Here is a 111,364-nt window from a genome sequence, read left to right as displayed (position 1 = left end):
TTTTTTTAATCTGTTATTAAAGAATTAATTGATTTGTTTTAAAATGGCAATTATTGCTCAGTGTTAATCACTAACTTTTTGTGGTGGAACTGTTAATTTTTTTTTAAAAAATTGAGGTACGTGTATGTATTTGTTTTATTCTTTTTTGGTTTCTATGGAGTGCCCGCATATATTATATTGGAGTATTAATTCGGATTCGTGTCGAATAGTGACCTATTAGAGGGATAGTGCTTCATATTAAAGAATTTTCATACTTAAGATTTAGATCTGGAATCTCTGATTATAAAGGAGCAGCATCGTCCACAACATCATATTCTCTAGTAATTTTGAGATACGTGTATAATTGTAAATGACTGCAATAAAGGATTCTAAATTTATATTTATATAAGAAAAAGAAATTGAAGCATTGAAGAAGAAAGTTAAATTTTACAATTTTATTAATGGATTAGGTCATCAATATAGCAATAATGCACCATACTGGAGTGATCTGGAACTAGCTAGGGTTCTTAATCTTTCATTCTAGATTTTTCGTTTCTTCTATTAGATGCCAATTATTTCTCCGGTTAAATCACAAGTCAAGTTTCATTTGTTATGTTTGTATGGTGTTCGAGTTAGTTTGTATAAATTTCGATTAATTTTATATAGTATATACTATATCTTATCAATACAGTCATCAATAATTATATTTATCAAGGCCTGAATAAAAAAAAGCAATGCCTTAATAGTTGTCTTAGTTGAACTTTATAATTTATTTTTCTCTGCTAGGTCAAGCCGTTGAGAGCGAGGTTTATAAATTACAAACTTTTGTGGTAGGATTATAAACTTTTAATTGTTTTTGAAGTTTTTGTGGTACATGTACCACTGTAAATGATTACAATAAAGGCTTATAAATTATATAATAAAGAATTATTATTATTTTTAGAAAAAAGGAAAGAAGCAGAGAGGTGTAATTATAAAAAAATCGGAATCGATTAGATCGATGGAAAGAAATGACAAAAAAGGTATAGAGATATGATATCTTTTGGTATATAATAATAATGAAGGTAATGACTCTAATCATGAAAATTGTGATAAGATAAATAGATACTTTTATTTTTAATTAAAGATTTTGAGGTTAAATTTTAAATATGAAAAAATTGTTAAGAAATACAAAGTGACAAGCCTTGCTCGAAATGAATTCATATTGATTAAAATTTTAATGCAGATATCAATTATCGAGTAGAAGAAAAAGGGATAGTAATGACTCTAGAGTGGGGTTTGGTACATTTAAATATGAGTTCGATGAGGAGTTTCCGATAAGGTATGCCGACCTTTTCTGTTTGGCCAATAATTAAATTATTAATCTGAAAAACGTGCACATTATTTTTCCCTCCAGAAAGATGTACATCTTTACTGTTCCTTTTAATTGATTATACTCCATATACAACTGTTGCTTTGACAACTAAGCTGTAATTATTATATTTTTTTATATATATAAATTAAAAGTACTCCCAATATGTAGTTGATATCGACCTTTTGTCACGATTTGATTTGTAAGTGAATTTTGAATTTGAATTTCAAAATATATTGATTTATATTATGTACTTTTCAAAATAATAGTCCATATATTTTATTCGAGTAGGGAATTTATTGAAAAAAATCTCTTTATCTTCATATAAAAAGGATAAAATTACATGAACACCATTTTCTCAAACTAAACATATTATTGTTATTGTTAAAATCTCTTTTATTGAAATAGTTCATTTTAGAGGACGCTTCATAAAGCAAATAATCTCGGAAAACTCAAAGAAATATAATATACACAAGCTCATTTAATTTGTTTCTACGAAAGATGCCCATAAAATTCGTATCTTTATCAATCTCTTTTTGTCTTTATGATCTCTTATTATATAACAAGAGATCAAAGAATAAGAAATTAAAAGGTGTAATACAAGTGGTCCACATAGTTGTTGTGTCCATTTCCTTCTTAGTCGATGGAGCAAAACAAAATTTATATTTTTATTATTAAGTAGATAATAGTACATTTTAGATAATCGAAAGCAGGTCTTTTCGAATAGATAATCCAAATTGAAAATAATTTACATAATTAGCCAAACTAATCCACAAATATTGTAGATTGTAAACTTTGGTAGTAGGTACTAATTAATCTCCGTTAGTCATGGATTCCATCATAATATACATAACCACCCTATTAATTTAATTATTGTATACAATTTATATTATGTGACATAGACATAGAGGCCCTCCAAAAATAATGAGTAGTTCTTGTTATTCAGCTGGCTTTAAATTGTTTCAAATGTTAAAAGGAAAAAATTGTTTTCAAGGTTTTTTTTTCTTCTAAGAAACATGAATATTTTATTGATAATAGTATGCGGTACAATTTTCTTGATCCCTTGATTCTTCTCTCATAATATATTTATCCATAATTCGAGGGCCGTTTGTGGCGTATTTCTTGACTCAGGATGATTTGGACTTGATCTACATAATTTGAGGGTCGTTATTGGCGTATTTCTCAAGTTAGGATGATTTGGACTTGATCTATATAATTTGAGGGCCGTTAGTGGCGTATTTCTCAAACTAAGATGATTTGAACTTGATCTACCTAATTTGAGGGACGTTAGTGGCATATTTCTCAAACTAGGATGATTTCGATTTGATATTCATAATTCTAGGACCGTGACGTATTTCTCAAATTAAGATGATTTGTATTTGATCTCTTTATGAATATTCCATGAATTTGTGGATACAGTACAACGTACACAATAACCCAACAAAGTCTACAAAAAAAAATTATAAAGTATTTTAGTTACAAAGTTAAGCCATTATAATATGTATATAATCAACGTATATACATTATATTCTAATTATACACTTGCCATGTACTGAGTATATATCGACAACAACCACAAATAATTATGACTAGACGAGTAAAAAGAATTCCAGCTGCATGGCCAAAAATGTCAATATTCCTAAATTTTTTTGCAGTCACTAATGAAGCAAATGCATACGTTATGTATGTTTTACCTAATTTTTAAGAAAATGAGTGTTTTATTAAAAAATAGTTTTGGTCAGAAAATGATTTGGGTTTTGTTTTCAATTCGAAAGCAATTTTTCAAAAATAATCTTTACAAAATATAGTGTTTTCTATTAAATGATTTGAGTTTTGCTTTAAAAAATAATCTTTACCCAAATCACTATATAGATACACTTTATTTCAGCTTGCATACACCCTTCTTCACAACTTTATTGTATCAGATACATTATTATCAACTACAAAATGATACATTATATAAAAATGTATCTTATCAATTTGAAATCTTCCACATTTGCATATCTATCTTTCAAGTCAAACAATGTATCTTCTTCCAGAATTATAGACTGAATAAAGATACTCAGATAATGCAACAACCTATTAACATTAAAAATATTAGTGATACATTCTATAATACAATTATTTCTATGTATCTATCACAAGCAATCAAAAACTAACTTATACTTAATATCAGGTACAAAATATATATATAATCTAATACATACCCTCATTCTTGAACATTTTGATACTTTTACAACAAATTACATGTATAATAGTATTTCACAAACACAATAAGATACAAAAATAGCAATGTATCATGCTAAATATTTGGTCATGATACAATAATTTAAATTAATACTACATGAATCACACAGTAATGTGTCAAACTCTAAGCAAACACTTTACGTGCAAAATTTACTTATTCAATTCAATATTCTCTTTCCTTTAAAAGTGTAATTGCTTTGTTTTAATGTATCGAATTTAATGTATCCGGCTTCTTTGCTATGTATCCGGATAGCACTGATTTTGAGGGATTTTCGTAAATTGAGAAAAAGTAGGGATAGAATGTATTTTAGGTCCTTAGACTATGGGATTTATGTAAGTTATACATCACTATATTTTTCAAAAAAAAAAAAATACTTTTAGGCAAAAATTATTTTTGTTTTAGCTTCTTAATTAAAACAGTTTTTGCTACTCTCAAACTACTCGACCAAACATCTCATTTTATTAAAAATAAGCACTTTCGGTCCGTCAAAAACTAGCCTGTTTAGCCAAGCTTATTTGAAAGAAGTACACTTAAAAGTTGTTCTAAAAAGCTTATTCAAACACTAATTATTGCTCAAAAGTGCTTTTAAAATTATCAATCAAACACAAACTATTTCTCATAAAGAATACGTTTTTTGAAAAACACTTTTAGAAAATATATTTTTCAAAATAAACTGGTATAAAAAAAATTTGACCAAACAGACTATAATGGTCAAACAAGCTATTCAATTCATCCAAAAGCCAAAACTTATTTAAATGAAAACTGAACAATAGGTACTCCTCCAAATCACTCTATTTCCCAAATTTTCTAATGAGTTGTTCAGAAACAAAAAAAATATAAAATAGAAGCAGAATTAAAATAAGTGCCAAAGAAGTGGACAAGTCATGCAAAATATAACATGCACATTTCTGATTTATGGGGCCTTTACCAAACTGTCATTGAAATGTAGGGTTGGAATTTTCATTATTGTCCTCCCAATCCCCTCTTCACAACATGACCCACCTAAAAAGATATTTTTTTTATAAAAGAGAAAAATTAATTTATTTTTAAGAAGTTATGGAAAGTAATACCTTCATTGAAACAGTGCATACCCTACATGATCCAGTATTAATGGAAAGGCAGGCTGGATGATTCCTATTACCATGTGACTACCTTACAAAATGGGATTGGGGAAAGGGGCAGATATCTACAACTACCATTTCTCACATCACATGTTAATGCTCATTTTATTTTTATTTTTTAAATATTTATAACAGTGATGTGCAGATCAAAATGGAAAGCGTTTATATTATTGTATCTCGCGCATGTATCAGCACTTATATAGCTCTGATACATTAATCTGATGTGTGAGATACAATAATATAAGCGTTGATATATTAATCTGATGCGCAAGATACAATAATATAAGCGCTGATACATTAATATGATGCGCGAAAATGAGGGATTTTGGAAATTTGTAAAACTTTTAGGGGATAATGGAAATAAGTAAATTAAAAGGTGGAATTTCTGTAATTTTTCCATTACTTAATCATCACCTTGGATGTACATGTTAGGTTGAGTTGAGCCACACTGTTTGCTGCCCTTCTGAAAATGCAATTGCCAGACTTCTAATGAAATTATTTCCCAATTTTCTACAAACATATTGTATGTTTGAAGCTATTTTACATGTATACAAACATTACAGACTCCACAGTTTGTGAAAACATCAAATAGGTGTTTTATTTGAACTCTCATTTCATTTTTCAAAACAAGTTGAAACCTCATGACACAAGACCATTAATTTATACTAAAAATTACTCGTCAGACAAGGCTTTCAAATGTTAAAGTTCAAAAAATTAGTCAAACTAGTACTCCAAATAACGAGTACATAACAGTTATATGTTATGTACAATATCAATTTCAGTTGCACCATTATCGTTGCGTAAGAAACAATATACACTCCATTTTCAAAAAAGTCACGTAGATTACATGTAATAGGCTATAGCTATTACCCAGCTATAAGTTTCCAACTCTCCCACAGGTTAAAAAAAAACGCGTAAAAATTAAAATGTAGGTTCTGAATAAAAACCTCAAATTACGTAGCCTTACCATCCATCTAGATATTATATGGAAGCCATAACGCTGTAATCAACATCGTTTAATTAACTTGTAATGGAATTTAATCACCCTGCAAAATTAGAGCTCTACAAGCAGGTCATAATCCTAATATTTTCACCTCACGCCACTGTGTTTTTTCTTTCTTACAAGCGTTTGTAACCGCAGTACAGCTTCATGTATATATAGGTCTCTGATTGTTTAGAGATCCATTCTTAAAAGAATTCCCAAGAGCGGTTCTACATATGGTGAATTCTCTTCCCCTTTAGTTATTATAGTTGAACCCAAAGAAAAAGCCCGAGATAATCGGATTCCCAGTGTTGAATAGACATCGCGCAGTGATCCCAGTATTTCAACTGCAAAAGAAATTAAGAGAAAATTACTTACTACAACTGGTTTTCCTTCTTATGACAGCGGATTTAACTCAAAAGCATGCATGGTAACGAATGAAAGCTTTTATATTGTCAAAGGGAAGTACAGAGATAAGACAACTACAGTATCACATTCCCCATAAAACTGAAAAAAGCAAGCCACAAGCGGCCCGATGATTAGCTCCTTAGCTTAGTAGTTACAGTAGGCAGTAATATCAGTTACTAAGTAGATGGTTTAATGACATCAAACTGCTTGCTTCACATTAGTGAAAAGTTACAGAGCCGCCAAATTAAAATTGCCTGTTATGCTCGCTGGGGCTCTTTGATATGTTTGGTATTCAGCAATCTTGTACGAAGTTTTACCATAGCTAATCATTCAATGGAAGGAATAAACCAACCTAAACTCTCACAAGGAAAGTAAATTCAACAAATATATATTAATTCTTTTAAAATAAAAAGAAAGAATGTCGACTAAATTAAAATTTCAATCTGATGACATGAAAGAAGGATAACTATATGTTTAAGCTTTAGGTAACCATCCTATAGGAGTGTGTGACTAAGGCTCTTTAATTGTTACTTTATATTGTAGATTTCATGATAAGAATATAAGTTTATTTCAGTCTCTCAATGAGCTAGGACTCGGCTATGTAACATGATATTTGGTAGACCATCGAATATCTTACCCATTTGATATGGGTGCGTATATGCAAGGCAAAGTGAAGAGTTCATAGAACTGACTTAAAGCAACCAACAAATGAAGAATTAGTGGTTTCCTAACCTAAGAATCTAAAACACACAATTTTCGACTTAACTACCAAACCCACATTTTAAAAATTCATGCACACTCTAACCCAGCTCCCCTACTCCCTCACCTCCCGCCTGCCACACCTAGGGATTACTCTACCTTAAGGAAATATTCTCCTTTGAAGTACAAATATCTCTTGGCTATCGTTTACCTTTTTTAATCATATCAAAAATTAATTTTTCATGTTTATGAAAAAAATGCTTATTTTATTCCCAATTGCATGCAGTATACTATTTCTTTTTTGTCTGATAAGTAATTTATTGTACAACACTATTACTAATTGAACCTAACTATATCTCAAGCCAAACTGGTGATTTGTTGTATACACACCATTTTGGAATAAACGTTGCCAGACCACTTGGTACTGCCATGCAGGCGTCTTCTTATCAGCAGACTTCAGTCTAAATTCCAATCCCCTTAATCCCATGATTTATGGACTGAATAAAATATAGGGTTAATAGTACTTTTGGCCCCTCAATAATTAATAAATTCTAATTTTAGTGTTTGTGATATTTGACAAAGCACTTTTTTTTAATAACTGTGGTGTCCGGGCCAACTTTCACTTACCTTGACTAATTCAACGGGATACCTGTCACCTCCCACCAACAACAGATACCAGGCCTTTGTCCACTAAGGCTATGACAAATGGGAAGGATCACCTAGTGTTTTTGTCTCTGAGCCTGAGACCTCATGTTCTCAACTCACTTAGTAACCACTACGCCACACCCTTGGGTGCATATTTGACAAAGCACATTAAACCTTCAATTAATGTGCATTTTTTTATACGTTTGATTGTGATCACAATGTATGGAATTATTAATCATTCCACCATTAAATCGTCCATGTGTTGCATTAGGTTTGTAATGTTATTCCATATTTGAAGGTAATATAGTTCTTAAAATAGTTAATATAACAAAGCTCCTATTTAAAAGAAACCAAAAGAACACATTTTAATTAATTGAAGGTTAAATGTGTTGTCATATATCACAAGGACCAAAATAAGAATTTATCAATAACCAAGGAATCAAAAATGTTATTATCCCTAAAAATTAAATGCAATATGATAACACTAAGCAGAATTGTAAAAACCCCTAAAATTTCATATTGCATTTGTTTGATACACATCTTTAAAGGATGAAAAAGTGCATACCAAAAAGTTCCAAAGCACACCTCCCGCTAATGATGAACCAGCTTATCACCAGGTCTGCCAAGAGATAACATAATAAACCCACCTGAGCACAAAAAAGACACAATTCGGTGTCATATGAATTACCTTCCACGGGCACTCCTGCCATGAGAAAGATAAGAGTAATCAGCCGCAGTGCCTCACCCAAGTGGAGGAAACTTTCTCCTCTCTTCCCATGTATTTGGGGAATTGCCTTCCCAGCTTTACAACGAATAAAACTTAGATGGTTATCCTGCAAGCATCTAACAACAAAAGGAAACAATAAAATACTAAGTTAAGACCTTTAAAGTTCAGACAATTTCATGCAAGTGGTGTCCCCAGAAACAAATGACCAGGTATTTGCCGTTAGCCCAGTGTTTTGGGAAGCGAGAAGCGGAAAAAAGCGACGAGGGCTCGCTTCACAGAAGCGAGAAGCGAGAAGCGAAGCGCGCGCTTTTTTTAAGTAAAGCGATATTTAGTATAAAAATAAAAAAATATTAAATAACTGAATAGAGGTAATATATTCTTAGATTAAAAGTAAATAGATAGTCAATAATACTCATAAGTCATAACATATAAAGCAAAAAATCAAAAACATAATTAAATCACAAAAGAATCAAACTCCTATTCTTCAACAAGATCCTCAAACTCTTCAAGTGGAAAGAAAACAGAGCAGCAAAAGAATTGGAAAAAACAGAGCAGTAATATTAATTGAAAAAAAAAGCAGGTCAGTAATAGAGATTGAAAAACAGAGCAGCAAACAGAAATTGGAAAAAAAAAATGCAGCAATAAAAATATAGATAACACCCAGCAGCAACCAAAAAAAAAAAAAGCAGTAGCAGCAGCCTCAAAGAGAAGAAGAGAAGGAGGAGAAGAAGAAGAAGAAGAAGAGAACTTACAGCAGTGGCAACCTGGCAGCAACCAAAAATAGAAAAAAAATCGCAGATCAGTTGCAAAGAAGAAGAGAAGAAGAAAACTTACGCAGCAGAGAAGAAGAAGGAGAAGAGCAGTCGCAGCAGAGAAGAAGAAGGAGAACTCATGCAGCAGAGAAGAAGAAGGAGAACTCATGCAGCAGAGAAGAAGAAGGAAAAGAGCAGTCCAAAAAAGAATTTGAAGTCGCAAAGAGTATATTAAGTCGCATAAGGATTTCAGCAATTAAAAAAAAAAAAAAAACTTACAATTTTAAAAAAAGAAACCCTAAACTGTTACCTTGTCAAAAAAAAAAAAAAAAAAAAACCCTAATTTGCGCTTTTTCAAATTAAGCGCGCTTTTTTTACGCTTTTGCTTTTCTGCGCTTCTCGCTTCTACAGTAGAAGCGAGCGCCTTTTCAATGTCGCCTCGCTTCACGAAATAAAAGCGCAAGGGCCTCGCCTCGCCTCGCTTCTCGCTTTAAGCGCGCTTTTTTGCGCTTTTTACAACACTGCGTTAGCCATTACTCCCTTGAAAGCTCTTGAAGTTGCATCAATTTCAATCAATATTACTCAGCTAGGACTCAATACCAAACTAGTTGCTGTCGACAACATGAATCCTCTATGTCCGTTCCGCTCTATCCAGGCCCATTTCATCCACTAGTAAATGATTTGTATATAGTAATATTTTTTTACAGATCAAAGAAGATTTTACGTTTTTAACGATGACTACTATACGTAATATCTTTTACAGCTCTATGTTCCATCATATTTAATTTATTACGAATATCAAAATAAGATGAGTCCTTGGTCCTTAACACTATATAAAGTGTACAATTCAAAATGTAATAGAATACACCAACATGCATTTAACACACTTACGTCAATTATTAAACACCATTATTTAAGAAAGGTGAATTATAGTTCTTCCTTTTAAGTTTCTAAAAGCTGCAGCAAAAGATGCTTTTTCCGTCTTGCCCTTCTGTGACCGCAATCATGAAATCTCATCCTATAAAAAGCAAAACTGAAACATGCTTGATCAAATGCTTACCTGACGGCAGAGAACTGTCCAAGAATTGCTGCTCAAGATGCTTAGTAAAATTCAGTCAAGTCAGCACCATCTAGATTAGACCTCATCCATTGGACTATATGAAAAGCTCCTCATGAATGCTATCCTTGGATACAAACTGCAATGTTGTGCCTTTGGTTATCCAGGCAGTGAGTTCAGGCTGCTGTTCAAAAGGCATGAGAGGATGGAGGCTTCCATTTTCCAGCTGTACACCATAAATAAAAGGCAGTCTAAGTGACAGAAAACTCTCTGGGGGTAAAATTACTCGACATCCCAGACAAAACTGCAACTTCTTTTTACGGTCTGGCACAGATGGAGGGAGACATGACTCCTACAAAATCAAAATAGCAAAAATATAAGCAATTGAGAGAATAATTTGAAAGCTTATTTCCAAAGATGCACCAACAAGAAAACAACACAAATAACATCTAAAAAGATGCTTGAAGATATAACAAAGTACAAGTAGTCAACCATCCCACTGAATGGGGATCCAATGGGAGACTCCCTCCAACAATGGCAACTACATTGAGAAAGGAGAAGCTAAAAACCTTTCTGTCTTCTTGTAGTTTATATTGAGGTGAGTGCTGAAGATGTAATAAAGCAATAAAAATGCACTTTCTCTAACAGCTTAAGCTTTTAGATGAGGTGTCACACAATTCAACATAGTTCAATGTCAGCACTCACTTGGGCTCAAGTTTCACTGCCACCAATTATCAGAAAAAGAAAATCCATATGCTTGGCCCATGAAAAAGAATCAAGACAGCACACGAGGAGTGTTTTAAAGATATAATAATGTAATAAAGTGTGTTCTCTCTAAAAGTTTAGATTAGAGAAGAGGTGGCTACAAAAATTCAACAATAAGATCCAGATAGATCCTAACATTGTTGGTAAGCACTTCAACCACCTGCTTCATCTGTGAAATATTCAGGAAGTTCACTTCACTCTTTGGCAGCTAGATACGTCAGTAAAAGAAGAATGCAACTACGCAAGGATGTTACTGCTTACTACACTGAATGTTAGTACCCTTTTAGTCTACCAACAATTTTATGCATGGAAATTAAATCAGTAGCTATTAATTATGTTTTTCTGTTTTCTCTGTAATAGGTTCTGTAACAGTGTTTTCCTGTAGCAGTTGTTTTCTCTGTAGTAGTAGTTATTAGAAGTCTGTAACAGTGTTTTCCTGTAGCAGTTGTTTTCTCTGTAGTAGTAGTTATTAGCAGTAAGGAGGTTATTTTTCCACTTTCTCATTTCAGTAGTAGTGGGAAGTTATTTCCTTGTTATTAGGTGGGTGGTTAATCACCAATGTTGTATTTAAGTTATTTGAATTCAATGGAAAAGGGGAGCAGAAAATTAGTCAAGTTTTTGAGTACTTCAAACTCAAGAGATCGCAGGTTCTCTCTTAACGAACCAGCACCATAGGTAGAAAAAAGAAAACTTCAGAATTTATCTTGCAGCGTCCCATAACTAGATCCATAACCGGGGACCATATCACTGAAATAGCAGTTATAGTAATAGCTTTGAGGGAATATGTTTTGAGATTGATAAAAGCAAAATGTGTTCTCAAGTTTGAACTCGAAAACTCAACTTCAGGAACATGCTTGACCTTACACAAAGTAAACACGTTCTCCTGGAGTTCAACCATGAAAAAAAAATAAAAAATTTAACACTCAAGTTTCCAATAGTCTCTCGGAACAACAACACATTACCAAAATAGGCTAGAAAGCAAAATAATGGTAGCAAAGTGGCAAGATAAACACAACCAATGAACAACAAGTAACAATAGAAACCGAAGTAAAAATACTATGCAAGTACCATATATACATATTAGGGAAAATCTTCTATGTAAATACATCAAAAGGCGCACCCAATACCTTCAAAACCATTTAGAAAAAAGGAGACAAATTACTATCATGAATTATGATACATAAATTGTGATACATAGATTGTGAGTTTGTAACACCATTCTTCCAAGTTTTCCTCTAAGGAAACTTGAAGTTACAAATCATTACAACTTCTTACTATATAATACTATCGTGATCTTTTTTTATTTACTAAAATGGGGCACCTTATTTTTAGGGTATTTTTGCCATTTTAGGTGCTCTTACCCTGTTACCCAATATTCATTCTTATTCCCCTTTTATCCCACATAAATAATACATACATTAAAGAAATGATACCAAACAATTTATGAATATTGCACAGTTTTTTCTATGAAGAAGAACCAAAGGTTATACAAGTAGTGTAAAATCCCGAGATCATAAATGATCCCAAAGCGGCTTCATAGAACTAGGTGGACAAAGATAAGTTGATTCAATGCAGAAAATGGTAATGAAAACCAAAAGTTCCAGTAAGTCACTCATACCTCAAACTGTATGACTGGGTTTGCTGCTAAAATGATAGGGAAGTGAGGTGTAACCTGCATGACAAAGAGCATACTCATTACAACTGACAAAGAAAGTATATTTTATTTTTCGGGATTCACAAAGATTATGGATTACCTATCAAAGAATACAAAGATTATAGATTATGTATATTTATTACCATCCACTTTTACCTTTATTTAATCTATAATCTTTTTTTTTTTTTTGGTCTTCAAAAAAAGATTATAGATTAAATAAAGGTAAAAGTGGATGGTAATAAATATACAACTTGAATGTCAGGTATACAAGTACCAACGGGACATGAAACATACAACAAATTTGCAGTTCAATTTTGAGAAGTGTAACCATCAAAATAATTTCTTTAACAATTTAACTTTCAGAAATATGGAAGGAGACCATACGAGTTGAGAAATATGCAGAAGAGGTACTAATTTCTACAATATGTTATTTGCAAGTAACCCACTTCTCCAGTTACCCACAATTTCAATGTACTAGCTAACATGTCACATTTCACTGTATTTCACTAGAAATAGGTCCTTTAAACAGAAAATATTAAACAGTATCCTACTATAAGTTGAATAGAGAAGACCAACAGATCTCTAATATCTTATATTTCCTTTAAATTTCCTCATACACAGCCTTTGCCATGAATAGACTGCTGATATGTCCACGAAGTTGGTGAATATGAGCAAATTAATTTACAAAAACAGGGTAAGTGCAGATATCTTAAAACACATGTTTACATTATGAGTTGTCTCTTAATCCACTCATAATTGGTTTAGGCACTTAACAGCATAAAACCATATCACATAAGCCTGTTCATTAGATTAGTAGAAACAGCAAATCAGATAAGTACTTAAAAATGACATCACATAAACAAAATACTACTTTAGGAAGTCATAAAGATTCAGGGAAGTTGAGGAAAATAGCCAAATATCAGAAGTAAGACACCAACCAGAAAGATCCTCTGGAGCTGTGAAATGGTTCCTGCAAATCTCACATCGGTTTGGTCATTCTTACTCTTCAATTCCAAGCAATGGGGGCAGTTCATGTATATGGGCAAACTTCTATCTAACAAGGAGGTACCATAGCCAGATTCATTGAGATTTAGAGGTTGAAGACCAGTTTCAAGATCTTTTCCTGGTGCAGCATGTACTGGATGCCTGGAAAACTGAGCTGGCCCTTCTATGTTTGAAACTCCGTCATCTGACCCCTCATTTGACTTTTCCAGATTCCTGAGCTTCCTAGAGGAAGCAGAAATCATCCCATTTGCCAGCCGGCGACCTTTGCCATGGCCACCATTCTTACCCCCTCGGGAGGGACCTACCCCCTTATGATCTATATTTTCCAAAGATGAAGGGACAGCGGATTCTACAGGCAATGCATAAGGAGAACCTAGTCTGTTGAGATGGTCTGCAGTTAATATAAAACGGTGCCCACGGGGGCACTCATGCTCAAATCCAATGTAAACTGTTGCATGTTTAGAAGACGTAACTGGTCTGGTCTTCGCAATTCTATTCATCTTCATTGAATCCAAATGTGTACCTATCTGGAAAATTTGATTACCTTTAGTGACATCATTAGAAACAATAGTGCTATCATTCTTAACTTCATGAATAGCAGGAATTAGAGCAACTTTTTCCGATACTTGTTCATCACTAATCCCATTAACCTTCTCTCTACCTCCTTCTCTCGCACTTTTTGGCTTAATAATCTTTTCTGAATTTGATATAATTTGTCTATTTGATTGTAGCGGAGGAAATCCTGAATTTGCAGCAGTTGAACCAGCTACCACCTCAGAAAAAGCTTTTCTCATATTAAAGTTGGAAACTCCTTTACCTAAATTATTTACTTTATCATCTGTTTTGATATTTCCTGCAGAAGACTTCTTTTGGATTTGATGTCCATTTTGCATACTCAAATCACCAGCCTTCTCTATGCCTGAATCTGTGTTAGGCTCATCCCTGGCATTGCTACTAAACCTATTTATATTTGCTTGCTCTGAATTGCTTGATAGTAGGTCATTCTCATATTTAGGCTTCTCGAGAAGGATAGTCCACCGTAGAAGAAACTTTTGGGTAGAACTGAAGCCACTCTGCATCAAACCTTTAGACGGCTGGTAGTATCTTGCATTCCCAACTCGGATTAAACTCCAAGATGGGGAATGAATGGGCCCACTTGTATCACTTCCTTGGGGTAACTGAACTGTGGGAAGAAGCTTGTCACAATCCATGGAACGGTTAAAAGTAACATTTGCTGTTTCAAAATCAAAAGGATCTGGCCGCAGGAGTCTTGAACGACCACATGCACATGCATGGAGGAAGACGTACCCACTGGAATGTATCTTAATCTCTTCACTTGAACATAAACCACCAGTTTCTACATCATGCCTTTGGTGCATGCATGGTTTTCCTGTGAGGCTAACAGCATCACATAGTTGCCTGCCAGAAGTCCAGATGGATGTGCATTCCTCTTCCAGTTTCTGCAAGTAGAACTGCACAGCAGGTCCCTTGACCATTGAATTGAAAGCATGCAGAGCCCTCTCCAAATGGGCCTTATGCTGAGAAGTTGGGTAGCACGGAGGCAACTCATTTAAATATGCCTCCTTAGCTACTGGAAGGGACTTTTGGCACCATAGAGTAGAAAACCTAGTATTTATCCCTCTACCACTTGCCAAATTAGACATTGCAATTTCAAGTGGATCTGAAACTTTTGAAGCATTTCCTTCAAGAGGTGGTGAAACAGAATTTCTTTGTCTCCTCTTACTAATTTCAGTCTCATCTGCAATGGCATATTTTGCTGACAGGATTGCTTGCAGAATAAGCTGACTAGAAGATAACCATTTCTCCAAATGTGGAAGTTCAGGAGAAGTAAATGTCTTTCCAGAAGCAGCAGAAGCAGCTGCTGCTGCAGCAGCAACAGCAACCATGCCAACACCAGAAGCTGGACCACTATTAGTATTCGAAACCACACCCCCTCTTCCTCTTAATATGTCAGTCTGCCTGCAGATGAACTCCTTGATAGAAAGTAAGTCTTCTCTATTTGCGCTCTGGCTATGACTTTCAAATAGAAGAGAATCTGAGGTCGCTTTTCCATTCAGAACATCTTCCACAAGGCAAGTGGCAAATTCAAGGGATTCACCTCTCTTATTAGAGGTTACATCTAAAAGTGCAACAGCCTTTGATGCATCCAGGGAAAACAGCATTGCAGAATTTGACACACCCCCACTTCTTGAACCTGTATGACCAGTTTCAGAACCTGACAGTGTCCGGCATTTCTTAATAGAGAATCGAATCTGTGCCTCCAGAGAAGACTGCAATTTCTTCCTAAACCCACCTTCAGATTTACTCATAGGGCGTGCAAGCACAACCACAGAACCAGAAACTTTCGGAGCCACGCTTGGCCGAGCCGAGGCACCAACACTTGATGATTGATTCGCCGAGGAAATATCAGCTGGCTCCTCAACACTAGAACTAGGATAATCATCAGCAAAATCATCAAGAAAAACAAAAAGTGTAACCGGAGTACACTGCCCGGGTAATAAAGAGGTATATGAACCTAAACCTGACATTAGAGTAATTGCTGAATTATTTCGGTTGAAAATGCCATGGCTTTTGACAGGCGAAGGATTGTCAGATGATCTTCCTGATGCAGCTCTACGTGATGGAGATGCAAAAGGTGAGCCAGACACAGAGAGTGGCAGAGATTGTGACTTAACATATGGAGTCATTGCTTGTTTAGCTGCTTGCAAGACGCGAAGTTTCTTCAGTATCTGGGTGTCAAAGCGTGGCCCTTCTTGAATAAATACTACAACATGGCAAACCTGCATAGCTAGGCATGGTTGAGTAGCATTCTACAATTAACAAGGGGAAGTATGAAATATGAAATGGAAAGCCTCCAAAAGAGAACTCTACATAGTACACTCCACCTCCCAAACCCATACCCAGGAGCCCAATGGTGGCCCTCCCAATTTGCTCCCTGACTAAAATCCTCAACCTTATGGTTGGAGGTGAGGGTTTTTCCCTTCCTTGTCAAATAAGAATATGAAGAATTGGACACATTAGTAAAGAAGATATCATCTCAAATTGACCACTAAGCAACAATTTTTACATGCTCATTTGCATGAGAAAGAAAAGATTCATGGAAATGATACAAAATTCTTCTACACACAGTTCTTCTATACAACTGCAAATTCAAAACCTTGCACAGTTACAAGAAGCAACCTTTCCGGAGTAAAATAAGTGAGAGTCAGATAACTCATTTGGGTTAACACTACAGGCAGCTGTGACTCAAACAACTACATCAATCCAACTCATCCACTTCTCAGTAAGCTTTATTGATGAAGTCTCTCTAGAGAAAATAAATTGTGTTTAAGCGCTTCATGCAAGGACAAACAGCCTCAGTCTTGTGCTTGTTGTTATCATTTTTTTATTTCCCAAATGAATGAAAATAGGTCCAAGTGAAGCGGAATAGATATTGATAATTCATTCAACCGACCTCAACTAATTTGAGGTTGAGGACCGATACCTTACCATCATGCCCAACCCAATGCGTGCCCATGTTTCTAATCCTGTTTTGTACTTTCAAATACTTTAGAAGCCTCATTAGTCTTTAATGTCCTCACAAATTTGTTAGAAATGTCAAGATAAAGTGAAGAAGAAGAAAACTTACAGAGAACATAAAGAGCATAGCTTGGAGATCGCTATATTCGTAGTCTTCCAACAGTGAATCAAATCCCATCTTAGACTCCAAATTGCCTTCCATCAGAGGGCATCGAGTTGAAGAGAATTGCAAAAACAAAATCCCCTTCTCCTCATCATGATGGTAGCTTATATTCCTAAACTCAAACCAGCTCTTCATATCGTCGGTTACAGCAAAATCCGTCTTTTCATCCGGTTCATTAACAAAAATTGGCTTATCTAAACCCCCGGAACCAAACACATTAGAATCAATAATCCGGTTCATCAGGTAAGCAACGTCATCGTGGCGTTTTCCAATGAAACCAACCACAACGACACCGCTTTGAGGGTTTAATGGAGAGGGGGAGGTGGCTGGTGCTTCCGATGAGGTTGATGGAAGTGGGTGGGGAGAAGGGGCAGGAGCTTGGGCGTGGCTAGGAAGTACTGGGGGAGTTTGAGAATGAGAAGGTGGAATTGGAGGTCGAATTAGGACTCGCATGGACTGAGGATTTGGTTTTGAGGAGTCCATGGAAACCGATAGCAGACAGAATCACCTGTGTACTTGGCCTATAAAATTAACAGTATCTCCATCAAACCTGAAATCGGCAACCAATGTCCTCTTGACTCTAAGTAGAAACAGCTCTATGCGTCAGTCGACGGCGGTCAGAGTTGGCGGCCGGCGGTGAGAATATTTGTTGATGATTTCCGTCAATTCGATGCGTTGAAACGTCGAAGACGAGAAAGTACGACGGGCAGCGAGTCGGAGCTAAAATTATGGACTGGGCTAAGGCTAAGGATCATACTGGGCTACACAATTCAATAGTCCAAAAAAGAAAGCCCATATCTAAAATGTTTCTGGCGGCCCGATAAAAAGTATGTTCAAAATAGGGCTACTTACGTAAATATACAGTGGACCAAAAAAGGGGAACTTTCACATATAGCCACTCAAAAATAGCTCAATTATTCTCCATAGTTATAGTTTGATAATTACAATTCATAGTTATATGTTATAGGGAGGAGAGAGGCGAGCGAGACTGGGAGAGAGAGGGGGCAAAGACTGGGAGAAAGGTGAATTGTATATGTATATAGGTTAGATAATTATATATTATACATATTTATTTGTATATATGGCAAGCGAGATTGGGAGAGGGAGGAGAGAGGTGAGCGAGATTGGGAGAGGGAGGAGAGAGGCGAGCGAGAGAGGGCAGAGAGTGGGAGAGAGGTGAATTGTATATGTATATAGGTTAGATAATTTGTATATTATACATATGCATTTGTATATATGGCAAGCGAGATTGGGAGAGGGAGGAGAGAGGCGAGCGAGAGAGGGCAGAGAGTGGGAGAGAGGTGAATTGTATATGTATATAGGTTAGATAATTGTATATTATACATATGTATTTGTATATTCTGGTGAATTATACTTATACAAACGTGACTAATTATACAAACTCGAAGTCAGCCTGCGTAACTAATGTATAATGTTAATCGTGAGTGGTAATTATAGCAAACTATAGCTATGATGAGTAATTAAGTAGTATAGGTTTGCTTAATCGCGTAAATTTCCCACCAAAAAACGACTTCTTGTATATATATGAGCTCCACTAAAGACCCAAAAAAGAAGGAAAAAGAAACTTTGCTAAACAGTTGCACTAAAGGCCCAAAATAAAAACTAAAGACCCAAAAAGAAACTTAGAAAAGCAGTTGCACCAAAAGCCCAAAAAAAAAAGAAAAAAGTCAACAACACCCAGCTTGAAATCCTTGACTGACATGTAAAATTCCAGCCAAATGATAAAAATGAAGTTAAACTAACAAAATAAAAAGGATTTAAAAAAAAAAAAAACTTAATCGGCCAGTATAGGGAGGATGGATTCATGCATGAGCGCGACGCTGGTGAACCTGAGTAAAAATGCTATGTAGGTCGGGTTAAAATTTTGCGAAATTAAACATTAACTCGCTCCGCTTCACTTGCCATCCCTAACAGCCAAAGGATAATGACATGGTATACGTTGGTTGCCTGTCAATTCATTACTATTTTTTTCAATTGATTGACTGGCTTCGTTTCTCAATTTTATTACACTGACTAGCTAGTCCAAAAAAGGGGATCAGAATATTTATTAACTTTAGACAAATATTTGTGGAGAGGACTACTTCCTCATGTGTTGCCATGTTGGATATGAATTATGAATATTGGGCTTACTTTGTAGTTTGTAGGGTATATATTGTTTTTATTTTGTGATTGAAAAAAGATGCTCGAAATCTCAAACTTTTTTTAGGTTTCTTTTAAATTTGTAGAGCTTCCATATTAAGGAAGTTAGGTGCCTCTATCTTTGAAAGCTGATTTATCATTAAGGTGTGTTCGATACAAAGGAAAATAATTGAAAGCTAATTTATCATTAAGTGACATCATTCGATAAAAGATATTTTCGTTGATGATGTAAACAAGTGTATATATAAGTTTATAAATTAAACTCATAGCACAAAATGTGGAATTGGTGAACTATATACATATATTCAGATGGACCAAGCCACTAATATAATCTGTCATTATTCTAATTTGAATTAATTATTACTACTATGTTAAGTGTTAATCAAATAGACAGTCTGTAGTCAAAAGTTAGTAGATTTATTATATTTGGTTTAAGTGGACTTTGTTGTGATAATTATAATAACAAACATAGTTTAGAACTCAGGGAATTATAAACAGGAAAAAAAAAGAATAACAAAACAACTAATTGACGAACCTTTGTTTGCATTATTATTTAAGAGAAACGCGTACTATCCTGCTATGTGAAATGAGTTTAAGTTTTATGCAATGATAGAGTACAACTTTTATATCATCATATTAAGTTAACCTATAATAACAAGTAACTCTTCATAGCAAAATCTGATATGATACGATAAAATATATATAAAAAAAAGTTAAAAAATGTATACTATTAGAATATATAACTTAAATTCTCATGAAACCAGTCTCACATATGTACATGGAAAATAATATATCCTTTGTATATATAGAGAGAGAAAAGGTGTGTATATAAGAAAGAGTAGAAGAGAGAGGGTAAAAAGGTAAAGAAGTGCACCCATTATCCAAGTGTCAACTAATTAATAGAGGATCACCCAACTATTGTTGATTGTGCCTCTACCATTGTAAAAATTTTCGAAAGAGTGTGGAGGTTGTCATTTTATATTCTTGATTGCAACTTGTAACAGAAAACCAACATGTCGTTTTGAGTAGCTCAAAAGTTTTGCAATTTCAAAAGGGGAAAAACAAATAAAATAAAGAAAATGAAAATAAAAGGACCAAGTCTTTCATATACTAAATTAGAAGTATTCTTGAAGACTATGAGTATTATGCCTTTAATAACTTTTGAAGAAATGAAAGGTTGCTACCTTATAGGCCTCCAATAAATCAAAATATGATTTGCTATCCCTAGTTTCCTATATTAATCTAGCAAGTTGCCTTCACTAGTGTGCTTCAAATGAAGCTCAAACTTCAAATTGATGTCAAATTAATGAACATTAACTCTAGTAAGTTGTACTAAGACTAAAATTTAGGTTTTACAGTAGTTTCGTATCTTTTTTATAAGAGATCTGAAAGAGTTATTTTCTTCTATTCAATTTGTAAGTGGTCATAAGAGATCATTTCCTCTACTAAGACTGATATTTTTTCAATGTATAATGCATGACATTTTCGATCTATCGATTATTAATAAATTCCAAATTTATTTAAACAATAGCATTAGGGAGAGTTACCTCCTTCCCACTCCACTCATGCCTACATTTATTTATTTAAAAAATGTTAGAGAAATAATATTACGTGCTTGACATAACCAACCTAGCTAGCTACTAGTACATTAATTTGTTACGCCAAGAATCCGCCGTCAGCAAATTTTGCTGACTTTCGGCTCCCCATTTTTAGAACTCTTCTTGCTTTTTTGTTCCTCTTTCTTTACTCTTTCTCTTCTTTCTTTTACAAGTCACTTGTCCTTTGGCCAATTATGGGAAGTCCATATAGTAAAATTCTGAGAATATTACTCGATCGAGCAAATATATGATATGTATTTATCTAAAATAGTAAGACTTATTAGTTTTATTTTGTATTCGTTCGCTCGAGTTGTATCAATTCGCTTTGTACCTGTTAATTTTTGTACATAGTGAATTGATACAAAACGAACACATACCATAGATACAAAGTGAATTGATATAGTCATACAAAACAAATCGTTACATTGTATCGTGAGCTTTTCTCAAATAAATTATATATCATTACGTTCTATAATTACCTAAATTATCATCATAATTGATAATTAAAACTCAAAGTACCGCTATTTTATAAATTTCCCCAAAAAAAGATTTCCACAATGGGCAAATAAAACGATACCAAAAAGAATTGAGTTGATCAAATACACAGAGAAAGACTAAGCTTTTTCCCCAATTATGTCAACTAATTTATGGGCCTTAACTGATTAAAGTGAGTAACTCCGGAAAGTGATATTAACTTTATAATAATATGATGGTCGTTTCAAGTATATAAATAAGAAAAAAACGGCTTATTGATAAATTTTATTTTGCTCCTCTTAATATTTAATTTTTGAAGTACTTAATGGATAATTTTGGTTTTAATCTGCAAGATATCCAATTAAGTACATTAAACTTTCCATAGTTGAAGTGATGCACTTTTCATCCTTATGCTTGCGACTCTTACCAAATTTGTCGAATTTATCAATTAATTGACTATGTATAATGTTAAGTATATATTATTTACTAAATATTTGAGGGTGATATAGTTTCAAAAACAATTTAATTCACATAATATATTTTGTACACATAAAGGGATTTAAAATATATTTTTTATTTATTGAAGGACAAATGTGTTATATTAGTCCAATATGATGGCAAGAATTAAAATTAAAATTTATTGATATTTCAAGGACTGGAAGTTCAATTTTCGCTTAAAAAGAAAAAAATGATCAAATACGATTTACACCTTTAGAGAGTTGACTTCCAGTTTGTGTAATTGTGTTATTTTCAAAGTAATAAATATTAAAATAACAAGGGTAGAAATGGCATGGGAATAAATAAAATAGAAAACACAGCTATCACTGATAGAAAGAATCATATTTTTGGATATATAAAATATGTTTGGAGGAAATGATCTGCTAAGCACATTCTTTCATTTGATTTTGACTTTTGACATTTTCTTAGGATATTTCCTCACACTTTTTTTTAAAAACAACATAAAATCATTAAAAAGATTATTATAGCTGCATTCTAAAGTACTAATTAGTTTTCAACTTTAAACAAAGAAAATTATATACATTTGATTCTCTTGAAGTATATATACAAAAAATTAATTAATGAAATGTTGATTAAAATTAAAGCAAATAATAGATCATGGACAATAGGGTAATTCAGGAGTCATTTGGCCATGAGAATTATTCACTTTTTTTCCCAATTAATATCTGGTTATAAAATTTTCAAATTACACTTGCAGTATGGCCAACCTCCTATTTATAATAGTATAAGTATTTAGTCACATGAACTTTAACCTTATTGATAAGAGTTTGATTCATAATTTTAATCTTGTAATCATTTCTACATTTCCCCTTCCCTCTTCCTCGTATGTTGTTTTTTAAAAATTTAAAAAGAAAAAAGAAAAGAACAGTAAAAATTACTCCTACTTTAAACATGATTAAAACCACCTCAACAACATGAAAATTCATTCTATCCCACTAATTGCTTGTTTGTTCCGTCTCACCAATTATATGTTCAACCTCTTTTAGATAAGTTGTCCCTACTTTGTGAAGTCGACTATCAAATTTTTTCATAGTTACATTTTAATACAAATTAGAATATTTAAATTTGAAATAATCTTTCCATTCACTCTAGTATATACAATTATAATTATAGTTGTCTAGATTTTTCTAAAACACGATTATCACAGATTATACTACAAACTTCGAATTATATATGTGCAATGTATGTAAACATCATTTATATTATAAGACAACGACGACTGCCGAAAGCAATAATAACAAAACTAAAGAATATAAGTACAATTTTACATAGAAAAATTCTTAAAAGGAAGAATATCTACAATGATCAGTCAACAACTCTTATCATTTCTCAATGAAAGATGATACAACTATACCAACTAAGCCACATTTTTTAGAATATGCTACAAGCAATTTTTCCAAAGTAACAAAAAGACTACTCTGTCGCTAACAAAGTTTTGAGAATATAGGAAAATAATAGAATATATAGATAATGTAACCATAGGCCAACCAAACAAAGGGAACTTTAACATCTTGTTTAGATGGTTGTTACCTGTTGTGTTGTGTTGTGTTGTGTTGTGTTGTGTTGTATTGTATTGTATTGTATTGTATTGTATTGCATGTATTGTATTGTATTGTATTATTAGTTTAAATATAATATTTGTTTTGATTGTTATGTTACTTAAATTTTATTGTATCGTATTGTTTAAATTCATCATTATGTAACGATGAAAAGACCCATTTTATAACGACCAATTTAGTGTGATCGCATCGTTACCTTAATATTTTCTACTCATTTTATCTTTATTTATTATTTTATAATCATATTTCATATTTTATCCTATCTTTTCATAATAACTCTACCTCGTACCCTACTTTTCTTGTAGGTTTATCACTCAAATTATGAATGTGTAACATTATGTAACGATGAAGAACGATACAATTTATCCCAACACTGTATTCATTAATACAATACAATACAATATGATTATGAAACAATATTAATTTAGTTGGCGAGGATTTGATTCTTTATCGATCTCGTAATCCCCTCCTCATTCATCCTTTTCACTACGTACCCTGATATATATATATATATATATATATATATAAACTAAATTAGGCATTCTACCAAACAGCCATAGAGGATTAATTGTAGTAAGTAAATTCTGTGAACATGCCAGCCACTAGGAGTGTGTGAGCACTCATTAATCCATACTCACGAGCTTAATATTTGTGTCCATATATATATATATATATAAATGAATATGAAGGAAAGTACCTGTATGGTCTACAGTTCTCTCATATTCATACACTACTAGTTCTACTACTTCAACTAATCCCACTTGACATGGTCACCACTCCACTAGTGTCCCTACAACTCCTTATTCTTGCTTTACATATATCTGTATTTCTATACATGTTAGACAACAAAAGTGATAGAGACATGGACATGTGGATCTCTAAAGGTTTCATTAGTCATGACTCCATCAACATCTTTCCCATTTATTTTCCTTTTACTTTTATTCAACAAAAATCACAATTAGCTACAAATAATTAAACGTCGAGGATCTGTCAGAAACAACATTTCTACCTACAAAGATAGGGGTAAGATTAAGTACACATGACCAACCTCCTCAGACTTCAATTTTTATAGAAATTACACTGAATATGTTATTATTGTTGTCTCAAGTATCAAATACCAAATAAGAAATTTAATTTTAAAAAAATAAAAACTAATTGTTCAATTTAGTACAGCTTGAATTTGTCATGCTTGAGTGGCCTAATAGTGGAGGACCACAATTTAAGTTTTAAAGTGAAAGGGGGAGAGTGGATAAAGCAAGCAAGCGAGAGAGCGGGTGGCGGAAATTCAATATTCTTAATTAATTTAAGTTATACTCTATATATTTATTCTGAATAAATTATCAACTTACTAGCGATTACTCTATTTTTCAAATTAACTTATTAATAAGTTTGTCATAAATTGTTACTTGTTATTGTAAATCAACTTAATACCTCGCAAGTGATATAAAAATAACTACACACTATTGGTGCGCGCATAAAAAAAATGAAGTGTTTGCTTGAAAGGCAATGGAATTTAGGTAGTTTGGGTTACTAGTTTATTAGTTGCATCTCTTCATCTACTACTACTACTTTCCTTTGAGTCTAAGAAGACTTATATGGAATAAGTGAGATGGAGTGTGCTTTTGACGTGCAATCCTCATTTGCTTTGATACTCGAATCTACCTTCCTGACTTTCGCTGGCAAATTAGTTAGTTAGCCATAAAAAATTAATTAACAAAACCACATAAGAAATACTTTCTCCGTTTCAATTTCTATTTGACATGTTTAAGACCATAAGATTAACGAGTACATGTGAGTTGTGACATATTTTTAATTCAAGGCCACGAGATTTAAGTAGTTCTTTTTTACTTTTTAGAATTTTATATTGAGTCAGAGTAAGACAGACAAATTAAAACGAAGAAAGCAGTATAATATTAAAAAGGAGTGTAATGTGGAAACCAAACTTCAAGTTATCACCAACTTTCCTTCGTGATCTGTCTGTATTTTTACTTTTCTTTCTTCTTACTTCTCTTTATTTTGCTTTTTTCTTTTCTTTTCAGTGATGAGTTATGACACTCCCTTTTTAATGCTTAATCAACTCATTCATTCACCTTATTAGTGCACTAAGTATTAGTACCACTTGAAATTATCTCCTAAGTATATACATTTCACCTCCATAAATATAATTTGGTAAACCTTTGTCTCCATACATGGCATTAACTCTAGTAAATTACATTCAATTAATGCTGTTGTGATATTTATAACCATACTTGCACCTAACTTTAACACCATAGAAAATCAATTAAAACTAATTAATTTTTTGAAAATTCAAGCAAAATTAGGAAATACAACACTTTAGTTGCTTGTCATGCAACCATCCATCCTTCACAAAGAGCTATTAGGTTCGAATTTTTGTCGTGAATCATTTTATCTTTATTATCCTAATTTAATCGAACCTCATAAAGATATCAAACATTGGATGAATATATGTACGAGTATTTACTAGTTAAAAGACACATTAGGCAAAATTGGTTGGCCAATAGACTTGAAAATTCATTCATTAATTTCATCCACTAGTTTAACACTTGGGTGGTATTTTGACTCTCCCAAACAATTTTCGTATCATTCACTACACACACAATATATATATATATAACTAACTCAAGCACTTTGGCTATCTCACCACTCTTCTCTTTCTTTTTCATCCACTTCTCTCTTTGTCACTTGCTTCACTACTTCAACTCTTCTTCTCTAATGGAATTCTCCGAAGAATCAATCGATCGGACTTTGGTGTTCAAAGGTAAGCGCAGTAAGCGTCCACGGCAGTTCATGGCGGTGGCGATGGTTACCTCCACGTCATCAACCGCTGCCGCCGACGGCGGCGCTGGTGGTGGTGGAAGTGGCGGTGATGGAGGTGAGGATGTTTATAATTACTCTTCATCGATGCAGTATTCATCATCAACAACTTCAACTACTCAAATATCGACGACGAGCAGTACAGAGGAAGATGAGGATATGGCAAATTGCTTAATTCTACTAGCACAAAGTGGCCGATGCCAGAAATTACAAGTGGAAAGTAGTGAACGTAAGATGGTGAAAATCAGTAGCCGGAAATTTACAGAAATGGCTACAACAACCACCGGAAAAGCAGGGTTCTATGTCTACGAGTGTAAAACTTGTAACAGAACGTTTCCATCTTTTCAAGCACTTGGTGGGCATAGAACAAGTCACAAAAAAATCAAAACCGTAGCCGAAGAGAAAAAATCTACTGCTGATTCTGTTTCACCTTCAATCGATCATCAACAACAGCAAGAGGAGAAATTCAATCGGATCACTACGGCTTCTGTCACTTCAACCCAAACAGTCAACAAAGGTAATTCAAATTCACATAGCAATTTGATCATCAATAGCAAGCCAAAAATTCACGAGTGTTCAATTTGTGGGGCGGAATTCTCATCGGGTCAAGCTTTGGGTGGTCACATGAGAAGACATAGACCACCAACAATTACAGCAACAAACACTAAAATTACTGTTGATGAAACAAGCAACAACAACACTTCAGATAATTCATCACACGATGATGATCAGAATTCGAAAAAGCCAAAAATCTTTTTATCGCTTGATCTGAACCTGCCGGCGTCACCGGAAGATGATCATCACCGAGATAATAATAATAATTTTGAATTTTCAGCTAACCAGCAAAGTCTCGTCTTCTCCGCTGCGGCTTTAGTGGATTGCCATTACTAATTAAACCGAAGTGATCAATTTTACTTCTTCTTTTTTTCTTAATTTTGTCATTTCTATAATTTTTAGAATCATTGTTATTGCTATTTATAATTGTTATTACTATATATTCTTCATAAATTTTATTGTAGATTGTGTATATACATATCCTTTTCTGGAGAACAAGTTACTTTCACCAATGTTGATCATCTACTCTTTCTTTTTTTTCAAGTTTTTTAGTATTAGACTACTTTTTAAGTGGTTAGTGTTCACGGTTGCTTTTCATTCACGAAAAGAGGATGGGGCATCTTTAAATTTACAACAAAAAGTAGACTCAATGCAATTTCACGAGTAGAGTTTGAAAAAGGTCTATAATATATTTACAAACCTTAGTTTTATTTTTATCGGATAGAAAAATTGTTTTCGATGATACTGATAATCCAAAGAAGGGCATCTTTAAATTTACAGATACGGATATATTTTTCATATCTTTAAAATTTTTCTTTTGTTATTTCTTGAGTGGAGAGCGATGTGTAACACATTGACACTCCACAAACAGAAAAAGGAAAAAACGAGGGGTATAGAGTAGGGAGAGGGCTTCAATAACATTTATAATATAATCAAAATGGATTTAGAATATAAACGCCATGAATTTTATCGCTATAAAACATATATTAGTTAAATTTAACGATTTTTACTGTATATTTGTATTTCCTATTGAAAAATATTGAGTTTAGTTGAACGTACGTGAATATGGCTAACCAAAAGTTTGTGGATCAGGTTCTTTTCTTGTTTTTTTGTTTTGTTTTTGTGATTACTACTAGCAGAAAACAGCTACTCCTTGTGTTGTTTCTTTTTCAATAAAATAAAATAAAAATAAAAATGGATAGGATGGGTAACTGCCAATACCATGTGAATGCCACCTGTATATACATTTTCTTGTCTTTGTTTTTTTCATCTAGCTAAGAACCTACTTAAGTCACTTAATATATTTGTTTCTTCTTCAAATGCTATGATATGATCTGTCCCTAATTTTTTGTATTAAAATTTGGTGTCAAAATTAGTGCTCACAGATTATTCATTTTTGTCCTAGTGTTTAATAGCTTTTCTTTTAATCTTTTTATTTTGAGATAATCATGATTTCGTCGGTGTCTCATCACTAATTATAAGAGACATAATGTCATTCAGGACCCGTTTGGTAGGAGGTATTAATCAAAATAGTCCATGGATTAAAATTTAGTCCAACAAAAACATTGTTTGGTTACTTTATTTAATCTAATCCATGGATTAGTTATACCTCATACAAGGTCTTATTTTATCCCTAGAAAAGGGAGGGATAACTAATCCAAGGTTTAACAATCCTTGGATAAGACCCCTAAATGACTAAACTATCCCCACATCTTTTTTCCTCTTTTTTTTTTTTTTTTTTTTTTGTTTTTGTAATTTAATGTTCTTTTTTTAATTATTTATATGAGAATATTTATAAATTCTCACAAACTAATATTCTCTTAAATTCACCAAATTCGTTCAATGTGATTTGATGATTTCACAAACTAATATTTTTTTCTTCGTGTTTGATTTGTTATATTGGGCTGATTTTTTTCGTTTTTTTTAAATGTAGTTTATTGATTGACCACTTGAACTATTTGTTTTTTTAAAAAAAATTAGCTTCGTGTATTTGAACAATTTAAGTAGCCTTAAATCTATGTTAAGTTTGAGGTATATTTGACAAAAAAAATTTTAAAATATACCGTGCTGTCAATGATGTCTATAGTGGCATATCACACCTCAATAATAATAATAATATTTTTTAAATATATTTTAGTATTTAACTTGACTAGTTAAATGAAATATAAAATCTCATAATAACTCAAGGGTATAATAGGAAATAAACTATTTCTAGAGTTTTAAACCAAACATAAGATTAGGTGGGAAACAATGAACCAAACACTTGATAAAAACTAATCCATGTATTACTAAACCCTGCATTACTAATCCCTGCATTACTAATCCATGTGTTAGTAATCCCTGCATTATGCATCTTTGTACCAAACGACCCCTCAGTGTATTAGGGAAATAGATGTAGGAGCTCTCAGCCAACCCATCACACCTAATTGTTAATCTAATTGTCCCTTACTTTTCAAGCTTCTTAACAACTAAAATTAAGTCGTCTTCACTCATCTGTGTGATCTATATATCAGGAGTTCGAGTCTAATGTTTTATCCATATCACATGATTTGAAATGTTTTGTGCATTGAATCATCATTTTTATAACAACTAAAAATAATTTTACTAATGCAATGAATTTTGTCGTACTAGAAATAAGAGACATTACAAATCACAAGTCACGAGCAATTGGGTATAAGGTCTAGAGTTTACACCACAACTAATAATTGTGATTTCTTAAATTTGGGCTTTAGTTTATAGATCAAAATTCTCCAGAGTGTTGTTTAGGTAATTAGGGCACCAGCAATATATACGATGAACAATAAAGAAATATACCATATTTATAATTTGTAATACATATTTAAACGTATTAGGTCTAACAAAAAGAGTTCCAATCTTTTCTGCTTCAAGTGTGTGTCTTCAACTATCATTGTTCACGACGTGTTGGCACGTGATATGCCGATTTTCGCCTACTCGATGTTCTTAATAATGTTCAACACTATATAAACGGATAATTATCAAAATTATTTTTCTATCATATTTGAGTAAAATTTACGTTCAAACACAAAAATACAAGAGGACTAAAAATTTAGCAAGTGAACACATATAAAGTCACCTAAATAACCTTTAATTATACATTCAAAATTAGGGCAACTTTTTGGTAATTAAAGATGTTTGTTATGTGCACGTTTTGGTAATTATTGGTAATTAAGCTATGCATGTGGATACATTATATTGGTACCTTGTTTAAGACATAATGTCCAAATACAATGTGTGTCTATGTGGGGAAGAGAAAAATTAAAGCTTCCTATAGATTTGCACATGTACTGGGGGGACTATTTATTCAATATTATAACTTCTAAATTTTTTGTATTAATTACAATTATTATCAAACATTTTTAGTTATAAATATATAGTGACAATTCAAAAGTGTTACATAAAAGTCAAATTATATCCAACTCTTTAGAATCAATGGTAATTTGGAAGAACTTAAGTTAGTTAAACCTATTATTATTGTGTATACATTGTGACTTGTTGGATCTAGATAGATTGTGTTAATTTTGTAAAAGTTCTCTATACTGTCAAAATATAAATAAATGAAATTATAAAATAATACAATTTAATATGTGGAATAGCAAAGAAAGTAGCATAGTAAGTATTATTAATAAATGTGGTACAATACTCCTCCACCCTCCATCATAGATTTCGAATGCGAATTCTGAATATAAAAAATTCTTGATAGAAAATACGCAAATCTAAATAAGTGCAAAGTCAATGCTATAGTTATCTGTTGAAAAAATTTAATTTACAGATTGGGAAGTCCGTCGAGTTGTCAACGTGTCTTAATAATTACCTGTCCATAGTTGAAGGTTTCAGTGACGGCGTACGATGATGCACGTTGCAAATTAAAAAAAAGAAAATGCATACCATCACTAATATACGTATCAAATTATATTAATTTATTGTACTTATATATGGTAAAAATAAAGTTTTAAAAAATGTAGTAGTATTCCTTTAGGCGTAATTTATGTGGTATTTTTTTTTCTTCGAGATTTAAATAATATGAATTTTAATTGTATTTAAAATATACTTTTATGATTATGATTTGTGAAATATTAAATTAATCTAAATATTGATCTAGTTTTATCTTTAAAAATTAATCAAATTAATTTTTCAATAAAGAGTACTACATCAAATTGAGATTACAAAACAGTAATTTATAATTGTTAAATGATAAATTTTATGTACAAACATATTTATATATATTGACGTCATATAATACTGAACGCAAATAAATTTGTTACTCCCTATGTTTTTTACTAAAACAAGTACTTAGAGTAGTGTTTTCGGGTTTCAAGAGGAATTGCTCCGAGTCTTACAAAATTATATTAAATAAATAGGTTTTTAAGAAATATATCTAAACGAAAAATATCACTTATTTAGAAATGAAAGAAAGTCGGAGTTTGTCATGATCATAGCATTAAGCAAGTGACAGTGAAGCAACACAGAATTTGTGGTTAAATTGAGTTCATACTTCATTGGAAACATCATGTGGGCAGCTCACCAGAATATATACATCCTTCCAAGTGGCTTGCTTCTCAATTCGACAGCTCTTTTTTTCTTCTAAAATACTCAAGTCCAAGTGTTTTAGGTAATTTCCTCTTTCTGCCTTTTTTCTATTGACACTTCCCTTGTATTTTCTATACAATTAGGAAGGTAGTTCAAGAGCCTAAATTTTTGGGCGAGAAACAAAGAGTGAGACGGAGGTAGAAGTTCTGATACGAGTTATATATTTATATTAATTTTAACTTTAATTATTAATAATTGAAATCGTTAATCTAAAATCAAAATATATAAAATTGAAGTATTAGCTTTGTCTCTAACTATATCGGACCTTTTATAGTTATTCGGGAGAAATAGTGTATTTACTCGCGTACGTGTATTCATTTATAAAATTTATCCTTTTTAAATTATATATATATATATATATATATATATATAATTATATGTGTTGTAGATTTTTGTGGTATATAGTTCACAATTTATATACTTAAATAGTATAAAACATCAAAAATAGTTGAATTAGTAGATAAGAGAGGGGAGGAGATGCAGGTTGTTATGATGTAATCCCAAATTATGTCATTTGCCTGCCATTATACCAGCAATACATTATCACATTGTCCTATTTATGTATATTAAGTCTTTGGTGAAAATTCCGTCTCACACACTTATTTGAACAAAAATTATTAATATTCGTGAACTCATAAATTACATCTAGATTTACTTCTGGCTTTTACCTTGTTATGGATTAGTAATTTTGATTGATATTCTCGACTTTATAATATAACTAGTACTTATATGTAAGTATGAAAAAGTGCTCCTTGCCTTAAAATAACATTTTGAACATTTTTTCCCCCAAATACTGATTTTTGATCACCTAATTAAACTCCTCAATAATTTACAGAGCTAGCTGATCAACTAAGAATCCAACTTCAAGAACTCCAGAGTAGTGCAAACAATTAATTAATGGATCAACATCTGTAATTAAGTACTAAATTAGAAATAATTATTTGGTGAGTCATTAATTAAGTAGTACTTGTCAATTTTTTTTGTTTTTGTTTTATATAACCACCGGTTCATGTTCTATGGCTGTTGAGAATATAATGCCCACAATCCACATACAAATAAAACAAGTATACCTACTACTTTGAAGTTTGAACTAATCTCACTTATGGTGATATGAATGAACTAACACACGTTTATTTATAAGACAAAATGCAAATGCTCCAAGTCAAATCATCATATCAAGGATTAGATTGTACTAATTTATTAGTAATTGATGTTTAACTGCTTTTTCACCCAACCAACAACATAAATAATACTACTATATTCAAAATATTTACATAAGTGAAGTCTGAGGAGAGTAGAATATACACAGATCTTATCTTTACATTGTGAAGGTACTACCTCCTGCAGGTAGATAGACTAATTCTAAAGAAAAAGAAGCAGCAAATTATCAAAGTTGTTAATGTAATTAAAAGGAACAAAGACAGTAAAGAAGACGGTTTTTAACCTATCCAAAAAGAAACAAAGGGAAACAAGATGTAAATAAAAAGTTTGGGACAGTGAGACTTGATTAGGTAGTTGAATATCTTTACCATAACTCGATAGGTTTAATAATTCGTGTTACAACGAAAAATAAGCGAAAATATTATTGATCCTTGAGGTGAGATTAAGTTAGCGTTTGCCCATAGATTTTTAAATATTTTTGACAAATATGATTTGGGTGAAATTTCACCATGTGTTTGGCCATAGTATTTGAAAAATATATTTCACCTTTTTAAGAATTATGATTTATACCGATAAGTTTTAAAAACTATCGAAACTAATCATGTGTTTGTATTACATGACACATGACTTTGTTACCCTAAGCCGATTGTTCATCATTTTCATCAACAACCATTGAATATTCCATCACTACTTTGATGTTCACATAAAAATTATGTAAACCAACGCAAACAACTACTATAGAGGGTGTTCTTGTAAAAGATAAAAGTTTGGTGTAGAAATTGAATCGAGACTTGGTTCAAATACTAATTTTTTCTAGTATTTGAAAATTTGGGTTATTTGCCAAAAATATTTACAAAATAATGGCAAATTGTATGAACAAACACTATTTGCTAAATTTTTCCTTAAATTTTACTTGGGAAATCTATGGCCAAACGGGTCTAAGAAAAAAGAAGAGGGGGAGGGGGGAGGGGGAGAAAGTTTGGCAACCCAATCATATCAGTTAATGACTAGGTGACCTTACAAATCAAGTTAAGTCAAATATATCACTATTTTCTATTTAATTTTTGGATATTCTTAGCTATGATCTTTAGTTCCTTTAACATTTAAATTAAGGAAAACAGTAAAAATCAAGTTCATTAAATAATAGTTAACATAGATATAGTGTAAATAAAATGAATTGAGGAAATGAATAGGGGTATTAGAAGTAAAGACCCTAAAATAAAAAAATTTGAATGATGTTTATCAAATATTTCAAAAATCATATAATTTAGTGTTTTAAAAATAATTGAGAAAATAAATCAAAATTCTTCACGAAAAAATGTTTATTTATATTGAAAAAAACACAAAGAAACACTTAAAATTGTGATTGCAATTGATATTAACGGGCCATATAACAATTATAATTGTAATAGAGTCAAACCATTCGTTTTTAATTAAAAGTGAGTTCCAGCTGCGTTTACCTTTATTAAGAAGCGTATTTCAATATGTATGAGATTTTTTGATGAAAAAAATAAATTTTATTAAATCCTAATACAAACTTCAAACATCACCGAATAATAAAATAAAATAAAAAACAAAAAACTTGTCTGATTTTGGGGTGGAGTCTCAATCTGATGTGTACATTTTTTTTTTAAAAAAATTATGTTATCTTCCCTACATGACAAGAGGAAATTGAAAGGGTGAAGGAGAGAGGCTTTACGGATAAGAATTCCTTATCAAGTTTATTGAGATTTGAGACCATGAATTATCTTAAAAGAAACTTTGCACTTTATGGTATCTATTGGGACATTATATATGCTGACATGTTAAATAGTTGTATTTATTTAAAAAATGAGCACCTACTTATATGGAGACATATATTTTGTAAAATAACATATAATGTGTTGGAATTAACATTGTCAAAGTAAATACTTTTTTAAAAACAAGACAGTTCGATGCACAAAACATTTCGTGTTAGCAAGGTTGAGAAAAGGATCACACCTTAAGAGATATGATATAAATAACTTATTTTAATGCAATTTATTAGTGCTTGACTCATAACCTATAGATTATACGGCGGCAACTAAATAAATGTCTCTTGATTATAAATTCAAATAACTGTCGCATACTTATCCTAATTCCATATTTTCATTGATACTGAAATCTGAACAAAGCTAGAAAAGAGTATAAATGGGCTTGACCCGTAAAGTTGAACCAACGATTTGAGATGGACGGTTTGGGCTAAACAATGTCATCCCAATATCCCATTTTGACTCTTGAGGGTATTCGGCCCATTTTTCTAGATGGGTGGTTTAGGATAAATCACCCCATATATATATTTAAGGGATAATATTATAGGTTTTAAATCTATTTTTAAAATATTATTGCTTATAACATTTTAATTGTGAGTTATAACAGATCAATTTTTATTTTAATTCCACTTTATTAAATAATTAATATTTTATAATTATATTTTAATTATTAGGTGATATAATTAAAGAATCAATCATAATTATCTGCTACCCAATTTTAGGAATTTACCTTGATTCTTGTATTTGTTTTACTGTCACACTTCAAACCCCACCTCCCAACCACCACGTTTCTTATATTCTTCTCACACACCATAACAACACCCCACCACCTCCATGTTCAAAAATTAAACATTTCTCTCTCACCTCTTCATTCATCTTCCTTAGAAATCGTAAACCATCTCTCTATCACCATAATCTGAAATCTTAATTCTACAATCAAAAGAAAGGCCAAATCTGTGAAAACAATGTAGAAGAAACTTGAGCATACTCTTAGAAAAAGCCCTAGATTAGTCGAAATGAGTTCTACTAGTGAAATCGAGGCTCCAACTTTTAACATATTGACTCAATCGCCGCCGACCAACAAGAATGCAAGTTTGGCTTTTGATAAGGCGAAATTGAAGTTAGCAATTATTCAATTTAGTATGATTTTTTAAAAAATAAAATTGTTTCTTTATGCATATGATTCTGGTATGTTACCCCACAAAAGAAAACACAAATTCCAGAAAAGAAGAAGAAAAGAGAAGCAAAGAAAATTGCAAGTCCTCCAAATCAAAAGGAACAAAAGAGAAAAGGAAAAATGGTGGAACCTCCTTCGAATTCAGACTCAGATTTTGTAAGCGAGATTTTTTTAAAAAAATAAAAAATAAAAAATCAACAAATGTCGAATGGGGTTGGTCATCAAAACCCTCTAAAAGAAGAGCAACAATGAAAGATGACTCGAAAATTTCAATTTCAAAAAAAGGCAAAAAAGTTGTTAGAGTAAATATTCAATTTAATAGGATTTTTAAAAAAAAACTGTTTCTTTATGCATATGATTCTGGTATGAAATTTGTTTAATGTTGGCATGAAATTGGTATGATCTACGCATCTATATGTATATTCATTGTCATGTTTTTTTCATGTTTTTAAATTTTTTGAATGATATATATTGTTTATGCTACAATTTTTTGCAACAATACAATATGCATCGTTTTACATTTCAAATTTATTTCTTTTAGTAATTTGTTTTAGTTGGATACCATCTTCATACAATTTTATTTTTAATTTGTCAAAAGTTTTCAAGTTGGATATCAAGTTTATACAATTTGGATATCAGCATTAGCCAAATTTTTATTAGACTTTAGTTTTGAAAAACACCTCATAAACATAGTACACCACAATTGTATACATTGTTACACTTAAGCTTTCCAAATAGATATCAAATAAATAACACATTATCTAGTTTTACGTTTTGTTTCTTATAATTTTTCAGTGGGATACCAGTTGTATACAAAATGCATACCAATTGGATACATCATTAACTAGTTTTAATTTGGATAACTTGGTTGGAAATCTTAAATACATTTTAATGTTTCTATTTTTACAATGCGATATCAGTTCGAAATCAAATGGACACCAATTAAAATTACATGAAATATTTTATGTTGGCTTACATTGTATCTAACTGGTCTCCAAATTGAAAAATAAGACTTACATTAAATTGGTATCTAATTTGTATAAATCTGGGAAGAATGAAGCTGACAATGTAAAACAATGATCATTTTATATTGTATCCACCTCAATTACATTTTGTTTTATATTTTTTCAAGTCGGACACCAAGTGGATACCAAAAGAATACTAATTGAAAATTACAATAACTAATATCTATGTGACTCAATTGCATACCAAATGGATACCAATTGCATACAACATTACTTAATAATTTGTTCACAATATATTTGTGTAACACCCCGACTTTTAAAAACGTCTAAATTAACTCGTATCTTCGTGGAAAGACAAGGAGGGTCAGTAATAAATTAAAAATGATGTGTTATGTGATATTTTAAGTGTTCAAGTGTGGTATCTCAAGTTTTGAAGTTAGGTAAGTGATAAAATAAAAGTTGGCGAAAGTTACCGTAAATTCCTTTTTAAAGATTTGTCTAAAATTTGAGTCAAATGTCTTGGACATTTTATCCCAATCTATTAAGATTTATGGTTCCCGCGAGATATGAAATCGAAGGTCTACGAGTCTAGTTTCCAACTCATCAAACCGTTCGTTCATACGACTTTAGAATATAGAGATATTCATATTTTTGTGGGGCCCTAAGTCGGTGGAATGTTACATATATCTTCTCATTCGACCTTTTTCATCATTTTAAAGCAAAAAATCAGAGAAATTAGAGAAACTCATTTCTAGGATCAAGTGAAATATAGATTTTCTCGACTTAAGTCCTTGACGAAAGTTGTTCTACGTGTTGGGCTCATCATCGTGGTATAATTTGTTTTATCGATTGCGTAACATATCACATTTTAGTGTTGGGATAACAAGGATTTGGATATATTTGAAGGTTTTGAAGCGTCTTACGACCTTAAGATCGAGGTAAGACCCTTCTTTCATCGACTCTAGCTTTTATAAGCAGCAAATAGCAATTAGCGACGGAAATACATATATTTTATCGTATTGTCATGGTATCTTTTATTTTTGTGTGTTGATTATGGTCCTACCATGTTGTAGTATCGAAGGAGTATTGAGTAAAAGTCATTAGGCCACGTGAATTTAGCGAAAAAGGTATGTAAGGCTATTCCCTACTTACGACATGTTTCCTTAAAGCTTAGAAGCAATGTATTTGGGTTGTTATCCTTGATATACTTGTAGCCGTGATTGTTGATTGTTGGCTGTTCGAGTTGATATAATCCTTCCTTGTCGGGATTCTTATTCAGTTAGTAGCGTCTCTATGTTGGACACGACTTAGAGGCTATTTGTATAGGTTGTTTATAACTAAATTGCTCATTTTTAGCGGTTGGATTGTTATTATTGTCGTTGGGACTATTGTGGTTAGCTGCAGGAATGTGATCTATGCCTAGAAGGGCTATGTTCTGCCTACAGGGCTATATGGATGCTTAACAGGGCTATGAGTTGCCTACAAGGCTATATTGACGCCTAAGAAGACTATGTGCTTCCTACAGGGCCATGTTGTTGCCTAAGAGGGCTATGAGTTGTCTATAAGGTACGTTGATGCCTAAGAGAGCTATGTCCTACCTACAAGGCAATATTAATGTCTAAGAGGGCTATGTGACTGCCTACGGGGCTAGGGGACTACTGATAGGGGTATTTAGGCTGATTGACACCTTTCGGGCTTATGGGGGCCTGAGTAGGTGGTCTTGTGTGCTGTTTGTACCTACCGAGCTTATGGGAGCTTGGTTAGGTTGTTGTTTTATTATTTTTGATAAGTTTAGATTTAGGAGCAGATCAGTACACTTATCTTAGCCTTGATTTATTTATTGGATTATTCTAAGTATATCAGGATACATCATTATAGTCTATTGCCTTTCATACTCTGTACATTATTTTGTACTGACTCCCCATGGCCTTGGGGGCGCTGCATTCATGCATGCAGGTCCTAACAGACGACTGAGTAGACCTACTCAGCAGCAGGATTGACTTTTATCCGGTTGGCTAAGCCCTTTCCTCCGGAGCTGCCAGAGTTGGAAGGTTTGTTACCTTTTGTTGTATATATCTTTATGGGTAGGCTGAGGCCCTGTCCCACCAATCTTTACTACTCTTAGAGGCTTGCAGACTAGTGTGTGGGGTTTATAGCTACGTTATGGCCATGCTGGCCTATGTTGTTGGTTTGCGAAAGCTTGTGAGATGTTTGATGTATTGTATTAATAAATATTTGCTTTTAGTTTTGGTATAGATATCATGGTGGCCTCGACAACCCAATCAGCACTTCTGTGCTAGTTGACTATTTATTTATATGATCTCCTAAGAGTAGCTGTTTTTTTTATAGATCAGTTGATAGGGGCCTTGCCGGCCGATGACTTAGTTTTAAGCCGAGATATATTTATTTGATTTCTTGATTGCGTGTGGCTGTCATGCGCTAGTAGCAAATGGTTCAGCATGGTCGGCTCGGGCCTGAGTTTTGGCATTAGGAGCCAGTTGCGCCCCTCGAGTTGGGGTGTGACAATTTGAAATACAATTAATACATAAAAACAGATTTTATAGTACTCATAATAAATGTTCTGGAATTATAATTCGTTAGCTTAAAAGACAGAATAAATCAAAACATGAGTTTGTCACAATTATAAATTATGACCTTTTTTGGTGCAGGGTAATTTGAACATGTCTTCCTGTTGTGGTCCTCTCGACGACGTGTCTTGCATGTAACTTTAGACCTCTTGAATTTCATATCAGCAAATTCTTTCCAGCGTTCAAGTTTATTCACACATTTCATACACATTTCATGCCAAAATTCATCAATTATTCATACTAGGATCATGCCACTATAATACCAAAATAATTTCATTTCTACCTATTAATTGTCATTTATTAAATACACAATATACCAAATTCATTACATTATTATTCTCAAATTCATTTTCAATATAATGCCAAAAAAATAATCAATCATACCAGAATCGTACCAAAAAATATTATAAATTGCCATACATGTTTGTTATAAGTAGTATACAAATTCCAAAAAAAAAAGATTATGTAATTTTTTAACCAGAAACATACCAAAAAAATAATATCTGGTTCAGACAAATAATGAACAAATTAAATGTTCAAAATGCAACATTATACTTTTAAAAAATGTCATAATTAAAATTATTATACACAACAAAAACTCAGAAATCAGTATACAAATTTCATACAATTTTAATGCACACTTTTCATATTTATTTGATGTCAAAATCATACCTATTTCATACCATAAGTCATTACTTATTCATACCAGAATCACGCCACCAGAATAAATAATGCAAGAATCGTACCAACATGGTATAACCAATATATCAATTACAAACAAATTTTATGTAATTTTAAATCAGAAATATACAAAAAAAAAATGAATGTTCATATCAAAATCTAACAGTATACAAAACAAAAAAACACCTTAATTAAAACTATTGTACACAAACGAAATCTTTATAAAAAATCCAGTTTGAATGTTCATAATTTTTGTTACATTTTCTTACCAATACAAATAAAATATATGAAAGAACACTAACCTGAAGGATTCTATCTACCACCATGATTTATTAATGCTAATAAGAAACCGTCCATTATAAGAAAATGAAGATTATTGAATAAAAACAAATTGAAATTAGACGAGAGTGATGACTAACCAACGAAAATATTGAGAAGAGAGAGAAACGTTTGAAGAAAAGAAAAGAAATCTGTTTCAAAATGCCAATAATTGCTTTGAGCTAAACAAGAAAAATAAATATTCCTTTGTTATGACTCTTCTATTTTCATGTCTCTGATAAATTATCATTAATATTTTCAAATTATTTACTACTAAAATATCCATTTTTACCTTATTTATTTTTCACACAAATTAATTTTTATTGTTATTTTAAATCATTTTTATTTTAGTAAAATATTATAACCTATAATTTTTTATTGTTATAACTTGAAAGATAAAGAATAATGTCATAACTTATAATTATTAGTCCTATATATGTCAATTATAAAATTTTCACAGAGGTTTATTTCATATTTTAGACCATGATGAGTACGCGTTTTTATATAGGATCAAACGACTTTTGTTCGATCGAGAGGCAGAGATAGATCTGAGCGTGATAGAAAATTTGAGATCATATGAGAATTTGTAACGAAAATTTAAAATTTTTTTGACTTAATCTTGAACATTATTTAAAAACATAATAATTATCCTGATTCCTGATATTGATAGTAAAGAATTATTTTCGAATTGTAAGTGTAAAGAGAAATATATAATTAGATAATAATACTCTAATTGATAAATTCAAAATGTCCATATTGCTTTTAATATAATATTAACAATTGTTATTGTTGTGAGAATTGCCTCAATGGAAAAATAAATCAAAATTGATAAAAACTTATTTAAGAGCAACAACAACGAAAGAGAGATAGAAGAGATTGACTATATTATTAATTGAAATAGAACTACTAAAGAAAATCAAATTATCAGACAGTTGTTCATAACGTTGCATTGACTGATTCAGCGATGAATGTTGTAAAATATAATTTGACTACATTGGGTGTATTGGATCGAATTTGACAAAATATTGCATTAATGTGTGGTTAAATGTTTCAAATTCATTAAATTTTTCCATTTCAAGTGAGGAATAAATTGAAATAGCATTTTTTAAAAACATTTTACATTTAACTTTATTTATATGGGTTGGATTGACTATGAAAGGCATGGTTTGATAAAAGTACGTATTTTTTAGGCTATTAGATCATGAATTTTTTTTTAAGAATATTTCAATATTATTTGAAATAATTAGTTGTGTTTATCGAGATTAGATTCAAAAAATTATCATTATATTCGTGAAACTATATGTGTCATTATAGATTTTGACTCTTTCAAAGGCGACAAATTTTTGTCATAAGAAGATGTTGGTATTGAGCTATTAGCATGAATGAGATGATTCACGTAACACTACGATAAGATGATATGATCAAGTCATCAAGTGGGACATATGCTACTCACCGCTAGATTAATTACCTAGTTGATCTTGGATATTGTGTCGGTAAAAATATATTATTCTTGTTGAAATGTACAAACATATGTTTAGCCCTGTTAAAGATTCAAACGTGGTTTTGATAATTCAATTCAACTGAAATGGTACCAAATCATACGATTTATGCAATTATTACTGAAAGTTTATAAAGCCGAGTTGAAATGAATTTATACTTATTCAAATGTTAATTATTATTTTTATTTGACACTAATGCATATTGTTTTATAACAAATAATACCTATATTTACCGTATTGAGGGAACAAGGATAAAATGTGACACATATATGATAAGTGAAATGGTTTAGAATAATCCTCTTGCCAAGTTATGCATTCCAACACTACTATTATGTCATAGCTAATAATACACAAAAGAATATAACATGTATAATTTCATAAAATGTAATTAATGAGAGGAAAATCAAAAGAAAGGTGGAAGTGATAAAAATCTAATCAAGGAAAAAAATGATAAAAATATGTACATAACATGGAAAAATAATAATTCATTTAGAAACTTCATCGAGTAAGATATTTGATGACTAGAGATATCATTTTTTTATTTCAAAAGTTCATAAATCGAATGATTTTCAAACACAAAATAAGTTAAGTGATTTACTAGCTAATGTCACATATTCAACTAACCTTTTGAGAAATCTACTCTATAATCAATTAATCATGGTTTACCTATACAAGTAAGACATTAATTAAATGTTGGTACAAAATCATTTAAATATGAGACGTGACACAGACACATGTTTCATAGACTTTTTTTTAAATGTAATTTTAATTTTTTTTTATACAACTATAAAAAATAAATATTGCAGCTATAAATTGGAAGTTTAGTAATGTATTTGCTACTAGTTTTTTTTCTTTATTTCAGAAATCATCGAAATCAAATATACAATTTTTTTCACCAAAGCAATTCAAATAAGCAGCAAATTCCTTTTCCCGCCCACTAAAAAACGAAAATTGAAACTTCCCACTAAATTTTTTTCACACAGATCGCAGAAATTGAACGATCCGCGAAAACCATAACTAGCGAATCACAGATAACCACGTGGATCCTAACAACACGCAACAGCTAATACTGAACGTCCGATCTCTATTTAATCTACGGCTTAGAATCACGATCCTCGTAACCTGTAATTGACCAATCAAATACAGATCCCAAAACCTATATAAATCCTACTCTTCTTTAACCTAACATATCACTCACACAATCTCTTAACCAAAGCAAAAGAAATTTCAAATAATCCTTCAATTCTGAACAATGGCACCAAAGGCAGTAAAGAAGCCAGCGGAGAAGAAACCAGTTGAGGAGAAGAAGGCTGAGGAAGTTCCTGCTGAGAAGAAACCTAAGGCCGGAAAGAAGCTCCCAAAGGATGCCGGCGCCGACAAGAAGAAGAAGAGGTCAAAGAAGAGCGTTGAAACCTACAAGATCTACATCTTCAAGGTTTTGAAGCAGGTGCATCCCGATATCGGTATTTCCAGCAAGTCTATGGGTATCATGAACAGCTTCATCAATGACATTTTTGAGAAGCTTGCTCAGGAATCATCTAGATTGGCTAGGATCAACAAGAAGCCAACTATTACTTCTAGGGAAATTCAGACTGCTGTCAGACTTGTGCTACCTGGTGAATTGGCAAAGCATGCTGTTTCTGAAGGAACTAAGGCTGTCACCAAGTTTACTAGCAATTAGGGTTTTAATTTGGGGATCGTTTGGGTCAATGTAAAGGATTGTTGTTTTTGATGTTTGTTTAGTAATTGGCCTTAGTATGATACAATCTAATGAATCAAAGCTTTTCCCAAATGAAATTCCGTATTGGTTATGTTCGAATTTTCCGTATCTCGAAAAATCTATTGTGTTCTGTGGTTTTTCTTCTGGAATTTTTGTAAACCAAGTAGAATGTGGCAATTAACTCAGGCTTAAATATCTATTGTCTGAATTGAACTTCTATTCTCATCAGTATTAATTTTCTTGGAGAAACTTGTTGGTGTTTTCCGAGTGCTTTTGTTGTTCCTTCCTGTTAGCTGTATCTTTTTTGTTCTCAATTTAAATTACACTCTAAAGTGTTTCCGAATATATCAGGCAACATCTATGGTTTATTGGTTGATGAACCGGAGGATTTGTTTAATCTTGAATGTAGGTGATTATCCTCTTCACGAATTTCTTGAAAGGGCATCTCATTATGTTAAGGTATTATGTAAACATTACCATTTCGTGAACAGAACCATACTCCTAAAGAGCTCTTGAGCACAGCGGAATCTCAAGTCTCTACCAAAACACAAATCTAATAACACTTTCAGCCATTGGAGAAAACCACTACATCTACAATCTCTATTTATGCGGTTTCTATCTAAATTCTCCTGCTTTATATGTGTGTGTATCTTAGTTGTCTGTACATGTACTCTTTTTAAAATTTTCCAGTTTTGGGCTCTCCAAGTATGGTAGATCATTGTTCCCTAAGTCGTTGCTACTGCTTGTTTCTGAAACTGCTTTCATTTCTTCCTTTTAATTTTCAGCATTATACCCTGCACCTATTGCAGCTGTATAGGCAAGCATGTCCTACTGATTGTGGGGGAGGGGGGTGCGTAGGAATAGGTTGAATTGCCATATAAAGAAGAGTTGTAAACTATAAGACTTCTTGTTTAAGTATGAATATGAATATGAATTTGGTCTAGCTATATTACAAGCTTTTGTTTTTACAATCTTAATCTAATTACAGTAGACAACCTATGTCTTAATAAAGAGAAGTTGGGGACATAGTAAACCTTCTACTACAAGAAGGATTCCTGGGACTGGAAGGGGAAAGATTGAATCTTGAAAGTTTGAGCCCCCGGCTAGCAAGATCGGAAGTGTTAGCATCCTCTTAAGAAGGAATACCTGATTTCTGGGGTTAGCTTTGATCACTAGGAGAGAAGAGTGGACCATTGAAAGTCTAATTCCTATCCGCGAGAGTTCGATTTCAAATCCAACGATATATTGACCTATGAATCAGCTATTACACAACTCTTCTTCGCAACCCCTTTCAGTTGTTGGATGCATAAAACAACCTATTCCCCTATTTGACGACTCGGTGATCTTTGACATGTTAAACCTGATTGCACATACTTTCGCCTTTCACTCGTATAATTGAATCGACTAGTGACTTTAAATAAACCTTGAGACGGAGCACTACCTCTCACCTTTCGATTATTGCAAGAAGCACTCAGAATGCATTCAGCAATAATTGATCTGCTGTGGTACCTTTTTTGATCAATGTAGCTCCTTGTGATTGAGTATTCACCTCCCTTAGTCTGTACCTATCTTGTACATAACAAGCTTTGCATTTTTAATTTCATGGAGTGAATCTGCCTCAAGCTTTACGAAAAGTAACTTCTATCATAGAATATACTCTCCTAATGGAGATTGGAGAACTTAATGATTACTAAAAAATGATGTTTGTAGTATTAATATACGATCAACGTTTTTGAACTTTTGGCTATCAGCTGCACTTGTTCTCATTCTAATCAATAAAAACGTTTTGAAATGATATCAACATATATGTGCTATAAGAAACGAAATTTAAATGGTAAAATGCAAGTCTAAATGGAAAAATAATGGGCATATATATATATATAATTTTTTTATGAGCATATTTGATTGATATTTAGTATTGAAGTGAAATAAAAACGTTTTAAAATCATTTTTTTAATGAAGCTAAAGAATATCTCTTGTTTTCTAGTCCATGCACAGTTTAATTCTGTGGAGAAAAAAGATCTTCCGGTTGTAATTTTTCACTTTATTTTTACTCGTTCAGGTAACAGTCTACAAGATATTAATAATGTTATTTTAATTTTATGCTTATTTAACTAAATAGAGTTTTACGTAATGAAAAAATTACTAAAAAACTACATATTTTTGGAGATTTATATTAATTATCTCTTATTTCTTAGGAATGATTTATTTTTAAAGAGGATTGCCTAAGTTAATACTTCGATGGTTTCCGCTTGTTAATACATATAGTCCAATAAGTATATCTTGTGTTGATGTGGTCATGCAGAAATGAGATAGTAGACGAAAGATTCACATGAGAAAAGATAAGTAAATGAGCCTCTACTTAAGCCTCCAAGGAAATAGGTACATGAACAATCATTTACTCCCTATCAAAATTGATCTTGAATCCCTTGCAAACTAATGAATGTATATAAATAGCGCGCCCTCAACTACAATGGGCTGAAATACCTGTATGCCTAATCTATTTAGCGTGGGTTGTAATACCGTAGCCATATTCATTAGTGTATAGAGTTAACGAACTTGGAAAATAATATATACTTTGTTTGCATTTAACTGTCACAATAAAATTTTATACAATTAATAATGATTTCATTTTAATAAAAAATGTAGTTTAACTAATATATTTCTTTTTAACTTTTAATTATTTATCTATTTATGTGTTATTTAATTTTAAAATAATTTATACTAAATATAAAATAAAACAATTATTTTATCTTAATATCCTAAAGAGGACAACTAAAGGGGAATATATATATATTTTGTAAAACAAAGGTGAATGAGGGAGTACTTTTTTCTTTTATCTTTTCACTTTGTAAACAATTAAAACAGAGAATACGGAACGTCCATTCTCCCTTTCATCAACGGTCCACAATCACGATCCGCGTAAACCGATAATAACCAATCAAACAACAGAATCAAAACCCTATATAATACTCACTTCCCCCAATTCATTACCTCATCACTCACGCATTCTCTTCATCAAAATTCCTTTTCTTCCTTCTGTTAAACATCTCAACAATGGCACCAAAGACAGGAGGGAAAAAGCCAGCTGAGAAGAAACCAGTAGAGGAGAAGAAGGCTGAGGAAGTTCCGGCAGAGAAGAAGCCGAAAGCCGGAAAGAAGCTCCCGAAGGATGCCGCCGTCGACAAGAAGAAGAAGAAGACAAAGAAGAGCGTTGAAACCTACAAGATCTACATCTTCAAGGTGCTCAAGCAGGTGCATCCTGATATCGGTATTTCCAGCAAGTCTATGGGAATAATGAACAGTTTCATTAATGATATATTTGAAAAGCTTGCTCAGGAAGCATCTAGATTGGCTAGGATTAATAAGAAGCCTACAATTACATCTAGGGAAATTCAGACTGCTGTAAGACTTGTTTTGCCTGGTGAATTGGCTAAGCATGCTGTTTCTGAGGGAACTAAGGCTGTTACTAAGTTCACTAGCAACTAGGGTTTGAATTTTTTTTTTTTTTTTTTGTATTTTGGGTCAATGTAAAGGATGTTTGATTTCGATTTGTAATTGGCCTTTAAAAGATTACTGCTAATGAATTAAAGCTTTTTTCTACTGAAATTCTGTGTTGGATCTGATTTGTTTCGTTATTTTCTTGTGAAATTTGGTGTTTCTATCTGGAATTTATTTTCAGAGCATGATTGTGTATCTGTGATGTTCAAAGTAAATGATTATGTCAACATACCAAGTACGTAACAACTCTAATTTCTCAAAACAATACTAATATATATAATACTCACTGCATCATAACAACTGAGAATTGTAGCAACAAAGTAGCAAAGCTACACATAATATGAATAGAACTCCCTTTTAACCAATGGCTAATTGTGCCTGCATCTCAAATAAAATTCTCCAATGTTTTACTCAGCCCATTAATTCTCAATTAAATTAGTCTGCTTCTCTTATTTTTGCTAATAGCCATACCTAGGAAAAACTTTAATGTTTATTTTGTGGTTCTGAGCAAGTTATTCAAGGATTATTTTGTTGTAGAACAGTTTAAGTGTTTCATATTATTATATAGATATTGTTTTCTTCTTAAGTTTTAACTTAATTCTGTTTTAGAAGTTGAACTAAATCTTGTTTACCACTCGACTTACAGCAGAAGTGCTAATTATTTTTGTATGACAAGCTCTTGTTTCTTCAGCATCAAATAACTTTTGGCCGACCAAATTCAGTTCACCTATACATATTTGTATCTGAGAAGTCCATAATGTGAACATGTTAAGAACATCAGTTTCTCTTTATTCTTGGAACTTAAAGGATTATAATGACCTTGGTAATGAAAAAAATATTATGGATTGGACTATAGACTTCACATATTTGGAGAATTTTAATAGCTCAGTTAATTAATTATTTGAGCTTTTATTTTGTTGATGAGAATTCAATTCCCCGAGTTCTTATACCCTCCCACTTCCCACCATAAAAATAAAATGAAAAGTAAAGAACTTTAAATTGTTTTTGGAGTATTTATCTATTTCTGTAAGAAGTAATCAACTACTACAAGTGAAAAGAAGAACTATCCCATAAAGGAAAGAAAACTCAATATAATACAATGATCAGGGGTAAATGTAGAAAAAAGAGAAAATCCCTACTCAATCAAATTTCAAGTATCAGTTGTTTGTATGGTTGTATTTGTGTGTTACAAATTCTAATCCTCCAAAGTCTTCTGCGGTTCATGGGACCGGATGAACTCTTCGATTTTCGCCTTCAACTCAGTGTTGGGAATCAACATGTCCGCAGTTAGATGAGACCGGCTAAATGGGTCTGTACTCTGACTAAGAAGGTGCCGCTGAATAACAGGCCGGTCCATTGTTTTCCTCGAAAAGGGAAGAATGACAGGATCCTTCATTAAAGTATATTGGATCGGGTCAAGGAATTCATCAGGAATGTCTCCAAGAGCAGCCTCAGCATCCAGTGCTTCTGAAGCTGCAGTCTTGGCCTTTGCAGCAAGGTCGATGAACTCTTGTATGATACTCATATCTTCACCAATTTTTCCAAGGATTTCAACTGCAGCACTAAATATCTGATCACTGTATGATCGACCATCTCTTATAATTGCAGCTGGAAAGATGTTCTCCTTATCTCCTCTCGCCAAATGGACATATATTTTCACAATCTGTTTGAGCAACTCTTTCGGACGAAATTCATACTTTTCAGGGTCTTTCAAGCTAAGAGATTTTCTTTGTGGACCTACCAGCTGTAGTAAGAAGTAATTCAACATGCTAGCAACTCTTTCCACCATCTCAGGAAGAAGAAAAGGGACAGTGATTTGTTCTGAAGTAAATGCTAACAGGCTCACATCTTCATTTGCCAATTTCATATCAGTTTGAATTATATTCTCCTGTGAATGGAACAGACTGGTTCTCTCCTGCCTTTCTTGAGCTGGTTTTCGCTCCCATTCCTCTGTGTTAGACATTTCAGCTTCCAGCTCTTTTAGTTCAAGAATTTTACCGAGACTTTCATCGAGAAGATAGATGCTATCATTAATCAAGAAGTTTAAGAAATTCAAATAAACACCCTTCTCCTCCTCCTTGGGGATCTGTTTCCATGCATTCTGGTGACTTGGAACTTGCCAAAGATATTCAAGTAATTCAGCAATGTTGTGGCGGATATTAAATTTATCATAGAACTGCGTGTGGGAACCTGTAAATTCAATGTCAACATAAAGCTTCAAAAGATTTTTCACAAGGTACTGCAGAGAGAGTTGATGCCCCTCAAACAAAGTAGACATTGCAGTAGAGCTGTAATCGCGGGGCATCCAACAGTTTAGAACTTCAACCATCTTTGCTCTAAGGTAAGGGTTTCTGATATATTCTGGACTTGCCATGAACAAGATAATGAAACTCATGAAGTCGTCCAGCAAGATACCATCCAAAGCTTCAGGAATCCGAGAAGCAAAAATTAGCAGCTCCATGGTATCTTCAACGAAGTGCTCAGGTATAGATGCAAACTCCATAGGGCAAGGGAAAGGTAAAGGTAAAGGCATCTTAAAACCACCAACAAGCCCGACCAGCCAAACAACCATCAACCTGTAGAAGGATAATGCACGCTGGAGAAGTCCTCCATCCCTCAGTATTTGGGCTTCATAGCATAATTCTTCCTGTGAATACGACTCAAGATCTTTTTCCAAGTGAGATATTTCCTGCTGCAACTGTGGCGAGGGTGTTTGTTCTAGCATGGTTTTCATGGTAGACAAATCATCTTTACATCTTGAAATGTCCTGAACAAGATGCTTAAAGTCTGAAAATGCTTTTAGGAGGCCGAGGTTGAGCACCCGTGCAGTCATGAAGAAGCATTCACATATGAAGGGGTATTTAGCTTTCTCACTACTTGATATTGGATTGTTATAGTGGATAATTGAAGGTCCACCAGAGTCATTCCCAGAGCTTGTAGCTTCCTGAGATGCCAACAACCGATTTTTTCCAACACTGCCATCTTTAGAGACATCAACTTTCCCAGGATTATTTTGATTTATCCATTCAGAGACTTCTTCTGATGATGCATGCAGAGCAGTCAACTCCCTCAGTTGCAGACGGGTGCTAGAAAACACATATTGGGGATCAATCTTGTCCCGTTTTGTCAAATTGACATCTAAGAAAGGTTCACAAAGCCAAAGCATAACGACACTGAGATTTACAAACATGCCTGAACTAGCACAAGATAATGGATCAACCTGCAACTTTGCCCTTGACGAATTTTTGTTTATAACTGTTGCAAGATATCCAAGGACATTTTCACGAGTGGTTGAATTTTTCAGAAGAGTCATCAGAACTTCTGTCAAGCCATCATACAAGTTATTCATAACAGTTGAGATTGTTGTGTAAGAAGACAAGAGATCAGCAGGACGACCTGTGGCCGATTCAGAGAAACACTGCTGGCCAACATCCGGTTGACTCTGGAAGATTGTATGGTCAGGCAAAGCACTGACATGAAAGAAAGGACCCAAAATGCTTGTCATCTCAATAACTCTTCCATTCATATACTGACTATCCGGAATCCACCAAGGATGATTCACCAAACACTTTGCACCTACTGGATACTTAACCAAAAACAATAAAGCTCTAAGAGGCTGCTGAAAATTACCCAATACTGAAACATTTAGCACAGTCCCTCTCAAATCCTCATACAACTGCTTCAGTATTGGTTCCATATTATCACAATTCCCATCCTTAAATAACTCATCCAAAAACCCAGGCGGACTTGAAACTCCACCACTACCACTGCTCCCACCATATTCATCCACAGAAGTTGAAAACTCGGAAAACAACAAAGGAAGCAACAGAGATACATTTGCTGGTGCCATATCCCAATTGGGAAACATATCAGGATTCCCTAAATGTATCCTACAGTATGATACAACAAGTCTCTTTACTTGCTTAACCACCAATTCCATCTCAGACCTAACATTCTTATCCTTCATCGACGCAATCTTCTTCCCCTCTTCATGTGCCCGACGGTAACAAGTGACCAAATACTGAAATGGTGGTTCCGCCGATACAAAATTACCGGAAAGTCGGTCGATTAAAACCCTCTCCATCAAATCCCTAGACAACTTTAACTCTTTACCCTCACTCAAAAACTCCGCCGCCGTCATCTCTAGATACACAATGCGTGTATCGCTTACCAATGAATCAACTAGAGATACAAGTAAGATTTTCCGAAGAATTATATCTTCGATCTCTGCCGGCGTTCTCTGTGGTTTACAAGTAACCATGATTTCAACAACAATAAATTAAACAATTTTTTTTCTAGAAAATCAGCTGGATTAACAATCTAAAATATGGTTAAAATAAGTGTGTATACAAAAACATTCAAGTTCGTTTCCTGCTCAAAATATTCAAGTTGTCTCTATTGTTCTTTCTTGTTATTTTTTCTTTTCTGCTTCAGCAATCTTCCTATTTATAATAGTAATAATAAGAAACCAAATTCAATAAGGATTATAAAATCAACTAGGACAAGTAAATTTTAACTAAAGATTAATTAAATACCAAATTCTAAGCAACTAAAGATTTCTATTCCAACCTTAAATTATTATTCCTATTTCAACTTTGAATTATTATTATTCCTACGTGAATATTTGTTGAATTTTTAAGTTCTTCAAGAGTAGTACAAATTAGAGAACAACTATTGTATCTTGTTCTTATTTTTTAGGATCCACACCATGAGTTTGAGAAGAAAATATGTGTATTCTTTCAAGTTCTTTATGTCTAATACCCAAGCTGTCTCATTATAATTTGTAATTGTCACGTGATAATATTGTAAGCTATAGTAAAAACAGATTGAAAATTTTGATATTAAGAACATGACAGAAACATGCATTTCTTTCTCAAAACGATTGTATAGATCCTAAGAAGTTCTAACAAGACTATTCTTCTTTAATTTAATTTTGTACTCCCTTCGTTCTAATTTATGTGATACTTTTCGTTTTTCGAGAGTCAAACAATTTAAGTTTGACCGCTAACCAACGCGTGAAATTTTCAATTTTGTTGAAATTAAATTTATATATTTATAAACTACGTAAAAGTATTATAAATCGCAATAATTGATAATGCAAAATATTTAAAATATATATGAGAAAATTATCGTAAAAAATAAACTTGTTTGAATCTCAAAATTTGAAAAGTGCTACATAAATTGAGAGTATTATTCTTCTTAAAGAGTTTGAATATTCAAAAAATATTGTGATACAGGCAATAAATGTTCAAACTGGAAAGTGGTTTATTATCCTTTTTAGAAAAAAATGCTTTTGTTTTGATTTTTAATTTAGTGGTGTTCCTTAATTTGTTATGATGTTGATTAGAATGGCTAAAGTTAATTTAAATTAATGAATGGTTTTACTCTCATAAATCTCGTTTCCTTTTGTTAGATTTTTTTTGATTTTTTTTGATTTTTTCTTATATTTATTATTTTAAAATTATTTCTTCATTAGTGATTCGTACACTATGCTTACATTTCTTGTATTCCACATCTTTCCTTACAAATGTTTAGTAGGACTTTGCGTTATTTAATCAAAAATAATTTTTTCCTCATTACAGTTGTCAAATGGTGTAATATATGTTAGTAATTGCTTTGTTTGATGAAACTTTTCATTAGCTAATGTTGGTGATTGTTGGCAATATTTGATTATGTGGTGGTGACTGCTAATAATGTTTGTGATTGTTAGAAATATTTGATTATGAGGTGATGGCTGATGATAGTTAGCAATAGTGGTTATGAGGTGGTGATTAATGATATTTATGATTTAAAATAGTGTCAATGATGGGAGGGTAATGGTGGCTGCTTTAAGAATTGGTCTATTGGGTTTGGGTGTCAAATGAATGAGTTGAATTGAAATTGTATTAAAATTGATTGAAACAGAAATTGAGTTGGGATTTGACTCATTCAGCTTTACTTTGGGCTCTAATGAGCTAAACAACAGGTTGGGTCTTGACCCACCTAATTTGACCCGTTTGATCTCAATAATTTTAAGGGCAAACTACATAAATCTCACTAGTTTAGGTCTTAATTACTAAGATTCCCGATAGTTTCAAATATTACTTCATCTACCATATTTTGTGCTTAGGATACATGAGTCTGAATATGTGAGATATATGTATCCACCGAATTTTAAAATCGAGATACATATTTTATTTGTTTAAATTAATTAGTTGTAACTGATTTCCATAATTAGAGGAGTATCATTACTCGGGAGATACATGCATCCATCGATTTCAAAAGTCGAGATACACGATTTGTTACTTTGAATTAAAGGGGTGTAACTTATTTCCTTAATTAAAGGATTAATTGATAAATAATTAACAACCCATTTACAGGATCCTTGCGTATCAACTTTAACAAATTTTCCTAAAATAATTAAATAATAAATCATAATAATTTTGCAATTGTAAACTTCATCTTCTTCATCAATTCCTTCCTTTATATCTTAAAGTTTCGACTATTTTGGCCTTGAGATACATGTATCTTATGTATCATCACTCGCGAGATACATGTATCCATCGATTTTACAAGTTGAGATACACGATTTATTACTTTGAATTAAAGGGGTGTAACTTATTTCCTTAATTAAAGTATTAATTGATGAATAATTAACAATCCAAACGGATTTTCAGAATCTTTGCATATTAACTCTAACAAGTTTTTCTAAAATAACGAAATCATAAACCATAGTAATTTTGTAATTGTTAACTTCATCTTCTTCATCAATTCCTTCCTTTGTAGTTTAAAGTTTCAAGCATCAGACAATTTAAGTTTGATCGAGAATTAGCGGTAGTATATTCAAATTTTTTGAAATTGAAATTTATATATTTATAAACTTCGTAAAAGTATTATAAGTCACAATAATTGATAATGCAGTATTTAAAATATCTATGAAAAATTTACAGTCAAAGATAAACTTGTTTGAATTTCGAAATTCGAAAAGTGTCATATAGATTGGTACGGAAGGAGTATTATTGTTCTTGAATGGTTTGAATATTCAAAAAATATTATGATGCAGGCAATCTATGTTCAGTCTGGAAAGTGGTTTATTATCCTTTTTAGAAAAAAAAATGCTTTTGTTTTAATTTTTAATTTAGTGGTGTTCCTTAATTTGTTATAATGTTAATTAGAATGGCTAAGGTTAATGTATATAAATGAATGGTTTTACTCTCATAAATCTTGTTTCGTTTTGTTATATTTTTTGTTAATTTTTAAATGTTTTTTCTTATATTTATTATTTTTAATTATTTCTTCATTAGTGATTCGTACACTATGCTTACATTTCTTTGTGTGCCAGATCTTCCCTTAGAAATGTTTAGTAGGACTATGCGTTATTTAATCTAAAGCAATATTTTCCTCATCACAGTTGTCAAATGGTGTAATATATGTTAGTAATTGCTTTGTTTGATGAAACTTTTCATTAGCTAATGTTGGTGATTGTTAGTAATATTTGATCATGAGGTGGTGACTGATGATGATGATAATTAGCAATAATGGCTATGAGGTGGTGATTGATGATATTTATGATTTAAGATAGTGTCAATGATGGGAGGGTAATGGTGGCTGCTTTGAGAATTGGTCCATTGGGTTTGGGTGTTAAATGAGCGTGTTGGGTTGAAATTGGAGACATTAAAATAGAAATTGAGTTGGGATTCAAAATAGAAATTGAGTTGGGATTCAAAATAGAAATTAGAGATATATATCCTTATAATATCGTTGACTAATGAGTAATTTCTGAATAAGAAACCTTAATGATAACACAACAATATACATACACTCTTATAGTATCATTGACTAATGAGTAATTTCTGAACAAGAAACCTTAATGACACCAATACAGTATATATATATATATATATATACACACACACACACTGATTTAGTATCAGTTAAGCGAAATTATCAACCTTAATGATATCAATACAATATATAATATTGATTACAATATCAGTTAAGCGAAAATTATCAGTCTTAATTATGAATAAGGGGTATGAGCTGTATTTTTGTTTGATAGAATGAGTATTTCTTAAATTACTTTGGATTGAGGTATGAACACATAATTAGTTTAAATTGGGAAAATTGTGTGAAATAACAAACTATTAATTCAAATTAAATGCTATAGCCATATTTTATTTTATTTGTAATTCGCAACAAACATCCCATTTTTTTTCCATTTGATTCGGTATACAATTAGCCATTTTATACATTTCGGTATAAAATGCGTTTGTGTTTGTATAAAGCGGGAGAAAAGTGTATATACAAATACAAATACAAATACATATATTTTCATCCTATACACTTATAATTATACAAATACAAATCTTATTATACAAATTACAATATATAAATGAAATTATACAAAATTGAACAATTTGTATAAAATTGGATGTATCTAGCGAATTATACAAATCAAAAGTTCCATAGCAAACATAAAATTTGTTATGGAGCGCAATTATGCAAACTATAACTATAACATACAAATATGATTTTTATGTTTTCTATATGTGAAAGTTGCTCTTTTAATTTTATGACCAATTTATGTAGTTCTCCCAAAAAATTTTAACGGGTTAGACAGATTTCCTATATTTGGGCTTATTTTAATACCTGGGCCTACATTTTAGCCCAATTCGGATTACCCATGGGCCTAATGACTTGCAACTAGTTCTGGTGCGCTCAAGTGTAATGAGCAGAGAACGTATTTCAATATTTCTAGAATTAGTTATTGGAAAAATCACCTCATATATCTATTTAAGGCTTAATATTACAGCCTTTAGATGTACTTTTTTTATATTACTACTTATAACAGTTTAATTACAAATATTAACAGATTAGTTTTAATTTATAATTTAATTAATTTAATTAATTAGTTATTATTTTTATAATTACATTATAATTAATAAGTAAGAGAAATAACATTAATATTAGAGAATCAATTGCCATTATCTCTTCTACCATTTTAGGGATAACATTAATATTAGAGAATCAATTGCCATTATCTCTTCCACCATTTTAGGGATAACATTAATATTAGAGAATCAATTGTCATTATCTCTTCCACCATTTTAGGGATAACATTAATATTAGAGAATCAATTGTCATTATCTCTTCCACCATTTTAGGGATTTTTTTCCAGATTTCACACAGCAACCCCCACCTTCCTCTTTTACCCACACTTAAATCCCACACCCCCACCCCCACGTTTCTCTTTTACAGATAACTAACTTTTTCTCTCTCACCATCTTCAATGTTCGTCTTCTTCATTCAAAAAGAAAATCAGTAGAATTCCCACATTTATATGATTTATGGTGGGATGAGATCTACACACGAAGAATGTTGAAATTCCTGCAAAGTGTGGTTCCTCTCAGTCGAAGGATCAAAAGGAGAAAAAAAACGAAGCAAAGAAAATGGTGAGTCCGGCAAATCAAAAGGGAAAGAAGAGGAAGGGGAAAATTGTAGAAACCCCTTTTGATTCGAATTCTGATTTTGTTAGTGAAATAAAAAAGAAAAAAAGCAACAAATGTAGAAATTGCTCAATCTTCAAAACCATCAACAAGAAGAACAACAAAAAAGAAGGAATCAGAAATTCGAATATCCAAAAAAGGAAAAAAAAGTTGTTAGGGTAAGTATTATATTTAATTTATTTTCACATTATTCAAATTAGTGATTTTTTTTGCTAAAAATATCACATTATGCTTATTGTTGTTTCGAAACTTTTGTTTGGGTGAAACTTGTACGAAATGTGAATAATATTTATATGAATCTCACTTTAATATATGATTTTGGGATATTATATGAAATGTGATATAATATTGGTATGCAAATGGTATGCATTGTGTTTTGACATTGGTATGAAATTGGTTTGATATCAGTAACCCAATTGTATGAGTTGTTAAATTGGTATGCAAATGGTATGAATTGTTAAATTACTCTGTTTTGTATGAATTATGACTAATATTGATATGCAATTGAGAATTTTTCTAATAGGAAGGTTTCTTTTTATTCAATTTCTTCATTAATGTATTTAAATTTTTAACATTGGTATGAAAATGGTATAAAATGATTTTTCTTTCAAATTTTTTTCAGTGATTGTGGTTTGTACACGTGTCTATTTGCTGAATACATCAGTAATGGAGTTTTTGATATGCGTTATGTTGATATCGATGCAAAGTACCATCGTCAAAGGTATGCCACAATCATATGGCATTATGGAAAAAACAAAAAATGATGATGGCGTGACCAGTGAGAGTGAAGTAACTGGCACTATTGCTAGCAAATTTGATGGACCCCACATAGCAAAAGAACATGCTCCGAATACCAGCAATTATCCACACCAAGACCACAGAGATCAAATTTGAGATAGTTGATTGCACCTTAGACTTTTTAGAATTACAAGTTTTTTTTTTTTACTTTTGGACGATATTTTTGTGTTTGTTACAGCTTTAAGTATTTGATATATATAATGTCCACTGCTTTATTTCAAAAAGATACCAATTACATATGAATTACAGATTGACTATTGTAATCGCAGGATACTAGTTATATACAGACTGCATTCTAAATGGATACACCATTCTAAAGATAAATTACACATTGACTATAATAATTATCGGGATAACAGTTATATACAAAATGCATACAAATTGGATTCAACATTTAGAGTTTATGATTTTACAATGTCTTATTAACTAGAAAGAAATCATACTACTAATTTAGAGTTCATGAACTAACTCTGACTTATAATTGGTATCCAAAATGTACACCTTTGGCATCCAAATACATATTCTAACACAAAAAATAAAAAAATAAAAAAATAAAAAATAAATGAAGTTGGTATCCAACATGTATAAATACCTTGTATAAACGATTATGCCAATGTAAAATAGTGATAATTGTATTTTGTAACAACCTCAATTACATTTTTGTTTTACATTTTTTTCATCCTGGACAATTTACAACCTAATTGTAAATTATACTGTCTTAACAAGCGTGGATTAAGTATTTTTAAAGATGTATGAAGTTGTATACAATCTGTATAAATACTGGAATAAACGAATTTTATAATTTAAAACAGAGATCATTAAATGTTGCACCAACATCAATTACATCTGCTTTTATTTTGTTTTTTTGAAAATGGATAAAATAAGACTTTTTGATTAATTTTAACAGATTAGAGTGAATTAAGGAAAACAAATATTCCTAATTAGTTTGAATCTCCTAAATTTATGCTAAGTAAAAATTATCATCAATCAATTCAAATTTAATTAATACATCTATTTTCCATTTTTTCAGTTTTTTTCTTTATTTTTTCTAATTCCGTTTTTTTTTAAATTTTCGTTTATCTTTTCTTTTTTTTTAAAAGTTTTTTCCAATTAATAAAAATATTTCTTTTTTTTTGTAAATTTGTTACAACCTGAAATTTTTAATGTTATAGCTTGAAAGTCTAAATCTACTGCTATAGCTTGAAAATAATAGTATAATATATGTCATATATGAAATTTACACTTAGTTATTCTTACTCTTTAGAAATCTGAATTAATTCTTAATTTCGTCTAAAAAGCTTTAGTTGTTATTTAAGCAAGTAAAACAATTTAATTCTATAACAATTGAACTTTCTATATAATTTTTTTTTTGTACGTTAGATTATTAATTTGTTCTGTTTCATTGATTTTGTTCACATTTTGATTAACTTAAACAATTTCCTAAGTAAAACGTCACTGATAATTCTTTCTTAGCTTTACAAACCTTAGAGTCCATTAATAAGTCCCCTTTCTACTAAATCCACCCTTTATATAGAGGAATTTATTATGTTTAAAATCAACCTTGCGTTATTTTTTTGCTTATTTATTTTTCTCAAAGAATGTGACTTGGGATACAGAGTATACTGAAAGTGAACTATCAAGTTTCATATACTCCCCGTTCTTTTTTACTTGTCAAATATTTCTTAATTTGATTTGTACGTTTACGTTTTATTTTTGACAAATTAAGAAAGTATAATATCACCCCCCCCCCCACAACCCCCCACTCATTATATCCTCAATTTATTAATGTCTTTAAAAGATGTAGTAAGTAAATATGTCATGAATTCCATAAATTAATAGAGATAAAATATTAAATTCACCATACTAATAATTATTTTTTAATAAATACGTCAAGTTAAAATTCGACAAGTAAATTTGGAACATATTTTTTCACTAAAAGAAAAACCTTTGAGTTTTTGGCATGCATGGCGATTGGGGGAACATGAAAATGAAGTTTAATGCAATTAATTTACCAAAAAACCCTTCAATGTTTTGCCTTTTACGTTATGTGGGAGAACCTTTGATTTGATGGAAATAACGTGGCCATTATTGAAATACAAGCCAAAAATCAGCACGATGTGGACATAACATACATAAAAAACACAGAAGAAAAAGGGAAAGCTCCAAGAGAATTTAGTATAACTAAATAAGAAGATTCATGCACCGAACTCTCGAGGTCGAGGGGATAGTGTACGAAGAGGTGGAACTAAAATTTGAAGATAAAGGGAGCACCATTAAAGGCAAATGCAAATTGGTCGAAGGCTTGAAGCAATGTCATGCAGTATCAATATCTCTCTGAAAATTTTATAAATCGAATGAAACTTGCACGCCTGGACTGGTATTTCAGACATCACATTGCATACGTTAGGTTGTCTGTTCAAAACTTGTTCTCTATAAATTTTGTGTTATTTTTTTAATTCTCAGCTCAAAACGAAAAATGATATAGCCCAAACTCAAACTCAAGTCGCTCCCATGAGCTCAAGGGTCCGTCCCACTGAACAAATAACTCATTTAATAGATATATTCAAGGGGTCTTTTAAATATATGAATATACACATCTATATACAATTTTTTTTAAAAAAATTAACAAATGCACGTACACCCTTCTGAGCCTAATATTACACACTTTAGCCCAATTAGGATATCTAGAGGGCCTAGTCATGACTTCAAACTAGTTTTCTCTACCTTAGTTAAGTTAGTTAGCTTTGCAATTGCAATTGCATTGATGAGAAATTATTAGACTAACAAGTGGTATATCATATATATCTATCACATTGGTCTGGCAGTATTCTCATATGTCCATACCAATATAATGTACTTTTAATAAAAAAAGTTCTTCACATGCTAGAGATTCAAGACCTACAATAAAGCAAATTAAAGTTTAATGTGAGTGTCATCGAGAGGAATTAAAGAAAATGTCATTCAAATCTCCCTGGCGCACCCTAGCAGGACCATTTTGGTCCTTTTTTGTACTTGCAAAATGTCTAGATAGATATTTTTAAGTTTTAGATATTTAAGGGAGATATTATATTATTAGAAGAGGATAAAGACAAGAAAAATTTAAGATTTTTAAAAGTAATTTTAAGTTAATATATAATAATAATTGAGTACACAATTAACTATCTGAAATCAATCTCATACCGTCTATCCAATACGATTTTTTTTTTCGTTGCTATTTTTCATCGTTATACAATCAAATCTCATTGTTACTAGGTCATTGTTTTTTTTCTTTGACTATTATAGTGAAATATGTTTTAGAGAAACTATAGTATAACATAACATGAAAAATCAATTTCACAAAACACATGATTATAGAAAGGTCTGACTTTATTATCTACGAGACTTCCTAAAAGCAATCTCTTTTGTCCAGATATCCTTAGCTTGATAGTGTATCCCATGTATATTCAACCATTTTCTCGTCATTAGTGTAGTGTCATTTGTCTAAAGAGAATAAACGTATAATATCTTTCTCATAACAAAATGAAAACAAACAAAAAAATGAACGCTTACTCCATCGACAAAGCTACTATTAATTACTTCTAAACTAAATTTTAACTTATTGCAAGTGAAGTACTATATCACGTCTAATAGATAAAGGATGGAACATATATTTCACTAAAAATAATAATAAAATAATCTTAAATTAGTTGGAGGCTTGACATGAATGGCGATTGGCGACCCTAAAGATAAACATGAAAATGAAGTTTGATGCAAATAATTTACATAAAAAGTCATTAATGTTTTGCCTTTTACGTTATGTGAAAAGATCCTTTGATGGAAATTAAAACAACATGGCCATTGTTGAAATACAAGCCAAAAAAAAGGAGAAATTTATTTGAAATATAGTAACTAAAATAAGAAGATTCATGCACCACAATGTGCTGAAATTAAAGAAGCATATATAATATAATCCAACAAACACACTTTAATTTTCTTATCCCTATGTTTTTCTGTCTGTTTTATAACAGACATCCTATAAAATAGGTATATCCTTACAAGCCCCACTCCTGCTTCCTGTCCTACGTACCAACATATGTCCTTCGATGATAACAGGGTGGGTGAATCAAAATTTTCACTAAAAAAAAATTGAACATAATTAATTTATATCTTTCAAATATACATATTTCAATACATATTAATTATTTTTAAAATTTATTCATACAATATAATTTTTCGATAAAGAAATATCAATTGACTTTATTCGGACAAGAATAATCATGTGTCAAGAATAATATATTTTGGTAACCAACCTAAGATATTGTTCAGAATGTAAGCACTCTTCGTCTTCAATCTTAAAAGTTAATGATAGCTCAAAGTTACAAAAAAAAACTTTAAAAAAGTGGTAAAAAAATTTGAGTTTCGATTACAAAATAATTAAATTAAAAAAAGGCAGCAGTGTGGACACTAACATACGGAAAGTAAAATATGTAATCAAATCTGTTGGATAAGAATAGACAGATATTTCAAAAAAGAAGAAGAAGGTAATTTTAGTGACCATTATTGAAATAAAAGTTGAGAAGTAGAATAACAGAAGTAGAGGACAAGACACATATAAAACAACGAAGAAAAAGGGAAAAAACAAGGACAACACATTGGAATTAAAATAAGAAGATTCATGAACGGGAGGGAGTTCAAAACCTTACCCGAAAAATTAAGATCTTTTGTTCACTTAAAATTTGAGTCTAAGAAAATAATACTTTAAATATCTCATACGTAATAATTAAAAAAATTTATACGTAAATATAAGATCTCATAAAATAAAAATCATGTAAAAGACTAGAAAATCATTTTTCTGCTAATCTCAACGTGTACCTATGTGTTGTTGATTAGAAGACACACTTTTCCACGGCACGTTCCGTATGTTTTTACTGTCGTACGTTCCAACAACAGACATCCGAGAAACTGGGAATGTGTATATAATCGTGATCGCTATATTTCATGTCTTGTTTAAGTTTGCAAAATTCAAATGACATTTGTCATTTTGTTATAAGATCGAAAAAACTGTTTTATTTTCTTTAAAAAATTTATTTCCGTCAAAGTGAGACACGTCAATTTTATTAATCCCTCCCAGGCCCCAGCCATCATCAAGTAGGCAGTAGCCGTAGCGGCAGCTGCCGTCAAACACGTATTTTGTCTATATATATTGTAAAGATTTTATTCATATAAAATTATAAATAATGAAATTTAATTTGCTTGATTACAAATTAATTGTGCTATTTTTATCAAATTTTCATATTACATTGTGAATCAAATGTTTCAATGGTTTAAACTCGAGGTCCAGTTTCTGGTTCAAGAGACTAAATATATTATAATAAAAAAAAATCAAAAGAAAAAAATTATATATTAATTAGTTAGGTGTTATATAGATAATTCCTCCAGTTTTTTTTTTTCCATTGCAAGAATCATAAATTGCGTTCATCTTCAACCTCCAAATATACAAAGGAATAAGAAAGATAAGGTCTAGTAAATACAATAACAATAATATATTCAGTATAATTTTATAAGTAGAGTTTGAAAAGGATTGAGTGTACATAAATTTTACTCCTACTTTGATAGGTAGAAAAGTTACATTGTTTGATTCCGATAAACCCTTGGCTCAAAAATAAATAAATAGCAGAAATAAAGAGATCATGTTGAGATACTATAGAGAACATATCAAAACATGTTGAAAACGAAACAATAATCGAAATTCAAGAAATAACGGGTAATTATAACATATATAAAAAATGAACTGCATGAGTAATATTATGACTACTTGCTCGTTTGAAAAGATAAGCGAGACAATGCTCTATTACCTACTAACCTCTCCCACCCTTATATATTCATGTCGACCTTCACAATCCTTTTATCTAAGGTCATGTCCTTAGTAAACTGAAATTGAATCATGTTTTGTCTAATATTCATCTCTTTCCAATAATTCTTTGGCCTACCTTTACCTCTCCTGAAACCATTCATAGCCAACCACTTACACGTATATACTAAAATTGATGCATCTATTCTTCACATGTCCGAACCATCTCAAATAATCCAAAGTACTATTTTGTTAATTGATGGAGCATCGATTATTACACTACTCGGATAATCTAATTGTGTTACTCCTAGTAGTATTTTATTTTTATATAGCTAAACACATCACATAGGAGATCACCCTAATACCCTCACATCCTTTTAATAATATATATTGAGCAAGGAATGTCGAAGTAACAACTTTAAATCAACCATTTATTAATTACTATTAACTACTAATAATAAATGTTTAACTAAAAAAATTAGATGAAAGGCGTTAAGTTCTAGTACAAATTACAATTGTATATTATTGCATGAAAAGTAATTATATTATTAAGTATTTTATGATAGTAATAGACTAGTAGTATTATATTATGTATTAGGCCATTAACGAACGTTTGTTTCTAATATTTTTTAATAATTTATTTTTCGTGACAAGTCTTGTTCTCTCACCCTTTAGGCTTATAGCATTTTGAGGATCTATTATATATTAAAATAAGTAAGTTCAACTTATAAATTCATTTGAATTATTCAATAATTCTGGCTTGTAAATTATTGAATAATTTACAATAAACAATAAACAAGTACAATAAACAATAATTAATTTTAAACACAATAAATTATTATAAAATTTCAGTTTCAAATTCATAAAATTCAAATTTTTAAGTCCACATTATTATCTTAGCCTCCACATGTTGTAGTGAAGAACACAGATAATTGCATGTCTCCATTGCAAAAACCATGAGCGGCTTTGGGGGAAGTCTTCTCAAGATCCAAGAGATCTATTTGCTTTTGGAACGAATTAATAATATAAATTTGATGAATTTAATATTTAAAATTTTATTATTTAATTATAAATTTAGATTTAATCTAAATATATTGTGTAGAAAGTTATGGATTCAAGTGAACCCGAAAGGCAACATTCGTTAGTTTCGTGCTTTGTTGTGCTTTTAAAGAACAGAAACTTAGAAAGTTTTTCCAACATTGTTATATTATAGTGATTTGATGATTAATGGAAAATTCAACTATGTGTTGTACCAACTGCCAACACAATTAGTGGGGTTACTACGTAACGTGAAATCTTAAATACTTTAATATGATATGATATATGGTACAGTAATTAATAATTAATTTAAGCCACTAGTTAACCTGCATGATTTGATCCTCTTCTACTTACATGAAGAGCACCGTTAGAAAAATTAAATTTCCTATATCCATAAAAATTTAACTAATTCATGAATGTTGTTGTTCGTCAAAAAGTATTCTCGAAGCTTTAATAATTTTGGCTCGTATCATATATATGTATATCGTATGTATGTATAATGTATTTAGTCATAGACGATCATAGGAGTATCTTTTTGTATACATATTTAATTTTTAACTAAAACTTCCAACCCTTTTATCTTGATGGACAGATTCGAATATAAACATATGTATATAATCTAGAAATGGTTAGTACAATTTTTTTGTCTTTAAGACTTGGGATTTGCTTCACTATTACATTCATATTTATAAGTCATCAGAGTTTCTAGGAATGAAAAATATTATGTTGAGAGAGTGTCGTGTGAAATTAAATTTAATAGGATTTAATCCAGATATCATAAATCATAAACTATATATAGAATATGAATCCAAAACTCAGCATACATTTCAGCATAATTATTTGAAAAAAGAATGAGTTATATCTTTTCAAGTGTAATTATAGTAAAAGGATTATCATAAGATCTTTCCAGAAAAGAACAATAAGTTGATCATAAACAAAATTGCAATTATTGGTCTCAAATCTCAATTTTGGGGTTAATATATGATCATCCTGCTCTTTCAGTTATAGTTAATTAAACTATAGGTCTACAATTCAAGGCTTGTCTAGTGCTTCAAGTTTTTAAAATTTAACGTTTAACTTATCGATTGTCGATAATTTTATTATTTGCTTAATTTCTGTCAACCTAATAAAATATTGATTCGTCAAGTTTTGATCAAATTATTGGTTTATCGTATATCCGATACAATTATTAAATATCCTACCATATTGGTAATTGGTACTTTTTCTTTGGGGGTGTGTGGGCCGTGGGCCGTGGGTGTGTGTGTGGGGGGGAGGGGAGGAGGAAGGACTCATCGCATGTTAATTTGTTATTTTAAAATAGTTATCTCAAATTATTTTTTAATTCTATCTTATATCCTTGATAATAATTGATCTTAGAAACTACAAACATCTTAATAAAATAATTACTTATGGATCGTTTCGTATGAAGATAGTTTATTCTAACATTAGTATTATGTACCAATAAGTAATATTGAGACTTGTTATGCTGAAATTAGTTATTTTGAGTTATTTGTTTATAAAAATATTCTCCACCTCATTTAATAGAAAAAACATTTGAAGAACCTTTTTGTTTCTTTTGTCATTTTCATTATTTATTTTTGAGATAATTAATTCTAGCACTATTATTCTACCTCCTAACATTAATACCATTATTAGTAACCAAGCAAAGGATGAAACGAACAAGACTTACCTGAAGTGTCTAAATGAAAATTGGTGTCAGCTTTAAGTGGTCATTGATAGATTCCGCCTAAAAGTTTATCTCATAACAATTTATACTTATCCATTATATTAAACACTCTCTTAACAAAAATGTTTTTTTTTTCCAAAAGATATTGATGAGGATAAAATAATTTAAATTGTATTTTAATTAATTTTCATTTGAAAACGTAAAGAATTTGAGACGGGGTAAAAACAAACTAAGTTTTTCTCATGGCCAATTCCAAACATGGGGGCGCCACAAAAAGTCGAAACGACGCCGTGGGAAGTCGCTCCAACCCCAGCGGTTTACCGTTAAATTCAAGTCCGCTGAAGCAATGTGAAACGTGGCAGTCGTCCTCTTACTGAAAAAAAAACAATCTCTCTCTCACAATTAACTAAAAATATTGCAATCCTTTTTTCCTCTTTTGGAGTTTGTGAAATTTTGATTCGGAATGTGAAATTGAAGGAAAAATTAGTAGACTTCTTAACCTGAAGGCAAGTTTTTTTTTTTTTTTTTGGTTTCATTCAGTGTTGAATTTTCTGTTATTTTGCTAATGATTTTTGCTGCTTTCGTAGTTGGTTAATAAACCATTGTTTCATCTTGTTGAATCAAATATTGTTCTTTGTTTATTTTAAGTTTTTCTACTTTACTGGGTTTGGTAGATGGTCAATACGTGGATCATGAGTGAGAATAATTTGCCTTTTGTTTTTTAGAACTTCGATATATGTGCTTACCTTCCACGTCTACTTGTCACCTCTCGCTAGCACATGTACCATTGATCAGAGTCCCTAGTGTTTTTTTTTGTTGAAACATAAACCTGTAGAAACCTCGTGATCTTCAATCACTTCATTGACCAACTTGGGTGCAATTTACTTTTTTTTTCTTTTTGCTGAATTAATTCAACGATTAAGTATTTTAATTTTACTTTCACCGTTTAGTTCAACACTAAAAAAGAGTTCTTTGATTTTTGGTTGAGAGTTTTGGTCCATTCTTTTGTTTATGTGGTAATTAAGATTAACATTGTTTGATTCGATGCGTGTTGATATATTTACGTTGGATCCTAATGCATAATGGACAAAGCAATAGCACAAGTGGCTTTTTCCTTTTAATCTCCTTATTACGAGTTTTGTAGATTTTGTTGCATTAAGACTTTATATATGTATCTGTTGACTATAGTTGCACTGCTATAGTATCAGTTCCTGAGAAGCTGTCTGGTTGGTCCTTGAGATACCAATATGTTTAAGAATTTAAACGATCAAATGTGGTTAAAGATTGGCTCTTGGCATATATAATATGGAATCTTCACACAAATAGCCGGACAGTTTTATTGTTTACTTTTTATAGCCGGTATACATAGCTTATATACAATTATCCACATATTATACCTCTGCTGGCTATTCTTAGTTTAATCAGTTTATCCATTTGGCTATTTCCTTATAGATTGGCAGTCTCCGGTATCAAGGTGGCAGAGTGAACAAGATAGGGTGAGCATCTGGGCATCCACTTCCTTGCAAATGTGGCGAAATCTTGAGGGTGAGCATGGGGTGAATAATTCCCGTGCTCGTTGTGGAGAAAGGAAAATACAACAGAGGACTGACATTGAAAACTCAAACAGTACAGGCCCCTTTTTATTGTATGATCAGGGAATTGTTATGGGAAATGCTAGCTTTGAAGGTGCCAATGAGGCTTGTAATGGACGTGTGGCGTCTCAAAGCCAGACTGTGTTGGAAACTGAATCGGAGGATAACCGTAGTATTCTCTCAGATCAATCTAGTGATCTTGGGGAAATTGAACGTGAGAGGGTGAGGCAGGTTTTTCAGGACTGGATGAGCACTGGTGTGAAGGACCATTCTCAATCATTGAGTGTCTCACATAAGAACAACTGCTTGGGGGCACCATGGTTAGGGGAAAATGAACGAGAAAGGGTGAGAATCATAAGAGAGTGGGTGAAAATCAACATTCAGCAAAGTGGCGCGGGTTCTCCAAGAGATGAAGGCGCTGCTGATACCGGTTCTCAATTCGAACAAGTGCGTGATGGATCTTTGGTCAATCATTCTGAAAATGGAGAGAGAAAATCCGTGCGTATGTATTGCGGCAGAAAAGCCCTTCTTGATTTGCTGATGAAGTTTCAAATGGAAAGGCAAAGAGAAATTCAGGGCTTATTGGAAAGTAAACCTGTATCAAACTTCACATACCGCAATCGGATTCAGGTAAGACTTGAGTAGAGAATGCTTTTCATGAATGTGCATTTTTAATCTTTTAGTCTATTCTTGTTATATTATTATGTCTGCAGATTTTCTGTTGGATTCATAAAGAGAAAGTTATTGAGTGGATTATAATATAAACATGTAGAATATTAATTTAGTAGTCGGTGAGCTTGGTTCGTGAAAATTTAATTAATTAAGGATTATAATATAAACATACAGGATACTATTAATTAATTGAGTGGAGTGAATATGAATAACAAGAACATCTGATTGGATTGGATATGATTTGATGTGTGATAGTTTGCATTATGTTGATTGATCTACTTTTCATTGAAATTTGTTTGCAACATATGGCTTTTCCTGATAGTGTTTCAAACCTTCTCATAGTCATTGCTCAAGGGTAGATTTCTGCGGAACGAGAGATTGATGACCAGTGATGAAAGAACTACATCAGACGCTGCAAGTGAATTGGGCATACTGAGACAAAGTCATACTGTATCTTATTTAAGGTAGAGCAAAGTATTTTTCTTTGGAATGTTAGCCTTTTTGATAAACCCATGCATGGATTACCTGCTTCAAATGCAGTAACTCACTTGATTTCTCTCTTTTGCTTTATCGAAATTAATGGCTCTCGCCTTAGTCTACCAATCTTTGTTAGAAGCTGCTTGGTTGTGCTTTTCTTTTGTTACTTTTTTAGTAATTAAGTGGACACAGAAATCTAGCAAATAAATTCTTCTGTCCAAAAGTCATAGGTTATATCTTAAAATTCTGTGTGAAACAGGAAAGAGATTTTATCCAGATTGGTCGATAATGCTCGTAATTCTACAAAAGATGTGCAGCTGAATGCCTCTTCTACAGATGACCTGAATCGTCATCATCGAAGTGAACAGTCTCAATCAAATAATGAACAAGAGATAATTGATGAATCCTATGATCAATCTGAACTCGATAGTGAAGAGAGGGAAACTGATGGATCTCATGTAGTCGGGAACTCAGAAAGCATTACATCTGAGGAAGTAAACCAGCAAAATTCGGTTGATCAAATAGCTGAACATTCAAATCAAATAGCAGCTGTTGAAAGTGGTTCTCGAGGGCATGTACGAGAAGACCATGAACCCTTTCATGATAATGATGCACCAAGAAGTGAGGCAAGTGATACTCATGAAGTATATGATCATTCTCATGGCTTGATAAGTAGTACTTTTGAGGACTATGTGTGGCAAGTTTTATCATCTCAGGCAGAGGATCCACAGGACGTTGTCACGGATCATGAGGAAGGAAACTTGCGACAATCAGAAGCGCCATATGAACTAGTTATCGAACATGGCGAAAGTAAGCAAATGTCTTCTTCTGAACACAATGAAACGACAAACAATACTACAGAAGACATGAGCGGAAGTTGGCAGGAAGATTCTGCAAACCATTGGTATCCAGACAGTTCGGAAAATGATACTGAAGAACAAATTTATGAGCAAGAACATGAGCACTGGCAGAGTAATGATTGGCTGGATATGCCTTCTAGTCAGAATGCTGGATCCATGGGAAGGGTTGATTCATTTTACATGCCTGATGATGATAGTGTTTACAATATTGAACTTCGAGAACTTCTTAGCAGGTAAAGGACTCTTGTTACCGCTGGATTATTCATTTTCTACGAAAAATTGATGCTTAAGCTATTTAACTGGTTCCTTAATGCTGTAGGAGGCGTGTCTCTAATCTGCTTCAAAGTGGTTTCCGTGAGAGTCTTGACCAGTTAATACAATCTTACGTTGAAAGGCAAGGTCACGCTTCTGAATGGTATATGGATGGAACATCATCATCCCCTGATGATACGGACCACGAGCTGCTTCAAGAATATGACAATCAAGATGGGCCTCAGATAAATAGTGAATCTAATCCCTTTGCCATGACTTCACTACATGTGGAACCTTCTCTGCAATTGATAGGAACAGTAAGCTCACCTTTATATTCCTTGACAATTCTACTTGAATTTAATTAGAGAAGTTGATTTATGTAGCTTTCTCCGTCCCAATTTAAGTGTCTTACTTTCTTTTTTAGTCTGTTTCAAAAAAGAGTGCCTCTTCCTACATTTACTAAGTTTTCCAATTCCAACACCTGAACACCATACATGGCAAGTTTAAGACCACAAGATTTAAAGGACTCCATACTCGTTTGACCTACTGCAGGATTGGGAAATCATACATGAGTTGAGGAATGACATGGTTAGGCTTCAGCAGAGGATGAACAATATGCAGAAGATGTTCGAAAAGTGTATGGAAATGCAAGTTGAGCTCCAACGCACGGTTCATCAAAATGTTTCTGCAGCCTTAAATCGATATGCTTGTTCAACAGGTTAGATTTCACATCTAAAATTAGGTTCTTGTATCCATATTATAGTTACACTTCTCCTGAAACGGAGATGAATTTAGAACAATTCATTTTGTTTCGTTCTATTGATCAGATATTGATGCATGTGAGGACAGTGTGCAATCCAAATGGGATAATGTGAGAAAAGGGATTTGTTGCTTGTGTTCTAATAGCAGCATAGATGCCTTACTGTATAGGTAAACTATATATATATGAACATCCTTGTCCATTCATTTCTCGAGATTCTATTTTTGAGCAGTCTTAGAGACTCCTCTTCCTTCCTTTTTTCTGGTTTTTTTTGGATGTTTGAATTCGTAAGCTCAAGGGAATTATTCATTCGAAATTGATGCAGGTGTGGACACATGTGCACATGTTTAAAATGTGCAGAAAAGTTGATCCAGCGGAACGGAAAATGTCCAATGTGCCGGGCACCAGTAATTGAGGCGATCCGAGCTTTTTCTATACTGTAATGTTGATGCAGGGGGGGTATGTGCACATGCTCAAATTTCCAGTAAAATTGGTCCGGTGACGAGAAAAACGTCCAAAATTACCCGCGGGTAACGTCAAATAATAAGTGATCCGAGCTTTTTCTGTACATAACTGGTAGAAAACTAAACAATACCTGTGAAGCAGAGTGCATCCGTTGCTGCTTTAGCTTGTCTGGGTAAGTCGTCTTTCCTCTGTGACAATCCTTTTTGTGTTTTTTATGATTAATTTGTCTTTCATATTTTCATTAACATTGAACTTAATTTGCAGATATCATGTTTGTAAAACCAATATTATAGGTGAAATCTTTTTGACCAAAATTTTCATCTATATCCACTACGTTCCCTTGATGTAGTGCATATATTCAGTGTGCTGTGGATAGACTTATTGAAGCTTTGTACAAAGAAGGAGATCATATAGAAGTGCAGGTCATTTTATCAACGACGTTTCTAACCATGCGTCAGCTGTACATCAGAGATTTCTCGATTATAAAAAATGATTTCCCTTCTCACCATATGTAAATTATGATTTAAGTGATGGAATAGACTCATCTGTTTAGATGGATTTACTTAAAATTCCAACTTTGTACAATGTGAAATGTGTTGCAAGGTAATCTATTTTTCTTCCTCTTATAACCTTTACATGTTATTCGTCGGCAAGTATAGGAAACATTGTTTGTTAATTATTAGTTCCAACGTGTTCTACTTATCATCAGTAGAATTAAGCTCTACTTGTGGTGTATGCAATTTAAATTTATTCGGGGCTTCGGAAAACCAAGGAAAGAAAAGGCTCATTTGTCGTGGAAGCGGAAGAACTGCTGAAACTATTACAAAAAAGAGCCCGATATTTGCATGCAGTGATTTTCCCAAATCAAGGACCTAGCTAGGAAAGGATAGTGTAAACCAAAATGAAATAAAAATATTCACAAGAGCTACCTAACTAACTAACTAACAATTACGGCTTCGACTTCGACGTTTCAACACTAGTCACATAGTTAGCAACAGCTTTGGTCCCTTCAGCAATTGCATGCTTCCCCAGCTCCCCAGGCAGCACCAATTTCACCGCATCCTGAATATCCACCGACGTCAACGTGGCACGTCCCACGTACTTCGTGAGGATCGCCGCTTCATTGGCGATCCTCTCGAACATATCACCCATCAAATTATTCAATATCATCATAGCCTTTGATGAAATTCCCATATCTGGATGAACTTGCTTCATCACTCTAAACACATACCTTCTATACCCTTCACTGGGTCCCACTCCCCCACCCACTTTCGCCCTCTTCTTTTTCCTCTCACCTCCTCCTTTTGCTTTCTGGGCCGGGTCGGGTTTCCTCTTCTGGGCCTTCTTTTGATCCGCTTCCATTTTCGGAGGCGTAGGCATCTCTTCTGGTTGAGTTTCATCTTCATCTACTCGTTGGGCCGGGTCGGGTTTCCTCTTCTGGGCCTTCTTTCGAACCGCTTCCTTTTTCGGAGGTGATGGCATCTCTTCTGGCTCATCAGCTGGTTGCGTTTCATCTTCATCTACTTGTTGGGCCGAGTCGGGTTTTCTTTGTTGGGCCTTTTTTCCTTCGGATTTGTCTTGAACATTAATGGTTCTTTTAGGCATAGGTTCTTCATAAGGAGGTGGAGTAAGTATTTCGAATGATTGATTTTCTTCAGTCAAAGTTTGACTTTCGGTCTCCGTTTCGCCGGAGACGACGACGGAGACGGTTTCTTCCACCACTTTCCGGGCGGTGACCACCGTGGCACGGGCCCTTCCTCCACGCTTCTTCGGCGCCATTTTCGAATTATTATTTTTTTCTCGTTTTTTCCCTCTCTTTTTTGGAGTGTGCTTTAAAAAATGTACGGTGGAGTAGTATATGAAGAGGGGAATTTTCAGCTTTTTCACTGTTGAGAGGTTTCTAAGAGAGTGACACGTGGAGTACATGTGTTGAAATAGTGGAGGTTACAAGATACGTGGGTAAAAATGAAGAGTAAAGAAGATTCCAGCTTTCTTATCAATTTTCATTGTTTCTGTTTTAAAAGCAGCTAATTTATATGTTGGAATTAACTTTGTGTGCTATAATACTTTGTTGGAATACTTTTTAAAATTAATGCAAATAGTAGTTATATACCATCTATTTGCTATTAACTTATATATATCTAATATACAGTATTGTATAATTCGCAATGTAAGAGGTTTTAGTTCCTTCATTAGCATGATTTAAGCACAATCATCTCTCAAAATCTTTTTTACATCATTTTAATTATATTTAATTATTTATGAAGGATATTTTTATAAATAAATATTTTTAAAAATATCTTATTTCATATATGTTAATTTTAATATACTTAATTAAACACTTTATAAGAAATAATATCGACATAAATAATGCAAAAATAATTACTAACAATATTACAAATATTAGTATTACTAACATATGATATTCAATATCATTTTTATTTATCAATCACACGATTCAATCTTGAAAATGACGTTCATTTGCGATAATTTGTAGTAGCGTATAGCGATGGAGCTAATTCTCACGTTGTTTATGATAGTGTCACATCCCTTTGGTCCACTGAGAAGTAGTTAGGGATTGTGACAATTAATTGGATAACCATGTGGAGTATTGTTCCTAAGGAAATAATTGAATTTTGTTGAAAGCTTTCCTCGGATGATGTAAAAAGACAACAAAATCATTAGTTTCCTGTATTTTTACACCAAGATTTAAGAATGTGGATTTTTATTGGAAAAGTTGTTGGGTATCTAATTCATTGTTTACCTAATGTTATATCTCAGACTTCATAAATTTATTTTTATAATCTTTTGATCAGTCAGCTTTTATAGTAATTTTCTTTAATAACAGATTTAAGCTTATCTAATTTATTGTTCATCACCAATGTTAGGCTCTCGTATAATAATGCACAGTTGCACACGATCAAGATATCCAATGATGGGTGAGGAAGGAGGTGTTGGAATTCCATATCGATGGATTTACATGCACTTCAACTTTTTATATGTTTTTGTACAATTCTTCACTTAATGAGTTAGCTTTTAAAGTTGAGTTTAGTTTGATTTCATTGATTCAATGAATCTATCTATGGTTACCTGGTTTAGGATAATGAACACTATCGGACCATACTACCACTAGAATATGTGCATAGTGCACACACACAAATGTATTGAGCCATAACGGTGACAGTTGACACCATTGTTAAGTATACAGAATGGACATTATTCATCCCATACAATACAATACAGTCAACAACTCTTGTCTATCTTTTCCAAATTAGTTCAGTCGCAGTTGGAGTACTATTTTCATTTTCCTTTAGTTGGTTTCTTATAATTCAATTCACTGCAATATATTCGTGAATCCAATGACTTATCTATCCAAAAAATAATAACTATAGAAAACGTTGGCTTTTCTTTTATTTTTTATTTTTTTATGTATATATAGTAAGTGTTGAATTCTTTTAGTTTTTATACGTGTATTTACTCTTTTTATATCTTCTTAATGAAAATTTTGACTCTGTCACTGAAAGATATACAGTATATACATGTATTAATTACTTAGATGTGTTGAGGGTGACTTTCATTTGTAACCATATTAATTAATAGTGATGTGCAACATCTAAGGCATACGATAAAATTGTACTAAGGAGTCATAACTCACATGGTCGATTCTATATGATTGTCTACGCTTTAAATACTCACGTTGCTTATCATATATTTGTCACATCCTTAATTGGTCCACAGAAAAGTTGTTAGGGGTTGAGTCTTGAGACATTTTGACATGTCCTTTGTTAATTTTCTAAAGAAAGATTTCCTAAATTAAATAATTTTAAGTCTCGAACAGTACTATAAATATATATATTCTCTCTTCTATGCTTTCAAATGTTATAAAAAACAAAAGAAAAATATTAATTTTACAGTACTATTGTAGGTCAGCCAAAATGAATGGGTCTACTACATATAAATATTTTGCCTCGTTGAGTCTATTTTGCTACCTGGATGATAATGAACCTATAACGGAGTATATGGACAAAACCCAAACAACACTTATTGGGCAAAATAGTACTATAGTCAATAACTCTAGTCATTTGCATTTTTGTGCGAACATATATTGTGTCGGTGTTCATACAAATTAAATTTAATTCAATTTATCATAGTTAGTTAGTTAATATGTTGGTCAATCATATTCTCAAAGACGGAAAAAGTCATTGTTAAGAATTTCAATGGAAGTGTACGTTGTTAGCTATGAACCAATATAGATAGTTCTTTCAAATTAATTTATCAATACAAATCGTTTGAAAATTATTGAAAATCATTATTTGATGATTTGATTTGTCAAAAACGGAGTAACTTAGGGTGTGTTTAATAGAAATGAAAATGTTTTCTTAAATAAATATGTATTTCAGAATGGATGTGTTGGAGAGTGGAAAGAAGAAACATAGTATAGAATTAAACTTAAATTCATTACTTTTTAAGCAATTTTTTTTTTTCATTTCTTAAAAACTTGTTTTCTAGTTCTTCAAGAAAATTAAATAATCAAACATGAAAAGATTTATAAACATATTATTGGAAAACTTTTCCCTCCATACCAAACAAAACCTAGCGCATTCAAAAAATTCGTCGACAATAATTGCCATTGATACTCATTCCTAAGTATTTATTTACTTGTCATAATTACTATAAATATGTAATTGAAAATAATATTTGTCATTCTATTTTGAAAAATTAAGAGAGAATTAATCTTTTTTTTTCCTATTTGTACTCTTTCTTTAACAAATATACAAAGATTATAAATCTGGTGAAGGAAAAAAAAAAAGTAAGAAATAATGAGAGCAATTATTTTTTTTAATAATGATTAATATTTTCTTGAAGGACACTATTGAAATTAAATGACTGTAAGACATTTTTCTCCTTACCGTCAAGTGGCTGAACACCCGTGAAAACAATACTTATTATTAAAACTTCAATCTATTTTATATTGACAAGAGGTTAAATCTCAGGAGATACACATGATTTATGAGCATTATTTTATATTGACAAGAGGTTAAATCTCAGGAGATTCACATGATTTATGAGCATTTCCAATCAATCAAAACTACAAGCCCAGTTATTAATTAACCAATGGTGAAAACTCAAAAAAAAAAAAAAAATCTCAATAAAATCTTAAAGTCGCGCAATAGTTAATTCAGAATAAAAGGAATAAAAACATTTTTCGCAAAACTTATTCATAGTAAAAGGAAACATATAATGCAACACTTTTTATACACATCAACTATGGTACTATACCATAATTTCCACACATCATTTTATTTCATCACCTAGCTATATATAATATAGAATCTATTCTATAAAAAAACAGAGAATATAAATATAACGTGAATAAGGAACTTATTAACCCTAAAAAATCAAGGGCTATAATATGTCTTATAATTCACATGAAATTAATTAACTAATACTTTGGATATAATAAAACTATATTAATTCATGAGAAGTCTTTTCTTAACGGCCATACCTCGAGAAATTTCATTACATGATATGAAGAACTTCTCCAACTCTTCATTTCCACCAACTTCAAAAAATTCGAACTGTGAAAACTTCCTCTTACTAAGCAACAATTCCCTCGGTTTTTTCGGAGCCGGGGGAGGACAGCTTCCGACTATCGGAATCTTGTTTTTCCGACAAGTTGGTGTTCGACACAAATCTTCACCAATATTATGCCTAGAAGTACTACTACTATTATTTTTGTTTAATATTAATATTTCTTCTTCATGATGTCCTTTGGGGAAAACTTGGTTTAAAATTTGAGGATCTGACATGAAGTTTAATAAGGGATTTTTTTATTTTTTTTGGTAATGGAATATTGGTAGATGAAATGAAATATGATAAAAGTAGCTAGGTTGAAAATAGATGGAGATGGAAAGAGGTTTGGGTGGGTGGGTGGGGGGTGGTGGTGGTTAGGGAGGGTTGGTTCAATTTTTTGTCCTGTTATTTTATTTCTTATCTTGTTAAAGGAAATTACGTCTTCTCGTTTCTAAATAATATTCGTTATGTAGTCTGTTTCATCAATAATGTCCATTTTCTGTTATATTCACAGCACTTTCACCTTAAAATATGACAGCCAGTATTATTATCTTTACTGAAAAAAGTTTTAAATACCTTTAAATAAGTTGAAATTAAATAAAAAAAAGTCTTTCATAAATAGTTTGATCTAATCTCTATTGTCAATATTTTCATCCAGAAATGTCCTTATTAGACCAAACTATTAAAGGATGGTATTTGTCCAAAATATTAATACAAAAATATTTTCAGACGAAACTATTAACGATTTTTTTTGGGTTCATAATCATTCCATATAGTCTAAAAACATTCTTCATCCTTTTCTATTATTTTTATCTATCCATTTGATATTAGAAATTTTCCGAATAGCGTGGCCCGTGGATAGTATTTCTTTTTCCCAACCCTTAATCCATACAATTAAAAAAAATTACGTGACTAATCTAGATCTGCATTGAGGAGTCAATTAAAAGTGGTGGAATGCTATTTACAGAAGAAAAAAAAAAGTCTTCATTTTTATAGCTTATACTTAGTTAAATTGTATTATACTATATATCTAAAAATAAACGAGTACTATACGTTTAATTTGTAACGACACAGTAGCATTAAATTATTTAACTTTTGACCATGGGAGATATACATTTGCACAACATTAAATTAGTTTGGCTGAAAGTAATACTTGACTTTTGTAAATATAGAACAGACTAGGACAAAAAACTTAACATTTGAAAAATGTAGTAACGTGATGAGTATGTCTACTATTTTGAAAAGAGTAGATAAGGTTATTCCGTTTTCTCCTGAATATATTGACGTATTCATTCTTAATTAATGGAGTAATAATTATAAAATGATTATTATTTAAAAAATAAAATCAGACGGCTGGTTTGATTAGGGTAGAATCCCGGTGCTCACTTTATATTGGTATTATAATACTTTTGAATATCCTTAATGAAGACCAAGGGTCGTTTGGTGTGAAAGATAAACATAAATAGTCTTGAGATAAATATTTAGTGGCACTTAATTTAGTGTTTGGTTGGAAAGTTTAGAATAACTTATCCCAAAATTAATAAATAGTACCAGAATAAGTTATCTCTCGCAAGTGTGGTATGATAATTCCATCATAATTTATGATGGGATAAATTTATTAAATGATAAAACTATCCTTCAAATCCTTTAGTTATGAACTTCCGTCTAAAGAGTACTATTGGTTTTAGTATTGACAACATTTTGCTGGATTTGTTTGTTACATATCACATAAGATGGGTACTCCCGATATTGTCTTGGGAATTATCAGTATATATAGTAGCGTACTGGACTCCATCTACATAAGTAGAAGCATTCAAGAATCACTTGACAGTTCTTATTTCAATTTTCCGACTCTCATCTTGTTAACTGACTTAACCGCAATACTTATCCAAAGACAGGACAAGTTGAAAGAGCTTCGGTAGTTACACTTTCTGTCTCGCGTAAGAAAGAGAGTTTAGAGTGCCATACAAAGAACCTTAGATAAGGGGATTCCTCCCAGGAAGCTTCAAAATGGAGATATTTTTACATGGTAAGGCAACTCTTCTTTCTGTTCTTAAATTTTTTTAGGGGTTAAATCCTTTTCTTTTTATTTTTTTTCTGGTTTTTGTTTTCCAAAACTGAAACTGAGTTTTTTCGGGGTTAAATCCTATCATACATAAAAATAATTAAGCTAAATAAGATGAATGTTGTGTTTTAAAAAATAAATAACTAAAACTCTATAAAATAATAATAATAATATATATATATATATACATATACAAAAAACTAAATTAGAGGGTATTTTTGTAATCAAACCATTTGTTTATAGAAAGGATGTAATGGCTATTATTTTTAGTAGAGCAAACCAAACAATCAATAAGAAATAAGGTTAGGATAACTAATTCCAACATAAATAATCTCAGCATAACTAATTCCACCATAACTTGTATTCAAACCAAACGACCATTAGGGTAGTGATACTTGTATGCTCAGAACTTATTTTTCAGCCTTGATTTGAATCTCTATAGAACAACTCTTTTAAAAAAAATTACTATACAAAATTTGTTAACAAAAGATAACTTTTGAATAATTGATCAACAACTAGTCTCCATAAGTATTTTTTTTTTCTTTTTTTGAAAAATATTTTATAAAAATTGAAAAAATTGGCCTATAAATCTACATCGCAATAATTGTTTTCCAAAATTAAGCCGTATACTTGCAAAAATTTTAAATTTTTTAGAAAGACAGGCAGTAGTTTTAGCAGGAAAATAAATAGGTGTCTCCCTTATCTTACGGGCACCGTGGCTTTCTTATCTCTTCCTTCACCATGTCTCTTTCTTGCAACTTGTCTTTATTACAAGAAAAAATAAACAATTAAATACATTACAATCTGCATGGCATTGGATACCATTTGGGAATTTGGAATTGTACATCAAATCCCACTGCATATTGATGTTGATATATACCATTCACATGAATTTTTCACTTCTTTCTTATCCTTATTACATGCTTCCATATTTAGTAATACTCATCTCCTTAAATTTTACTAGTCTAAAATTATTCGATATCGAATACTTAAGGTCCGTACAAGTTAACTTGAATGAGAGAACTTTTAATCTAGCTCAAGAGTTCAAATTAGTGTTATTCAATATGTTAAGTACTTTTAACCTAACTAGAAGATATGTTATTCAATATCTTCTGAATTTATAACCAATGATAAGTGTTTGTTCATATTTTAGATACATACGTCTTTATGTTGTAAAATAATTGTTGTTACAAAAACAGGCTAATACCAATATAATAAATCATTTAATCATCGAAATCGAATCGAGCGATAAAAGATAACACAAATATTTGGAACTTCTCCAAATCTATAAGATTGAGTGGAAGTGTTTTTCTATTTACATTCCTTCATTCTTTATATAGAAGTATAGAACAAAGTTCAATTTCATTCATCAACTAACCCAAAGGTCATATGATTTAAACCTCATTCACACCAAACATCCAACACAATCCCCCTATAACATTCTTCTTATTTTTTTCTGTGGTTGAAGGAATGTCTGTTGAGACCGACAAGAGCTAATAATTTGGCAATTCGTACGTCAATTTTCATGTGTTGTTCTATTATCCAACAAATCACTATCCAAATAATTGCACAAATTATATATTATTATTTATTAATTCAATCCCATATATACATTATAAAAAGACGATGATCCTCGTAATATCCTTAAACTAAGCTAATTAATAATTGTATGGTACTCACAATTCTATATTTTTATAATTACCTAATTGTACTAAGTCCAAATTAATAAATAAATTACATTATTGCATTAGTTCCAAGGGAGATAATGAAAGATTTTAGTACTAGCTAAAGAATAATATATAGTTGACAAAAGGGGGAATATTTTGTGTAATATATATGTAGGAAAAATACAATACTCAAAGCATTGGAAACCCCTAGTTGTGGGCCAAGTGTAGATGCACATATCACAACCCAACATGTAATAGAATCCAATGGTTTCCGTTTATGAATGGTAAGAGCCCGACATATTTTTCAACTATTTCATCAGCATAGTTCTTTCACCTAATAATTAATCCAAGCTTTTTCAATAGAAGATAAACTTTTTTATTATTCTTGAATTGTGGTTGGTAGATTGATATTTTTTTTATGGTCTCTAGACACTTATGAGTCATTCATAACATTGACTGAAAATCTTATGAGAAAATATTAGAGTAGGATCTAAAATTTTATAAGTTATTACAAATGTAAAATAACAAAGTAAATCTTTTTTTGTAGGATTTAGAAATATATGAGTAAATATTAGATTCAACTTTAATGTTTTACGAAAGGGTAAATGATTATACTTGTACAACTTGGGTGATAAACAAGAATGACCTTGGAGGTGGGTGGTCTTGAACTTTTGACATCAACTACCTCGTAGGCAAAACTTCATATTTAACATGCGTTCTCTTTAACTTGGGTTTCAACAAGAATATATGTCCTCCAACTTTGAATATACACAAATAAACACTTAAACTTATATAAAGTTGAACATGTAATCAACCTACACCTCCTACACAGTAATTCTTGTGAGATACAAAACTGATTTGTATTATGTCATGGATGTGCGTCTCTTTTGTTCAACTTTATATAAATTTACGCATTATTCTAAAGTTTTTCTATTGAAAACCACTAATTTCTAAGATTATTAGCTGTAATTTCCTGAAAGGCCTTTGACCAAATAGAATTGGACCTTGATTTGATGGCAATCTAATCCAGCCCATTTAAGCTATCACTTGGACAATCTTGACCAAAAAGACTTGGGCCGGGTATTTTGATGGCAGTCTAGTCCAGCCCATTTAAGCTATCACTTGGACAATCTTGACCAAAAAGACTTGGGCCGCGTACTAGTACTTTTTTTTTGCCTTTTTGTGTGTGTGTTTGATTTATATACTTTGGAAGAACTAGGCTAGATGTTTGAATAAATTTCACATAATTTTTAATTGGACACGTAATCCCTTTTACCCAAATGAGGTCATTTTCGAAGGAATTTAGAAGCTCAGTTGGTTGGCGAACTAAGCTGAACTTTTATCTTATTGATGAGGGTTTGATTTCTTATCATATAATTTCTTTCTTCATTTCATTACCCCGTATTTTATTATCAGAATGTTCTAATGGATCAAAAAAACCCTCAAGTAACCCTTCGGGATGGCTTAGTGATTTGGGCATGAGACTTCTATGTTGGAGGTTTTAAGTTCGAAATTCCTTACCAACAAAAGTAAGAGATGTGTCTTCTGAGTCGAGTACCCTCAAGTATCATATGATTGTGGCATTTTTTTTTCCTTCCAAAATTGAGAAGATGACTCAATTAGTATTCTATTTATCTTCTCAAAGTTACATAAACCTCATATTAACTCATTCTGCATTAGCAAAAGTTGATTATCTTAACTGATACGACCACTCTAATTGACAAAAAGAAAAAGACATTTGCCAACAAACAAGAAACTTCCTAAATCCCATTATCTAAAATTGATTAGAAGGATTAAGCACAAACAAGGGGACAGGTGGTAATCATACTTCGTCAGCTTCCCTTTTGTTTTTTTGCAAATAAATTATTAATCGTTAAATAATTAATCAACTGTTTAACTGGCACCAAAAAAAAAGTTTCTTCTTCTTTTCAAAGAAGCTCAATTTCCATTTTCCACACAGATCTTAAATAATCTCTCTCTCAATCATTCTTCTACGGCGGTGAATAGTGCTCAGCATGTCTCCAAAGCCATCGGAAAATGGAATCGACGGCGACGATGAGAGGGACGAAGAAGAAGAAGAAGATTCTGAAGAAGAGGAGGAGGAGGAAGAAGAAGAGGATGAGCCGAGGTTGAAGTATCAGAGAATGGGTGCAAGTGTGCCTTCGCTTTTGTCTGCTGATGCTGCTACTTGTATTGCCGTCGCTGAACGAATGATCGCCCTTGGAACACACGGTGGAGCTGTTCACATTCTCGATTTCCTCGGTAATCAGGTGATTAGTTCTTCTCCTGAATTGAATTTGAGTTCTACTCGGACTTTAATTTGTTCACGAGACACAGCTGAAACTTCTCAATTTATTTCAATTGTTTATGAAGCATTGGGTATGTTGTTGTTGTTGTTTATGAAGCATTGATCAGTCGTCATATACAAAATCACCTTTCCCCTCATTCTAGTCTCTGTAATATTTAAGTTCTAGTGAGTTTTTGTTTTACTTTATTTTCATTCAGTCTATTTGTGATTTGATAGTTGTAGCATGTTTCTATTAGACAATTTTGAGGTATTAAGGCACTGCTTAAATTCACCTCGATCTATCTTTTATGCTCTGAAGCTCAGGGTAGGGATTCCATTGGGAAGTATATTTGAAGGATACACTAGGAGGCCTAGAGAATGATAGGAACTTCTTTGATGGTTGACTTTTCCAAAACACATTTTAGAGTGTGTACCGCATAAAAGTTAACAGCTAAAATATTTTATTATCCAGAATATAAGTTATTGGTCGAGCCAAAAGTCATATTTAGAAAGCAAATTTTATGATGTTTCCAGTGAAAAAGTACTGCCGTAGCCTAATGTTACTCTGGCGACTTTGTTGCCACTAGAAGGTTTCAGCTGGCTGCCTCATTGTGTTTATTGTCAGTTGAAGATTATCATTTCTTTTGTTTGCTTTGAGAGAAGTAACAAAATCTGCTTTCTCCTAAAATGTTGTTGCGTTCAAAGTAATTCTGTTCTTCCCTGATCATGTATTATACATGATCGTTCTCCTCTACATATGGTTAGACACTATCAAATAGAACAAATTCTCGCTATCAAAAAGTTCTTGTCTAGTTAAGTTACATTTTAGTAGCAGATTTACTTGGAGAGCTGAGGACTGTCACAGGGAGGCCTTAAGGAACCTGTTATGAGGTGTGGTAGTTGTCGTTGTTTTACGGACAAATTTTGTTCTTGATTCCCTGTTTGCAAATGCTTAAATCATTTCAGTGATCGTCGAAAGGAAAAAGCAGTGCTGACAGAGTCTTTAGAAAGAAGTGATTGGCGTAAGGTTGTCACCAGTACAGAAACTATCTACGTCTCTACCAATATTGTACAGGCTTCTAGACCATATGTTAAGATAGAACAAGGAATAAAAACTTATTTTGCAACTCTTTGTTTAACATCATACAGTATGGGTTTCATATATAGAAGGTTTTGAGCTACTTGAAAAAGAAAAGCTTCCTATTTCTTATACTATGTCATCAACAATAACATGTATCACTAAGATTATTCTGTTAAATATGTTAATGATTTTTCTGACTTTCAAAGAAATCTTTTCTCTCAGCCTAGCGTGATATTTAATCTTAAAACAAATAGGTAATACAGCTTCTAAAAGTATCATCTTGTAGGTTTATTCAGAAGATATCTAAGAATATTCCTTATTTATCTATGTATAACATGAGCATCCTTTTCTTTGATTTAAATTTCCGAAATCAAGAATTCACTTGTTTTTGTTTGTATGTTTTGCAACTTTAATTACTACAGGTTAAGGAGTTTGCTGCTCACACTGCTGCTGTCAATGACCTTTGCTTTGACACAGACGGAGAATATGTTGGTAGCTGCTCTGATGATGGCTCTGTTGTAATAAATAGTCTTTTTACTGATGAGAGGATGAAATTTGAGTATCACCGACCAATGAAGGCCATTGCTCTAGACCCAGACTATGCAAGAACATCTTCGAGAAGATTTGTTACTGGTGGTTTGGCAGGTCAATTGTATTTAAATGTTAAGAAGTGGCTAGGCTATCGTGACCAGGTTTGTTGTATACTTTTTTGTGGTAATAATTTACCTGCACTTTCTATATTGAAAAAATTGACAATACCTGGGGAGTCTTCTGATCATTCCTAGTGTACTTCTATTTGGCAGGTTTTGCACTCTGGTGAAGGTCCAATTCATGCTGTGAAGTGGAGAACTAGCCTCGTCGCCTGGGCGAATGATACAGGAGTTAAAGTCTATGATGCTTCCAATGATCAGCGTATAACATTCATTGAAAGACCTCGTGGGATTCCACGCCCTGAACTGCTGCTCCCACATATTGTTTGGCAGGTTGGCGTTATAACTCTCATGCAGCTTATGATCACCAACCATATTTATGGATTGTACTCATATTTGAGTTATACATATTTCTTACTTAGAAGAGGTCAAGATATGGGAAAATGCAATTTAGTGCTGCTACTTTGTGCAGGCTTTTCCTATAAATTTTGAAAGAAGAATAAGATTATAGTGGTACTCTTAATCTTTCTTTTTTGAATAATAAAGAACGTTAGCTGTACTCTTTTGGATCTCAGTTATCATGCGTCTTACTTTTGATTACTCTGGCTATTCTCTTGTTTTACAATGACATTCAGGATGACAGTCTTTTGGTCATTGGTTGGGGAACATCCGTGAAAATCGCATTGATAAGAACGACTCAAAGCAAAGGCGTGAATGGGACGTACAAGCATATGTCTATGTCTAGTCTGAATCAGGTGGATATAGTGGCATCTTTTCAAACCAGCTATTTCATTTCAGGAATTGCTCCCTTTGGTGATTCTTTGGTTATTCTAGCTTATATTCCGGGTGAAGAAGATGGAGAGAAAGACTTCAGCAGCACTATTCCCTCCAGGCAGGTAATTGTTTCATATTCTGCTTTTTGACCCTGAACTTGACTTCCAGATCAAATCGCATTGTACTTGGCCCTTTTCCTGTATGAACAATCTTATTGCTTGCTCTACTTAATGTTTGGGAAATGCTCTCATATGCTCAACATGTATATGTAATTGAGATAGTGATGAAAGCGCGTACCTGTAATTTCCTTCATTGAATTTTTCAACTGCAAGTACTGTTGTTGACTAGGCTAAAGGCTTGAGGAACAGAATGTGATAAGCAATTCATAATTTTCTTTGGCATCTTTTGTTATGGTTAGATTCAGGATTCACAAATTGAGCATTTTGGAATTCATTTCTCAATTCGAAAACTTTAACTCCAACCTTATTTTCATAAGAAGACATTTTTAGCAATTTAACTCTTTAACTTTCAAAACCAAAAAATAAAAGTGAAAAGAGGCTGGATTAAGTTGATAGGGGTCAAGGTGGGTGAAGTTTTCTGGTGGAAGGGTTGGACTGAGAGCATCTGCATTGAAGAGGGGTCTCCTTAGTGAGAAGGATAATCTAGTCCACATGCAGCTCAGTTTGGTAACAATTCTTGCTTCTCAAAACGAAAATGGGTTATGTATATACTTTTTGCTTACTTGGATGAAAAACTTTCTGGGTTTCACTTCAATGCATAGATTGGTAGGACTTTCGAGTATCTTAGAAGTTGAGGAGGGCTAATGTGTCAAAATGTAATAATAAAAAAATAGAGGAAAGTGCATTCAACTACCCGAACCTTGTAAACCTTAGCCATCTTAATAGTCATGTCTGCAGTGTTCTAACACATGAAACCATATGTGAATGAATGAACTATATGACATTCTGTTCCTTCACTTGTATATGCGTTATTCTTGAAGAGTTGAGGGAATTTTGCTGAACTTCAAGTCTTGCACACTAGATGCTACGAACATCCCTATTTCTTGATCAAGTTTCTATAGTAATAGTTGCTGGACTTTTTGAATATCTAACAGGGAAATGCCCAAAGACCAGAAGTGCGAGTTGTGACATGGAATAATGATGAGCTCGCGACGGACGCTCTTCCTGTACACGGCTTTGAGCATTACAAGGCCAAAGACTATTCGTTGGCTCATGCTCCATTCTCTGGTACTGTTTGCTTGACTGTAGCTATTCCTCAATTTCCTCTTCTTTTCACATGGGCTTGCAATGAGAGTTTTTATGGGATAAGGTAACATGTCCAAATGATTATAGGTAGTAGCTATGCAGGAGGTCAGTGGGCTGCTGGTGATGAACCCTTATACTATATTGTGTCCCCCAAGGATGTGGTTATTGCAAAACCACGGTGCGTAAGCTCTTTTTGTGTTGTTTTGAAATTTTTGTAACATACATTATTATTATGTTTTATTTTCATTAAGATAAAGTGGTATTTTCTTAGGGGAATTTTACCCGTTGCATATCCTTCATTTTCTTGAATAAAATAGATTATTTATTAGTAATAAAGTATATGTACAAAGTATGAAAAAGGGGGGACAACATTTCCTCAGTCAACATAACATGCAATGATTTGTAAAAGGAACTTCTGACCATCTGTACGCACCTATAGTTTTCAACGTCCACTAAATGAAGACTTCCCTAGCTAAGTCAGATATATCCTTAAGAGCCCTGTTTTGCCTTAACAGAAAATTATTCTTAACTATCCGGACTGCGTAACTTGCATTACTTTCAGTTCTTGTATCCAATTATTCTTATAAAGTGCATACTTTAATTAAGTCAATTATAAGTTGAGTTGCACTCTTCACAAAAGATAGTCATTTTGTTATAGAACAATCTAATTTCTCTTATCCCAGACTTCCACTTTGGCATGAATAATTAACTCCCTGCTCAATTATGTAGTTCCTCCAAAAAATATGATACCCTTCCCAAAGAAAGTCACCAATAGAACAATCCTACAGGAAAATAGATTCTTTTCTAAGGTCAATTGCAGATGTAAGGTTCTTAGTTTGATTAATTTGCATCCAAGCTCCAGATCCTTGCTACGGCAATTTATTCAGGGATTCTAATTTGAACAAAAGCTGAGAATGAAATCATGTTTATTACTTACTTTGAATGTGCTACTAGAAATTTTTTATTTTGTACCTGTTTCTGTAGATGGATGTCAAATCTGTAACAACTCTTCTATTCAAAAAAATGGAAACCCCTCCCCCTTCCAGATATAGGTGTGCAGGTTGGCAAATGTTGTCATTTTTACATGTGCTTATATTCTGAGATTGGTTGTTAGGGATGCAGAGGATCACATTAATTGGCTTCTCCAGCATGGATGGCATGAGAAAGCTTTAGAAGCGGTTGAAGCCAATCAGGGTCAGAGTGAACTACTTGATGAGGTATTCAATGTGAATTTGGTTTCTAATCCTCAATGGTCTAATGTAAATATAAGTTCAACTGAATGTAAGGTTAATTTCCTGCTATAATGCTCTATATAGCTCCTAACTGCTTCTTCACTTGTATGTATGCATAAAAGGATTGGGATGCTTCAAGGGAAGGATTCTTTTTTTTTGCTTGCAGGCTTTTTTATAAGATGGTTAACTTGATTCAGAAAATAGCAGTCTACATGTGTGCACTTAATCTAGTCGAGTATTGATCGCAATGGGTTGGGATTCCCAACTCTCCAATATCTTCTCCTATTAATTCAGTATTAGAAAGATTAAGAAAAGCATTTTTGGTGATCATAATTTGATATCAAAGGGAAGAATTGTTCAGTGGTTATACCCAATTAAAACTATGTACACTTTAGAAATTATTAACTACCCATAACTCTTAACAGAGTGGTTGATTGGGCAGTCATTGGGTTTGCACTGAATTTCACCACTGGGGTATTTAATGGAGATTAATCATGCTTGAGGAGGATTCATTTAGGAAGTTGCTCAATTTTGGCACGAAAAGAAAGGAAGTGGTTCATTCCAAAAAATAGAAAGCTTTTTTTACAAGGTACAATTAGAAATTTCTCTTTATTTGATTTGTTACAAAATCGACCATAGATCAATTCCGTTTTGTTTGGGGGTATTGACTACACTATGAGCCTCATGTTACACTTTCCAAGTGACATATCAGGTCCAGATCATCCCAATTGGATTGACTGGTCGTCATTTTCAATATCTATATATATTTGTTATGTCAAGAAAATTTTTGATCTTCCCATTTCCATTTTGGATGTGATCAAAATTTTGCATAAGGAATTACTGATCTCATTGTGGTTTGTTTCTCTCTCAATCAGGTTGGTTCAAGATACCTTGATCATTTGATTGTTGAAAGAAAATATGCTGAAGCGGCATCTTTGTGTCCAAAGTTGTTGCGAGGATCAGCTTCTGCATGGGAAAGGTATAGAATGTAGTTAAAATCACAATCTTTAGGAAGTATACTTTTAGTAATTTTATTTGGATATTGTACTAGATGGGTTTTCCACTTTGCACATCTCCGGCAGCTTCCAGTTTTGGTTCCATATATACCAACTGAAAACCCAAGATTACGTGATACGGCTTATGAGGTCTGTATATTACTGTGATGGCTGTTCTTTCACTTCTTGGTATGACTTCTCTTTTGCAGCTAAAGAAACTCAACTGGTAAAGTATCTGTTGTGGTTTAGGTAGCTCTTGTTGCTTTGGCGACAAATCCATCTTTCCACAAGGATCTATTATCAACGGTCAAATCTTGGCCACCTCGCATTTATTCTACAACGCCTGTTTTCTCAGCTATTGAACCTCAGATTAATACCTCATCTATGACTGATCCACTCAAAGAGGTAAGTGTGTAGTGGTTCCTGTCTATGATTTATATGCAAAATGTTTTTTTAATATCCACTCAATGTGCTAGTTATACCGTGTAGGCGCTAGCTGAGTTATATGTAATTGATGGACAACACGATAAAGCTTTTGCTCTTTATGCTGATGTAAGTTCCACTTCCACTTATAACAATCATCATGATGTACTAAAGTGCATCACTCTAAAGCGGGGCGTGGTTCTGTGTTTTAACTTTGATTTTGTTTTTATTCCATGATGTTTTCAGCTTATGAAACCGGATCTATTTGACTTCATCGAAAAGCATAATTTGCATGATGCTGTTCGTGAAAAGGTAAGGTTTTATGCTGGACTGGCTGAAGCTATTAACACAATTCATGCTTTGAGAGTGATGGAATTCAGCTCAACTCGAATTTATTTGGAGTGCAAAGTCTAATTCTTTTTCCGTTGTTATTAACAATCTTCTTCAGAAGTAGGACAGTTACCATTTCACTATTTTGTAGAAAAAATAAGCCCCCTTTTTTTTGGTATATATGGTTTCATTTGGTAAATTCAGCTCTAATTCCTCAACTTATCAGTCTTAATTCCCTTGACATGGATTGATAGGTACTCCAACTAATGATGATCGACTGCAAGCGTGCGGTACTGTTATTAATCCAGCAGCGTGACTTAATACCGCCATCTGAAGTGGTAGCACAGCTTATTGCTGCCAGGGATAAGTGTGATTACCGATACTTTTTGCATCTCTATCTTCATTCACTATTTGAAGTGAATCTCCATGCTGGAAAGGATTACCATGACATGCAGGTTTGTATAAATTGTTTTTAGAAGTGTTGACTCGAAACCTGAATAGGTCTTGAGGTAAAATTGTCTAATTTGATGAGATGTCTTCTTCCACAAGCGAGAATATATCTTTTCTTGTTCTAGTTGGTACTGTTTTCTGCTTTAATATTACCGATGGTGTCTTTGTAATAAATTTTAGGTGGGCATATTCGATAAATACTACTTGACATATTTGTTCTCTTAAATTTTAATACTATAGTTTAGAATAACTTTACAAAACATTATCCAGGAACCTCACCATTGGCAAATTTTAAATTGTTTAATCATCCCAGATATGGTAATTTATCTATCTGGATTGATTCAATCAATAAAAATGTAACTGCTAGTTTTGATATCATTCTTCCAGGTGGCTTCTTTACCAATATTTGTACAAGCCTTAAGTAGCTCAAACAGAAGCTATGTTATGTTTACCTACTCACATTAATAGTTTAATAATGAAAACAATTATCTACCAGTTTTCTATATTTTATGTCTGGTTTTGCATCCTCATCCCATACCACAAAAGATAAGATCCAACCACATTTTACGTTAAGGTTCCAACAGTTTGATTTTCTGATCTTTTGGTTGACTAAAGTATTTGTAAGACTGTAACCAATGAGGCTAAAAACAAATTAGCTGTCCTATATGAGCTTGTAAGAGAGAGAACATTTAACTGTAAATTCCAAGAAAATATGATGCTGGGAAAGACAACACGAGTTCTTTACTATGTCTTTCCTTGTTTTTAATTCACGTATTCTCTAATTTATATGCATCTAATCTTGGTGTGGAAGCTCCAACCGTTTTTTAAAGTTGAAATCCCTTTATGGTCTTTCCTATATTGTCTATTATTTGATAGTTTTTGTATGACTCCCATAGGTTGAGCTGTATGCTGACTATGATCCTAAGATGCTGCTTACCTTTCTTAGAAGCAGCCAGCACTATACATTGGAGAAGGTTTGTGAAAATGAATGGCTGACAATCTCAACCTGTGCTTGGTTGATCTTTCTTATTTTATTTATACACACATTCACACCTTGATACAGAAAAAAATTGTCAGGCTTATGAAATCTGTGTGAAGAAAGATCTACTGAAAGAGCAAGTTTTCATCCTTGGAAGAATGGGGAACGCGAAGCAAGCGCTTGCTGTTATCATTAATAGGTTAGGAGATATAGAAGAGGTACGTGAACCTAATTTTATGATTTTCATCTTGCTTTCAAATTTGGTGATGAGACAAGCCCCATAACTAAATACATGCAGGCCATAGAATTTGTAAGCATTCAACAAGATGATGAACTCTGGGAAGAACTGATAAAGCAAAGTTTTCATAAGCCTGAAATGGTAAAGTTCATCACTTCCCTTTTCTCCCGTTAGCTTTCCAAAGCGAGATAAAAACAGACTCTTCTCTTTTATGTTTTGGATTAGGTTTTCTTTTCTATGCTTCACCTTATTTTTTTCAGGTTGGTGTATTGTTAGAGCACACTGTAGGGAATCTTGATCCCCTTTACATTGTCAATATGTTGCCCAATGATCTGGAGATACCTCGGTAAGTTAGTCGGGAAATCATGCTCTTCTGTTCTAATCTGCAAATTGGCAGTTGCTTACTATAAAATTGCATGCAATATATCTTTGTAGTTGTATGACAAAATGAGTTGCACAGGGCTAGGATATTCTGTAATTCCGAATGCTATTTGTTGAACTGGATTGCATTTATAACTAAATACCTGAATGTAATTGCAACATTGCTCGCATTTGCAGTCTGAGGGATCGTCTGGTCAAGATTGTGACAGACTACAGGACAGAGACCTCTCTTAGACATGGGTGCAATGATATACTTAAGGTACATTATCTTATTTACATACATTCGGTGGTAGCTTATGGAAGATTTTCATTATCTTTGAAGTTGTACAGGGGGAGTCTTTTGACAATTTGGGGTTTACTTCCAGGCTGATTGCATGAATTTGTTGGTTAAATATTACAAAGAAGCCAAGCGTGGTGTTTGCTTGAGTGATGAAGTAGATGATGCATCTTCCCGACGAGGTGAGAAGAGTGTTTCACATCTGGGAGAGAGAACAATGAGCATGAAATCTGTGGAGGTCAAATCTAAAACCAGGGGAGGTGGAAGATGTTGCATATGCTTTGATCCATTTTCTATACTGAATGTATCAATCATTGCATTCTTTTGTTGTCATGCCTATCATACAACATGTCTTATGGAGTCCTCCATTTCCATTGGTGGCAATAAAGAGGCAAGAGTCGCTGCCCAGAGGACTGCCTCATATGATGAATATGCTAATGGTGTTAACGATGACTATGAGGATGAGGAAGAGGAAGAGGATGGCACTTCAGGTGCTCTGCGGATGCGTTGTATTTTGTGTACCACAGCTGCAGGTTAATATCTGTTAATTTTGTTTCTGTAACATAGTTGTGCGTGGTGTGTGCATATATGATGAGCTTGTGCGATTTAGACACTAGCAGCTTCTTGTTTTGTGGGCTGTAAGGCTTAGTCATTTGTAACATATGTATTGTTGAGTTCTTTTCCCTGCTTAATTTTTTAAAAATAGTAGGGTGTGGGAACAAATGTGGTTTTCCCGATTTTCTCTACTAGTGTTTATTGTTAGTGTGGAAAATGACTGGTGCACTACGTATTACTGCTTTCCCAATAAATGTTCCTTTCTCTTTTTGTGGACTTTTTGACATTTATTGTGCTATAAGTTAGTGAAGGAAGCTTTGCTCATAGGAAGCATTTGAAAGTGTCATCACTAAGATGATTGACAGTAAGAAGTCGAGTCAATAGAGACTTACAAAAACTGATGCAAGTGCTAATAAATGAAGGCATGCATCATGAACATCCAGTCTCAAATATAGTCTTTACTACGGAGGCTAATTAGGTAGGTCACATATTATATCCTGTCAGTTCAAGACTAATATTCAATGTGACAATGAAGAAGAAGACTTATTGAAAGAGACAGCAAATCCATCATTGGACGTGTAAGAAAAGATAAAACATAACTTCGAATTTGCTTAGGATGTAATTAGGAAAGGAAGTTTTATAGTGGAATGTTGCATAAAAACATATTATCACACAAAAAGATGCTGACAAGGTTTAGGTACACAGTAGAAGCCAAGCCAACAGTATCTATCTATCTAATACTAAAGGAAGTGGATTTTATTGAAAGAGAGTGCATTGAATCCATCAGTGGACGAATAAGGAATAAGTAAGAAGAATGCCCAACAAAATAGTAAATGTATTTGAACACTAGGAAAGGAAATTTATCAATGGTCAATTCCATAAAAGCATTGCCACATCAACACCTCATTATATTGACAAGTTTGCCGAGAGGGAGCAAATCTGTCACTGGATTAGTGAGACATGGTAAAAGGACTAAGGGCTCGTTTGGTGTGAGGGATTAGAAATAATAGTGATGGGATAAGGAAATAGTGATGGGATAAAAAAAAAATTATGTTGTTTGGTTGGCAAGTCCGGGATAACTTATCCCGGGATTAATAATTAGTACCGGGATAAGTTATCCCTCCCCATGGGTGGTATAGTAATCCCGGGATAACTTATCCCGAGATAGAATAGGTAAATGACAAATATGTCCCTTTAAATCCTTTTTATATATCATTTTTTACATTTATGTATATTTACATTTTTTTTAATACCATGTATAATAATATTTACTACTCCTTATTTTTATGATAATTATACATATTTTTCTATTAAAAAATTATACTATATAAATATAATTTTTATTTATGAATTTATTTGACTAATTCTTATGTTTATTTTATTTTGATTTCTCATAAATTTTCTTCTCTTTAATAAACTTAAGAGGAAAGTTCTATTTTTAAGCTAAATAAGAAAAAAGTTATATTTTTAAATACACATGGTACTTATCATGGGAATACATAAACAAAAATATTTAAGTTAAAAAAAATAAAAGTTTTATTTTAAAAAATGAATAACTAAAGCTCACAAAGAAAAATTTAAAAAGTTTAAATAAAGTGAAGGGTAATTTTGTAAACAAACAACTTGTTCTTAAAATTTATCAATATATATTATTTTGAATATAACAAACCAAACACTCAATAAGAAATAATCCCAGGACAACTTATCCCATCATAACTAATCCCAACATAACTTATCCCAACATAACTTATCCCATCATAACTCATATTCAAACCAAACGACCCCTAACAGTATCAGAAAGTCCAGCAAATAATAGTGAAGTGGATGGACAAGAAGCATGATAGAGTAATTACATAAAATACTGAATGTACGAAAAAGGAACAAAGCTAATTTCGAATGTGTTTTTTCCTTGTTATATAGAAAGGCACATAGGCATATAAGCCACCAACAGAAAAAAAATAGGTCAAAGGAAATAAGTAAAATATAATTGAACATTTACTGTCTGTTGTGACCATAACTTCGACACACAACATGCAGTTGCAAAAAGCATGACCATGATCTGTAAAGCCCACAGATCAATTTAAAAAATAAATAGATTGATAGTTTAATTTATAACTTAATTTAAAAGAAGATTTCTACTGAATTCAGTGATCGATGATCAGTGAATTTTTCAGCAGTAAAACATGACCTCCGACACATTTTCATGAATGTTAGGAAGTGGCCTGAATTGTGCAGCTGCTTGTTCCCTGGTTGCTGCTCCTCCCTCACCACCTTCATTAGCTGCTCTTACACCCACGTCATTCTCCATGTAATAGCGTGCACGAAAGGCAGCTAGATGTGCATAGTAGGCAGGTGGCACTGTGTAAACAACGCCATAATAAGTTGAGCAACAGACGCTCAAAGATAATTCAGTAAAACTGTAAAAGAGACAAATTTTCATAACCACCAAGCAGGCGAAACTAACCTAAGGAAACTGATCGTGTACACCTTACGTACCTGTGAGATGAAAAAGATGATGATTATACGATACTTGAAACAATAAAAAGAAATAATAATTCCAAATAAATAAAGTTCAAGAGACATTACGTGTAGCACAGGTGGTTCGTTACATTCTGAATGGCATTTGCGGTGAAATTGTTCTCATCATATAGTACATGGTAATGTGCAGGACGACTGGTACCCTAATGAATAACAAACAAGAAAGATCATGAAGGATCGTACAACTATAAATGAACTAATTTTAACAAATTACCTTGATCCCAGCGTGGCTACATAAGTAAAAATCAAACTCAGTTGGGTGGCATATCCTGGTGTCTACCACAGTACCTATTTTGCAAAAGTAATAGCAGCCATTGTTTATTATTCATCAATGTTGTCACGCATAGAAATATGCTTTTGGATGGCTTCTACTAGATATTTAGGAGAGAAAAAAACTGAAACCTGGCAAAATGTTTCCACTCCTGTCTGTCAAACTACGATCATCATGATTGGAAGGGAATAGACGTGTATGATGTCGCTTCTGCACTACCACAAAGGTAACTGGTGGCATATAATCATGTTCCAGGGCAACACATGCCTAAAGAAAGGTTTGTTAGGGCTTGTAACAAAGACCAAATTGGAAACCATCTCAGATGTGTATTCCATTAACAGTACACACCAGTTACAACATCAAGTCACATAAAAGTAATAAGATGAAAGAAACATCATCCTGCAAAATAAAATTACAGAAAGCACTAAGGCCTTGTACTGGACAATAGACAGGGGATTGTATACCTTGCGGATTGCATCCATTTCTTCCAATAAAACCTGATTGAATTGTCCTTCGCTGACTCCATCTCTGTCATTTTACAGTGGGTTGATTGGCTAATGTGGAAAAAAGGTGCACAAAATCACTAACATGACCAACTAAAACAAAAACTGACCTATAGAAGATTATTCTACGAGGCTTAAATCCTGTCACTTTGAAAAACGCTTTCAGCAGGTCCCTGAAAAAAGAATGAATTTGTATAATGAGAAAAACTTGGGTATTGAAGGCACAAAGCATGGAACAAAGTTGAGGACTTTTACATTATCATTCCACCGCGAACAATCCCTTTTTTAGAATCTTCCTTCTCTGTGTACAAGTCCATAATGATCTCTTGCCTATGGGGCTGTGCAGAAACAATACCCCTATATTTAGTAACTTCAGGCCAATCCATTGATGCAACCACCTGCAAAGGAGAACTTACCAGTTCATTTTAGTTGAGCATGGAAGAGCCTTATAGCTCTCAATAGGAAATTTCAAAATAAGAGTGAAGTATCATATTCAGTACAGCTGCTATAGAGGGACTAGAATCTTCTCCCGGTTGCGGATGTGTCACATCAGCACCAAAGACAATTGTGGGCGTATCACTGATGAAAGGCATTCGTTTAGTAACTGCCAGCTCCAAAACAGAGTTTCTTCCACCCACCTGAAGTAAAAGAGCAGACCAAAAAAAAGGATGACAGAAACTCTTTACGGGGAACTCTTTTAACAGCTTTGCAATACTAAACTGACAAACCTTGACATTTATCTTTAGAGAGAGGTTTTCAAGATACGGATTAGATGGGGGGTGTAAATTCTTTGGGTGGCAACATTGGGAAACAATTCCCAAATCTATTTCGCACAGACGCTTGATCATTCCTGAAAAAACAAGATATCATCCAAATTAAATCAGCATTCAACTACCTACGTCATTTTTGTGGTTTTATGTTCTTCCTTTAGGTAGTTAGCAAATCAACAATCTAGTATCACTCACCATATTGTCCAGAACCGTCAGGAAGAACAACAATTAACAGCTGGAGATGTTTTATTTTCTGGTCCCCCTTCTTCTTATCTATCGCTTGCATAGATTCTCCATGGATATCACGAAGAGTCCTCTCAATATGCTCAGGATGAGCTCGGCGGAGCGGCACCAATGGACTCTCGAAGGACTAAAACCGAACATATCAAAGACAGAGCATGCGACTTGATAAGCACGTGCAACTGCACAATTATCAAAGTGAAATATATGCCTTACCATCCCTTTACTAATGCACATATGGAGCAGGCGATCGACGAGCCTCTCTGGTGGGACCCGTGAGGAGAAGCTAACACACGTCCAATTGTTAACATGAGCCGCATTAATCAATTTCTAATAATAAAAAAAAAAGTTTGATTAAGCCACCTAAACTGGCAATGAATAATGTCACTGATTAAAAAGTTCAGGGTCGTTTGACCATTCAATATGACAGCATTTGACAAAAAAGGAGAGAGATGCATCTGTCAATTTAAGTTCTCAATGACACTGGAAAATAAACACCCTCAAGATTCATTAAGTGAATTTAGGAAATAACAAAAAGCATCCCATTGACTTGAAAATAATAAGAACAAAAAGCCGTAGAATAGTATCAGGAATAAGTAATCATTTTTAGGTACCAACGTCTCACATGAATCCAGAATTACTAAAACTGTATAAGTGACTATTGAAATACCTTATCAATCATATTCCATTGACCAACCCTGGGATCCACTCGTGATTCTTTCCCAGACTCATGATACATTAGCTGCAAGACCAATAATGACACATATAGTAAGCTCACATAAAATTGAAGATCTAATGAATGCATCAAACAAAGCATAGTCAAGGGAGGTACCATTGGAGCTTTAAGCACCCGTGCTTCAATGGTGGTGAGGGGTGCGTCAACTCCAATACCAAATTCATGCACCAAATTGTCGTCAGCATAATTGTTGGCTTTCACAATCTACAATACAAAAGAACCATCCAATCAAAAACAAGATGTAAAAAGCATGTGCAACTAATTTCGACAAGAACCGTTTTCATGATTTATAGCTCTGATGTTTACTTGCCTGCCTAATGCCCCCCTCCCTTTCTTTTGGTCTCTGACAGGTTGCCCTCAGCATCTCTGTGACCTGCCTGCCATTTAGCATTTTTGTGTATCTTTGTCCACTAACAATTCTGCAAATCTGAAAGGAAACATATCAAAAGAGAAAACTAGTACATGCAGAAAGATAACAGCAATAGGAAAGGTGAAAATAAAAATAGAAGGGAAGTAAGAGTAAGCCACCTCCATAGGCAGATACACAGCCTTTGCATTGCTGCCACACTGAAGCGCAGGCAACATAGGATACGTTAGTACAATGCTGTACTTCTGTTGGAAGTAGGCAGCAACAGATACCATTGTTTCAGTGCCATCAACAGGAAACCTTAATCAATTTGAGATTGTCAAAAATAATTAGACATTCCTAGAAGAACATAAAGTAAGCCAAGAATACAATTGTAACAGCAATCGCAAGAAAAGTGAAACTAATTAACAAGGCAACAACCATATAAAAAAAATTATTTCAATCCTATCCTATGAATATAAAATTAAAAGAATGCATTACAAAAACATATAGACAGATGAATTTATGATATTACATTAGGTTGATGCTAATGTTTGTGTGCTTGAAAGCTTCGTAATGTTAAAAGCGTTAACTAACTGCATACCCATAAAATAACCAGTACAACATCAGAAACAAAATTATGAAGCTATAGTCTAATGGTCTCATATAAGTCAAAGCTCCAAACTAGTAACATACATCATTGTCATCGATGGTCGAGGAGTCAACCCTGTGATCCTGTAGCGTCTACCTTGATGAGTCGCCTCTACCTTAACACCTTTCAAAACCTTTCTAACCTGAAAAAAAAAGTACATTTAAAACATTTTCCAGATAAGTAGAATAAACATCCTAAAAGGCATTTGCATATTGAGCAAAGGACATCTACAAACACTATCATCCAACAAATCTTCAATTATTTTACCAACATATTTCAGGGGCTTCATATTGCGGCAAACCATAAACAGAGCATAGTCAACAGACTACGAATAAGCACTTCTCAAGTACCTTCGAATGGTCCTGATCAGACAGCCACACCTGAGGATCATCCCTGAGATTCAGGAGCCGCAAAACATAATCAGAGACAAAAATGGGCTCATAGAACGCTCTGGCTGACATATCTGCATGCACAGTAGCAGGAGAAGAAACATGTAAGAGAACGTAATCCGATTAGTCTCAAAGAAGTAAAAAAAATTAAAAAGACACCAAACACAAAATGTAAAATCCCCGTCCCGGATTTCCTTGCATGTTCATACCAATATTGAGAGCAAGGCCCATCTGAGTTGGTCGAAGACTCTGATAATACCCTCTCCAGTATTCTAACCCACCAGTAAGCGAGCCAGTGTCATCTGGAGACTCATTGTGGAAAAGCGACCTTCCCACTACTTCATACCTGCAGTTGTAAGAGTTTGAGGTGTCTAAATTATCATTCAAATGGAAAAAGGAATAAAAAAAAAAAGACGAACAGAGAGGAACATACTTTACTGATGGGTTTGTCCGCAGCACCACATCCAAAGCTTGAATTGTTTCTTGCGGGACATCTGACTGCCTACTGCGCAAGAACTGTTTCAAATGGTGAATATCAGCTTTGGCAGCAAACTTAATGGAGACCTTAAACTCCCTTTCCCTCCTGAAAAAATAAAACAGTGCAACAAAGTTCATACAGGAAACAGCATAAATATAAATAAATAAATAAAAACATGACTCTGGTTAATCAACGCCGCTCAAGCTTTTGAATTCTACTGAGCTTGAAACTGAAAGTATTCCCATGGGCTTGAGCAAATTACAAAAATACGAATTGTTGTGCTTGGAAATATGCAAACACTAATAGCAAACTTACCTTGCTACACCATTATCATCAGCAAACATGATAACAAATTCCTTGGAGGCGAATGGGAGCGCACCAGCAGTGTAAGCACTCTTTCGACCATCATATGCCAAACCCCGTCCACCCAAGTGTGAAAGTTTATAGCTCTCAACCAGCTGTTTGATTATCAGTCGGCACACTTTCTTTGACAGAACCTCAGGAGTGATTGTAACCTGAAGATTAAAAATTAATAAACGACAACTTAACCATTACTGTAGCAAACTATAGCTGTGATCCATCATTACACACATCTAAAAAAATTAATATTAATATTATTTTTTAAAAAACAAAACAGCATTGTTTAAAACCGAACTAAAATTTTAAAATTTAACTTCCAGATAGGATAGAAATTAAAAATAATTTTTTTGGAGGGTAACGTGTTATATTACATTTCTTAAAACTAGATATTGTTGAATAATCCATTAAAGAGAAGGGTAATATTATACTAAATATTCATACATTTCTGGATTATAAAAATGTGCCAAAACTTCATTTATTTTGAATAGAAGTAGTACTAAAATAAACATTACACCTATATGTATATATAAGTATGCGTTACATTTATTCAGATAATTCCAGTATATAATGTGTATACATCTACATATATATGTAAAAGAAAAAGAGATGTACATATACAAATATATGTATATACAGATGATTCAGGTGTATCACATATGCGCGCGCACATATATATAAGGATATGTATAAGCACTTACAGAGAGAGTAAGAATGACAGAGACGCCTATACAACACACCAAATGTGTATATAATAGAGGGAGAACACGCACAACAAAAAAAAATTAAAAATCAAGTAATACATCAAATGGTACTTACATCATAGTGATGTACATCTCGATCAGCAACCTGAACGAGAAAGTGATTCGCCTTAACTAGGCACCTTCGCCCCATGGTTCCGTAATCCGGTCTAGGAGGAGGCCGCATGTTTTTAGATGATACCGGTGGCGGCCTTGGCGGCTGCGTCGAAGTCGACGGTCCCGCTAGATGCGCAGGGATGGTAGCAACAGGCGGTGACGACTGTTGCACGGGCTGAGGCCCAGCAGAAGGATTTGCAGATGTGGAAGGTTGAAGCGAAAGCTTTTGTTCAACCTCCCGAGTCATCGATGAAACCGCCATTGACGGTTGTTGATGATGATATATCGGAGGAGGATTGTAACTCGGAGGAGCATTGTAACTAGGAGAAGCACTGTAACTCGATGATCCGCCACTGGAGTAAGTTCCTCGACCACGACCACCGGGAGACGGATATCCTCTGCCACGACCATCGGAAGGAGGTGTTCGACCACCGCCTCTGCCGCCACCATAAGGAGGTGTTCGACCATCGCCTCTGCCGCCACCACAAGGAGGTGTTCTTCCACCGCCTCTGCCACCACCATAAGGAGAACCACCGCGACGTCCTCGTCCACGTTCCGACATTGTTAACGAGAGAGAGAAAAAGAGTAATATGAAGAAGAGAAGTTGAATTTGAGAGTGATGAAAAAGTGACAGCGGAAGAAGTGGGGAAGACACTCTCTTATATAGGGGGGAAATGAGGGGAATATTTACCCTCAAGTCCTCAATTAAAACGTTAATTATTTTCAAGTACACGCAGTAAATTCCTTTTTCTTTCTTTTATCACAAAGATCATAAACCGATAATAATTTTGTGGGAAAATATAATAAATGTCCTTTTTGGTTATTTTTATTACTTATAAAAATGAAATTTGAAAAGGAAAAAAAAAGTTATATATGACAAGTTGTGTTTGGCAATGAATTATAAATTGGAGTTTTTATTTTATTTTATTTTATTTTATCGTGAGTTATTTGGAATGAAAACATATTTTTATTATTTTTCAAAATATTGAAATTTTAAAATTTAATTTGAAGTTGACTTTCAAATTTATGGTCAAAAATATTTTTAAAAACTAAAATATCAAAAAAAGTGAAAAAAAAGTCATGGCGATGAGACAAATTATTTCATATAAATGATGGGATAACTATGTATATCTCATTCACTGTACCAAATGATTCCTTAAAAATTTAGGTTGGTTGAATCGATTTGAAAACATCTAAAGTTGGCAATATTTTTCACTAAACGCATCTACTAGGATTTTTACCATTTAAACACCTATATTAGAATCAAATTGTGTAACTTTACCACTCTTCACCAACTCGACCAAATATGCAAGTCTCATGACACGCCAAATAGCGAATCAAATGAAGACACGTGGTTGAAACATTATTAGAATCCGGTTATGTCATATTAAAGTTTTGTATTGACGCGAATAAACGTGCAAAGAGTGTGTAGCACACTTGGCAGTGACACGTCAAAATGACGAATTAAATGAAGAGGCGTTACAAAAGAAAAAGAACAAAAAATTAAATTAAATTTTTAAAAGTATTATGAACCATACCTCAAAAATATCAAAATTATTTCTGATATACTCTCGGCTAAAAAAAATACAGTTCAAAATAATCTACACATCAAAATTACAAAAACACAACAAATAATAATGAAAAAAATAGTTATAAGTTTAAAACATGTATTAGGATCCGGTTATGCCATTTTAATGGTTTTTTGTTCACGCGAATAAACGTGCAATGAGTGTGTAGCACACTTGGCAATGACACGTCAAAATGACGAATTAAATGAAGACGCGTTACAAAAGAAAAAAATATCAAAAATTAAATTATATTTTTAAAAGTATTATGAACCCTACCTCAAAAATATTGAAATTATTTTTCGTATATTCTCGACTAAAAAATACAGTTCAAAAATAATATACAATAATGAACATCAAAATTACAAAAACACAACAAATAAAAAAAAAGTAGTTATAAGATTGATTCGGTTATGTCATTTTAATGTTTTCTGTTGACGTGAATAAACGTGCAAAAAGTGTGTAGCACACTTGGCAGTGACGCGTCAAAATGACGAATTAAATGAAGACGCGTTATAAAAGAAAAAAAATCAAAAATTAAAATAAAATTTTAAAAAGTATTATGAACCCTACATCAAAAATATCGAAATTATTTCTGGTATATTCTCGGCTAAAAAAAAGACAGTTCAAAATAATCTACAATAATGAACATCAAAATTACAAAAACACAACAAATAAGAATGAAAAAATAGTTATAAGATTGAAACATGTATTAGGATCCGGTTATGTCATTTTAACGTTTTTTGTTTACGCGAATAAATGTGCAAAGAGTGTGTAGTACACTTGGCAGTCACACATCAAAATGACGAATTAAATAAAGAAATGTTACAAAAGAAAATAAATTAAAATTTTAAAAGTATTATGAACCCTACCTCAAAAATACCGAAATTATTTCTGGTATATTCTCGGCTAAAAAAAATACAATTCAAAATAATCTACAATACTGAACATCAAAATTACAAAAACACAACAAATAATAATGAAAAAATAGTTATAAGATTGAACCTATAACAAAACAATATAACAAATTGAATATAAGAAATCAACGAGAGAAGAAGAACAAACAGAAGAAGAAGAATGACATAGTCGAATAAGTATACCCTTCGAAGTTGTCCAGTCGTTTGGGCTTGAGACTTCCATGTTGTAGATCTCAACTTCGAAGTCTCTTGCCCATTGAAAGCAAGAGATTTTCCTTCTGGGTCGAGCTCGTCTGCATCGAACTTTCCTAGTGAGGTTTATCTCTCCGATGTATTTTACGGGTTATTGCATAGAATCAAGGGTTTTACCCCATGTGCACCCAAAAGGTACCAGCGGCGAATTTTCCTTCTCACAAAAATAAATAATTGACATAGCCGAACCCTATTATATGTGCTTAAATAGTATGAATTTTAATTGGAGTGTCTAAGAGCCCATTTGGATTGGCTTAAAAAAATAGTTTTTAAGTCGAAAAATGAAAACTCAAACTTAAATTACTTTTAATAAAAAAATATAAAGTAGGGGGTAGACCTACTTTTGGTTTTTAAACTTTTTTAAAGTCATATTAAACTTATTTTAAGTTATTTTTAACTTTGTTAAATACTCTCAAAAACTAAAAATGACTTAAAAGAAAATTTGATCAACTTTTAAATCAATCCAAACAGACACTAAATAAAAGATAGTATCAAGTTCAGTTAGCTTCCAAAATATTCAGTCTTTTAGTTTTTAACTTTCTATGATGACAAAAATCAAGAATTTTAATTTGTTGCTACTAACATAGGAGTATTATTTTTTTGAGATCAACATATGCTGCATTCTATAACAAGTATGAATTGGCAATTAAACAAATTGATAAAAATGTTGTCCAAGTATGAATTACATATATTTTTTCAACCCTAGCCGTTTAATTGTATATAATTTTTTTCTTATTCATTTACATGTCAAAGAAGATTGAACTTTAAAATTTTATTTTAATTATACATATGGGATAAAGTGAAAAAAAGTTAAATATTGTGAAATATACGTTCTAAACAATACATAAAATTTTGAATAGATATCCTCCTAATACATAAAATAAATGTAAGACTCGGCAATTTAATTAAAAAATAGAAGTTCTAAACAATATTTTTTTAAAAATATTCAGCACTCCAGGAAACACGTATTGTCAAGAAAATGACCATAATACAATTTAGTAACAAAATCCAACTAAATGCCCTTCTATACTGAAAAAATATATATAAGATTTGGTAAGTTATCAAAAAAATATTTGTGTTAAATTTGGACAGTAAAATAAAATCTTCTTTTTTCAAGGCTAATCCTTAATTTTATTTTAATTTTTTATTGTTTATATATAAAGGGAAGTTGAATTTCAAAAAAAATAAAATTATTTACAAATATTCATAAAATGGTCTTTCTTTGTGAAATATGAGTGCAAGATTTAGGAAATACGAATAGCAAACAAACTGACTATTGGTAAGAAATCACAGATAAATATCTTCCTATTATAGAAAAATAGTGAATGATTAGGTAATTTATTTTTGGAAAAAATATTAAATTTTTAGCAGTTCAAATTAATTACTCTCTTTTTTTCAAGTTTGATCATAAATTTGTTTTTTTTTCTTATTCAATCACGTGTAAAAATAGGTAAACTTCAAAACTTTTTTTTAATTACACTTCTATCATAAAGTGGATTTATTTTTATATAAATAAAATTATTCTCCTATAATTTTAGGAATTTAGTAAAAAAAATTGAAAATAAATATCTTTCTATTATACATAAATTATAAATTAAATGTAAGATGCGGTAATTCCAACAAACTTTTTTTATTTTATTTTGTGTAAATATACAACACTTTAGAAGAGATGTGTAGTCAAACAAAATGACTATAATTTAATTTAGTAACAAATCTTGACTATATGTCTTCCTAATATTTTTTATTTATTTTTTAAACGTAGGATTTGGTAATGTTGGTTAAAAAAATATTAAATTCCAAGCAATAAAGAATAGATCTTCTTTTTACAATTTTTATCCTAAATTTGTTTGTTAATTTTCCTCATTCATTCATGTGTAAACACACAGGTGAACTTCAAAAAAAAAAATTTCTTTAGTTACACATGTAATTAATCATTAGCATTTTTGCTAAATAAAATAAATAGCATTTTAGAAAATAAGTAACAAATCTCAAATAAATGGCTTCCTATACACGCATAAAAAAAGGGAAAATTATTGAAATACACGTCTTATGTTTTCCTTATTTCCATTATCCCCTTCTATTTCTAAAAAACACTAAAATCCCTTATTTCTTTAATGTATTCGAGCTACATATTAATGTATCCGAGCTATATATTATGTATCCGAGCTAGTTTTTAATGTATCCAAGCTACATATTAATATATCCGAGCTAGTATTTAATGTATCCGAGCTACATATTATGTATCCGAGCTACGTATTAATGTATCTGAACCAGTATCTAATGTATCCGAGCTACATATTATGTATTCGATTTGTGTTACTTTTTAAGAGATAAATGTAATTACAAACTAATAAGGGATAAATTGTAATTTCATATTAAAACTATGGAATTTATGTAAGTTGCCTTTAAAAAAATGTAAGGTTCAAGGTAATGACATTTAAATGAGTATACAAATTTTGTCAAGTATAGAATAAAAAATATTTTAAAAAAATATATAAAGATAGATTTTTTTAGACATGCTTGTGAAAATCATTTATAATCTCAATCATGAACCGTGGATATTACTCCCATTATCCCTTAATTACTTGTTCACTTTTCCTTTTTTAGTTATTCTTAGTTATTTGTTCATTTTGACAAATCAAGAAAGACAAAATACTTTTACCTATTATACTCTTAATTAATTACTTTGAAAAAGTAAAATTTCTTGAAAATCTTAAATTTTTAATTCATCTACTTCATAATTAATAAAGATAAATGATAAACTTACTAGGTTATTAATTGCTTTCTTAATGTTAATAGTTGCTTTCTTATTTATTTATGCATAGTCAATCATCCATGATCCATCTATGTTTTTATATTATGAATAATATATTTATTTTACCCTAAGATTTACTATTTTATTTAGGCTCACTAATACTATATATAAATTATCTTTATATGAATTTATCACAAAATTTAATCTATTAATATTATTTTAATATTATATGACTTAAATATGCATATGTATGTACGAGTGTGTGACCTGTTTGGGTGGACCTTGCTAGTTTTTTAATCTATATTTTCAGACATTTAACAAAATTAATTAGTATAAAGTAAAAAATATATATTATTAATAGTTAAAACAATTTGACTTTTTTAATATAAAATTAAGAGGTACAAATAATTTGCAGTTGAATAATGGTAAATAATTTAGGAAACGATACTAAAAATTTAATACCGTCGTCTGCTAGTAATAGTCTCCAGAACAGTAGCAGTATTTGTGAGTCTTTTCAGTTTTTCTAAAATATAGTGACTTATCCGATGGGCCCTGAATAATTTTATTTTTTCTCCACATTTGATTATTGGTTCGATTAAATTAGGATTCATATATTATTACCTTCAAAGTAAAATGTATTCCATTAAAGTTGATTTTATAATTAAAACTTGAATCAAAGACTTCAAGTAAAAAATGAATTAGAGGAAATTATTTCACACTTGCTGATCGGCTAGTAAAATTTTACCAATGTTCAATGTATTTACATCAAATTATATTGCATAATGTATATAATATCCACTTTACTTAATCAAGATAAATACTCATTGATTTAACTAAATACTTGCTACATTTGATGGTGGGCACGGCTGGTTGTCAAAAATGATGTTCAAGCACAATTAATATCTAAACGATTCTTTTGACTTCACTTTAAATGCGTTTTTTTTAAATTACAATTTAAATATCGTTTGTGTTCCAATTTAATAATCTTAGTTTGATTAAATATGAAATTTGAAATATATTTTTTGCATTTATTTGTATTTGTCAAATTTGGATTTGACACAATCATTACAAAATAATGATTGCCGTAATTATTTTATCATGTTATACCTATTAATTGTTTAATATTAAGTCTTGACGAGTGGTTTATGAAATTAATATTAAGGGTAAACATGATTTTTTTATTTTATCTTAATGTCTTAAAAGTGACAAATAGAAATTAAAATCTATTTTTAAAATAATCGACGAATAAAAGTGAACGGAAAAAGTAAAATAAACCTTTAAATCTTGTAATTTTAAATAAAATATGAGTTTAGCCCTTTAAATTTTGTCAATGTGATCTAAACTTGACATGTACCACATAAAAATTAAATTAACTTAATAAAAATATAAGAGACATTCTCTTGCAAGACAAATTAAAATAAATAATAAGACACTTGAATTGAAAAGGGAATAATAAATATTCACCTACCGGCTACTGAAAATATTGATAAGTAATTTAAATACTCAAAAACAAAATCGAATGCCTTTTTCAAAAAAAAATTCGAATGTTAGTAACTGTCTGAAGATACGACAAAATCAGTTTTGCTTACGAGGACTCAAGTGGACCCTTATCCACAAACGACAAATGAAACCACCAATTCTCTTATCTGGTTTATTTTAAATACAGTAATTTTTAAAAATTTATCGTTTAAGAAAAACTGTTTTCAACCGTACAAAACTGTTTTAAAAGTATTGATTATTATAATTTATATTAATTTTTTACGTAGTTAATGTATAAATTATATTTCAAATATCATAAAATTTCTATATAAATTACTTGATCAAAATTTAAAAGTTTGCGTATCAAAAATTTAGCTATGCCATATAAATTAAAATAAAGACAATATTTTCTTTCTTAAAAATATTTACTAAGTGTCATCAAAATTTTGAAGCAAATGCTGCCTAATGGTAATCCCAAGAGTGATTTACTAATTCAAGTTATATTCTTTATAGATAATCGCAAAAATCAAATATTAAAATAACTATTGAACTTTTTAAATATTTCATAACTATAATCGTGTCAGACGTATGGAATGTCCTAGCAACGCATCATTCTTTTGTTATGCTCATAAAAAAACAAATTAATTTTTTTTTATATGACGCTAAGTTTGAATAAACGATAAAATAATACTTTATCCGTTTAAAAAATAATGACATAGTTTGACTCAATATAAAATTTTAAGAAAAAAATTCAATTTTGTGCTCTAAACTAGAGTCGTCTCAAATGTATCAAAATGCTTTTTGATATTGTAGATTTAAATATATCATGTAGAAAACTGAAATTGAAATATTGCAAATAAATAAATAAATAAAATAGATCATTTTTTTTAAAACGAAGCATATACTTCTTCATTTCATAATGCTCGATACTCATGCTATAATAAGTACTCAATTATTTCAATTTATGAAATTAAATTTCTTTAAGAAAAAATTACACAAAAATGGCAAACATCTAGGGTATATTATATAATATAACTATAATTTTGATTATTTTTAATCTGTATCTACAGTTTCGTAAAATTTTGCTATTCAATTTCCTAATTGTATAAAACAAGAATTTGTATAATTTGATTTCTTATTGTATACCTTCAAAAGTTGCATACTTCGGTTCTTGATTGTATAAGTCTAGAATTTTCCAGTCTCTGATTGTATAAGTTCAGAATTTATATAATTTGGTTCCTGATTGTATAAGTCTAGAATTTATATATATTTACCCTAACTATTTGTATACGATTTAGAAAAAATCATGCTAAATTACCATGTTTGTATATTGACAAGCAAAATATACAAACGAAATTCGAAAAAATTCCTAAATATATAAATACATAATTTGTATATACTTACTCTGTTTGTATTTTCGCTTGTATAAATACATAATTTGTATATACTTGCTCTGTTTGTATATTCGCAAGCGAAATATATAAATTGCAACTTTCATTTGTATATGCTTATCTTGTTTGTATATTTGCAAACGAAATATACAAAACGCAACCTTCATAACAAATGGTACTCTAGTTATACAACACAATTATCGAAACTATAACTATAAAGTCTTATTATAGTTATTAATAGTCTTTGTTATTTCTGTTTTTTTTTTTAGTATTAAATACTAAAATAAAATAAGAACACTAAAATTTAGATTTAATAAAATATAAAAAATTTAAAATATGAATCGAGTAATATAAAATAGAAACGGAAAGGGAATTAATATATGTACGGATAAAGAACAAGATGGTAGAAAGGTGGGAGTGGGGTTGTTATTAATCGGTTTCCAAGGATGATAAGCAATTATTCGATTTGTGCATCGCGCGAAAAAGCAGGGAACTGTCAGTCAGTTGAGACCCTTCTTTTGCCTCCACGCGCTCTTATCAATTTTTCAGTTTCCCAAACACGTGACTTTGCCAATTGCCCCTTCAATCTTCAAATATTGTCACTTGTGACGGACGATTTTATACCTGACATAAACTATGTAATAGTATTAGATTGAAATTTGAAAAAAAATCATGCAATAAATATATTCAGCTTCTTTGTATTTGGGATTACTTTGTTTGAGTTAGAGTCTTTGGTAAATAACATTTTTATCTTCACGAGAGGTAGTGGTCAGGTTTATATATAATTTCACTAAATACGGAAAATTATATGAAATCAAATGTTGAGAATGAGAGGGAAATGAAATGTTAATAATAAAAAAATAAATAAACCTTTAGTAATGTTTAGAATAATTTTTTTTACGATAAATAGAAATAATAAACAAATTAAAACAAAAAAATAAAAATAAAAGTAATTAACTTATAATTACACCAAGTAATTATCAGTAATTTACTGTCTGTCCTAAAAATTGAAAAGTATAATTATTCATGTCAATTACATCGAATTATCTGTTGACTAAGTAATTACATAATCAACTAAATATGTCAGACAATATAATTATATTCAGTTATATCAAATTTAATTACCAAGTGACTTTCCTTAGGAAAGTTTGAAAGCATTGATAAAATCTTGTTTGATAGGTACATAGCTGATTGAGGAATATAGTTCTCCCACTTTATAAAACTTTTAATGTACATGTAATTATTTTGTGATAAAGAATTCTATTTATTGACTTTGACTTAATTTCCACTTTTTTCTTCTTCTTCTTCTTTTTTCTCTCGTTTGTTCTCATATATCTAGCAAGAAGTTTATAACTTATCAAGTAAGAACATATTATATTAGTGTACACAATTCTAAAAAGTATAACACAAATTACTTCTAGTTGGTAAGAGAATGAAAATAACTAGGGACAGTTATTTAATTTAAAATAAGAATATTTTTAAAATACAGAATTATACGAATGAAGGAGAAACTCAAAAAAACAAAAGGAAAATTAATGATTCGTATAAATCATTTAACAAAAAATATCTCGAAGAAATTTAATAAACGAATAATTGTTAATCCTGCATTATAGTTTAAAACAACTATTATGCCCTTTTATGATGAGTTGATTTTGCAAATGAATTCATTACGATTGAAACGATCGACAATGATATGTACTCTCTCCATTCAATAATAGTTGTCTATTATATTAAAAATAATTGTATAATAATACTTGTTCAGTTTAAAAAATCAAAAGATAATTTACTTTTTGTGTCTATTTAACTCTTACTACAAGTACTTCTAACACATTTTTGAAAACATCAAATTTAACAAGCTCAAAGCATAAAATAGTAATATTATCTCTATTATTTATTGTTTCTTAAGGAGTGTACCAAGTCAATAGTGGATAACTATTGTTGGACATTGGGAGTAGTAAAACTTTACCTATATGCATGATTACAACAAATCACATCAGTCTGTTATGATTATTTAATTTAATAATTCATTCGTCTACTTTTAATTGTCATAGTTTCATTTTTAGAGTTAAATTATAAAATAATTGTCTAATATTTTACGATGTATTTTTTCATCATATTGATATACAAAAATTACAATTTATAATATTTTTCGTATAGTTTTGAATTTTTGTTTAAAATATCAAATTAATGTAATCTAATTTAACTTTGAAAATTAGTTAAATTGATTTTCGAAAAGCGCAACATGACAAATGTATATTAATTTATCATATGATTAAGTGATAAATTTGATGTAGATACATTGAGCGTTGGAAAACATTTACAACTCTCTCAGTCTATCTTTTCTTGTGCACTATAGTACTATTTAGGGATGTTTAATAATACATTAATATTTGTTCAATTTATAAAATTGATCGATAGCTTATTATTTTGTGTCTGTTTTATCTTGGATGTCAAATATTACTCCTTCCGTTCAATAATAATCGTTCACTATGCTATTTTAGAATATTCAATAATACTTATCTACTTTATGAAATCAATGGATAACTTTATACTTACTTCCTAATTTACCCTTATTATTAATTATATTCATTTTCCTATTACATTTTCAACACATTTTATTTATTATACTCTTCTATTTATAGTTTCTCAAGAAGTGTGCAAAGTTAACCGTGGATAACCATTGTTGGACAAATGAGTATTTATTTTTCAATGTTTAGATGCTTATATTTAATAATGGTGATTTGGTAAAAAAAAATTACCCTCTCATTTAATTTATTGTTTCTTAATTCCTATGCTAAATTATAAATAGTTGGTCCATAATACTTGTCATTTCATAAAATTAATGTATGAATTATAAAATTCTTCTATTTTATTCTTATAAGTTATTAACCTTGAAAACATACATTTCGATCAATATAGAAAAAT

General features: G+C 32.0%; 8 protein-coding genes and 1 long non-coding RNA gene across 10 annotated transcripts; 4 read left to right on the top strand and 5 right to left on the bottom strand.

Annotated features, from left to right (window-relative positions):
• Nucleotides 1-5,594: 5,594 nt before the first annotated feature.
• Nucleotides 5,595-8,056, bottom strand: LOC125807520 (uncharacterized). Its single transcript, XR_007441667.1, has 2 exons — nt 7,999-8,056; nt 5,595-6,028 (listed from the first exon to the last, which is right to left on the bottom strand). It is a non-coding gene; the product is annotated as an uncharacterized LOC125807520 (long non-coding RNA).
• Nucleotides 8,057-8,145: 89 nt separating this feature from the next.
• Nucleotides 8,146-17,832, bottom strand: LOC125807487 (uncharacterized). The gene is made up of 5 exons (XM_049487210.1): nt 17,043-17,832; nt 13,327-16,194; nt 12,353-12,406; nt 9,973-10,321; nt 8,146-8,276 (listed from the first exon to the last, which is right to left on the bottom strand). The coding sequence occupies exons 1-4, from the start codon at nt 17,577-17,579 to the stop codon at nt 10,067-10,069; spliced, it is 3,714 nt and encodes a 1,237-aa protein (XP_049343167.1). The 5' UTR covers nt 17,580-17,832; the 3' UTR covers nt 8,146-8,276; nt 9,973-10,066.
• Nucleotides 17,833-26,038: 8,206 nt separating this feature from the next.
• On the top strand, nt 26,039-27,294 carry LOC125807505 (zinc finger protein ZAT5-like). Its single transcript, XM_049487229.1, has one exon. It carries the CDS (start codon nt 26,140-26,142, stop codon nt 27,130-27,132), a length of 993 nt encoding a protein of 330 aa, XP_049343186.1. The 5' UTR covers nt 26,039-26,139; the 3' UTR covers nt 27,133-27,294.
• A 15,529-nt stretch (nt 27,295-42,823) lies between these two features.
• Nucleotides 42,824-87,769, top strand: LOC125807518 (histone H2B.1). Of its 2 annotated transcripts, none has more exons than XM_049487242.1 (2): nt 42,824-43,265; nt 87,758-87,769. In XM_049487242.1, exon 1 carries the CDS (start codon nt 42,836-42,838, stop codon nt 43,262-43,264), a length of 429 nt encoding a protein of 142 aa, XP_049343199.1. In that variant the 5' UTR covers nt 42,824-42,835; the 3' UTR covers nt 43,265; nt 87,758-87,769. The 2 variants fall into 2 exon arrangements, with proteins under 2 accessions (XP_049343199.1, XP_049343200.1); XM_049487243.1 differs by lacking the exon at nt 87,758-87,769 and adding an exon at nt 46,377-46,912 and having other exon boundaries at nt 42,824-43,256.
• Nucleotides 48,000-51,065, bottom strand: LOC125807489 (probable ubiquitin conjugation factor E4). Its single transcript, XM_049487212.1, has one exon. It carries the CDS (start codon nt 51,063-51,065, stop codon nt 48,000-48,002), a length of 3,066 nt encoding a protein of 1,021 aa, XP_049343169.1.
• On the top strand, nt 67,159-70,698 carry LOC125807686 (uncharacterized). The gene is made up of 7 exons (XM_049487419.1): nt 67,159-67,864; nt 68,249-68,370; nt 68,643-69,476; nt 69,563-69,812; nt 70,048-70,213; nt 70,323-70,425; nt 70,581-70,698. Exons 1-7 carry the CDS (start codon nt 67,169-67,171, stop codon nt 70,696-70,698), a joined length of 2,289 nt encoding a protein of 762 aa, XP_049343376.1. The 5' UTR covers nt 67,159-67,168.
• LOC125807507 (histone H2B.2-like) lies at nt 71,669-72,502 on the bottom strand. Its single transcript, XM_049487232.1, has one exon. The coding sequence runs from the start codon at nt 72,497-72,499 to the stop codon at nt 71,669-71,671; it is 831 nt and encodes a 276-aa protein (XP_049343189.1). The 5' UTR covers nt 72,500-72,502.
• On the top strand, nt 81,909-92,227 carry LOC125807490 (vacuolar protein sorting-associated protein 41 homolog). Its single transcript, XM_049487213.1, has 19 exons — nt 81,909-82,296; nt 83,817-84,086; nt 84,198-84,377; nt 84,680-84,940; nt 85,933-86,065; nt 86,171-86,261; nt 87,198-87,300; nt 88,191-88,294; nt 88,367-88,460; nt 88,560-88,715; nt 88,800-88,862; nt 88,980-89,045; nt 89,318-89,518; nt 90,410-90,487; nt 90,591-90,710; nt 90,791-90,871; nt 90,991-91,076; nt 91,289-91,370; nt 91,477-92,227. Exons 1-19 carry the CDS (start codon nt 82,042-82,044, stop codon nt 91,924-91,926), a joined length of 2,874 nt encoding a protein of 957 aa, XP_049343170.1. The 5' UTR covers nt 81,909-82,041; the 3' UTR covers nt 91,927-92,227.
• A 1,886-nt stretch (nt 92,228-94,113) lies between these two features.
• On the bottom strand, nt 94,114-100,702 carry LOC125807539 (protein argonaute 5-like). The gene is made up of 22 exons (XM_049487265.1): nt 100,043-100,702; nt 99,182-99,381; nt 98,822-98,971; nt 98,598-98,734; nt 98,350-98,462; nt 98,044-98,141; nt 97,530-97,668; nt 97,312-97,428; nt 97,098-97,205; nt 96,936-97,007; nt 96,482-96,595; nt 96,221-96,395; nt 95,984-96,105; nt 95,756-95,893; nt 95,511-95,653; nt 95,366-95,428; nt 95,217-95,280; nt 94,884-95,019; nt 94,696-94,769; nt 94,530-94,624; nt 94,408-94,439; nt 94,114-94,301 (listed from the first exon to the last, which is right to left on the bottom strand). Exons 1-22 carry the CDS (start codon nt 100,640-100,642, stop codon nt 94,114-94,116), a joined length of 3,078 nt encoding a protein of 1,025 aa, XP_049343222.1. The 5' UTR covers nt 100,643-100,702.
• Between the last annotated feature and the right edge of the window lie 10,662 nt (nt 100,703-111,364).

The sequence above is a fragment of the Solanum verrucosum genome, unplaced genomic scaffold (assembly GCF_900185275.1).
Source record: "Solanum verrucosum unplaced genomic scaffold, falcon-dt-bn FXZP01000183.1, whole genome shotgun sequence".
NCBI lineage: Eukaryota > Viridiplantae > Streptophyta > Magnoliopsida > Solanales > Solanaceae > Solanum > Solanum verrucosum.
Note: the sequence above shows the minus strand (reverse complement) of the source record. Positions and strands in the feature narration are given on the sequence as shown.

Coding starts and splice junctions, on each gene's coding strand:
- LOC125807489 (XM_049487212.1), bottom strand. CDS start 51,065: ATGGTTACTTGTAAACCACAGAGAACGCCGGCAGAGATCGAAGATATA.
- LOC125807507 (XM_049487232.1), bottom strand. CDS start 72,499: ATGGCGCCGAAGAAGCGTGGAGGAAGGGCCCGTGCCACGGTGGTCACC.
- LOC125807518 (XM_049487243.1), top strand. CDS start 42,836: ATGGCACCAAAGGCAGTAAAGAAGCCAGCGGAGAAGAAACCAGTTGAG. Junction 43,257..46,376: donor GGCTGTCACCAAGTTTACTA/GCAATTAGGGTT, acceptor CACCAAAGACAG/GAGGGAAAAAGCCAGCTGAG.
- LOC125807686 (XM_049487419.1), top strand. CDS start 67,169: ATGTGGCGAAATCTTGAGGGTGAGCATGGGGTGAATAATTCCCGTGCT. Junction 69,477..69,562: donor CTTCGAGAACTTCTTAGCAG/GTAAAGGACTCT, acceptor TTAATGCTGTAG/GAGGCGTGTCTCTAATCTGC. Junction 69,813..70,047: donor CTCTGCAATTGATAGGAACA/GTAAGCTCACCT, acceptor GACCTACTGCAG/GATTGGGAAATCATACATGA.
- LOC125807490 (XM_049487213.1), top strand. CDS start 82,042: ATGTCTCCAAAGCCATCGGAAAATGGAATCGACGGCGACGATGAGAGG. Junction 82,297..83,816: donor TCGATTTCCTCGGTAATCAG/GTGATTAGTTCT, acceptor TAATTACTACAG/GTTAAGGAGTTTGCTGCTCA. Junction 88,716..88,799: donor TGACTGATCCACTCAAAGAG/GTAAGTGTGTAG, acceptor TATACCGTGTAG/GCGCTAGCTGAGTTATATGT.
- LOC125807505 (XM_049487229.1), top strand. CDS start 26,140: ATGGAATTCTCCGAAGAATCAATCGATCGGACTTTGGTGTTCAAAGGT.
- LOC125807487 (XM_049487210.1), bottom strand. CDS start 17,579: ATGGACTCCTCAAAACCAAATCCTCAGTCCATGCGAGTCCTAATTCGA. Junction 16,195..17,042: donor CTATGCTCTTTATGTTCTCT/GTAAGTTTTCTT, acceptor CTAGCTATGCAG/GTTTGCCATGTTGTAGTATT. Junction 10,322..12,352: donor ACCCAGTCATACAGTTTGAG/GTATGAGTGACT, acceptor TTGATTTTGTAG/GAGTCATGTCTCCCTCCATC.
- LOC125807539 (XM_049487265.1), bottom strand. CDS start 100,642: ATGTCGGAACGTGGACGAGGACGTCGCGGTGGTTCTCCTTATGGTGGT. Junction 96,596..96,935: donor AATGGAATATGATTGATAAG/GTATTTCAATAG, acceptor TTTTATTATTAG/AAATTGATTAATGCGGCTCA. Junction 94,302..94,407: donor TACACGATCAGTTTCCTTAG/GTTAGTTTCGCC, acceptor TTGTTTACACAG/TGCCACCTGCCTACTATGCA.